This window comes from Aquarana catesbeiana, linkage group LG01 (assembly GCF_042186555.1).
Source record: "Aquarana catesbeiana isolate 2022-GZ linkage group LG01, ASM4218655v1, whole genome shotgun sequence".
NCBI classification, from domain to species: domain Eukaryota; kingdom Metazoa; phylum Chordata; class Amphibia; order Anura; family Ranidae; genus Aquarana; species Aquarana catesbeiana.
This window is the reverse complement of record NC_133324.1, coordinates 888,749,553-888,893,731: the sequence shown is the minus strand read 5'-3', so window position 1 is coordinate 888,893,731 and position 144,179 is coordinate 888,749,553. Positions and strand designations below refer to the sequence as shown.

Sequence of the window (144,179 nt, the reverse complement as noted above, 5' to 3'; positions counted from 1 at the left end):
CTGACTTTTAATAATTGGACACCTACCTGTCCCAGGGTCCAGCGATGCGGGGGATAGAAGTGGCGCCGGCATTGCAACTGTGGGCGCCCGGCTGTGGCTTCACAGCTGAGCACTGCTACTGCTATTTCCAGAGAGCATCCCTAAATATTCACTTGCCGCCCGCCATATAGCAAAATGACGTCGGCAAAGTGGTTGCGATATCCTGACCGGACGTCATATGACGTTGCCAGGATATCGAGGCGCGCATCGCGACAATCATCGTTGCGGTGTTTCAGTCTGACACACCGCAACTCCGATCTAGGTAAAGAGTCTCTGACAGAGACTCTTTACCACGTGATCAGCCGTGTCCAATCACAGCTGATCACAATGTAAACAGGAAGAGGCGTTGATCAGTTTTTCCTCACTCGCGTCTGACAGACACGAGTAGAGGAGAGCCAATCGACTGCTCTCCTGACAGGGGAGTCTGTGCTGATTGTTTATCAGCGCAGCCCCCCCTCGGATGCCTGCCCAGGACCACCAGGGATGGCCACCACTAGAGATGTGAAGGCCCGGAAAAAAAACTGAAAAATTCACTGCTCAAGAAAATTAAAGGAACACATTGAAAACACATCAGATGTCAATGGGGAAAAATATGCTGGATATCTATACTGATGTGGACTGGGTAATGTGTTCGGAATGAAAGCATACCACAGCGTTTGGTGGAAATGAAAATTATCAACCTACAGAGGGCTGAATTCAAAGTGAAAAAATGATGCAGCAGGCTAGTCCATTTTGCTAATATTTCATTGCAGCAACTCAAAATGGTACTCAGTAGTTTGTATGCCCCCCACGTGCTTTTATACATGCTTGACAATGTTGGGGCATTCTAATGAGACGACGGATGGTGTCCTCGGGTAGTTCCTCCCAGATCTGACCCAGGGCATCACTGAACGGACTACGGTGCAACCTGGCAACGTGGGATGGACCAAAACAATGTCCCCGAGGTGTTCTATTGGATTTAGGTCAGGTGAGCGTGGGAGCCATTCAGTGGTATCAATTCCTTCATCCTCCAGGAACTGGCTGCATACTCTTGCCACATGAGGCTGGGCATTGTCGTGCGCCAGGAGGAACCCAGGATCCACTGCACCAGCGTAGGGTCTGACAATGGGTCCAAGGATTTTATCCCGTTAACTAATGGCAGTCATGGTGCCATTGTCTAGCCTGTATAGCTCTGCGCGTCCCTCCATGGATATGCTTCCCCAGACTATCACTGACCGACCACTAAACCGGGGCTGCTGAACGATGTTACAGGCAGCATAAAGTTTTGTCTGTATATGTTAATGATGTGGTATTTTTATATATATATATCCTGTAAAGGTTCTGTATTCAATCTCGAAGCAAAAATTGAAAAATCTTTCATGCCTGTGTATTTTCCAATTACGGTATATTCTGTCATAGTTATCTTAGCTTATCTGTGTCTGACACGTGTTGGTTCATTCATGTCAAGTTTTAAGGTAAAAAACATAGATCTAAACATCACTCTGACGAAATACAGTGTGTACCGTGTATATATGTGTGTGTGTATATATATATGTATATATATATATATATATATATATATATATATATATATATATATATATATATATATAATAATTTTTTTTTTTTTTTTTTTCTTGTGCTTTATGAATATCAAATCATTAATACAGTTGTTGGGGTGCTTCTTCCAAGTAATGTGTATCTTTTTAAAAAGCTTCTTGATTTTAATTTCTTGCCATGACAGGGAGAGTTGATTACCGCATCAAAAGCCATCATTGAGAAGGAGTACCAACCTCACGTCATAGTCAGTACAGCCGGACCAAACCCTTTCAACAAATTCACAGACCGTGATCTGGACGAATATCGGAGGGAAGTTGAGCGTAAGCAGAGGGATATAACAGGTTTGTGTCTTATTGCCTTTTACGTGTTATAGATGGTAAATCAGTGGTTCTCAACCTCCCTAGTGCCGTGACCCCTTGATAAAATTTCCCAAGTTGTGGAGACCCCCAACCATAAAATGATTTTCATAGCATGGGTTGTCAGCACCCAAGGCAAGACAAGTAATTTGTGCCCCTAACCCATGGACATTTAGTGCTCCCTGAGTCCCTTCCACTCGTAAAGTATTAAAACCCCTTATGGTACACTTTAGGATGTACCACTCTTTCTCGTTGTTCTCCTTTCTTTCCCTTTTATCTCTCTCTATCCTAATTTCTCGTTTTTTGCCCCCATCCCTCTTTCTAGCCATCTTTCTTGTTCTTTCTCTTATTCTTTCTCTCCCTTTTTCTTTGTTCCTCCCCATCTTTTCCTCTCCCTTCCATGTATTCTCTATTTTTATTCCTTCTCTTACTCCTTGTTGGGGGGGGGGGGGGGGGGATGGGATCAGTGGCAGTGCTGGGGGGAGTTCTGTCAGCCAACTTAGGTGATCATGATCAAGGTCATCTGCTGATCTGAGAACTGTAGTGGGGACTTTTAATGGCAACTATAATCACAGGTAGTGTTACTCACTGTGTCTCCGACATTGTGGTGTCTCGTAGCAGTGACACCTATGCCGAAATCAGCAGATAGGGTCTCCTCCAGACGGCGGGAGGCTCCGGGCTCCAGGGACAGCCCTGCTGGGCGGCCGCAAAAAGGCTGGGAGAGCGGTGCGCCTTCAGAAACAGCCAAGGATTTGGTGACCCCTGGCAAATCATCATTTGACCCCCAGGTTGAGAACCACTGTGGTAAATGGAAACCTTTTACAGGAGAAAAAACCAGGGGCTACCATTTCTTACATGCAAGTTGCTAACTCACTGAACTAAATGCTTTTTGAGTTGATATCAGGGGGGAAATGTAGGGATAAGTTGGGGAAAAATCTGAAATGTTTCTCTGCATAATTGTACCCATTTAGTGACTCAACATATCAAAGCCAGAGAGTCAGTATGGCAGCCACCTTCAGAGGGGGGAGGTCAGCCACTGCTGCCTCTTTCTTGTCAGATTTTTGTTGCACTGCAGTTCACAGAATGCACTGTTTGGACTTTGTTATCATGTTTGCCAAGTTCCATGTTTAGAGGTACCTGTTGTGTTTTGTTTTTTTTTTCTTTGTATATTTTTCTGAGGTCAGCAGTTGTTCATTGTTCTCTGTACTGTGGACAGTGATTACAGGAAGTCCATTAGATCATTATTTACACATAGGTGCGACCAAATCGAATAGATCCAGCAACTTGAAGTGGAACTAAATCCACTGATTTATCAATTTCCCAAAACCGCTACATTCACACATCATGCCTCTGGTAATAACTGCTGCCAGTTTCAAGCCAGCCAAAGGCTAGAAGGATAAGGAGAATTTAGTTACACTTTAATGGCCAATCTAAGCCAGTGTTTCTCAACCTTTTTTCGGTCAAGTCACCCTTTAATATCCTGCACAGTCACCCCATTCTAAAATGTAGAAAACTCAACTAATAGTTTTACATAACACGGCGACATCCACACACATAGGATATCGTTGGAGGTGAATTATTCTTCCAGAGCAAATATATTGTACCTTTGTTCACTGGTACTTTTTTATAGTATTTCAATCTTTCTCTTCTCCCTCAGTTTTTCACTTCCTCAGTTAGCTAATGTGACCCCAGTGAGGAAGGAGAGAGGCAGGGGGAGGGGCAAACAAGGATGTTATGCCGACACCCGATGTCCCCCTTATGAAGGTGATGAGGTCATTGGTTGTTAGGATGCAGGCGGCTAGAAAGTTGTAATGGTGCACACTGAAAACCTGCAGCTTTGTGTAACAAAAAGGCAGGCTTGATCCACCCGATGTCCTGTATAGGCCGGCTCTTAGGCCGGGTTCACACAAGTGTGGTGCAGTTTGGGCACAGCGCGATTGTGAGAGTGCTTTACACATGGTTTTAGGTGTGCTCCAATTGACTTCTGTTGGACCATGCGTTTTCTTTGCAGCATGCAGGACTTTAATGTGCCTTACTGTATGACCACATCTGTTCAGTATCTAAGCATCATCAGACTGCCACCCCTCCCTCTCCGAGTCTGAGTGCTGCTGTGCAGAGGATAGCAGGAGGCAAACTTAACTCCTTCCCGCCGACCATGCGCATATATGCGGGCTCTAAGCAGGTGGGCCTTAACGCAGAGAGGACACATATATGCGTACCTAAGGCTAAACTGAGCTGTGACGAGAGAGCACACGTTCCAGGCAGCTAACGGAAAGCTCCAGATCTATACTTGCAATCAGGAGCTTTCTGATCATGTGACTGCCAATCATGGCGGTCACATGGTCAGAAACCCTGCCCCTCCTCCCGGCACCTAAAGCCCCTTAAATGTATGGGAGGCGCTGGAATGAAGGGGTTAAAATAAAAACAATACAGGTATTGCATAAACTATTTATTTAAACGATTTTTTTATTTAACCACTTCAGCCCCGGAAGATTTGGCTGCTCAATGACCAGGCCGTTTTTTTTTTATTTACCAATTATTTTTTTTCAGTTTTTTGACAGTACAGAATATAGAGCTCGGCATTATTGCAATACAGTGTACAGTTTTTATAGTCCGTCTAACATATAGTATAGATATAAACAATTACCTCTTACTAACTCGAGGTAATTTATTAATGGTTCTATTATCAACGTTGCCTTACCTGCGTTGTTTACATTGATTTATAGAAGACAATACATTAAATCCTTCATCTTACTCATTAGACCATACCCTGAGCCCTATCATAAGAAATTGATGTAGGGATACAGAGTGTGTCCTCTCTTTCAGGAGACAGACCAGGCCATTTTTTGCGATACGGTGCTGCTTCGCTTTAACTGACAATTGCGCGGTCATGCGACGTTGTACCCAAACAGACTTCCTTTTTTTCCCACAAATAGCTTTCTTTTGGTGGTATTTGATCACCTCTGCAGTTTTTTTTATTTTTTGCGCTATAAACAAAAAAAGAGCGACAATTTTGAAAAAAAACAAAATATTTTGTACTTCTTGCTATAATATCCCCATTTTTTTTTTTTTTTTTTTTTTTAAAAAGCTAATTTTTTTTCTCAGTTTAGGCCCAATATGTATTCTACATATTTTTGGCAATAAAAACCGCAATAAGCGTATATTGATTGGTTTGCGCAAAAGTTCTAGTCTCTAAAAAATAGGGAAAATATTTATGGCATTTTTTTTATAATCTTTTTTTTTTTTACTAGTAATGGCAGTGATCAGCGATTTTTATCAGGATTGCGACATTATGACGGACAGATCGGACACTTAACACATTTTTGGGACCATTGGCATTTATACAGCGATCAGTGCTATAAAAATGCACTGATTACTGTGTAAAGGTCAGTGGCAGGGAAGGTATTAACACTAGGGGGCGATCCAGGGTTAACTGTGTTCCCTAGGGAGTGTTTCTAACTGTGGGGGGAGGGGACTGACTGAGTGAGGAGAGCGATTGTTGTTCATACTTGGTATGAACAACAGATCGCTCTCCTCACCCCTGAAAGCACGAAGATCTGTCTGTTTACATTGACAGATCTCCGTTCTGTCTCTGTGTGGAGCGATCGCAGGTGCCCGGCGGTCATCGCAGCCACCGGGCACACGCATCGGCACGCTCCCCCTAGTGGTCAAAGGGCGAACCAACTTAGTTACGTCGGTCCGCCCAGGGGAGCTAAGCTGCAGCAGTGCAACTGCGGCGGCTGGTTGGGAAGAGGTTAAGAAGGGTAAATTGCCTGAAATTCACTTTCAGTTTAAAAACTTCAGTGTTTAATTAAATTTGGATCATATATGGTACACACACGTATTGTTACTTTGTGACCTGTCAGGCGTTCATTGTTGCAGATTTGTAAAGTAACTCAAAGGTCCATTTTACCTCTGTTCTGTTCTACAACGTGAACTTGTCATTTACTTGCACATTCTCTAGAAACCTGTCAAGGTGAGTTGCCCCCTTGTGTGGCAGTGCAGAGCCTTCATGAGGACTCCGGTGATTCTAAACTAGAGGAGAGTCAGAATGCAAACTTCATAAGAGTGGTGGAAACAGCAGGTGATGCTGAAGATCATGCAGCAGAAGACCAGGAAAGCAAGGATACCAAGGCTTCCCAGAAAAGTCAGGCATTGCCAGACAGGTTACCAATCGTGGAAGTGTCTACTACAGGTTCAGAGCTGGAACCATGGCGTGAGTCACTGGAGAGAGCAGAAAATCCAGACTCTCCTCACAGAGAATTCCACACTGCTGTCATCCACGCACTCAACATCAAACCCATCCGTTTGCAGAGTCCTTCAGGTATCTCCCAGGAGGGCTCCTCCTCCCTTCTTCATGATCACACTACCAAGAATCTGGTGCAGGGGAAATCTTTTGGCGACTTCAAGGGTCTAATGAAATCTTCTCACCAAATCTATTTCCGCACAGCTTTAAAAAATGTTTTTTCTAGTTTTGAATGAAATGGGAAGGTGTGTCAGGTCTTGATTGCTGTCCCCACTATTGGAGATCAACCCTCACGGTCTTTCTGATCACAGCGGCAGAAAGTGAGGTACTCCAGCCTTTGACACGTTTTGGATGCACTAAAAGTGTTGTGGAGTCAGGAAATTTCCTCATTTCCGGTTTGTCCTTTTGGATATGGCATGAAGGCAGCAATAAAGACAAAGGCTCTAACACTGGCCTACTCTCTCTACTCTAAAATAAATTTGCCTTGTCCTTTTGAGTTGTCCTTTTAGGCCTGGTTCACACCTCTGCATTTTTTTAGTGCGTTTTCAGTTTTGCAGAAACAAGCTTCAGTCCATTTAACATGGTTTCCTGTGAGTCACATTCACATCTGTGCATTTTAGGGCCAGGGACCAGCAAGTTGTTTGTTTGATTCCATAGACAATGGTTCAATGGTTACAAAACATGTATTGAAAAACACGAAATGCACCTGGTATATGCATCAACGGCAACCTGCATAGGTGTTAACCAGGCCTTGAGCGCTGAGGTGAATATTTTCCTTTCCTTTTTTTTTTTTTTTTCTGCAACTATGTTGATCTTACTCTGTAACTTGACCTTATTATAGATAATAGGGGAAAAATAGCTCACGGAGTGTTCTCAGTTGCAATCTCCAACCAGATATTGATTGTGGGTCAACTACTTCTGATTATCACATGGTGTTCTGCAAGAATCCATTAAGTCTTCTGATTCTAGGTGGTGGCTAATTATTCCAAGCAAGCAATTAGTACTCATAGCTGCAGTGCAAACATTAAACAACCCACGTTTCTGGCTTTCACTGAAAACAATATAGTTGAGTATATTAAGGAAAACTTCCTCTTTTCCTTTATGGAGGAGGCTGAACCTCATATAGCCCTGAGGACATTTTTTCTTTCTTGGTTTTGTAACAAGACTTCAGTCCGACTGAGGTGGCATTGCATTTATTGTGAAGTGGGTTTTACAGCACTGAATAGTTATTGTTTGGAAAGCACCTATTGAATATCTTTTTGCTTGCTTTACTGTGCTAATTAAGTTTACTGAATTGGTTATGAATACCTCCCAGATTTTTCCCATTTCCTCAGATAGAGATGTGCAATACCTGATGAACTTGTTTGTCCTTCCTCTCCAGATCAACTAGAGGATGTGGCAGAACACAAGGACATACTCCCCGATGCCTCCTTAGTTCGCACTCCTCCCAGCACACCAATCAAACAAGAAGGTATGTTTTGCTTCACTCTGGTATGATACTACATACATTATTTACAGTTTTAAGGGAAAAAAAGTATCTTTAACTGTGAAAAAATTTAACAAATGAAAATAATCTCTGTGGCAATCAAGCTATAGATACACACTAGTTACTTGTTAGCGTTCTATGCACTGGATTCATTGTATAAGCTTTTTCCACCAATGGGGCCTGTGTCAACTGGCTTGGGGGGGGGGGGGGGGGTAGGTAGTCTCAATTGGCATTAGTTTCAGATGCTTCTGAGATCATTCAGAATTCATTGACAGATACATTTGATCTGCATTTGACCCCCTTCTCACCTGCTTTTAAGCAGGTTTTGCATTGCCATAGACTTTTATGGGAATGCAAAACACATGAAGCTAACCAAAGCTCATCGACACAGGCCTATATGGTGCCAATTTGTAAAACCCGTTCTTGATTTGCCCACTCCTCTGCTGGAACACACATAAAGTCATCTGTTCCCTCTCCATGCAAAGTCATTAACATCTGTGCACAGCCCCAGTACACACACTTATTTTTTTTACTATACACAAATTCCCTTTTGCAAAATGAATGGGCACACATTATACATATACTTTCTGGTTTTAATATATTTAATATACCACGTTTTTTATTTTTTCCCACACATGTGCCTAAGGGCTCCTTCACACCTACAGTACTCACTATCTCCTCTCTGAAAAGTGATCCACGGTGGATCTGGTTTCACAGGGCAGTAGAGCAGCTGCTGCCAGGCATTTAGGAGGCAATACTGCCACCTTCTGAATGCCTTTTTGTTTTTTTCTTTTTTACCTTCATACAGAGTTTGGAGTTTACGTGATACCCTTTCTTTGCTCCTTCTATAAATATTTCAGAACCATTTTTCATAAATGTATAAAGCCTGACAAAGGGATCAAAGTTATTATGAAAGCTTGTATGTTTAAAAGAGAAGTATGGCCAAAGCTTTTTTTGGCCATACTTCTGTTGGTGGGTCACAAGAGTGCACTTGCCTGTTGTTTTCCCTTTGACCCAGAGTTGGCGCGTTATTGCCTGCAATCAGCTGATGGGGCAGAGCTGCTCCAGGCTCTGGAAGAATTTTGACAATATTGCCGGGATTCATCCAGCTGCCTGATTGACAGCTGGCTCCATCTCTCAGCATGTAGCTGACAGCTGGAGACAGCTTTGCCCACTCCCATTGCAGCCTGGCACTCCAATGAGCACTGGTGGAGCAGAGCCAGTGAATGACAGTCACTGCTCTCCACTTCGAGCTGAGCGGTCATTGGTCATGCGATTGCTCACCTCTCAGCCTTAGAGCAGATGTGTGACAGCTACAGCCTCATACTAATGCTGCAGCACAAGGCCTCATCCACAAAGAACATTTTTATAGCTGCTTCTAGGGGCATCAGACTTTTTTGTTTTGTTTTCCTGCCTCTAAACTCCCCTGCATGTTAGCCTATGTGTCCATGCACACATAGGCTTTTAGGAGTGTTTAGTGGCGGGGGCTTTTAGAGGCAGAAAACCCACTGCCAATGCATTCTAGGGCAGCGGTGCTTTGGCAGAAAAAACTCTAGGTGCGTTTAGTGCTTGAGCGTTAATTCATTTCAAAGGCCAGAATTAACTATTATTCTGGCCAATGAATTAATGCCCAAACTCTTGATGCCTGTAAATGCGCCTTAGCGTGTTACACATATTTACAAGTGTCAGACGTTTTTGGTTTTTTTTTGCCAGGAATGGCTTTTAGGAGCATTTCCTAAACATCCTGTGTGCGTGAGGCTTAAAGAGTGAGTATGGATCTAGGTTTGTTTCTTTTCATAACCCCATACATACTTCTGTAACTTAAAGAGGAGCTCCAGGCTTCTTCAGGAAGTAAAAAGTCAGCAACTACAAATACTGTAGCTGCTGACTTTTAATATAAGGACACTTGCCTGTCCAGGGATCCAGCCCTGTCACCCGCACCGTTTCTTTAATCGGCTTCAGGTGCAGGTGCCGGAATCTCTAGTAAGGGAAACGGGAAGTGAAATCCTGCAGTTTCACAGCCTGTTATCTGTTGCACATGCGAGAGTCGCTCTGCTCCTTGTAAATGGTCCCGTGTCCCAGAAGACTGCGGGGGAGGGCAATTTCCGTCTCAGATCGCCGCTGTGATCTTAGCCGGTGGAGGGGGCTGGTACCCGCTCCCCCCAAAAAAGTGCCAGATGTGGCAGTGGAGGGTGCAAACAAGAGGAGCTTCCCCTTTTGGGTGGAGCTCCGCTTTAAGTTTGGCCATAAAGGGTATCGCTTAGATTCCAAAACCTCTCTTTCAGTCGAAGGCTAATGCAGTAGAACACTCAATACAATGTGATAAAAAGAAGCTAAATAATTTAAGCTCTATATATATACATACATATACATATATACACACACACATACAAGCAAACCTTTTTCCCCAAGAACAACCTGCCTGTCCCTACACAATTTGGAGCACCAGGCCCCATTACATTTCCCACCCAACGCTGACTGCAGCCATAGATTCAGAACATTTGATCCTTCAATCTTTACATGTACAAAAGCGAGGAATCAAGACCCACTCAAAGAAGATGGTTCATCAAGTTGGAGACTTTCACTGTCCGATAATAGCAAGCAATGCTTGAAATTAGGGGCATTGATTGCTTTTATCAAACGGCCCCTGGTTAGCCTTAAAGTGGCATTCACACCTATTTTTTTTTTTTCTAGTTTTTGATGGGGGGTTTTTATGATTTCTGCCTGTGCACCCATCACTTCCTGTCTTTCAGTGGAATGGAAGAGGCACTATATGAAGACTGCATGTGCTCTTTAGTTCATATCATTGCTGCTCCAGTGGTTGAGAGCTAGGCAGAAGTATATAAATAGGGCTTCTATTTAAATGCTTGTGTCAATATGCCAGTTATTATAATATGACATTTGGTTGGTGGCCTTGTATATCAGCCTGTTAGCGGGAGCTCGCTACTACTTGTTACTTAATGGCTCACAAAATGATATTGGTTGGATACACGGGTTGATTAACTAAAACTGGAGAGTGCAATATCTGGTGCAGCTGTGCATGGTAGCCAATCAAAAGCCTAATTGAACAAGCTGAAATTTGAATCTGACTATAAAAACTGGAAGCTGATTGGTTTCTATGCAGAGCTGCACCAGATTTTGCAAGATCCAGTTTTAGTAAATCAACCCCACAGTGTCCTAATATTACTCACGTATTCTGCACTTCTTGTAATAAAGTGGGGCTGGTATACAATATTTGGAACAAAAGACAACCTGGCAGATTTTCTCAGCAACCAGATGACTCTTGGTTGCTGCGAGCAATTGCACAAATTCAGCAGCAGATTTTTTTTTTTTTTTTTGTACATTGGCCCCTATTTGGCTCACACCAGTTGTATGAACTGCTGCATTGCTTGTTACTAAGATTTTATCGGTCTTCCACATGCTGTAAATATTGGCCACAGCACTTTTATACGGCAACCTTGCATGTGGTTTTTATTGCATGCAGTTTGCATGTTGGTAACATAACTTATATCTCGTAAAGTCTGGCTGAATATGATTTTATGACCCGCTTTCATGTGGTTTCTGATGTCTTTATGTACTGTTGTATTTTGTACAAGAACATACAGTAAAAAAAAAAGTATATTCATAAAACACTTAAGATAGACATGGGATATGATTAACTTTACAGTATAGATTTAAAGTTATCAAAAAAATGAATAGGTCAACCCCTGGCGTCTAGCCCAGCTGTCTCAGTATTGTCTGTGCTCCCTCTCCTACATATAATATCATATGTCTGAGTTATCTCATTCAGATCCACACCTCTTGCCTTTTTATCATCCCTAAAATGTTGCCAGCTATTCATTTGACTTTTAAACAGCTTCAATGAATGCATTCGACTTTTTTTTTTTTTCTACTTGTGCTTTTTTCTTGTGGCTGCCAAACAGGAGATGGATATGCTAAAGAGTACCTGTTACCATAGTAAGTATCATCTCATTCTTTGACCTATTTCCTTTCTTTTTTTACTTTTCCTCCAATCCTTGTGTGCTTTGCTTCATTCTATCGCGTCTTTGTTTTTAATTTGGTTACTCCTAAATGAGCCCCTTGTTTATTACTAATTTTCCTAGCCGTTGCACTCAATCGTACGATTGTGAGATGCGTATTAGTTAGAAAGCAGCAAAGTTGTTAGATTTCAGCCATCCAATCAATGGGGGTTAAAAAGCTGAATTCATGAACACAATAGGAAAGTGTATGTTTACACACCGGGTATGTGTGAAGTGAAATTTTAACTTGTAATTCAGCCAGTTGTGTCTTGATGCCTGAGCCCATTTTTGCTGATTCTCAGAGATACCTGTTGCGTAGGTAGCTAATAATTTGGAGGATAATTTGCACTTCTAGTAGCATTAAAAGTATATTGGTGTTCAGTGAGGAGCCCATTAATACTATTAGATACAAATGTCTTCATTACGATGCTACCCCAGATGCTTAATCAGAACGTACCGAAAACTAGAGTGCTGAACAAATCAGTTGGTAGCTATTTCTGTGTCCAGAAGCTACCCTTGCTCTGCCAGAGCCCTTTGTGACTGATTTAGGCTACATAGAACTAGGGATGCACCGATTACCATTTTCTTTTTTTTGCAAGTACCGATACTTAACGCAACTGTTTTGTTAACACTTCAGCTGTTAGCAATGGTAAAAGCATTGAAAAGTTATTTACAAATTAAATACATTTTTTGTTATAATTTTTTTTTTTTTTAATGTGAAACGTGTAAATATATTAATGGTTTAAAAATATTAACGAATAAAGCAAACAAACGTTTTAATAGTTTAAAAAATTAGAAGTGAACAAAAAAAAATATGCAGGGAAATAATGGAGAAGGAGAATAAGGAGTTAATTAAGTTTGATTAGAATAAATTAAAGGTTAATCAGGGGTTAAAACAGCAACATTTAATTAAAAAAAAAAAATTATTTTACTTGACAGGTTGCTTTAAACTGACTTCATCTGCAGATCAAAGTTCATCCATTTTGATCTGTAGATGAATAAACGTAAAGATACAAAAATAAACCATTGTTTTTTTTTTAACCTTTCTGTTTCAGGCTGAGCAATGTTGATAAACATTGCTCAACTGATTTTTTTTTTTTGTTTTTTTGGTGGGACTTGGTTTACACTTCAGCCGTCAACAGGGGAACCCCACTGACAGCTTAATGAGTCATCAGTTGTTCAGTGGGGTATAGGAAAAATTGCCCACATCCCTAATATGGAACACAGAATACAGTTGTTTAAGGCCCCACTTCTTAACAACTAGTAATTGCCGGCTTTTTTTTTCTTTTTTTTTTTACATTTCAGCTGTCGGGGGGGCGGGTGGAGAATCCCCCTGACAGCTGAAAGAACGGAGCTTGAAAGTATTGGTTTTAGGTATCGGAGCATTTGCACGCGTACCGATACTCGTGCAAATGCTTAGCATCGGCACCGATGCCAGTATTAGTGCAACCCTTCATAGAACCTTTTTAAGGCCCGTTTGAAGTCACATTTTTATATTCTGTAGCTGCAGTTGGGCTGCCTTTAAAGTAAAGTGTGTGGCAGACTGCTTTCTTTCTTTTAATTAATGTCTTAATGCTGCAGCCATTGATAATGTTTCCTGTGCTGATGCTGGAGATGTGAACGGCTGTTCTCACACACAGCGCCATTCTCCGACTCCCCTTGTGCAGTTCTCCATTCAACAATTTGCCTGAGTGCTATTGATTTGGAGCACTGCACAAGGGGTGTATATGATTAGTTTAGATCTCCAGCTTGCTTCTGGTACAGGAGGCATTGATAAAGGCTGCAGCTCAAACAGATTGATAAAAAGATTAAATTAAACTAAGTGAAGAAAAAAAAAATCTGCTACTTGCATTACTTTTAAAAGATCTGTAAACCCAAAAACAAAACTGTAATATATTGCAGCTTACCAGTCTCTATATGTGGTAGCTGCAGCCATCATTTTTCAGGCTCAGAACATTCCCAGCAAGTACAATAAGTAGCTATTGATCTTGCAAAAAATGCAATTCCTGTGATGTACATACAATTAAGTTGATTTACCAAAACTGGAGAGTGCAAAATCTGGTGCAGCTGTGCATGGTAGCCAGTCAGTTTCTATCTTCAACTTGTTCAATTAAGCTTTGATAATAAAACTTGGAAGCTGATTGGTTTCTATGCAGAGCTGCACCAGGTTTTGCACTCTCCAGTTTTGGTAAATCAACCCGATGTCTTCTGTCAACCAAAAATAGAGCCACCCCAATCAAAGGATTGGTATTCTGCATTATATTACGCTTTTGGTTTTGAGTTTAAATATTTAAGGCAGCCTGACGGCATCCATGTTATAATAAAGGTGGGTTCAATTGGGCTTTAAATACAGATTGCATGTAATGATGAATAAGTCTGGATTAAAGAGGAAGCTGTCACTTTATACAGATCATGCTTCTGGAGAAGAGCAGCGATCATCTAACCAAAGCAGTGTGTCTGTGGGAACTAGACTTAGACCGGCCATGCACGGTGCAAATTTCTGTCCTGTAACCACGGGTTTCAGGAAAGATCTTCACACAATTTTCCCCATCAACAGGCAGTGCTGAGAGAAGACGGTGATCATCTTTAGCGGCTATAGCAGCTGCTAGTGATAATCGTAAGAGAATCCGGCAGGCTCTTTGTACCCAAGTTGATTGATCAGCTTGGTACATTCAGCCTGCCCATTAACGGTTCGTAATCTTGGCCAGTTCCGGCTGAGATTTAAACCGTGTATGGCCGATCATTTTTTTTTTTTTTTTTTTTTTTTTTTTTTTTTTTTTAACATGGCACGGATTGGGGTTAATAAGAAAAGTGTCAGAATTCATTTCCAACCTCTTTCTGAAAATGCTAGCTTCAGAAGGATCAACACAGTAGCCAGACTACAGACCTTTTTGGAGAGATCAGTAATTGGACCCTATGTATTTCTCTTGCTCCGGTTCCCTTCATAGTCAAACAGCCCCTCAGCTGGCTTGGAACACCTACTGGTGGACTGAATGGTTTTTGCCTATTTCTAGCCATTAGCTGTGTGGGTGGGAAATTCACTTAGAGACCTTTTGTGTAAGACTGGTACAGGTACACAGAAGTTTTTTCCTTTTGCAGAAGCTTATTTGCATCTATTTTTCAGGGAGTCCCCCTAGTTAAACTTAGTACAGCAAGACCAAACCTTAAACAGAAAATATATAAATGTTCTCATTGCTTGACAATAGTGAGGGTCCAGTTTTTCACATGGATTGTGCTTTTACTCCATACAGTCATTCACACCTTGTGTATGTTAATTTAATCTCACATTTAGACTGTAGACTCTGGAAGAAGCAATGTTGTGCTCTTACCACACTGATCTGCATTCTTGTGGGCAGCGTTTTTATAAAGAATTTTTACTGCCGCATTCCAATGAATCTATAAGTGGCCGGTACAAAAATGTGTGAGTAACAGGTGCTTTAAACTACTATTTCTCAGCCATCCCTCAGTAGTAAGCCTGTGAGCAGAGCTGAAAGAACTGTCATAGTGATGGTCTGGTTCACCTGATTCGGCTCCTGTGTAGCCATTACACACAGTGTAGTTTGGTTCAGTGTTTCTCAACTCCAGTCCTCAAGGCGCCCCAACAGGTCATGTTTTCAGGATTTCCCTCTGATGAATCGGTTGTGGTGATTACTAAGGCAGTGAACTGATCAAATACCCATGCAAACTAATGGAAGGCCTGAAAACATGACCTGTTGGGGCGCCTTGAGGACTGGAGCTGAGAAACGCTGCGCTAGTGAACCCCTATCCATACACCCATCCAAAATCAGTTTTCTGGCCTCAGCTGCAAGGAGCCTTCGTCTTGGATATGTTGCAGCTCACAGCCAAAAAAAAAATAAAGTTTGTGTGTACCATAACCTCAAATTATGCCAAGTTAACAATGTATATTCTTTCTGGGTATTCCTTTTGTGAGAAAAGAATTTCTCTTTACGTAGACCTGTGCTCAGACTATAGACAATAAAGCTTACATATTTCTAACACAGCTTTAAAGCAAGTCATCCCTGACCTCTAGCTGATTTATACTCCAAAGTAATTCATCCTCAAAGATCACAACAAAGACCTCGTCCACACAGTCAAATTGGCTGTGATGCAGCAAGTATCTTGCGATAAACTGTTATTGGAAGCCCAGATGGTTGAAGGTGACAGCTGCTTCTAGGAAGCCTGTACAAAATAATGACGGCCTGACAGTGGCCACATCTGTCCACCGTTGTTTGGAAGTAATCGTACCAGGAGTGATTACCTGTGTTTTTAGGGACAGATGATAGCCTCTGCAAGCAATTAGCATCCAGTGGCATAGTCAAAGCTCCCAGCCATGGAGGTAGTTGGCCTTCTGTACAGATTAAATCACATGTTGCATGTGTAAGGCCCTGCAGAGGATATTGGTCCCACTTTTTAGGAAAACAAATGGTAAAGAACTTTATCACAGTGAATGTGCGTTTTGTTTACAATTAATGCGAGTTAAATGAATGGCTGTAAATGCAAAACAGTTTGGTGCATTAGGGCTCCTTCGCATCTTTATGGTCTCTTACCATGCTTACAGCAGCCCATTTCTTTTTAATGGGTTGTAATCGCACATGACTTTTTTTTTTTTTTTTTATACATGGCATGTGTGTTGTGCCGTGCATCAGTGAGGGTGCCTTGCCAAGTAAAGTAACAACATAAAATATCACTGCAACACACATTATTGCATGTTTGTTCTGCATTGTGTTAAAATGTGTTTTGATGCATGCTAACGCAAAGCAAACCTTTGAATACAAAGCTATTGTGCAGCCCCCCTATATTTATGAGGTTGACCAATACTAGTCTGTTTTCAGTCCATTTCCAGCTTATTATAGAGTGTGTGTGTGTGTATGTGTGTATATATATATATATATATATATATATATATATATATATATATATATATATATATATATATATATAATGAGCACCTGCTATTTGTTTACATTAGAGGGCTTGTTGGCTGCCAAGATTTCACTGCACATTAAAGTGGTTGTAAACCTCTGAAATGAAAAATAAACAAACCATTTAATGCTAGTGTGTACTTGCCTCAATCCAAAGCACTTAATGTGATTTCTGGCATCTTCTACTATCTGCATGAGTCACGTCTGACAGGTTTTGCTGACTCCAAGGCTTCCAGCGGGATGGGAGTGGGGGCTCCAGAACACAGCCTGTTCCCCCCAATGAGTCAGTGTCTGTCCATTTCCTCCACTCAGGTCTCAGATTACACTCAGCTCCCTGCTTTATGCTGTGTAGTTTGTGACATCAGATCCTAGCCCCCTGCCTTCTGACAATTATAAATGCTATGTAAACTGTACACTTTGAAGGGCTCTGGAGAACAGAGGCTGCAGGTAAACAAGTACAACTTGTGTGAATGATTTGTTCCATCTCTGTGTATCACATGAACCTTGTCACTTCACTGGGTACATGTACAGGTTTACAACCACTTTAAAGTAAAACTTATTTTAGTACTTCTATTGCACACTTTGAAGATTCAATTTTTCCACAATGCCTATTGCTACGTAGGTGAATGTGGCCTTATATTAAACTTCTCTTATCGCTTAATCTGAATATGTAAATACTTTAATGTGCATACTCTGGGCACATGTTCACTTTAGGAACCATTTACATGGTACAGACCTATAATAATAATCATATGCACAATCTTTTAAATGTAGTTGAACAGCATTGTTCCTCTATAGGTTGTCAGAAAACGCATTGGTTTTGAATGATCTATAAATATAGACTGCACAGCGATTTGGAAGGTGCACCATTGTATCATTGCTTGGGAGGCTTATTGATTGTTTTACTCTTTTAATATCATAATTTTTAGAATGTACATTGTGGAAAGGCTGATTTGAACGCGTAAATCATACTTAAGTTAATTTGCTAACAAGTTTCTAATTACATTATTAGTAATCCTAAAATACATCTGAATGGTTTCCTTTCTGTACTTTAACTGCTTTTTAACAAAGCTTTGGGAGGGAGGTTTGACCTTTTTTCTTTCTTCTGGAAAATATGTAAATAACTAATGAATGTATTACACACTTCAGAGGCAATACAACATGAATTTTGACTCTAGAAGTGCACACTGCATGGCCACCTGCTGGTATGCTAAACAATTCTGATCTGTATCAATTACAAACATGTATGTAAAAAATGTTTGTTTTTTTTGTTTTTTTAAATCCTACTTGCCTAGGTGGATGCAGCATTGGTCCCCTGCCTCCTCTAAGCCGGATCAAAGACCTCTGATCACTTGGTTCTCAGTGCTCTTTGTGAGTCACCGCTGTCTGCTCTGTCATCCCCACACTCCTTGTAGCGCTGGGCTGTGGGGGGGGGGGGGGGTGCAGAAGGGGCTTGCTGAGCCAGGTGTCAGTCTAGGCTCCTGGGTGAATCCCTGCCATATGGTCACGATCTTTCCTGAGCCTGGACAGGCTCAGTGATATCAGCTGACAGCGGGCTTCATCAGCTGAAAACTTGTCACAGGAGTGCAGAATGAACTGCACTCCTGTGATCCACAGGGGAAGTACTGCCAAACAAGCTTAGGCTTTACTTCTCCTTCAAGAGTGGAAAGTATGTATGTGAACTGTCTTATAATTCTGTTCAGAGTCTTGTAATTTAGATCCCCACTCCTGACAGCATTGCCAAGTCCCAGATCCGCAGTATAGTTAGACAAGAACCTGCCCCCAGCCTGCAGGATAGTGCAGGATCCGTAGCAAACCGATGAGGTCATCGACTTACTTGCCCCTCCTATAAGAACATTTATTTAAAAGGCGGTGTTTGGCAGGGGGTTATGACACCCACCATATAGCAGCTCTACCAGAACAGTTCAATATACATCCCTACGGTGAGCGCCGAATGCAGAATCCAGTGTCTAGAGCAAAGCACAGATAACAGGGCTATTTATTTTATTTTTTACTCATACTGCAATTTAGCTTGCTTATTAGAAGTGAAGACCACTGTTGTTGGTTTGGGTGCTGTACTATTTCCCTGCACTCAGCACTGTTATCTGATAGGGACTGTACCACCTACATGTGCTAGTCAGGCGTTACAAAGCGGAAATATACTGTACAAAAAAGTGAAGGCTCCCCATATGCTGGGGGTTGCACCAACATAAAAATGCAAATTATAGGGCGTGTGGAAAAAAAAAGTATATAAATATTATTGAACATAAAGAAACCTTAACCCATTAAACCAATTAAAAGCATGCATAAATCCCCATAATGCATTCAAAAGACATCTTCCCCCTATATGATGCATGAATAAAGGACCCACAGGAGGGGGAAAAAAAAATCATGTATTGCTGTGGGACAGACCCAGGTCTGACAACAAGACAAATGCAGGCACACAAATAAAACAAACAAAAAAACATGCTGACAACACAATATAGAAAGGACTATTTTTAACAAAAAATACAGAGAATACAAAGCTGCAAGATGATAATACTGCACATAACAGAACAAAGGTAAGGGCTGATGCCCTGTGAACAAGAATGACAGATATTCGAGATCAATAGTGAAAGATAACTTGAGCATGGCAGGGTAGATGTCAAGCAATGAAAGGAAAACAAACTCACCAAGAAGTAGCTTCTGAAGCAGCATTTACTGGAGACCCATATCAGCAAAAAAAGTTACATCAATGTTTTGAGAGCACGGTGGCCCTCCTTTTCAAGGTATGTCACTGTCTCTTGTCACCTTCAAAAAGAGGGCCACTGTATTCTCCAAACTTTGGGTGCAATATAGTTTGTCTGAACATCAATCCCCAATGTTTCATCAAACCGCTCTAAGAGTTCACTCGGGAGCCCAGGTTTTTTTTGTTTTTTTTTCCTGTCCGATTATTCCATCCTGTGGGTACCTTTTTTTTAGAGGGCACTTTTAGCATGCATCATGTATGAGGTAGATGTTTCTTGTCTACATCATTGGGATTTGTTTTTTGGGTTTCTTCTTCTATAAATGTAAGCAGTGTATTTTTATTTTCACATTTTATCGGTTTGAATTTTGTGGTCAGCCCCCAGCATATGGGGTTCCATTTTTCATTTTTTGTACTGTACTCTCATCCTAATGATACGCATTACAAGCACCCTGTAGTCGGCATCCATTTTAGGTAAAGAAGGCCAAGACTTAAAGGTTTAAAAAAAAAAAAAAAAACACCTAGCCCCTTAACGTAATTTAACCTAAAACCTACACACACCCAGGTGCTTATTTGTGTATCAATGACAGCGATCATCTCATTTTGGTATTGATGTTCTTGGTGTAGCCAACTCTGGGCAGGATTTCAGATCCATCACTGTACCTCCATCATAGACTACAATAGGGCAATACTCCCAATACTAGAGAGACGACCTGTACAGCCCCATTCTAGTCTGAGGAGTTACTGCACAAGAAGATTTGCTACAGCAGTGGTCTCCAAACTGGCCTGTGGGTCGGATGCAGCTTTTTGCTTGCCTTTTATCCAGCCCTTGGGGTGCTATCCTCCCACTGATATGAGCATGGTGCCTCCCACGGACGCCAATGATGGCGCATGATGCCTCCCATGGACACCAATGATGGAGCACGATGCCTCCCACGGACAACAACAACAGGGCACTATTCCTCCCTCCACTGACCTCAAGCCTGAGGTATTGTTTACTTTCACTGACACTGGGATGTTTTCCATTCCCACTGGCCACAGTCGAGCCCCTCCCTAAAGTCTGAAAGACAGTAAGCTGGCCCTTAGTTTAGAAAGTTTGAAGACCCCTGGGCTAGAGGAATTAAACACCAGAGAAGGCTGCTGCTGTCGTGGAGAGGGAAATCCTAGGTTGGATTGGGTGACTGTGGGCTTTTATTTATTTTTTTAGGGGAACTTTAATTTGTGTGGCAATTTTATAGTTAAACAGCAGCCATTGGACTATTCTCTAATAAATCATGGATTACTAAATATAACTCTCAACAGATGACTTCTTTACAACAAGTTATTGATGACCAAGTAGAGAACCTTTCCCTTGCAACGGAGATGGCCTTTACAGAAGTAATTCTTTGTTCCTTTATTTACACTCCTAGTCTTACATTTTTCTTATATTGTAAGCGATTCCAAATTTCCACACACTAATGCACAGCCACAGTTATGCTGCAGTGGGCTATAAGCCTTCAAACATTAGTAGGCTTGACACCTGAGACCAGTAACAGAACTTCACAGCCAATGTAAATAGTAGTTCTTGAAGTGTGCACAAAAAGTAAAATTTTTACATACATATTTGTAAATGGTTTATACGGATCTATCAGAAATTGGCTTTTTTACATTTGCTACCCATTACAGCAATTATAAAAGGAGGTATACACAAGTGTGTAATAGTATTCAGAGGTGTCTGATGTTGTTTTGCAAAGACATTCATTTTTTTTCCCTCTGACCCTTCCTACAGAGTCTCATCAAGAGCCAACCTACAGAGATGACAGTGATGCTGCAACCTTCAAGCAGACTCTTCCAGATCTTACCCCAGACGAGACCTCCGAATCGCTCGCCTTTCCAGCAGTGGACAAACCAAATGAAGGAGAAAATGCTTCTGCCGAGGAGGACCTTCCCAAAGTCCACACAGAAACTGCTCCCGAGGAACACAAAAAGCCTGAACCTCAGAACGTTGACTCTTCTCCTGCTGCCGCACCTGCTGCAGAGGAAGCGGCGGCGGCTCAACCAGAGGAAGCGGCGGCGGCTCAACCAGAGGCCGCACAGGCTGAAAATGCACAAGTCGATGCTGGCAGCGACGAATCTCCCGGCAAATCCCCTTCCAAAAAGAAGAAGAAATTCCGCACTCCTTCCTTCCTGAAGAAGAGCAAGAAGAAGAGTGAGTCGTAGAGAGCTGCAGGAACACTGTCATGTTTCTAAAGAGTTCCATTAACCACTAGAATGTACCCGATCTTATTGTTTGTCTCCATTATATAAAGGAATGCCAGAAAATTCCGTAACCGATCCTGCTAGTCATAGTTTGATTGTGAAAGGTTAAACCAGGAAAGTCACTTCCATGTAAGGTGCTAACCTGTGTGTTCAGCAGCTAATGACACAAACTGTTCACTTTACGTGGCTTTTCAGTTGTGATTGTACAGCTCAGCTGAATAGCTAAATGCACTCCAAATAGCTTGCGATTGCCACTTTCTGTTAACACTCGGGCATGTCTTATGTAAATAGCTGGCTCTTGCTTTGCTCTGCAGGGGAAAAGGCATGTACACATCAGAGCTCAGCCCCTTCCTATACATTGATAAAAAAAATGTTAACCTTGTGACCCAACAGGCTTGCCATCATCCCTTGCTGTGCGTACTCCGGGCTGCTTTACACTCAGTCCCTTACCTAACCAGTGCTTTCATGGGGTACACTCGGTTCTAGCTGAATAATCTAAGCAAGTAATTGGCTGTTTGCTGGCGTCATTTGTGCTTCTTCTCACTAGGAACTGCTGCTGCCTTAATGACATGGAATGATCACCCACTTCACTCTATAACCGTGTAGCGGTCACATTATTTTTATGATCACAAGAATGAATGAATAGTAACGATGATAAATTGTGAATTCATTTTAAACATACTATCACATGTATGCTTTATAACTGGATTCCCCCTACATTTCTTGGTGTGTCTGCTATCTTCTGAATTCCAGTCAGTTCTGTTGTGAGTTTTCGTTGGATCCACAGCAGAACTGTCGCCCTAAAAGTCTACTGGAAAGTGAATGAATTGCGTGAAAAGGTGTATTCCTAGCAGCAGTGGATAATGACACTGCCTGCTTGTACATTTTACCTGCCTCTCTTCCTAATTGTTGGTCCTTCTGCAGGGTAGACTTATAAGTGCGAAGGTACAAAATGGATCCTATCACCTTGCAGCTTTAACCAAATTATGTACTAATACCATGCTTTGGAAATATAACAGCTACTACGGGAAGACCTCTGCAGGCTATTGCTTAATAACCAAAATCTCTATGCACATCTCAACACATTCAAACATTTCAGTTGAATTAGTTAAAATATCCACTGCATCCAATATTGAGTTATACATTACCTGTCAAAGTAGAGGAAGCCATTATGTGGGCTAAACATCCAGTCAGGAGAATGCCGCAAGGGGCACGGCCTGGTCAGTATTTAATTTTTCCTGACCAGTGAAGGTGGAACTTAAAGGTGCAGTCAAGCCATGCTTTTTATGAAATGTCAGCAGGTAGAATGGCCCCTCTGGCTTATTACAGCTCTTCGTGACTAGAATGGCATGATTTGCTCTTTGAAATTTTGGCTCTTCCACAGACATACTCTAAGTGGTAGGAGGTTTTGAGGTTCTGCACAGCAGTTGCTATCTTGCTTCCACCAAGATCTGAAATATCAGTTTACTGTTAGTAGAAGTTTAAAGGTAAACCATGAAAAAAAGATAGTATTCTTCTGCTGAAAGGTGGTAGGCATTGGTCCAGCCTATAAATACACCACCAAGGCCAACCCTTGTCAAACATTGAACTAATGTAGATGATATCCATTCAGCCCACAGCATGACTCCCTACAAACGGTAGGTACAATTTAATGTATTTCTGCTTGGTTTTCTACCGGTTTCAATGACATTCAGAGTCAATGTAACTTACTTTGTATGACATCACATTTTTGTTATAAATACCTGGAATGCTGTATGTGTTCATAGTGATGACACTTTTTTTATTGTAGGGAAGGGTTATTAACATTAAAAATATCATTTACCAGGAACGATATACCTGGTTGTATCTGCAAGTTGAAGTCTTCCATGCCAAAATTATGAAAATACATTTTCTTTTAATAAGCTCAGCCTAGGAAGAAAGTCTTGTTGACTCCAGAGGTAGCCCAGATAATTCTGGTCAGCTGTAACATTTTACCTGATTTTTTTTTTTTTTTTTTTTAGAGGAAATTAACTGTGAATGAGAAGTATTACAGGGATCGATATATTTTTTTTTTTTTTTTTCTTTTACATCTCGAGTACATTCTTTATATTGCACTCAGTTTCTTTGGAAATGCACTGTGCACCCCAACACACAAGTTTTGTTTTGATATTTTTGTCCATTTTTTTTTCCTAAGCTAGTTCTGGCAAATTGAAAAGCTGTTACAGTTAAAAGCAGAGAATTCTACAAACTATTCTCAATCATAGATTTATTTGGGGGAACGAAAGGTGAATTCCATGAACTTCCATGCCAAGATTTGGACTTGACCATGTTACAGTGAGGTGTCAGGTCCAACAAATTTGGATTTACAGGTTTCATCTACAGCTCCACCTGCTGCTGATTTCTTGTACTGCAACCCATTGGCAGTCAGCAATTCACTCTGAATGCTATTTTTCCTGGTCAGATGACCCTTATACAGAGGTCTAAGTTGGTTGTGCCATGGAAATCCCCTTGAAATTCATATTTCTTAATAAAATACAACGCAAAGTTTTAACTGGACATCATAAATAAATAACATTGTTTTGTACCTGCAATATGAAGGATGCAAGTCTTTATAGTATGTCACTCCCTCAATTGCTTACTTAAACTTCAGACTATTTGGAAATTACTTTTTTTTCGTATTTATATATGATTTAGCCTACTTTATTATTATGAGGAGGTGATGTATTAAAGGGTTGTTTTGGTTATTGCATTTCCATCCTGCAACTGTATTACTCCTGCATGTAGGTAATGCTTTTATAATGTTTAAACTGATGTACTCCTGACTTACACCCCACAAATCTTGCATTAGTCCTTATTCTTCATAAATTGCTCCTGTCTTGGTATCCAGTAAAGGAAGCTATTTTGATTGTATGAAACAATGTTTAGGCTAAGTGTGGACAAATCCCTGAGGCCAGGCATACATTTTACCTAATAATTTAAAGCCAGCTTCGAACTATACAACACTATTTCCCATTTTGGGGGGGGGGGGGTGCCTGTTGTCCGCTCCTTAAAACTGCCTCTTAGCTGCTAAATTCCACATAAAGCCTATTCACCGACCACTTGTATTTCAATTATTGGATGGGCTCCTCCCTTGATTATGCAGTTCTTGCCAGAGACTCTGACCTCCTATTGGTGAATTTTGAATTTTATATCCTGCAGAAATATTTGAGACCATTACATAGAAAATACAAAATTGCCCATGGTGTGCAGATCCCTCTTGGTTGGGCCAAGCAGGTGGAGCTAGGACTGACGACAATGTCCTGATATAAGAAGCAGCCACCATCCACCTAAACCACCTAAAGGATTACATGCCAGTTGTGTGTGGACAGGCCTTATAATTAAATTAAAAAAAACAAACAATTCAGCCTTGTCAGTATATTGAGAATGTTCAGTCAATATGGCATGGAATGCCTCCTACCACTATGATGTCATTTGTTCCTAATGACCTGATGGGCTGCTTTACTCTAGAACAAAATGGCTTCCTCCAGTGTGTACCCAAGGCAGAGGTAACCACATGATGGGACATCCTACTATCCACTAAAGCCTCTGGCTTATGTTACTCTGCATTGAAATGTTGCCGGCTTCATATGATTCTTGTGTGAAAGCTTTTGTTTTATATTGGTTGATGCATATCCTTCATCTCCTTATTTTCACGATGATTTTAATTCCAGGTCTTTGTATTGCAGTTTAGTATAGTAATGTACTGATACACATTTCAAAAGGGTCATGTATTTTTTCCCCCTCTTCTTTCCTTGTACTGTTATTTTACTCATAATAAAATTGTTTAAACTCTAAGGTGTCTTGTATGTAGACTTCATTAACATTCCACCGTAATACAATTTTACAAGTCACCTATTCCTTAGTCATGCTGTCCTAACTATCAGTATTGTCCCACCAAAGTGAGCCCAAAAGTGTTAAATGTATAAACAGAAGAGCTAAGCTAAATCTCCATTGTTCTATCTGAGAAGTGACAAAAACATCTGTTGATTCTCCAGGCATTTAGTCCGCAGATAACTTCCTGTACTGTTTGCTGCATTCTTATGTTACATTGTTCTGAGGACTATGGAACCCTGCCCATCTATGTTATGGTAAAGAGCAGGGGAGAGTTTTCAGTAGACCTGTCCTGTTTTCTGATGCAGTACAGTAAGTGAGCGTTGTCACTCTAGGACAGGAAGTGTGTTATTGGGAGGATTACCAGGTAAAAATAAAGGGGGAAAAAATACCCAAATATGTAAACTAATGAAGCTGCCATAATGGAAGACTTGTACGCTACAATATATTTAAGGCAGAACCTAAAGTAAAATTCCATGCAAAACCTAACTAGTCTTAAAAATGCTCCCCCCCACATAACACCTATTCTAACTGTTTAAGAAAGATCTGTATATTTACCTATTTTTAAGCCTCTATGGCCCGGTCATGTGATCTGGCTGCCCTATGTAAGCCAGCAGCAGCTGCAGTGGAGAGAATAGAACGTGGGCCATAGGAGCCTATGGGTGACGTCACCACTTCCAGGCATAACCAGACTTTTTTTGGAGCACTCTCTCCTCTCCCCTGCAGTCACCACTAGCTGACACGGGAGATCACGAGACCAGACTTGGTATACATGTATGTGCTATATACATCTTACCTAGCATAGGTGTTAAGTGAGCATTTTTATGACTAGTTAGGTTTTGCCTGGAATTCTACTTTACATTACATCGCACTGCCATTAAAAATAGTGCACACCATTGTACTGCCATTCTATTGCAGGCATTTGGGAACTGGCAGAGACCATCTGTGAGTGCGTACAGCTTCAGGTAGATGGACATTAGTGTCTCGTGGAAATCTGCCACAAACTTGTGACTTAGTAACACACTGCCTCCTGGGATAGCTGTGTTCTAGAAATCCCAGGAGATAGCAGTACCAAGCCTAGGCCAGAAAGTCCAAAGTGCTGCATTGGTAAATGCAAAATGGTAAAAGATAAATAATTATTTTTTCCCATCTCCGTCTTTCAGGACAGCACCATAGAGAGACCTTGGCTCCTCCCCTTCTGAGGAAACACCGCCTTCAAATTTTAGATTTAATCCTCACCGCTCCCCCCGGCCCCTCAGTTCTGGTGTTTCCTCCGGTGGGGAGACATCGCAAGGAACCAGGGCTAAACAGCCAGGGAGGCTGGGGCTAATTACGCGCTGAGCAGAGGGGGTGGACCAGGCTCTCTCTCTCTCTCCTGCTCATTTCTTAAAAGACTGCAGTCTAAGGGGCTAGTGTGGCTGGGTACCTTTTTTAGAAGACTGCACATCACGCTCCTACAGCTTCTTTTAGTGAAGCTGGAGGGGTCCGTTTTCTTTTTGCCTAGCAGTGGCATAGGCGGAGGCACAGGAGACTGCCCTGCACTAGCAGCCAGCGTGGGAGCTCTGAGCGCTGGGTCGGAGGGCGGGTGACGTCATTTCCGGCGGAGGTCAGTGCTTCCGTCTGACCCGTGACTTCCGGTTCCGGTCGCGGTGATGAAAACGGACCGCGCGTTCGGCTGGTGCTGCCTCGGACTTGCTGTGGGGACAGCACACAGGGGCTTGGAACACCACTGCACTCTAGGGAGATGTCGGAAGCAGAGGCTTCAAGAACCGCTCCAGGAGAATCCTGCACCAGCCACTCCAAGGTAAGAGGAACCCTGGGGTGGTGTTCCCTTACCTCTTCCTGTAAGCTCCACAGGTGTAGAACTCCCCTTGGTGGTGGGGGGGAAAGGGTTGTGACTGGGTCCCTGGTGGTGGTCGGTCCTGGGAAGCGCACCCCTGGTGGCCCTCCGTGGTAGTGCTGGTGGATAGGTTTGCTGATTGCTCCCTCTTTTTAATTTGTTTCACAGGGCAAAGCTACAGAGAAAAGCAAGTCGCCCCACAGTACCAAGCAAAAATGTCCCTCATGCAGAATCACAATGGGGGAATCTTGGTCTAAACCCCTCTGCAGGGAATGTATAGAGGGGTTAGTAAGGGAGCAGTCAGGAGAACAGTCTTCAGATTTAGCAGCATCCGTTAAGGAGCTTTCTAATACTGTGCAAACTTTTAAGACCCTTTTTTCCAGTCTTCAGTTGCCACAGCCTCAGGTTATTTCTCCACCAGCACAACAGAGTGTTCCTCAGTCCTTAATGGATGCTCCCTCGGGAAGTGGAGAGAATCCAGGAGGTGCCAGACTCGAGGTTGAGGAGGAGCCTGATAGCGGGTCTTTAGATCCCCAAGGGGAATCGGAGGGAGAGGAGGTGGAAGGGGAATCCACAAGATCCTCTCGCTACAAACTTTCCCTGGAAGAGGTGGAGGAGCTCCTAGGAGCCATTCATACCACCCTAGGAATCCAGGAGGAAAGGAAGAAGCTATCACTCCATGACCAGATGTATAGGGGACTAGGGGAACATAAAAGGAGGGTGTTCCCGGTACATGAGGTCTTGGTCGACGCCATCAAAAAAGAGTGGCAAGACCCCGAAAGGAAACCTTTCCTTTCAAGAGCACTTAAGCGTAGGTTTCCCTTCGCGGAAGAGGAGGCACTGGTTTGGAACAAATCCCCTAAACTAGACGCAGCCTTTTCTCAGGTCTCCAGACACACTGACTTGGCCTTTGAGGACATGGGGGCACTTCCAGATCCCATGGACAAGAGGATAGATTCCCTCCTGAAAAAATCCTGGGACTCTTCCCTAGGGAACCTCAAACCCGCCATGGCGTCCACAGTGGTGGCACGAAACATGGAGTACTGGCTGACGCAAATCAAAGCACACATAGAGGCAGGAACGCCTAAGGAAACAATCCTGTCGTCTTTTCCCATGCTCCTTAAAGGAATAGCTTATCTGGCAGATGCTTCGGCTGAATCGGTGCGTATGTCCGCAAGATCAGCCGCATTGTCAAATTCAGCAAGAAGAGCCTTATGGCTTAAGACGTGGCAGGGGGATACCGCATCCAAGGTAAAACTTTGCGGCATTCCTCTCACGGGGGACTTGCTTTTTGGACCTGGTCTGGAAGCCGTTTTAGATCGGACGGCCGACAGGAAAAAGGCATTCCCTTTTAAAAGGAAACCAGCAGAGACTAAAAGAAAGTCTCGGCCCTGGAAGAAATTGGACCCCCCAAAATCTGATCAACAGAAAAAGGGTTGGGGACAAAAAGGGAAAGAGCGTGGGGGGGCTATTTTTCGCCCTCCTGAACAGCCCAAAAAGACAAAGTGACAGTATCACGGTGGGGGGAAGATTGGGGGCCTTCCTTCCACAGTGGGAGATGATCACCTCCAACCATTTTATTTTGGAAGTCATAAGAAGAGGGTACAGGTTAGAGTTTGCAAAACCTCCACCATGCAGACTCCTGGTAACCACGCTACCGAAATGTGCAGAGAGGTCAGCGGCTCTCCTTTCCTCCCTCCAGGAGTTGGAGGAACAGGAGGTGGTAGTTCGAGTTCCAGAAGGAGAGACGGGCAGAGGCTTTTACTCCCACATTTTTGTGGTGCGCAAACCCTCGGAAGTTCAGGCTCATCCTGAACCGGAAGCCTCTGAACGTCTCGCTCACCTACAGGAGGTTCCGAATGGACTCGATCTATTCGGTAAAAACGCTCCTTCCTCCGAACTGCTTCATGGCATCGGTAGACTTGAGGGATGCCTATCTGCACATTCCCATTGCAGAACGGTGTCAGAAGTTCCTCAGGCTGGCGGTAAATACCAGAGAAGGGACGTTTCATTAGCAGTTCAGGGCCCTTCCCTTCGGGCTATCCTCTTCCCCCCGCATCTTCACCAAAGTCATGGTAGAAGTCTTAGCTTTCCTACGGATCAAGGGCATCTCAGTGATCGCATATTTAGACGATCTACTACTGTTTGCCTCTTCCCCGGAACAGCTGTCGCGGGACCTGCAGTTTACAAGGAACATTCTAGAGGGTCTAGGTTGGCTCTTAAACCTGGAAAAGTCCAATTTGACTCCATCGCAAAAGGTAATCTTTCTAGGTTACCTGTTGGATTCAACAAAACAAAAAGTCTTCCTGCCAATGGAGAAAATCCAGAAGGTAGACAAGGCAATGTTGTTACTCCAGGGCAGCCAACAAATATCAGTAAGAAAGGCTATGTCAGCTTTGGGGTTACTGACGGCAGCACTTCCAGCAGTTCAATGGGCAGGGTTACACTTTCGCCCTTTACAACTCTTCATCTTGAGGATCTGGGACCACAGTCAGGGGTCTTTGGACTCCCTGATAACTATACCAGGCCAGGTCAAGAGATCCCTATGGTGGTGGCGAAGAGGGGCCAATCTCTCACAGGGTCTGGAGTGGGTTCTGCCAGTGACGACCGATGCGAGTGGCACAGGTTGGGGGGCGCATATGGAGGACCGGATGGTTCAGGGCGTCTGGCCGAGGGAGGACGCAAGAAGATCCTCCAACTGGAAGGAGCTGAGAGCAGTAGCCTTGGCACTCAGAGCCTTTCAGAAGGAACTTCAGGGACAGCATGTGAGAGTCCGGTCGGACAACTCCTCAGCTGTAGCCTACATAAACAGGCAGGGGGGTACCAAAAGCAGACCCTTGTGGACCCTGGTAGAAAGCATTCTCAAATGGGCCGAAGTAAACGTTCTATCCCTCTCGGCAGTACATCTGAAGGGGGAACAAAATCTGGTGGCAGATTTCCTCAGCAGGAAATGGCTGAGAGAAAGCGATTGGGTTCTGAACCAGGGGGTTTTCGAGGCAATGTCCCAGAAATGGGGAAGGCCATGCATAGACCTCTTTGCCTCGAGAGAAAACAGGAAGGTGCATCTCTTCTTCTCCTTAAACAGGTGGGATGGAGCTCTAGGAGTAGACGCACTGGCTCAGAGTTGGACTTTCGACAGGTGTTATGCCTTCCCCCCACCTGTACTGATCCCAGCCGTACTGAGAAAGTTCCAGCTGGAAAGCACAACCCTCATTCTTATTGCGCCACATTGGCCCAGGAGGCCTTGGTTCTCCATCCTGAGAAGTCTAGCAGCAGAACCCCCCTGGTTCCTGCCAGTTCAGGAGAATCTTCTTTCCCAGGGGCCAATCTGTTGTTCCCAGGTGGAGAGATGGAACCTCGCGGCTTGGCTACTGAGGAGGAATTGCTGAAGAGCAGGGGTTTCTCAGATAGCTTAGTGAAGACCCTCCTAAATTGCAGGAAAAAAGAAACCCAGGTTATCTACCAAAAAACGTGGAAGCGTTTTAATAGCTGGTGCACAGGAACTTCCTTTGATGTTCACAGCTCTATAGCAGTCTTAGAGTTCCTGCAAGCAGGGGCGGACAAGGGGCTAGCTCTTGGCACCCTGAAAGGACAGGTTTCCGCTTTGAGTGTTTTTCTGGAGAAACAACTTGCTTCTGATCCTTGGATCGTTAGATTTTTTTAAGGCATTGAGTAGGCAGAGACCTTTGAGGGTCTCCCCCTTCCCAATGTGGGATCTTTCTTTGGTCTTACAAGCGCTTACAGAGGAACCTTTTGAGCCATTGGAGACGTGTACGCTAAAATGGATTAGCCTCAAAACGGTGTTTTTGGTGGCAATCACTACGGCAAGGAGAGTGAGTGAACTCGAGGCCCTCTCCATTAGGGCACCCTTTTTTCAGATATTTCCGGACCGGGTAATTTTTAAAACCGATCCGGCCTTTTTGCCAAAGGTGGCCTCGGGTTTTCATAGAGGCCAGGAAATTGTTTTGCCCACCTTCTGTTTGAATCCTGTGAGGGAACAGGAACATAATTTTCATAAGCTAGATGTAAGAAGGTGTGTCCTGCAGTACTTGGAGGATACAAAACCATTTAGAAAATCTGATTCCTTTTTTGTGTTATTTTCAGGAACCAGGAAGGGAGGCAGAGCCTCTAGGTGCACTATAGCTAGGTGGTTAAGGTTAGCCATCAGCCAGGCTTATATAGTCAGCGGGTTGGAAGCCCCTAAGGGTATCAGGGCACACTCCACTAGGGCAGTGGCGACCTCTCAGGCCGAGTGGGCTGGTGCGTCGCCGGAGCAGATCTGTAGAGCGGCGATGTGGTCCAGATTCGACACGTTCGTGAGACACTACAGATTGGACCTTCTGTCAGCAAAAGACCAGGCTTTTGGGCGTAAGGTTCTGCAGGCAGTAGTCCCACCCTAAGGTAAGGTGCTCGCTTATCCTCTCTATGGTGCTGTCCTGAAAGACGGAGATGGGAAAATCTGAGTTACTTACCGGTAACGTCCTTTTCCAGGAGTCTTTCAGGACAGCAGTTACCCACCCTACTTCAGGGACATTCGTGAAGAGTTCATCGCAGAAGAACGTCAGGTAAGATCAGAGTTATCATGACGTGTTCTTGTGTCTCCCCAGCTAACCGGAGGTCCTCTTGAAGAACTGAGGGGCCGGGGGGAGCGGTGAGGATTAAATCTAAAATTTGAAGGCGGTGTTTCCTCAGAAGGGGAGGAGCCAAGGTCTCTCTATGGTGCTGTCCTCTCTATGGTGCTGTCCTGAAAGACTCCTGGAAAAGGACGTTACCGGTAAGTAACTCCGATTTTTTTGCTTTTGTACAAGGAGAAAGGCAAAGTAAATTGTTTAGGTGAGTTGCGTTCCACTTGAGATTTTGTAGAGCTTGTCCCAAAAAAAAAAAAAAAAAACCTAAAAACAAAATATCTTTGTACAGTCAACATGGAGCGATGTTTGGATGGGAGATCAGAGCACCAGGTTTCAAATGCAGGTGACTGCGGCTGGGACACTGCCTTGAGTCTAGGGGTCCATTCAACCCCTTAAAGCATTTTTTTTCCCCTTGTGGTAAATGTAGAGGGTTTCAGACTTTCCTAGAATGGCAGGTAGAGATAATGTCATCGGGTGTTTTTCCTGTCCCCAGGTGTGCAAATCTTTGACTTGTAAATGTCTGAAATCAAGGTCTTGAAGTTGGCACTCTGGTATAGCCTGCAAAAAACCACCTGACTACCGCATGCCTGCTTGTCATAGTGACCACTATTAAAAAAAATATATAGCGCCCTGTGGGAGGGCGAAACATTGACGCCATTTCTGGTATCACTGACATCACTTCCGGTCCTGTGGAACGCACGCCAGCAACAGCGTTTTTACACTCTCAGCTCCATTTTAAAGGCTTGTTTTATCTTTCTTGTTGTAAGTACCCACTCCCTTTTTCAATAAAACCTTTTTAATGGTACTTCACTATCAGTTTCCTTTTGTTTTTACTTCTGGGTACCTGCTGTGTTCTGGCTGAGAAATTCTTTAAAGGATTTCCGGACCTGAAGGCATATCACCTTATCCGCCATCCCAGGATTCTCTATCAAGCTTTTAATGACCCACCAGACTGAAAAGCTGGGGGTTGTTGTGGTCTGGTGAGTGGGGATACATGAGGGGGTGTTGCACACCTGAATTTCTCTGAAGCACATTTATATTTCCTTCACTTTGGATTGGAGCACCCTCAGTCACCTTATTTGGACTTTATTTTCACTTATTGTATTTTGGACTTTCTTTTTGGTTAACAAATTTTCACTTATTGTGTCTGCGAGAGCTATATTTATTTTTATATTGGGAGTTATTTACTAAAACTGAAGAGTGCAAAATCTGGTGCAACTCTGCATAGAAACCTATTGGCTTCCAGGTTTTATTTTGAAAGCTTAATTGAACAAGCTGAAGTTAGAAGCCAATTGGCTACAATGCACAGCTGCACCAGTTTGAGTGCTTCAGCTTTAGCAAATCGACCCCAATGTGTCTCTTGCACTGGGGCGGGACCCAGTTTTATCACCATTCTAAGCATCTAATTTTAGCTCTTTCAGACACACAAGCGGTCTGCTTGACAAAAAGCAGTTTATCGGCATCTTATTTTTCAATTCTTCAGACAAATTATGGCCTCAACCACTTCAGCCCCAGAAGATTTGGCTGCTCAATGACCAGACTGGTTTTTTGTGATACGGCACTGCGTCGCTTTAACTGACGCGCGGTCGTGCGACGCTGTACCCAAACAAAATTGATGTCCTTTATTTCCCACAAATAGAGATTTCTTTTGGTGGTAGTTGATCATCTCTGTTTTTTATTTTTTGCGCTATAAACAAAGAGCAACAATTTTGAGAAAAACACAATATTTTGTACTTTTTGCTATATCTATATATTTTTGGTAATAAAAATTTGCAATATGCATATATTGGTTTACGCAAAAGTTATAGCGTCTACAAAATAGGGGAAAGATTTATGGCATTTTTATTATTATCTTTTTTAACTAGTAACAGCGGTGATCAGCTTTTTTTTTTTTTTTTTTTTTTTTTTTTTCGTTACTGCGACATTATGGCGGACAGATCAGACATTTTTGGGACCATTGACATAGTAATCAGTGCATTTTTATAGCACCAATCGCTGTATAACTCACTGGCAGGGATGGGGTTAACTGTGTTCCCAAGTGTGTGTTCTAACTGTAGGCGGATGGGAGTTACTGGTGGAAATGTCAGATAGGGGTTTCTAGCTAGTAGGAACTCACGATCTGCCTCTCCTCACAGAACAGGGATTTGTGTGTTTACACACACACGCGTCCCTGTTCTGCCTCCCGTACTTACCGGCCACACGCATCGGCCCCCTGCTATGCCGCTTAAAGGGACTGACTTACAGCTACGACAGTTTGCGGGATTGTGCCGTCCTAATGCAGTATAATGATGGCGGCTGGTTGGCAAGCGGTTAATTCAGCCTTCTTTTGGTAAGGGCTCAGAAAATCCTTGTCTCTTCTACTCCCATTTCTCAACTAGAGTTGGACCTGGATATGCCAGTCTTAGAGGACGTTGGATCAGAGGAGACTGAAAAGAAAGTTTAGGCAGTGCTGGAGGAAGCTGCAGAAGATTTCTCCCACCCACACTCCCTATATTGAAGAGGACCCTTCATCCAACATTCAAAAGGCCATTGCTTCTGTCTGCAAATGTCTCGGCATACAGATTGACTTGCCTACTTCTCGCCTTTGCTCTTTGGGCACAGACACCTACAAAAAATTCCAAATCCCTCCCCAAAAAAAAAAAAAAAATCTTTGAACAGTATCCAGTGGAAAGAGAGTTTGTTTAGGACAGAGACAACGGGGTCAGTACCAGGAATAGCCCACTTTTTTTTGCAAACCTCTCACTGTACCTTTTTTGAAGATGTTCCTCCCTCCTTTTAAAGATTCTGATGACAGAAAATGAGATGCTCTTTAACCTGGCCTGCCCAGCCCTGCAGCCAACTCTTTCTTCATGTCAAACTGTAGCTAACTGGGTTAGGACAACGAATGACCAATATGATGCTATGTTTTAGGATAATGCTGTTGCAGAGCAATTACAACTGCCTTCTGCTCTTTTTGTGTATATGCCCTGGAACATGTCAAAGACAATAATCCAAAATGACTCTAATTTCAATTCATATTAGCAGAATCCTCCAGCTAAAGGCTTGAACAGCAGAAGCTGCCTATAAAAGGCACCTTATACCTAAGGGAGATGTCTGATTGGTGAGGCACTTATACTATTCAGAGGTCACAGGTGCGGAAAGGTGCTCAGGACCTCCTAGCTCTTCCAAACACAAAGCACCTATCTCTGCCCAGGCTTCAACTTCTAAACCAAAGTGCAGTCCTTCCATTTACACAGGGCTTGGCCCACAAAGGCCACCAAGTCCTTTTCACAATGCCCTGTGCCCTCACTTCTATGAGTGGGGGGGACATCTGTTACACCTACCACCTCACCGAACCTCTTTCTTCTTTCAAAGCAACCAAAAATTCTCTAAGGACTGCTACAGGGCAGGTTCAAGGGATTCTGCTCAAACCTGTTCATGGTGCCAAAGGCCAATAGAGATATCAGTCCTACTCTAGACTTAAAATTCTTCAGCAAATTCCTTCACATTCCAAATTTTCGTGTGAAATCTGCAAGACCTCCAAGATGCCTATTTACATGTTTCGATTTGCTCACCTCATCAATGATTTCTACACTTTGCAAGTGGTCATCTGCTACTGCAGTTTGTCACATTGCTTTTTGGCCTGTCTTCTGCTCCCAGGATGTTCACAAAGATCTTACCACATTAGCTGGCCCTTCTCAGAACTTAGGGCATCTAGATGACAAGCTATCAAGATGACCTTTCGTGGAAGGATTCATCTTCTTTATAACTCAACAAATGTTTAAAAAACAATTTAGCTACTTCAGGCTTTTGGCTGGATGATTAAAAAAAAAACTGTTCTCCAGCTTTTTCTGTGCATGGGATGTATCCTGGATCAATCCCAAGTAAAGGTCAAGAGCTTATTATCAGACCCAGAGCTCTTGCTGTAGGATTTATTTTGGATCTCTGTTGGTAAGGGTGGCCTCATTCGAGGCAGTGCCTTTCCTTCAATTCCATGCAAGAATTCTCCAACTAAACATTCTATCAGCATGGAAAAAGCAGACTTTTTCCTTAGATCTACCCATGCTTCTCTATCCACCCAAGCAAGAAAGTCCCCTGTCCTGGTTGCTCACTATTTCAACCCTTAACAATTGTGAGAAAAGGAAAGATTTTCCCACTGACAAGTTCTTACAACTGATGAAAGTCTATCAAGTTGGGGAGGAGTCACCCAATCCTTGACAGTTGACTTGACAGAGAACATGATCAAGGGACCAAACTCACCAGCAACATCTTGGAGCTCTCGGGTTTGGTGTTGAAGGGATAACCTTTCTTCTAAAAATTGGGTGAAGAAAGACAATACCACCACAGGCAAGAAATTTTTTTTTTATGTCTGCATATTATAAGTTCATTATTTCTGAAAAGCTGCATTCAAGTATGGTTCAAGTTTTGGTGCTGCCATAACATCCATATATACGGGGATTGAAAATATTAGCTACTTTTTTTTTTTTTTTTAAGCAAATCCTTCCTTCTCTTCAGTAGTACCTAGAGCCATGTCTTTGTGCAGACCAGTCGAGGTCCATAGAGTCCTGGCCTCAACCTGACAGAACACCTTTGGGATGAATTAGAGCGGTGACTGCGAACCAGGCCTTCTTGTCCAACACCAGTACTAGTACCTCACAAATGCGCTTCTGGAGGAATGGTCAAACATTCCCATAGACACACTCTAGTGTCTCCCCAGAAGAGTTGAAGCTGTTATAGCTGCAAATATTGAACCCTATGAACTACACCGGGGACGCAGAGAGAGAGAGTCCCAATACTTTTGGCAATATAGTATAGCAGGAAAGAGAAAATGAACAAACATTAGACAAATTTGTAGGAACCCTTACAGCTCACTGAAACAATACCGCATTCCCCTGAAAAGTGATAACATTAAAAAGCAATGACCTGCATGCTTTTATGGTATGTCATAGAGTAAAGCAAAGAGTGCGAAAAGTGATTTATTGGTCATTCTGCAAAGATACTCTAAACTGGCCTGGACAGATGTTTGTAATCTTTTCTAGATGTACCAATAATTGGATTATAGTGATATCTCAAACTCCTCTGTAATTAGTGTCACACATGTCTTCACTCTTGTGATGCAGAAGTCAGCCTATTCAAACAGCAGAGTAACTACTTTTCATGTTTAGTTTCATTGTGTGCACCACACCGAACATGGAGCAGAGAACAGCAAAGGAGTTTGGAAAGAAATTTTAGACCAGCATGTCAAAAATAAAGGCTATAAGACCTTCTCCAAGCAGCTTGATGTTCCTGTGACTAAACTTCACAATAATATTTGTAACTGTAAAGGCCGCTGGAGGGTAGCCAACTGCCCTGGATGTGGCTACAAAAGAAAAATTTACCCCAGATTGAACAAAGTGGTAGAGTGAATGGCAAAAAATAAAAACACAGGGAAAACTTCCAAAGAGATTCAAGTTAAACTACCAAGGTCAAGGTACCTTGGTTTCGGATTGCACCATCTGGAGCTTTTTGAGCAATGGTGCAATTCCACGGTTAAAGGATAAGTTCACCTTCCGTAACATGTTACATCCATATTCCGGGTATAACATATGGAGCGGCACGCACACACCCTGATCTGGCACCTAGCAGGGATCTTCTCCCTCCCCGCTAGCTGTCACAATTTAAGAAAAAGAAATGTGTCTGTACTGGGTTCCGCCTGCCCAGGCACGTCACTCCTTCTCAGTGTCCTGTGAATGGAAAACTGCAAGGTCCAGCAGCCTTTGCCCGCTGTCGGCTTGTAGTTTTTGATGAACTACCATGGCGCGGTGAGCACCATGGTAGTTCATTGAGTTTTCCTGTCACAAGGAAGCCCATACATTCTATTAATTCACAAATGTAGCTTTCAACAAAGTGAACACTGTGCTTACTAAGAAACATGGAGGGGGCTTGGTTGGGTTTTGGGACTGCTTTGCCACGCCTGGCATGGGTTGCCTTGAATCAGTAGGGCACAAAAAAAAAAAATATCTCATAGCTGTCAGGGAATGCTGGAGCAAAGCATACTGCCCAAAAGATTAACCACTTGAAGCGTGCTTTAGCCAAAAGACAGCTACAGCGTGGGCTTATATTGCTGGGTGGGTGTACATGGACGTGCTTGCGCTGCGCAAGCGCTCTGTGATCAGTCTTTTACCACGTGATCAGCTGTCAGCCAATGACAGCTGATCATGTGATGTAAACAGAAGCTAATAATCTTTTTTTTTTTTTTTTTTTTTTTTTTTTTTTTTTCCCCCTCACGCTAACAGCATGAGGAGAAAAAAACAAGCAGGTTACCCAGTGCCCAGTAAGCAAGTGGGTAAGTTAAGGGTCCCATTATTTTTGTCCATGCCATTTTTCATTTGTTTTATCATTTAAAAATATCCCCTTGAATCAAAAACAAAGTCTGTTCCAAATTTAATAAGAAAAAAAAAAAAGAATCAAAACAATAGTAGGTGCCAATTACTTAAGTCTATTTCACAGAAAATTGTGGGCTCTTCTTTTTTTGCCCTGCTTGCATGCAGATCATTGGCCCTTAAGGTGCTACATCTATTTTTATTTATTTTTTTAATCACAGTAATTCCTGGTTCACACCTTCCCGGTATGCATTATTTAGTGTGTTTTCAGTTTTTCAGAAACACACTACAGTCCATTTAACATGGTTTCCCAAGAGTATAGTTCACATCTGTGCATTTTATGGAAAGGGCCAGGGACTTCTTTTTGGTTCCATAGACTTCAATGGATTAAAAAACGCAAAATGCACCTGCAATATGCAAACAGCAACCTGCATAGGTGTGGATCCAGCCTAAGTCTCTTAACAACTCCTTGTGTTTTTTTTTTTGTTTTTTTTTGGTGGGATAGGGAAGGAGCATGCCTATTTTCCTGTTGCCCTGGAAACCAGACATTTTGAGCTGCTCTGGCACCTTTTCATAATGTACCTTAGGGTGCTCTTTCTTTTTTTTTTTTTTCCCCCTCCTCTTAAATCTTCACCCATAGCAGAGTTGCTTTTAAAACATGAAGTTTTATTACCCTTCAAACAAAGATGACACAAAACCTACAGAAATAATATTCCTTTATTTAAAACAAATGCACAATCGCCACTTTTTGCTATGGCGCAAAATAGAAAATGTAAAAATATGTAACATATAATCATTGTAACATATATAAAAGTTTACCAGTTTTCATAGCATTATTACAGAAATATAAAAAGAATACTATCCCCTTCGCAGAGCCACCAATGAACACAGTGCAAAGCTAAGCTGTCTTCAGTCTTTTGCTGAGGGCAGGCAATTTGTTCCAAATTAAGCTGCCCATACATAGAATTTCGAACAAAACTTCTTAGGAAAATTATCTACGAAATTAATTTATTTTTGTAATCATTAGTGGGGTCAAGGAGGGAAATTTTTTCTCAAACGAATTTCTCAGTGTGTGTGTGTGTGTGTGTTTGATTTTGTAATGAATGGACTTTACAGAACAAAAAAAAATAGGAACATTCAAATGTCATTTGTGTTTAACAAGACCGTTCTGTGGAATTTCTGTTCATCTATGGCCGGCTTGACAGTGTAGGGAGTCTTCAACTTTAGTGTTGCCAAAAACGCAGTGTTCTCAGCACTGACCCATAGAACCTGAGGCCCGGCACCCCTGAATGGGACTTTCAGTCCTGAATTTAAGTATAAAAATGACTACACACAACCTGAGTCCTAACCATTCATTGGGCCACTGTGCACCCATACTAAAAACCCCTACATTTAAACTGCTAAATGCACAGTAGAAACATTATTTATATATATATATATATATATATATATATAATATATGAGGAACTATGCTACAGCCCAAAAGAAATGTATTTCTGTTCCTTCAGTCCTGCCAGACTGCACAGCCAAGTGGGCCACTTGCAGTAGAGAGGGGGTGAGACTGGTCACCTTCTTGCCCCCAGACTATGCTGCTGCTCCTTCATCCTCCAATTAGACTCATGAGCTCATTATTTTGCTGTCTGCTCAGCACATGTGTACTGCAACATACCTGATTGGTCCCTATATTTGGCATCTAACTGCTAACTTTACCTAATCATTAACTTAAAACCAATCTTCAGTGCCAGAATTTTTTTTTTGTTTGTTTCATGGACACCCCCATAGGAAAAAAGTGTCCTCGATCTCTCCATGGTGCCCCCCTGCATCCTGATAGTCCGTGTCATTGTGTAAGGTATGTCGTATTAGGCAGCCCATTCATTTTGATGGGAAGGTTCACACATTGAAAAATAAAGCAGGATCTATTTTTTTTTTTTTTTTCCTCCCTCAAGAGCAAAATGCAGTGTAACGCACATTTACATTTAGCAATGAAATAGCAACCTATTGTAACCCTTTGGGTAATTGCCTGAGCAACACACTACTGACTAGCCACTGGGACTCGTAGTTCCCCATCAGATGACTGGCCACTATCCTATTATTCCTTGCAGGCTGTTCTGTACTTTGACAATGGTGGAAAATAGATTGCTGAGTGTTACACATTCGGGACCCAGCTGCTCTATGATAACATGTTTTACTGGTGCAGTTTATGGAAACATAAATAAAGAATATCTCTTTAATAGCCAAGGTATTTCCTACATGTAGCCTGTTTTGGAGAATTTGAAAGTGGCTGTGATCCAATATCCACATGGAGTGTGATCAGAACAAATATAAAACCCTTATCTACGCTGAGCTCTAACATTAGAATAAAATGGGTGTTTTACTATAGTAGAGCTGCCTACTATAAAAACAAACGATAGAAAATATGGATATCACTTCTGATACTATGTGTGGAATGTGTTTAGAAAACAAGATAACGCTACTCACATAAGTCAATGGCAAAGATTATACCATAAACGGGAGCAGTTTTCTCTGTGTATTGTAAGAATGATAAGTTAGCAAAACAAGTGTTCAAAAAAAAAAATATTTAAGGAAAAAAGGTCAAGAATGCTTTCTAAGAAGTACAATCATTGAACTGGAAATCACACTTTTTTTCTTCGAGGAGTTATCTTATGTCATTCGTAGGCCAGTACACTCACATGTAAGGGAGATGCCTTAACTGACTTAGACCTCGTTCATATGGAGGAAAACATCACTTACTGTATATAGCAAGAGTCTCCAAACTTTCTGAACAAAGGGCCAGTTTACTGTCTGGCCCCTGTAAAGCCTCACCGACTGTGGCCATTGGGATTTGAAAACGCCATGGCATTGTTAAGAGCAAACAGTGCCCCATCGTTGGTTTTAGTTTTAGGAATATTTTTGATTTTGATTTTTTATTTCAGGTACTTATATAGCGCCGTCAATTTACGCAGCACTTTACATATACATTGAACATTCACATCAGTCAAGAATAGTGCCCTATTGTTGGTATTCAAGGTAGGAATGGTGCCCCATCATTGGTGTCCATGGGAGGAACGGTTCCCCAAGTGCCGGATAAAGGCAAGCAAAGGGCTGCAGTGTGGAGACCACTGGTATATAGCATGGGCTACAACATAAATTACAGATTCACCAACGGCCACAAAGGTGACGTCTGCATAATTAATTTGAGCCAAGCTGGCTCAAAAAGTAATCAAATTCCTGGATTTTTTTTTAACTGCTTGCCGACCAGCCGCCGTCATTATACTGCAGAAGGTCGGCACAATCCCGCGAACTGTTGTAGCTATACATCAGTCCCTTTAAGCAGGATAGCAGGAACACCCGCTGCACTGGGGGGGGGGTTGTTCTGATGCGTGTGGCCGGGGGTCATGGGCACGAGAGCCAGAACAGGGACGTGTGTGTAAACACAAATCCCTGTTCTGTGAGGAGAGCAGAGACAGATCGTGAGTTCCTACTAGCTAGGAACAACGATCTGTGATTTCCTCCAGTCACTTCCGTCCCCCTACAGTTGTCACTGGCAGGGAAGTGGTTAACTGTATTCCATATACACAGTAATCAGTGCATTTTTATAGCACTGATCGCTGTATAATTGTCAATGGTCCCAAAAATGTTTCAAAAGTGTCCGATCTGTCCGCTATGTCGCAGTCCCGATAAAAATAACTGCTCACCGCCAATACTAGTAAAAAAAAATATATATATATATATATATATATATATATATATATATATATATATAATAATAAAAATGCCATAATTCTTTCCCCTATTTTGTAGACGCTATAACTTTTACCCAAACCAATCAATATATCCTTACTGCGATTTTTATTACCAAAAATATGTAGAAGAATACATATTGGCCTAAACTGCGGAAAAAATGTTCTTTTTTTAATTAAAAAATTGGGGATAATTATTATAGTAAAAAGTACAAAATATTGTGTTTTTTTTTTTTCAAAATTGTCACTCTTTTTTTGTTTATAGCGCAAAAACTAAAAGCCACAGAGATGATCAAATACCACCAAAAGAAAGCTCTATTTGTGGGGAAAAAACGTCAATTTTGTTTGGGCACAGCTTTGCACGACCACGCAATTGTCAGTTAAAGCGACGCAGTGCCGTATCGCAAAATATGGCCTGGTCTTTGAACAGCCAAATCTTCCGGGGCTGAAGTGGTTAATGCATTTCCTACTTTATAGCAAAAAAAGGATAATTACATGAATGAGTGGGAGGTTATAAGTCCCAAGACCCAATAGAAAGAGAGAATCTCCCCCGTGAGGGCACAGACAAAAAAAAAAAAAAATCTGACAGTGAATTTAACACATCTTCATTCTGAAAGAAGAGTTTTGCCCTTCCATATACTGATCTTTAACAGTGCATTTTGATTTTATAAAGTACCTAAAACAAATTAGCTTGTGTGTGGGTTCCTAAATCTTATGCATCTCACCCTATCAGTTAGCACTGCACTACAGTACTACATCCAAACAGTGGGCAATCACCTCTTAAAAAATGAGCATAGCTTATTTTTTCCAATACACATTGATTACCATCAGCAAACACCAAGCTTTCCATAGGAACAGTATATAGTTAAACCAACAAACCCAAGCACAGTCATTCCTTTTGTTCCGTCGACTGCGGACAATAAGCAAAAGGAAAAAAAAAAAGTTTTTATTTATCTGAGTGTTCGAAGGAAGACTAGTTTTATTATTCCACATCAGCCAGTTAGATTCTCTCTTTTATTCTTCTGATGCAGTGAAAAAAAAAAGTGAAGAGAGAATCTGAATGGTCCTCCGTGTAAAAAGACCAGTTCTTCATTCCAACAATTTGATAAATAAGATTTATCCCATCTTTGGTAAAGATCAGCATTTCATCCATTGTGCAGAGTTTACATACATTTCTACTACAAAATGGAAAGACAGTGCAATGTGACCAATTGGTCAGGTTTCCCCACTACATGGTAAAGGATACTGTAATTGGGAAAACCAGGTCAATTATTTGTTCGCTTATGCTTAACAAGTTAAAAAAAAAACAAAAACACATTTAGGCTAATTAGTTAAAAAAAAAGACTTATCTTAGGCCAGCCACATGAGTAGACAGTTTGTCAGATGTGATCCAGCACTTGCACAGGTTCAATCCCAATATAAAGTGAACCTATCACTTCGCACATTCAGGGCATAGAGCCATTTTTTTCTTAACGTGTAAGTCCATGCAAAAAACGAACAAACTCTAAACCTGCTCTTAGCCACATTCTAAATATAATCTATCTAACACTGTAAAGAAAAAAAAATTGCTGTACTTACCTATTGTGCAGCCGATCCGGTTTCCATCGGTGTGTTGGAAAGGACCGACAACGGCTGTGAAAAGCCTGGGGAGTGACGTCACCCATAGACCTACTATGGGGCTTCCGTTGTTAGCTGCCTCTCCTGCACACTCCTACACACTGAAGCCACCGCTGACAGCTGATTGCTGGGACCAGACCGGATCGGCTGCAGAACAGGTAAGTATAGCGATTTTTGCTTTACAGGGTTAGATAGATTTGGTTTAGAATGTGGCAGAGAGCAGGTTTTGAGTTAGTTTTGTTTAGTTTTTTAGGTTTTGCCTGAACTTCCACTTTAATAGTTCACCTCCTCTGCATGCAGTACTTACCTTAAGCTGGCCATACATTATACAAATTTTCCTTTAGGTTTGATCTCAAATTATATGGTTTTGATAACTCTAAACACTTTCAATTTGTAAGCAATCAGGCAGGCCCTTGCACTACATAGTTGAAGGTAAAGCATAAGAAAATTGTATCATGTATGGCCAGCTTAACCCATGCTCCCACGCCACCTTTTTTTTTTGCCTCTCTTAGTTTAGTGTGAGAGATTTGTATTGGGGAATTACTATCTAATCTTCATATTAAGTAATTCTTTTGGATTGTGATAAAGTATTGTACAAAGAATTCTAACAGCAAACAGTCTGACCAAACTAAATAAGCAGTAGTTGCTCTGACCAATGAGTTCAGTGTTATATTAAAGTAGAACTATAGGCAAAACTTTATTTTTTATTTTGGATAGAGCAGGGGAGGGTTATAACCCCTGTCAGATTTTTTTATTTTTCTTTGTCATCTGTGCCCCATTGGGGAGATTTCCCTTCACTTCCTGTCCCATAGCTAATCAGGAAGTGAGAGGAAATCCATGCAAATTAATGGATTTCCTTGACCCCCCCCAGATCATCAGAACTAGTCTCCCTATTGGGCGATTTCTCCTCTATTACTTTTCTGGGGACAACCCAAAATTTGAGATTTTCTTTTACCTTTATTTTTAATGTTAAAGGTAAACAGGACAAATAGAGTGGAGAGGAATTAAAATGCTTGTCAGTTTGTATTGCTGTCTGAGTCCCCCCCCCCCGTAAGGAGATTCACCCTCGCTATCCAAAAAAAAAAAAAAAGATTTGCCTTTAGTTATACATCTGAACTGCCTCCCAAACTTGGAAGACTGAGAGGAAGCTGCTGAGTTGTTGATCTGTGTGGCATCAATGTGACATGCACACCCTTTGCCTGATCAGAGTGCTGTTTAATGAAAGAAATGCCATCATGACCATCGAAACTCAGCGACTTACAGTGCAAGATGACTATAAGGCCTCTTTCACACGGCGTGGACACTGCCAGGAATCTGGCCACTGATCTCCTCTGAGCAGGCGGATCGATTGTTCATGTCTGCTGTTTATGCAGAGCGGACACAGCCCACTCTCCTCTATTGAGGGTTGGATGTAAACTGACCCGAATCCCTCACACTGCGGTATTGCGTCCTGCCAGCGGGAGCCTTCCCTGCTTGCAGAACACAATGATTTCTGCCGGAGGCTAAAGAAGCAACAGTAATCGCAGGCCAAAAGTCCGCTGGACTGGGTGTACTGAAGTTGATCAATGGACAACCACTACAACCAGCTTGCCCATACGTGAATCTTGGCCGGTTCAGCAGGGCCCAGTCAATATTTGATCCATCTATGGCTGGCTTTAATCCTCATATAAAAGTCTAGCCCAATGAGATGTCTCTGGCCACTGCCTATCTTCTCCTTTATCACACTGAGATCAGTCACTGACAGCAACAGCTGTCCCCGTACAAATTATTAGTAAAACCTCATCTGGAATATGCAGTTCAGTTTTGGGCACCAGTTCACAAAAAGGAGATCGGGGAACTGGAGAAAGTGCAGAGAAGGGCATCAAACTGAGGCATGGAGGAGCTCAGCTATGAGGAAAGATTAGAGTTTATTTTCTGTTGAGAAGAGGAGATTAAGGGGGGATATGATCAACATGTACAAATACATAAGTGGTCCATATAGTGAACTTGGTGTTGAGTTATTCACTTTAAGTTCATCACAGCGGGACAAGGGGACACTCTTTACATCTGGAGGAAAATAGATTTCATCTCCAAACACGGAAAGGTTTCTTATACACACTATTAGATTTTCTGCAGATTTTTGTCTTCAGATTTACCAAAACCATGTAGTGCAAAGGGCCTGCCTGATTACAAATTTGCAGGCCCTAAGATACAAATTGAAACGCTTAAGGTTTGACCTCGTATTATATGGTTTTGGTAAATCTGAAGACAAAAATCTGCAGAAAATCTAATAGTGTGAATGGGGTCCAAGAGCTGTGAAAATGTGGAACAAACTCCCTCCAGAGGTGGTTCTGGCCATCTCAGTAGATTTAAAAAAAAAAAAAAAAAAAAAAGGTCTGGAGTTTTCCTAGGTGTACACAATATAACGGAATACTAACATTTATAGGTAAAGTTGATCTGATTGCCTCTTGGGAGATCAGGAAGGATTTTTTTTCCCTGCTGTAGCAAAGTGGATCATGCTTTGCTGGGGTTTTTGCCTTCCTCTGGATCAACTGTGGGTATAGGATTATTTTTTTTTTTTTTATTATTGGTTGAACTAGATAGACTTGTGTCTTTTTTCAACCGATGTAGCTGGAGCAGAGAGGAGGAGATGGCTTCTTGAACCTTTTTGACTTTGGTCCTTTCCTAAAAGAAGTATGTTAGCTGCCTTTGCTGAATTCCATTTACCAATGTTCGTTGCCTAGCTGTTACATTGGCCATTCTGAATCAGTGACGTGGAACAAGTACATGGACTAGAAACTTCAGAGTAAACAGTTTTTCTGGTTCATTACTAGCAAGAGAATCAGTATGACAGCCAGGTACCTGACATATTCAGAAATAACCGTCTCTAGGAGTGTCTCAGGAAAGGGTTCCTGTGAAACATTCCTACAATAAAATAAAGAAGCCCAGTTTGTTATTTAGGCCTCATGTACACAGGGTGTCTGTTTAGCCCCTCTTAACACTTTTTCTCCTGGCAGGAGAAAAAACGCTTAAAAAAAATAGATTCCATAGGCCAGAATATTACATTTATTCTGGCCATACAAATGCATTATTTCTCAAACACGAGACACACCTAACCGTGTCTAGAGTTTAGACGCATTTTACGCATGTTTAGGCGCATCTAGCATTTTTCTGCTCTGAGGCCTAAATGTATAAGACAATGTGCTGGGCAGTGTCTATTCAGACTGATGGCCTGATACAGGCGAAATACCCAACTAGAATAATTCAAGCAGAATGCAAACAGTAGTAAAATAGTCCAGACTGAACTGTGACATCATCAGACTGAACTTGGCATTAAAGTATGAAAAGAAAGAAAAAAAAGAAGGTATTTCCAAGTTACATAGGTGTGAAGCTATTGGTTGCCCTCACTGGGTCCTATAACTGCTCCTCCTTTCCGTGTGATGTCACTCCTCCTTTACTTGTGATGTCACCTTCTTCAAAAACAGCAGCGGGAACACGAAGGACAGTGAACAGACTGTGAAGCAGAACTCAGCACCAGCCACCCAGTACACTGCAAAGAAGATAAAAGTTCTCAGGAGATACATACAGGACAAGACACACTGGTTAAAGCAAACTTTTTACACCTTTCCATTGAAATGAATTAACGTTATTCAATACGTGTTTTTTAGTTGTTTTTACACATTTTTAATGTGTTTTCACATTGGCTCATAAAACTATTTTGGGCTGGTTACTAGGGACATCACACGTTTTCACGTGTGTAAAGCTAGATTTACACCTATGCAGGCTGCAGTTGATGCATTTTTTAACACATGTTTTTTGATACGGTTTGAGTTTTTGGTGAGGCGTCTGTGGTCATGTGGGAGAAACCAGCAAAAACGCACCGGAAATGCATAAAAAAAATGCAAGCACTGTGTTTTTTATGCCTTTCTTTTGAGACCTATAGAACCAAAAACGCAACCTGCTGTACGCAAAAAAGCCCCTGACTGTTTAAAAAAAAAAAACGCGCTGGTTAAAAACGCACAGATGTGAACGTGTCCTATAGGGAATCATGTTAAATAGACTGTAGTGCTTTATGCAAAACTAAAAACGTACAGGTGTGGACCTAGCCTTACAGTTGACTTAAATGGGTCGCAAAATGCATGAAAAACGGCCAAAAAACCCAGACCAGAAATATTTTAAAAAGCACACGCTGGTGTAGTGCACAGATGTGAACAGGCTCTATCTATAACATTGTTTTTAATGACACATGCGTTTTGCATTTTAACATGGGCATTGGAACGTGCTAAATGTGTGAACAGGACCTTACATTTTAAGTCTAAGTTTATTGCAGCTCGAGTCTGAGTGGCTAAGCTGGGCTTAAATGTGATATGTGAATTTAATACTTATGAATTATTTAATTTACATTGTGTTTTGAAATAAAAGCAATGGAAAAGCCGCGGCCTAAATGATTTATCCAAAAAAAAAAAAAATTATATAAATAAAATTGATGTTTTTAAATTTAAATTAAATTTGCAATGGTTGTGTTTTTATTTATGTTCAGGCCATACTGTCTATGATCCCATAAAGGCGGCTGGATTTCTGACTTCCAAGGCAAAGGCAAAACTTTTTTTTAGTTTTGGATAGAGTGGAGATGGGATTGGAACAGCTGTCAGGTTTTTATTATTGTCTGTGCCCCGTTAGAGAGATTCATCCTCTCTATTTGTCCTGTTAACCATTATCATTGAACGTGAAAGTAAAAGAAAATCCTTTTGGCTTGTCCCCAGAAAAGTCTTATGCCGCGTACACATGATTGGAACTTCGGCCAGCTAAAGACTGATGAGAGCTTTTGGTTGGAAAATGTGACCGTGTGTATGCTCCATCAGACTTTTGCTGGCCGAATTCCAGCCAGCAAAAGATTGAGAGCATGTTCTCAATTTTTCGGTCGGAAAAATTTCCTATCCAAAAATGCGATCGTCTGTAGCAAAATCCCTACTCATGCTCGTAAACAATTCGACGCATGCTCAGATGCATTGAACTTCATTTTCTCGGCTCGTCGTAGTGTTGTACGTCACCGCATTCTTGACAGTCGTAAGTTCAGCAAACTTTTGTGTGATCATGTGTATGCAAAGCAAGCTTGAGCGGAATCCTGTCGGAAAAGCCATCATATATCTTTTTCAGACCAAAATCCCGATCGTGTGTACGCGGCATTAGTGGGGAATTCTTCCAATAGGGACATTGCAGGGATTTCCTCTCACTTCCTGTTTGGCTATGGGACAGGAAGTGAATGGAAATATCTCTGCATTGGGACACAGATGGCAAAAAAAAAAGTCTGACGGGTTATATCCCTCCCTTACTAAAATGAAAAAAAAAAAAAAAGTTTTACCTATAGTTCTACTTTAAAGATATGTATATATAACATTAAATTCCTGTGTGGAGTTGAGCTTTAATATTTTGTGTCCCTTGCTTGAAACAAGCACTCAAGGAAGTTTGGCTATGCTTAGATTAATATATGTATTTCCTAATAATATCCATGTGGACAATATAAAGTGAATGACATTTTCTGTAATTCACATAAAATGTGCATTTTAACAACAGGGTGCGGTTTGCAGCATTTATTGTACACAAATCAATGTGTGAAGACTCTTCAGGGACCTTACAGGCCGTTTCCTGATTTGTATTCTCAGTGACCTCTGTGTGTTCCTGGACCATCTCCAGCCGTGACACGCCTAAAACGTTACTGACATAACAAACAGCAGGGAGTTCCGCTGGACACATACGCTGAGCTCTAATATAATCATCCCACCGTAATTAGAGAGAAAAGACACTCACATGTGGCTGCCAAGACGGGTCCCACCGCTCTGGCTAGACAGCCCAGACTGCGCAGAATGCCCATCACTGTCCCCTTCTGACTGGCCGATCCTACAGAGGGCAATACAATTCATCAGACGCATTCATCATACCGACTGCAGAAACTAATTCAATTACTTTTAGAATTCTTTTCATGTATATTTTATTTTTTAAGTTATAAACACACCGACAAAAGCTTTTGCTTTTACAATTCAAATGAACATGCCCAAGAAGATGATTACAAGAACTGATGAAATTCATTTAAGGCCTCACTCACACAACCGACTCTCATTCAGGTATTCTGTGAATCCACTTGCAGGCAGTCCCAATTTGACAGCCATATGGGTACATACCATTGAATGCAGACTCTGGGCGTTCGGGGACGCGCACTCACATGGCTGTTAAATTGGGACCAGTATCTGTGTTCATGCAGGCGCTGCATCCCAATAGACATGAATAGGACTGCCTGCATGCAGATTCACAAAGATGTCCCTTTGCACAGGATGCATATGCATAAGTACCCCTGTCTGAATAAGCCCAAAGCTAATTTAACAAGTATGTTAACATGTAAAGCTAAAAAAACATGTATACATAAAAAAAGTGGGCAGACTATTTGACCATTTGGTCTTTTTCTGCTGTCACTTTTCTATGTTTTAATTCTAAGCAAGTATGAAAAACAAATATTTAATCCATTTATGTGCTCACTAAAAATATTTAAATATAGCTAGTACTGTATACCTAATTCTTTCTTGCTATCAGCTTCCTGTAGTCCCTTTGTATGGTAGCGCTTACTGAGCCAATCAGGGAAGTATTGCTATGCACGGTGCTGTCAGTGTAATATACAGTAGTAAACAAGAGGGAAGAGTATAGGGATGGCCTCATCCTTGTGCCACAGAGCTGCTCTCTCACTGTCCAATCACAGGCTGAGGTGGGTTCTGGACCAGGCTATACTGTTTAACTCTACTTAGGCTGCAGAGGTCTTGGACCTGGCTGTCCAGTCTGATGGATGTGCTTAAATCACACGATTGGCTACACATATTTATAAAGCCCATAGCAGGTTAGACAGGTCACATATATTTCAACTCTGTAATGAGCTGTCTGCCTGGAGTTCAGTGTTAAATTTTGGATATTACAGCAGAAAACTACTGGTGATTGGATTATGTAACTTAGAACAGGGTGGTCTCAAAGTTTTACAGTTCCCTTGACACACTACATGACATCATGGTGACTGGAATAGGGTGACTAAGTTTCCCCTGTGGGTATACACCAGTCATGGTCAACTTACTACATATAGGGGACAAAAATTGAAGCCCCCAAGTGGTCCACAGAGCTGCCTAATAGCGTAGTTTTTATAACTGCTCCAATATTATTATATAATAACATTGCAACACATCCAGGGAATTATAATGTCGCATAAAGCATTACAGTAGAAAAATCAAGTGGGTTTGCCTGGCCAGAAATTAGACCGATGGCGGCACTAAATAAACAGTAAATAGGACAATGACACTTCAGAAATAAATGTAATAAAGCAGGAAGAGGTTATCTATATTTGGAGTCTACAATCATCCTCTGTTCACATTCTCTCTCCCTTCCAAGCAAGGAAAATAGGACAAAGGTTCATCATAAAAAGCCACAGGCTCCATAAATAGCATCTATTTATCAATACAGACTGAGCTGAGTGCAGGAAGGTTTCTTTCTACCACACAGGAGAGCTGGCCTTGAGTCTAGATTACACACTATATACTGTACATACAATAAGAATTGGGCCATACAGTGGCTAAGTGATTAGCACTCTCCCTTTAAAAGTGCATTAGGGCCAAACCCCATCAGGACTCCTTCCAATATTTGTGTGTTTTATAACATCATGCTGGTGAATTACCAGTCATCTAACCAAAAGTCCCTTAGAGTGTGCACAGGAAACATTACCAGGTTAGATCTCACATTGGTTCCCAGGTATGGCTATCCATCAGCTCTCTGGGTGCTTATGAATTAAAAGTCCCAGCAGGCAGTGAGATATATTGACTATGATGGCATGCTGAAATTTATAAGGCTCAATCCACTAAGCTTTGTGACAGTAAGTCCTAAACCTTCAGACTATACTGCCACCTACAGGAGGAAAATTGGCACTGGCAAACAAACTGGGCATGCCCAGGATAACTACTCCTATGACCAGCACCTGAGTTTTTGTTGGTGTCCAAAGAGGATGGATGTTGCTTTTCAGCTTTGTTGTTTTAAAGACTAACCTGTGATTTCTATAGCATTTTTATCTATAGCACTACCTAGAGGATTCTCCTTTATTTTGCAGCTACCAAGTGCAGTTGTCCTAACCCTGGCGTTTAAACCCATCTGGAACGAACATTGTGGGGTAAGCCTTTGCGCTTGTTTGGTCTCTGAAGACTCAATTAATCATTTTGCTGGTTGCACTGAGCAACCAGATAGCCTTGCTGTGAAAGGGGTTAATGCTGTAGGACAGAGCACTGACCTCATTCTGCTAGGTGGAGTTTTGTGCACACTCCCTTTCCTGCCATACAGTGTTGAGGAAGCACTGCTGCTCATGCTGCAAACTGAAACTTTGATCTTCAATTTGTTCCTGTTGCCTACCGACAGTAATTTAGGTCACCATTGATCATCCGACCATACAGTTGCAGGCCCTCACCTGCTACCAGCTGTCCAGTTTTCATAAGTACTTGAGGCCTTCTTGTACTGCAGCTGCAACATGTCTGTTTCTAGGCACTGAGGGACAGTCCTGCTGCATTGGGTGTCCCCAGGACACTTTGTGCTAAATGGTTGAAGGCTGTTTGCAGCATGCTTCTGATACTGTGTTTCCCCGAAAATAAGACCTACCCCGATAATAAGACCTAGCGCTATTTTCCAGGAGGGCTGCAATATAAGCCCTAGTTCTGTGGGGCGCCACGTGGCGTTCAGCTGATCTCTTCCTCTCTCAGCGGAAACCCCTCTCCCTGCATTGCTCAGAGCGGGGAAGACAGCTCGGGGCAGGCCATGGAAGTGCTGAGCAGGGCTCAGCTGATCTCCTCTTCTCCTGGGTGTCAGCGAGGGATCTCTGCCCCCCTCCCTCTGCACTAATGATAGCCGTGGAAGACGGCTCAGGCGGGCCATTGAAGCCGATGTCAGCAGGAGATCTTGCCACCCCCTCCCTTTGCAGTGCTTGGAGCGGTGGAAGACAGGCAGGCTATGGAAGAAAGTATTTGCACTGTTGCATTGCAGAAACGCACACCTTTTGCATGATGTGATCCTGCGATAGAGGGGATTCTGTCATTTTGCAACCACTGGGAAGATAGCACATTGCATGGCAAGCCCTACCTCGAAAATAAGCCCTAGTGTGTCTTTGGCTGACAAAATTAATATAAGACCCGGCTTATTTTCAGGGAAACACGGTAGGTAGAGGTTAGCTTGGACGTGTTTGGGTCACAAAAGTCCTGCATGACTGTAGTAAGCCCAGCCACATCAGACAGAGCCATGGAGGACTCTGAAGAGGGAAGAGCCTCCTAACAGAGGAGGGCAGCATGACTCCAGGCTGCAGACCTCAGCACTCATCAGTAGGGAAGAGCTTGGGCATGTTCAGATACTAGTCCAAACCTATGTGGGCGAGCCGGCCAGAAAGCTATCACTGTACTGGGCCAATCATAAGTGGCTGAGGTATTCACTGCCCCACAGCCCCATGTATACATGCCCCTTGTGTACATGCAGCTGCAGATGATTGGCCCAGTGCAGGTGACTACTTTCTGGTGGGTTCGATCACAGGTTTGGATTAGAATCTGAAACTGCCCAAACTCCTCTCTACTGATGAGTGCTGGGGTCTGCACCCTGGAGTCATGCTGTCCTCTGCTTTTAAGAGTCTCTTCCTATTTTTGGAGTCCTCTGTGGTTTTGCTGGACGTGGCTGAGTTTACTACAGTCATACAGGACTTTGTGACCCAATTTACTCAGTTATTTTCTGACTGATTGCAGAGACCACAAGCACGTTCCTGCTCCTTCAGCAGATTGTGGTTATAATTTACCAGCAGCCTATCGCAGCTTCTGAGCCAGTAGCTCAAATCCTTGTCTCATGAGCTTACCACTGAGAAGGTGCAGTCTATTGATATTACAAGTTAAATGAGACCATTTTGGTTCTTGTAGATGTGGTGTACACCACCTGAAGGACCTGCTATTAGCTTCTACCAGTGCTGTTTCCACCCTTGAATCATATAGGACCCTTAAGGCTGCAAAGACCATTCCTTAGTTACTGCTTTTCCAGTTGTTTCACCATACTGTAGATTTGAGGAGTAGGGATAGGTTTTTTGCTACCCCTAGATGGTTGCTTGCTTTGTATTCGTATAGTGAGGATTTTGCTCAAGAGTTGCCTGTTCTCTCTGTGGATCTAGTCGTGTCTCACCTTAAGAAGGCAAATACTATATCAGCGGATGATGAACCTAGCTTTAAAAAGACCCAACTGATAAATGGAAGCCCTTTCCAGAACTCTGTTTTCACTGGCAGGTCCAGCCCTGCACCCAATTCTTGCTATGACTTTACTTTGTCAAACCATGTCTGACTATGTCAAAGCCCCTAAGAAGGGATATAACTACAGCTGCTCATTGAATGTGTGGAGCAGATAGCAGTGGTGTTAAATTTCAGCTGTTATGGCTTACTAGAACTCTTCTGACTTATTTCTCACATTAGGAGATATGTATAATAAAGTGCTAAAATGTCCTGTAATAAGTGTTCGATTCAAACAGGCTTCGAGGGACAGCGCCTCTATGGACCAGTTCTAGTTGTTCTTAATAAGGATATTAAACGAGTACAAAGAAGGGCAACAAAGCTAATAAAGGTTCTGGAAGACATTAGTTATGAAGAAAGGTTGCGAGCACTGAACTTTGGATAAAACTTTTTTGCGGAAGGGAGTTTAACAAGATGGCCACTCATTAAAATTAGAAGACAAGAGGTTTAACCTTAAACTACGTAGAGGGTTCTTTACTGCAAGAGCGGCAAGGAGGCGCAATTACCTTCCACAGGCGATGGTCCCAGCGGGGGCATCAATAGTTTTAAAAAACTATTAGATAAGCACCTGAATGACCGCAACATACAGTGATATACAATGTAATACTGACATATAATCACACACATAGGTTGGACTTGGTGGACTTGTGTCTTTTTTCAACCTCACCTACTATGTAACTATATTACTGTTGGCAAGAACACTCTGTTCCTTAGGCGTCTTCCGCTGGTGAACATGACTTCCAAGTCATCTCTCTCTCTAAATGTCAAGAAAAGCCCCTATCATATCTTCACTTCCTCTACTTCAAGATCAAGTTCCTTCAAGCTTGAATCCTTAGCCACCAGCAAAGTCTGCCAAAACCTCAGACAAACTTTTCTCAGCATGAAGGTGCATTTCCAGAATGGGTGGAAGAGGGGTTCAGAGTCTGTTACCTTGGGCACTACAAGTTTGTGGTTCTGCCAGTCGGCCTATAATATGCACCTTGGGTATTCACCATAGTGCTGGCTCCAATATTGGCCCTGTTGCGCTCTTAGGGTATTCCCATCTTGGGGTACTTGGGCGGCCTGTAGTTATGAAGCAATCGGAAAGAGATCTGAAGGACAATGTAGCTCTAACTGTCCAGATGTTACAGGGGTTTTAGGTGGATCCTGAACCCTCAGAAATCATCAATGGAGCCAACCTGAAGTATCTGGGTCTGGTCCTGGACATGTCTCAGACCAGAGTGTTCTTTCCTCAGTAGAAGCTTTAAATTTTTGTACTCCAGTTCAAATCCATAAGCCATTGGACTCTCCACTTCTGCATGAGAGAATCGGGGATGAAGGAGAGTTTTGCAGACGAGACTGGAGATTTTCTTCTAAGATTGCCCTGTATTTGGCTCCATCCTTCTTCACATCAACCCTCACCAGCTCCTCTGTCCCTGCTGAAGAAAAGCATCCTCACAACAAGATGCGGTCACCACCATGATTCACGGTGGGGACGGTGTGTTCAGGTTGATGTGCAGCGTTAGCTTTCCACCACACATAGCGTTTAGCTTTTAGGCCAAAAAGTTCCATTTTGGTCTCATCTGACCAGAGCACCTTCTTCCACGTTTACTGTGTCCCCCACATGGCTTCTCGCAAACTGCAAACGGAACTTCTTATGGCTTTCTTTCAGCAATGGCTTTCTTCTTGCCACTATTCCATTAAGGCTAGATATGTGAAGTGCATGACTAATAGTGGTCCGGTGGACAGATTCTCCCACCTGAGCTGTGGATGTCTGCAGCTCCTCCAGAGTTACCATGGGCCTCTTAGCTGCTTCTCTGATTAATGCTCTCCTTGCCCAGCCTGTCAGTTTAGGTGGGCAACCATGTCTTGGTAGGTTTGCAGTTGTGCCATACTCTTTCCATTTTTGGATGTTTGATTGAACAGTGCTCTGTGAGATGTTCAAAGCTTAGAATATTTTTTTTTATAACCTAACCCCACTTTCATGACTAAGCCTATTTTTGAAATTTGGTGTTTACAAGTTAAAATCCGTATTTTTTGCTAGAAAATTACTTAGAGTTCCCAAACATTATATATATTTTTTAGCAGAGAATCTAGAGAATAAAATGGCGATTGTTGCAATATTTTTTATCACACAGTATTTGTGCAGCTGTGTTTTAAACGCAAATTTTTGGAAAAGGGACACTTTCATGAATTTTAAAAAATCCAAACAGTAAAGTTACCCCAATTTTTTTGTATAATGTGAAAGATGATGTTACGCCGAGTAAATAGATACCAAACATGTCACCCTTTACAATTGCACGCACTCGTGGAATGGCGACAAACTACGGTACCTATGAATTTCCATAGGTGACACTTTAAAATTTTTTTACGGTTACCAGGTTTGAGTTACAGAGGAGGTCTAGGGCTAGAATTATTGCTCTCGCTCTGACGATCGCGGCGATACCTCACATGTGTGATTTGAACACCGTTTACATATGCAGGCGCGACTTCCGTATGCGTTTTCTTCGCTGCGCGAGCTCGCGGGGACAGGGGCACTTTAAAAAATTTTTTTTATTATTTATTTTTTTACTTTATGAATTGTGTTTTAAAAAAAAAATTTTTTTTTTTACTTTTATTGCTGTCACAAGGAATGTAAACATCCCTTGGGACAGTAATAGGTGGTGACAGGTACTCTTTATGGAGTGCTCCTCTGCACTTCAAAGTATTCAGATCGCCGAAAACGGCGATTCTGAATACTGTGTACTTTTTTAAATTCGGCGCCATTGGCAGCCGAGTAAACGGGAAGTGACGTCATGACGTCGCTTCCGCATTTACAATGAGAAGGCTGGAACGAAGCCGCCCACAGCTTCGTTCCAGCCCGCCCCCAGCCGCCGAAGGCACACGATTAGACAACGGGCCTCCCGATTACACGGGAGGCCCGGTAACAGCGGCGGGAGGCGGCGGGATGTCCCCTCCCGCTCCTCCGGTATAACAACCGAGCGGCTTTTAACCGCATCGGTTGTTATACTCGGGTAGCCGATCGCCCGCTGTAAACAACGGTACCGGGATGATGCCTGCAGCTGTGGGCATCATTCCGGTATAACCCCGGAAAGCCGAGTACGCATATCTGCGTACGGTCGGCGGGAAGGGGTTAAACTTCTTCACAACTTTATCCCTGACCTGTCTTGGTGTGTTCCTTGGCCTTCATGATGTTGTCTGTTCACTAAGGTTGCCTAACAAACCTCTGAGGGCCTCACAGACCAGCTGTATTTATACGGAGATTAAATTACACACAGGTGGATTCGATTTACTAATTAGGTGACTTCTGAAGGCAATTGGTTCCACTAGATTTTAGTTAGGGGTATCAGAGTAAACAGGGCTGAATATAAATGCATGCCACACTTTTCAGATATTTATTTGTAAAAAATGATGTTGAAAACCATTTATGATTTTTCTTCCACTTCACAATTATGTGCCACTTTGTGTTGGTCTATCACATAAAATCCATTTACGATTTTGGTTGTAACATGACAAAATGTGGAAAATTTCAAGGGGTATGAATACTTTTTTCAAGGCACTGTATGCGCCCTTCTCTTCCTAACCAGCTCTGTTATTGCAGTACAACTTTTGTTTCCAAATGCACATCCCCAAAATGCTACACTATATGGCTGAACTTCAGTGGACACCTGACAATGACACCTAGTGAGCTTGTTAGACATCCTATTCTAAGTCCATAGACCTTAATATGAAGTTGGGGCCCCTTCTGTGGCTGCAACAGTCTCCACTCATCTGGGAAGGATTTGTTATACAAGAGGAGAACTATGACCTGGCTCACAATTGATTTTACAATTTATCCCAAAGTTGTTCAGCGAGTTCCTCCACAGCAATCTTATTAAACTGTACCTTTATAGAGGCTTTGTAGACAGGGGCACAGTAATACTGGAATAGAAAAGGGCCTTCTCCAAACTGTTACCATGCGACTGAAAATACACAATTGTTTAAACTTTCTTTGTATGCTATAACATTACCAGTGCCCTTAACTGGAAACCCCTGGATGATCTGAGTGGTGTCCACATATATGCCACATGTTGGGCAATGTACTTACCGTATGTTGACACCATTGAGGATAAGCATGGCACAACAATGGCTGCAGCTAAAACAACAAAAAAAATATATATCAGACAGATCTAAAAGAAAAACAAACTGAATAATAACAGGATAATACCAATGATAACCCACAATTTCCAAAAAGCAGAACTTTGAACTAATTTGAAACACTTGCAAGTAACTTTCGAGACATTATTAGTATTATTATACAGGGTTATACAGTTTGTGCAGCGCTTTATATGGCATGGGTCTTCTGCCTTAAAGGCTTCTTACCTTTATTTTCACATGATTTTCAGACTGTACACTGAGCTGTGCATGTGTATCTCAATGTGCATTATGGGTACACCTCAGTGTTGGGATGAACGAACTTCCATGCAAATATGTGGGAGCTGCATCATCCTGGCCCAGCCATTTAAAATCGTTTGCGGATGTTGCATTGCTGGAGGGGAGTGTTAAAGTGGGAGTCTGGCGACCAATCTTTTTTTTTTTTTTTTTTTTTTAGGTCATTGAGACACTTTGCTAATCCCAAAATAATACTCACAGTTTGGGTGTAATATTTCCGCCTCTGTCTGTTTTCGTACTGAAGAATAACTTTAAAAATGTGATGCTGGCTGTTTCCATCTTGCTTGTGGGCATGTGAAGCCCACAAGCATTGATTTCATGGATGCGGTGAATGCTGTTCATTCACAGCTTATTCACACGCGTGATCATTGTTCCCGCACTGAATCTTGGGAAGCCTGACACTAAGCTCCCAGGAGACAGTGCGGCTGCTGGGAAAGGCAATAAACACTTCTACTCCCATGGGAGGAGAGACAGGAAGTGCCACAATAAAGTACAATATAAAGGTAATTACAGCGATAAAAAAAAATTTCGTGCGGCATTTGAACATCTATGCAATTAACTGAAGGGGGTAAGATTAAGTTAAAAATTTGAGTGGAACCCCGCTTTAAAGAGCTTAGTTCCACTTTAATACGAACCCATACAAAATTTACAAGGCGATTCAAAAAAGACATGAGTATGAATTTAGCATAGTGAGCATTTTGTAAGATGAAGAAAAACAGTGACAGGTCCTTCACAAGGTGGATTAGACTGCACTTTCACATAAACCAAATCTAATAAGTAACACATTTTTGAAAAGGTTTATTAGAAAGTGTATTCACCTTGTAAAAGTGTTATGATGATAACATACTATATATTACCTCTTGTATCTCTTGACCTCCCCTCTTAGATTGTAAGCTCTAAGGAGCAGGGCCCTCTGATTCCTACTGTATCAAATTGTATTGTACTTGTACTGTCTACCCTCAAGTTGTAAAGCGCTACGTAAACTGTTGGCGCTATATAAATACTGTATAATAATAATAATATTATTGAATAAAAAGCTTCACAAAAATTTATTTTCATTAAGGGCCGGTTCCCACTGGTGCGATGTCCGACATCGGGTGCGATGTCCGACATCGGGTGCGATTCGCACCACACTGCAGTGCAAATCACATGTGATCTCTGTGCGATGCAATTTCATGCCAGATAGTATGGCTAAATTTGCATCGCATTTGGACGAAACTCGCACAGGACCCTTTTTTTGTTCCACAGCAGAATCATTCACACCTATGCGATCCGATTCCTGTCCGAATTTGCAGTTCACAGTGCGATATGCGGACTGATTTGGGGGTGTCATTAACGTTTGATTGACACTCCCAGCAGTTCGCATAGGGCAGTGTGAACTGCTGCCTGGAGACATGCGATGCGGGAACCTACAGTGGATTCGCAGGGTTCGCTGCAGTGTGAACCGAGCCTAACATTTGTTTCATATATTATATATATATACACTATATAATGTTTACATTTTTTTTTTTGTCAATCTAAATATTCTGTGCTTAAAAAGAATCAAAATGGATTGCACACATATTGCTGGCCTGGATATCAAGGAATATCCATATTCTTGCCTGTCTCTGAGATATAGCAGGGATGTCTACAACAACCAAATATCACATGACACTTCATTGTAGTATGACTTATTCATTAAGGAGAAGCAAAGAAGAAACTTGCTGCTTTACTCAGGCTGGTTAAATTACTTCCAGTTGGCTGCTGTGATTACTGGACTGTGCATGCCATGACAGCTCTGTGAGTACGAAAGGCAGATGTAAGAAAATAAACAATCATAGTGCTGGCATAAGAGGCTGCAAATTCCTTGGCTGCAATGATTTTCAGCCCAGTTCTGCATAGTGTTATATTACTTCCGTATGAAATAGCCAGAGAGACAAACAAAACGTGTTATTAAGTAATGTATGACTGCTGTCATGACAGCTCTCTACAGGATACAGGATTTCCTGGTAATAATACTAATACAAAAAATCAAGGCTTTTAAAGAGATACAAGGTGGGTCAAACACAGCTTAGAATGCCCCCTGCTGGCTGAAGACAATTATGGCATTGCAAGCCGACACCTTGGAAAAGCTGTCAGAACAGAAGGATGTGCAATATAGGACAGCCTGGAACAGGTTGGATACATGACAGTATAACACTTTCATTTAAACAACAATACATCAAATACCAACATGAAAACACAATGGAAAAGGCACAAAATGGTTAAAAGACATATTGTTGTAATTAGAAGGGTGGGGCATCTCCCAATGGCTCTCTTCCAAATGGCATTTACTATGTCAGCAGAACAAATGGTATGAAAATAGCATGAGAGTAAAGGTAATTATTTTTTTTCTGACAAATGTTTATATAGTTTTTATGTTACTTTAAAATGCATTAAAATTGACGTCTCAAATAAAAACAGTAATTTCTTTATTTTAATTGCATTAAGAGCAAAAAGAGCACTCTCCTCTACTCAGAGATGCACCGGAACGCAATACTACAGTCTTCCATGTGAGTGGATATTGTTTGTTGTAAATAAATGATTATTGATATATACTCAGAGGCGCCCCTCTTCCTTGTTTTATCTTCCTCAGCCTATTGGACCTTGCTTCTGGTCTTTTTTGGTGGCAGCCCTGATTGACTTTCTCCTGTATATACATCTATATACACCAACCCTGCCATTGGACTATTTAGGATCTGTTATGTGAGGTACACCTGCTTTGCGCCTTTTTATTTGTTTTTCTGGATATTTTATGTCATTAGGGACTGCAGAGTGTCTACTGGTTTGAATCAAGCAGATGAGATAGGAGGATCAGCATGTCCTTGTGCATGTAGTGAGCAAATACAGGCACCCTCTTGTACATATAGGATTACTGTACACAGAGACAAGGAACACGAACATAAGGATTTGGATTTATGTGATAACCTTTCTTAGCTAGCTTTAGGTGAATCTGTGCTTTGACCATGAAGCAGAAAGTAACACGTTTAAAGTGTAGCCCCACCAGCTACTTACACTTACCTTATCTTCACACGTAAGCACCAGGAGTAAAAAAACAATTACTTCCAAGTACTCCTTCGTCCTATATGACAGCACTGATAATTGGCCACTTAGGCATCCGATGGCTTGGTGGTTAGCACTTCTACCTTGCAGCACTGGGCTCTCAGGTTTGACTACCAACCATGACATTAAATGCATACTTCCCAACTTTTTGAGATGGCAAACAGGGACACCTTGAGCACAAAGTATGTAGGAAGAGGACCCACCTTCTCCCACTCCCTCAGTTACACCCACACCTAATAATCACAATATCCTCTAAATTGGAGATTGTATTCAAGGTTTAGTTTAGTATAAAAGTATAATTTTGATAAATCGTGCATGCTTTTTATAGAAGTCTACACCTCAGACCAGGAAGAGGAACATTTGAGCAGTAATGAGGTATAGACAGAGGGATTCTGTTCCCATATAATGACAGTCATTCCAAATAAAGGTCAGTTTGATGTATCTGCATGGAGTTTGCATGTAGGTTTCCTCCAGGTACTTCAGTTTCCTCCTACACTTCAAAGATATGCTGGTAGGTTAATTGACCCCTGTCCAAACTGGCCCTAGTATGTGCAAGTATGCATGGAAGATATAGGGACCTTATATAGAGTATGTAATACACTGCGTGAATTGTCAGCGCTATAAAAAGAACCATAACAAATAAATAAATCCAGTGCTGTCACATGGGCCAAAGCTCACACATGGATGACTTGTGGCCAAAAGGAGTGGGAGGAAAGAGAAGGTAGGTAAGTTCAAGCTGCTTACAATCATACCCATGTGTGCATGGGTAACTTTTCTGTGTATCCTGTTTGGATACCAAAACGATGAAATCCAAACACTGCTCTAATTTTAATGGGCAGTCTAAATACAAGCTGATTAAGGGTCCTTTCATGCAGGCGTGCTCAGCTCCATTCAGCAGGGGATCTGTAAGCAGATGGGACAAAAGTGAACCACCCAGAAGCAGTATTTGTCTGCATTTTGACAGCTAGAGGTTTGTGGACCTGTGTTGGATCTATGGAGTGCCGTATGTAAACAGACATTTCCATTTACATCAGGCTACCTCCGACCTTCCACATCTAGGTCCTTTCTGGGGGGGGCTTTTCTGGAACTGGATGGTAGGTGAATGTAAACAGACACACATCTATATACGTTTACCTACCCACAGATCAACCAGGTCTGCCTGTCAATTATTCAGGCAGACCTGATCAGACCCTACATTCACCCCTATGGAGCATGGTTGCTGACATCCACCACTTTCCGATCCAATTCTGCCTGCAAAATCCAAATGGATGGTGGTCCTATTTTCCATCCATCTATCGGATTGGATCGGATATGATCGGATAAAAACAAACAGGTGGTCCATTTTGACCCGATCTCCGTCTCCGCTCTGCACAGTGAGGGGAGACGGACCCGTCATCCGCCTGCTCAGCGGGGATCAGCGAAATGACCCCCCGCTGAGCAAGTGGATCCCCCAAAATGGAGGAGCCCATGTGAAAGGGGCCTCATGCAGACAAGGAGGGGTTAATAGTAGTTGTGTTTATGTTCTTTAGAGTGAAGAAAAAGGAGGGGTGTCGCTGGGGTTGAAAGGGCCAGTGTTTAAGGACTCCTCTCCCCATACAAGTCTAAGGACCCTTTCACACGGGCTCCTCCGCCTGATGGACTCCACTTATTCAGCAGAGTCCATCAAGACTGAGCCGGCGGCGGATGACGACATGTCCATCTCCGCTCACACAGGCCTGCTCTCCTCTATGGGAAAATTGAGTGAAAATAGACCGCCTGTCTGTTTTCATCCAATCATATCCGATACGTCAGACGGATGGAAAATAGGACCACCATCCGTCTGGATTTTGCAGACAGGATCGGATAGCGGCGGATGTCAGCGGACATGTCACTGCCTGACATTTATTTTTCCATTGGGGAGAGTGCAAGGTCTGATCAGGTCTGCCTGAAAAACTGACAGGCAGACCTGATCGGACAGCCCATGTGAAAGGGGCCATTGAAAATGCAAAAGCCACAGAAGCAGGTCAACTGCACCTGCAATGAATTCCAAATGATCTCAGCAATTGGGTTGATTCACTAAAACTGGAGCATGCAAAATTTGGTGCAGCTCTGCATAGAAGCCAATCAGCTTCCAGATTTTATTGTCAAAGCTTAATTGAACAGGCTTAAGTTAGGAGCTGATTGGCTACCATGCACAGCTGCACCAGATTCTGATTGCTCCAGTTTTAGTAAATTTCCCCGTGTCTCAAATTAACACTATATCTGTTCATTTAATCCCACTGACACAGGACTAGCAGCGGTATTGTTGTGTCTCCTAGATTTTAGCCTCTATGCTCAGAAGTTGAGCAGAAGTTTAATGAGCTGCTGTTCAATCTAACTGCATAGCCTGTGGCAGGGTTTTGTCCCTATCAGTCTGATCCACTAATTGCCCGCATAATGTACAACTAAAGCGAGTTATGAGATGGGATAGTGTGCTGCATGCTGTTCTGTTTCTCTGCCTGCCTCACATTGGTGATTGAGAGTACATTTTATTTATTACAATCCACTAATAAATGGTTTGATCTGTGCAATCCAAAGCCCCTTTGTTCTGTGTTTTGACATTCAGATCTGAGTATTGCCTGGGATGCCGAGTTCAAAGCTTGCAAGAATTGCTTTTAACATTGCTCTGAATGCTTTTCCTGGCCGTCATTTAGAACAGATCCTGGTGAGCACATCCTTGCATGTGTTTACTTCTGACTTACTGCTAAAAACTGCATGAGAAAACATCATTTAGGGAGCCACACAAGTAGCTTTGGAAGTAGTTTTGCTCTCCAAAAGGAGTCACTTTGTGGTGTATTAACAAAAAATTGCAGAGATATTCAACCTGTAAAACTGCTTGTACATCTGTTCTGTGCGAATGGGGGCAAAAACAATGTTATTAGGCTATTTTCTCTCCAGGTCAAATGTTATTCTTGATACAAAATAGAGTATATTGTGAAAATATTGCATTAGGGCCACTGGATGGCACAGGAAAAAAATACTTATTTATCAAGATTGTCAGCTCCATCTAGTGTCTTTAATGTAGTATCTCCCTGTTTCCCTCTTTTGTGTAAATGAATAACATTCAACCAGGTATACATTTGTTTTTGACCCCATTTCCACCAAACAAATGTCCATGCAGTTACAAATATAAACCCCTTTAAAGTCAGCCTGTGTCTCACAGCCAGTAAACAGGCACTGCCATACATCAGAAGACTTGCAGATAGAGTCCGTTTTGTCTCAAATCTCAACAGCCCCCTAAATCCTCATTAAGCAGATTTTGACTTCAGCTAGATGTCGGTGACAACGTATGGCTCGCCTCATCCCTGTAGCTTCCTATTGGCCTTGGTGTCATCAAACAATAGGAAGTCCTGGGAGGTGACAGGGCCATAGTGAAATATAAGATGAAATTAGTATAACAGGACAAAGCTGACCCAGCCTGTAGACTTCTGATGGTTCCTGCCAGGCAGAGCTGAGCTTAAATACTGCTGGGTATACAGTAAATGTATAGAATAACCCAAGCCCTGAAATGAAAAATAGTTTCAAAGAAAAAAAAAAAAAAAAACTTACCAAAGGAATAGAGCAGAAGTCCCAATCCCAGCATGAAGAGCCCGTTTGCCCATCCAATCAGCAAGAATGCTGGAATCAACAGAATCATGGCCTGCAGAAAATATAGAAGTTTGGTACTAAGTGAGACTCTTACATTATGTTTCCAACCATTCACTATAGATGGGCGTTACACAGTCCAGGGGTAATGTGGCAGCACCACCAGTCTTTTATACATGCGACAGTTTATATCTTACAACAGTAAATAGTCTGTAGTCACTGTTGTGGATCAAAAGGAGGTTTCAGTTTCAAAACAGCTAAACACATTCCCAGTACATTGGAACAAAAGGTATTTTAAAGCCTTTCTGTTTTTCTTTAGTCTAGAAAAGCCTGTTCCCTGCCAGCATGCTGTAGAGAAGAATCCTTTCTCTCTGTGTGGAAGCAGTGGTCTCTCTACAGAAGTATGACTTGCCCCCCATGCAGAATCAGATTTATAGCTCTGCAACCATCAAAGCTCACGCTCCTTCATCATTACAGTGCTATAGGCCTGACTCAGCAGGTAGTGTTCCAGACCTCTGCAGAGAGACCACTGCTTCCACACAGAGCAAGGGTCTTGCTCTGCAGCAAGCTGGCAAGGAACAGGCTTTTCCTAGGCTTTCTAAAGAAAAACAACTGTAAGGGCTTGTTTACACCACAGATCGTTTCGGCATGCAGACTCATGTCTGATGTGTATGGGAAGTCATTTTGAAAATACAAAATTACATTTTATGAATTTCTCTGCACTGCAGAGGAGTAGTGACTGACGGTAACTTCATGTGCGCTGTGGTGCATTGCAGAAAACTGCAGCAGGTCTGCATTTCTACACAACACACTGCAACCCAACTGAGGGCAGTGGTGTGAATGGGGCAAATAAACAATGCAGTTCAACTGAACTGGGGCGACAGACGTGGAACACCTTTTATGTCTCAGGAGTGTATTAAGCGGATTTCACCAGTAGGTTCAATTGGGCTTTAAAGCTAAACTCCAGGAATTCAGACACTTTCTAAAATGTGCTGGCTTACTATGAGCAAAGTCCAACAAACTGCATGCCACCTCCTGGACTTATGTCTGATATTTATTACTGACAGTTTTACTGCACTAAGGGAGTACATCTATCACTATACTCCCAACACTCTGACTGACAGGAGAGACGCTGCTTTCTCACACAGCATCAGCTCTGCCAATCATCCCTTCCGCTGTCCTATCATAGAAGGCTTTGTATTTTGTAAATGGGTTCACATCATACAATGCACTCTGCAATTGGGCAGGAGGAGGGGAGGGGCAGGCAGAGGGGCTGTATGTGACTGGAGCTGAGACCAGAATCGTCAGAGCACCGAAAGTATTGCAATGCTCCCGGGGCTCGGTAAAATGTAAATTAAAGAGCTAAGACCAGTAGGGGGCATGCACCTGGTTAGATTTAGCCCCTACTAATTCAGCACACATTAGAAAGTGGATGATCTTTCAGGTCCCACTGCTGCCAAAACTACCTTGTTCCTCTTCCGGTGTCAGCTGTCAGAATATCATAGCTAACGGGAGACATTCTTTCCTTTTTTAGCATGGATGGGGAAATGGATCGATTTCTCTCATTCAGCCTTTGGGGCTGAATGAGAAAAATAGGTGTATAGACAGCTTTAGAAAGAATGTCGGATAAAAAGGCTTTGGTGGTTACCCTTGGCTGATCGCTGGTACTTTTACCACACATGTATTGAGCTAACACTTTTGTTTGGATTTTCATGGAGCACTCCTTGATTTCACGCTCAAAAGGTACCTTCTGGTCTAATTTACCCACTCACCAATGTCTACATTATTATTCCTGCTTCACTATACACCGTTGGTGAGCCACACTATTTCTTTTCTTTTCACTTGTTTTACTTATTATCATCCTCCGGTATCCTGGGTTACTATGTCTTTCATCTAGTTTATCAGTCGTTGTTATCACTTCATTGATACATTATTAATTTTCACAGAAATTCCTGGAACTATACACAGCACTTACTATTTATCACAGCTGATAACCGGAGACTCTACTTTTCTGTTTACTCACTGGTGTTGGTGCGGCCGGTCGGCATAGTTGTTACCACCTCAGCTCCCGTGGGATGACGCCTTCCACAGTGCCCCCAGCCATTGTTATCATCAACCATTATATCCAATATACTACAGCTAGGTTAGAGTGTTTGGGATCCCTTGGTTGCTCCCCCTCTTTTTCCTGTTTTGTACCTCCCCTTTATATTTACCATCATATTATTTTGGCATTTTTACTCTATTATAGATACTACCAGTCTGCATCTGCTCCTGATGAGTGATAATCTAACCACGAAACGTGTAGAGATTTCCTAAGATGCTCCGTCACAGTAACCATGTGCAATATCTGTATTATATCATTTATGCTACTTTAACGAATCATTCCCATTATCAATTATTTGTCTATATGTTACCAAGTTTACTTTCGGGTCCGCATACCTAAGGTCCAGTATTATGTGTATCATGTTGGAACAATTGTGTACAATTATGAATTGTTTAGATGATATCTATTGAGACCTATTATACATTTTTTATTGTTTTTATATTATGTATGCCCTAAGGCATTGGTTCTCAACTCCTGTCCTCAGGACCCACTAACAGGCCAGATTTTAAGTATTACCTTTGGGGAGATGCAGACTAGAATACTGCAATCACTGAGCAGCACATGATATCACCTGTCATGTTTTTCAGTTATCTTGCAAATCTGGCCTGTTAGTGGGTCCTGAGGACAGGAGCTGAGAACCACTGCCCTAAGGTAAATAATAAACATTTACTTATTTACAATTATTGGTTCGTTCAATTAGCTGTGTGCTTCACATAAAGTCCCACAACCACTCTTTTCCTTTAATATTTACCAGGGATGGAGGCATATGTACTGTTGCAGACATGGCCTCATATAAAGTTCCAACTTTTCTTTCAATTTCGATAAAAAGGCTTGTTTTCTTCCTAGCAAACATGGCAACCTAATAATTTCACTGATAGACTTTTTTTGACATTTTTCTTTGTTAGTTACCTGTTTCACAGCTTTCACTTCATTTCCTGGTTTGATTCTCCGAGCATAGCCGCCCTGGATCAGCGCCATGGTAATTCCAATAAAGAAAAACATCTTGCCTTGTTGCATGCTGCCATAGAAAAGCAAACAATACAGGTTAAAGGCAGGTTCCACAGCTGGGAACACTTGACATGGTACAGCCCATACTGTCAGCACTGTGTTTATGCTCCATCTGGACTGATCTCCTCCAGATGTTCACCACCCTTCACTAGACGTCCTACCATCATCTTCTCAGGCCGGCGTGTTTATACCGCAGCGCGGTTATATACTGCTTTCATTCTGAGATTAGGAAAACACCCAACGTCTTCCCTGACCAACGTTGGCCTCCTCCCAGCACAAATCATAATAGTGGAAGAAAAATTGCCTTGCACGTTTGTCAGCTTGGAGAGGAATGAAAATAAATTACCCTCATGAGAAAATATACCGAAGTTATAAGCCATAATTTTGTGAGTATTCCAATAAAAAATGAGACAGGTTCTCAGTGTTGGCTATCCAGAGAAGAAGAAACACAAAGAGTTCAAAAAAGTAAAGAGATGTGGACAGCCAAACTTATAATTTATAACAAGAAGTATTCAAAGGACTGACAGCCCCTCATTTTCACCCAAAGGTCTACAGATGCTGCAAGTCAGAAGCTTGTTCCCTTATTATTACTTTTTTGGTTGAAGGGTAAGAGTTATTTCTGTAATGAGGTTACTTACTGTAATAAAAAAAAAGTTATTTTTGTATATGGTGAGCACATGGAAATTCATGAGTAGACTTGCTTGTTTTGTTGGTTGTTTGTTCAGAGATGTGATTAAATTTGCCATTCCCATAATGAGTGAATGTAAACCTTTGGCATATGCAGTTGACTTGATGCTGCCATTATCAAGCGGTGCAAACAAACAGGAACTGCCCCCACCTATAACTGTTAACAGCAAGGGGCACGTGAAAGGGCAACGCATGTCAAATTGTTATTGTTGTTACAAAGAAAATTTCCCAGCTCACCTACCAGCCAGCAACAACCCAAACTTGTCCTGTCTAACAATTCACATTAAAAACAGGGGTTTAGCTTGCAGACATTTGCAAATACACACATAAGCTGCAGAGGCCATGACAAGGCACCCCAGTATTATCTGCAGTCCTAACTCTATAAATTTTGAGAGTCTCCATAGTAGGAGCTCATATATAATAATGGATACATTGAGGGCCGGTATGCCTGAAGGGAGCCCAACCCTCCTTAACCACTAAAGGACCAGAGAAGATTTCCCCCCCTTAATGACCAGGCCATTTTTTGCGATTCGGCACTGCGTCGCTTTAACTGACAATTGCACAGTCATGCAACACTGCACCCAAATGAAATTATCATTTTTTTCCCCCACAAATAGAGCTTTCTTTTGGTGGTATTTGATCACCTCTGTGGTTTTTATTTTTTTGCGCTATAAAACAAAAATAGACAGACCATTTTGGAAAAAAAAAAAAAAATAATTTTTACTTTTTGCTATAATAAATATCCAAAAAAAAAAAAGTCTTCATCAGTTTAGGCCAATATGTATTCTTCTACATATTTTTGGTAAAAAAAAAAAAAAAAAATCACAATATCGTCAGCAATCAGCATATATTCACGAAAGACTGAAGTTGTCAAACAAACCTGTTTTCCTTTTATGAGGAGGGAAGCAAAAACTAATATGCAAGGTAAAGTCTACAGGCTTAGAAAATTCAGGTTGTAAATGGATAGAAAGCTGGCTAAAAGACAGAATTCAGAGAGTAGTGGTTAATGATTCTTACTCTGAATGGTCTAAAGTTATCAGTGGTGTACCCCAAGGTTCAGTGCTGGACCCTCACTTTTTAACATATTTATAAATTATATAGGGTCTGGGAATAAAAGTACCGTTCCAGTGTTTGCAGATGACACCAAGCTATGCAGTGGAATAACGTCCTTACAGGATGTCTCCAATTTACAAGCCGACCTCAATGAATTTATTTGGGCAACTATGTGGCAAATGAGGTTTATTGTTGATAAATGTGAAGATATGTACTTGGCGGCTAAGAATATGCATGCATCATATATACTAGGAGAACAGCTGGAGGAGTCGAAGGTTGAGAAGGATCTGGGTGTTCTGGTAGATCATAAGCTTATGTGTAAAAAGATTTGCGCCAACTCCTACAAAGTGAAGCAGCCAACACAACAACCTGACCAGGGTAAATGTGTGAAAGAATAAATAAAGTGTGGCGCTAAAAGTAATGTCATTGGAAAAATGTATTAATAGTGATATCTACATAGATAGAGGTACACAATCCTGAAGTGTGCACCAAAAACGCTGGTATTAATTTTATAGGGTGTATACGGAGATAATGACCTCCCCAAATGTGCACCAAATACGCTGGTGATGATCCTAAAAGTGTATAGATATATGTTAACCTCCCCACCCAAAATATCACAAAAACAAAATCAATAATTGATAAAAATTACATATACAGTGATATAACTACATCCATATACCGAGTAAGTGAAAAAAAGTGGGCTGATATCCAGTATAACAGCATTGAATAGAATATCTTAAATAATTACCTGAAGGTTCAACTACAAGGTATAAACATAAAAAAGAGAAAAAAAATAAATTCAGGAACAACACAGTGATGTGTATTGAATGACCTATAACCCAAAAATAGACCAAACTACAGAATCAAAAGTCCATCAGGGTAGTAAGTATAAATACATTTATAGTCCACCACTATGTAATGGGATGATTCTGGATCGCTTCATATCAGCCTAGGAGCAAACAGTCCTTTTAAGTGTGGTAAGCAAGAGTTGTTAGACACATCCCTGCACATTAATATGGTGATATTGGTCCAGAAAAATAGATACACAATGCCCTTACCAGACAAGGTGGACTCACGGGCCCTTGGCGGTGAGTCAAACGAGCTTGTACCGTCAGGCGGTGTGGCACTGTAAAACCGTGTGGCGGTCCTGGGTAGGATCACAACTGATGTCGCCGAATGGCACGTCTCTAGCCAAGTGGAGCTCAACTGTTGTCATGAGTACAATTCATATCTGTGCGACTTCAAGTCAGAGTAACTTTAAAGTATTCCCTGCACTACTTTGGTCCAACTTTGATGTGACTTGAGGTCCATAAAACTCAAGATTACACAGGCATTGCTTCAACTCACATCAAAATTGTGACAAAAAAAATCACGGCAAAATTGCAGGTCACACAAGTGTGAAAGGGGCCCAAGTATTAAATAGCTCTAGTTTGTGATGGCAGTGGTTCCTTAAGAGGATCCTTGCAGGGCAAGGCAACATTCAGTGTCTGTGCACAGGGCCCACCAACCCCCTTATACTCACTTTATGTGTGCTTTCTTGGTGCTCATTTGTCTTAAGCAGCAACACTGGGCAACCTTGGGGATTGGTGACATCACTCTCCTGGTCATGTGACAGTGCTTGGGCCTAGTGATTGGATGCTAGGCTAAGCAGTGTAACGGTAAAGAAGGCCAAATCCACCCCCATACCTAGAAGTATCAAGTATTCTTACTGTAGAGAAGAAAGGAGCTGCAAGGGAGCAAAGGTAAGATATGGGGGCTGGGGTGGCCCTGGGCACGGGTAAGGTGACAAGTGTCAAACAAGAAAAACTCGCTACTCCAGGTGAGATTAGATGCCTGATGATCTAGACAGGTGCCTGCCTCGGCTTGCCTTTGCATGCAGTCAATAAAAGAAGAAATGGCCGCACTCTGTACTGGATCAAAATTCAAATTTATTCAGAACATCCCAAGTGTTGACAAAAGACAGAAAGCTGGTAGATGCATTTCACACTTGTAGTGTGTGAAATGCATCTACCAGCTTTCTGTCTTTTGCCAAGTGTCTCCTTAAAAGAGATGTATAGGGCTTTTTGTTTTTCTTTTAGAATCATACTTATCTAGGTGGATGCAGCATCTGTCCTGGTGCCTCTAACACTGAGCAATTGAACACCGCCGATCGCTCGGTTATCACAGCTCTTTCAGCACGGACTGTCAGTACTGTCAGTCACTGGCTCTCTGCTCTGTCCCCCCCTTCTCGCTCACTGGAGTGGTGGGCTGTGGAGGGGGTGGGAGCAGCTGGTTTAGGCTCTCAGCAGCTTGCTGAGAGGCTGAGCTGGGGGGCGGATCCTGACATCATTGTCCCAATCTTGCCCCAGGTTGGACCGGCTCCGATGCCAGCCGACAGCAGGCTTTAGCTCGCTGTCTGCTGATAACGGGTCACAATAGTGCAAAACTAACTGCACTCCTGTGATACACAGGAGTAGTACAGCCAAACAAGCTTTGGTTGTCCTCCTTTAAATCCCAACCCCAGCCAAAACCTATTTTTGTTGTTTTGAACAGAGTTGGGAAGGGTTTGAATCTTTGGCAGACTTTTATTGCTCTCTATCATCCTATTAGAGAGATTTCCACGTTCTTTTAATCCCTGTGACAACAGGACAAGAAATGAGGGAAACAGAGGTCACTGGGACAGGAAGGGAAACAGTGGTCACCGGGACAGGAAGGCAAAGACAACAATATATTTAACCAGGAAAGAAAGCCGGAAAATCCCTCAATAGAGACCCAGACAATAAAACCTGACAGCCATTCTAATTTCCCCACCCCCGAAAGAAAGGAGCTGAGATTTGATATACAATTCTGTATAAGTGACAGGTCCACTTTAAACCAAGTAATACGAGAAATTCTAAACACATATGGGAGTGAGAGCGTAAGATTTGCCGGTTAAAAGAGAAGAATGCATGAAGCAGATAATCCTGATAAACAATCAGTAGTCCCAGCGCTGTGATCGGTTATTGGCTGAACATCCTCATTCACTTCATGGCATAATCCCACTCCATTTGTGGCTGGAGATGGGACAAAATGGAATGTCAGAAATAAGCTGACAGTGGGGCACTATTTCTGCTATGTGTGCACAACAGAGCTCAGGGGCTTCGCCATGGCCAGACATGCTCTCAGAGAGACATTCCAGGAATATTACAGCTCGTCTGCTGCCCTCTACACACGTGAAAAGGGAATACACAATTCTAATTAGCAGACATCAACACAGCTGACAGTGATGAGATTTGATGACAGTTATGACAGTTTTGAGCCACATGGCCCATAACTGCTTCCAGCAGCAGGAATTTATTACACAAATTTATATAGCGTAAATAAATTACACAGCATTTTATCTACTGTGCATTCACATCAGTCCTGCCCTCAAGGAGCTTACACTATAAGGTCCCTATCTCACATACATACATACATAAACACATATTAGGACCAATTCGGACAGGAAAATTAACCTACCAGCATGTCTTTGGAGCGTGGGAGAAAAAAAATGCAAACTCCATGCAGATAGAATCCTGGAAGGGATTCAAATCGAGGACTCCAGTGCTGCAAGGTTATTAAGTCACTGTGCTGCCTATTATCTTTTATTCATAAAATTTACTGGGGATGATGAAACAGAGGCTAAGAAAACTACAGTCCTGTTTTCCTGATGTTACTGGCTGATAAACACCTCTTTTTTTTTTAAGAACGTTTGATTTTCTAATGGTTAGTGGGATCAAACTGATGTTCATTTTCGACTGCAGTGACAACAAAGTTAGAAGGAGCAGGATGGAAATTTTTTCTTGAAGGAACCAGCAAGTTCTAAAACATTTTTTTTTATCTTAATGCAGGGAATGCATTAGAGCAAAAACACTTTAACTTTAGAATCACTTTAAGATTTATCATTGACTTCTAATATCCTAATAAGCTATTGTATGGACGCATTGTCCTTCATGTATAAAAGCAGCAGAAATGATGGTTATTCCCATCATGTTTAGTGGTTTTCCATTGTCCCGTATCCTCTCCCCCTCCACTGAACTCACCTGTTGAACTGAAAGCGCTGGTGAGTGAGGAAGCTGATGGTGTACTCCAAGCCGGAGAAGAAAAAGAGATACAGGAAGTAGACCAGACCCAGCATCCGGAGATTCTGTACATCTGCACACAGATAATTCACGTGTTACATAGGCTTCAGATGGTTCTTATGCAATAATAAACTTGGAGGTGATGAGGCTACATAATTTAAACCTATGTATTAAAAAATTTAATCAGATTCCAGCCGTCATTCTAGTGCATGTTAGGAAATTAAGTGTTACTTCATATAGTGGAAGCAGTACAATATATCCTTGGGAACAATATTTATATGCGAGTCCCTTTGTGTTTGTTCTGTTTAAAAAGTACTGCATCCCTATTTCTAGAGCCCACATTATGTAATGAAGGACATAGACGAGTGTGGTTACCTGCTACCATGCTTGCCTAATTGTAGGGGTCTTTCTATCTAGCATTTAAAAGGTCAACATAAAGCGGAGTTCCACCCGTAGAAATAATTTTACATAAATGTGCAGCAAATAACATAACAAATGACATTTGGAGAAATTTCTTTTTTTTTTTTACTTACCGTTTAATCCCTGTTGCTATGTGGTCCCTTCTAATCTTCCCCTTCCTCACCGCAGCTCCTGACGTCACTTCCCTCGGCTCCTCTGCTCGCTACTGCTCCTGGGAGATGTGCATCATCATTTCCCAGGAGTCAGTGGACAGAGCCGAGGGCTAGGTTACCATAACAACGGGGTGGGCACTTCCGACGACGCCCATTGTGATGGCAACCTGTATAGTTTACAGCGCCGCTACGTGCTATTACTGCACATGCGCGAGAACGGGCGGTGCATGCTGGGAATACAGCAGCGCTGTATCCTGTATCTTTTCCTGCCCACAAGCAAGATGGGAATCCACAAGAAGGAAAAATTTCGAAGGTATTTTTTAAGATAAATATATAATAAAGGCAGCGCTAATGACAAGAATAAGAATAGCTTGATATGCATTACGGAAGATTAATAGTAATTAAAAAAAAAAAAAAAGATGTGGGTGGAACTCCGCTTTAAGCCAAGTCTTTTCTTTGTTTCAGATAGCACTAGGAAGGGTCAGAATCTTTTATTGCTGTCTCCCCACTAGGAAGATTTTCCCTTCCCATACCACACAGCAGCACTGGAACAAGAAGTGCGGGTGAATCTCTTGAATGGGGTGCAGTCAGTAATACAAAATACTGACAAGGTTCTAACCCTTCCACTGTTCGTGTCACCATGGGAGAGATTTCCCTTCACTTCCTGCCTTGGTATCCAGAAGTGAGCATAAATCTCCTCAAAGGTGTACAAGATAGCAATAAATAACCACCCCTGCTATATTCAATAGGAAGAAGTAAATAGTAATAAAAAACAAATACAATGCATCTGAAAAGTATTCACAGCACTTCACTTTTTCCACATTTTGTTATGTTACAGCCTTATTCCAAAATGGATTAAATGCATTATTGTCTTCAAAATTCTACAAACAATACCCCATAATGACAACATGAAAGAAGTTTGTTTGAAATCTTTGCAAATTTATAAAAAAAAAACCTTATGTACATAAGTATTCACAGCCTTTGCCATGACACTCAAAATTGAGCTTAGGTACATCCTGTTTCCACTGATTATCCTTGAGATGTTTCTACAACTTGACTGGAGTCCACCTGTGGTAGATTCAGTAAATTGGACATGATTTGAAAAGGCACACACCTGTGTTTATAAGGTCCCACAGTTAACAGTGCATGTCAGAGCACAAACCAAGCTATGAATTCCAAGGAATTGTCTGTAGACCTCCGAGACAGGATTGTATCGAGGCACAGATCTGGGGAAGGGTACAGAAAAAGCATCTGCAGCATTGAAGGTCCCAATTAGCACAGTGGCCTCCATCTTCCGTAAATGGAAGAAGTTTGGAACCTCCAGGACTCTTCCTAGAACGGGTCACCCAGCCAAACTGAGCGATCGGGGGAGAAGGGCCTTAGTCAGGGAGGTGAAGAAGAACCTGATGATCACTCTGACAGAGCTCCAGCATTTCTCTGTGGAGAGAGGAGAAACTTCCAGAAGAACAACCATCTCTGCAGCACTCTACCAATCAGGCCTGTATGGTAGAATGGCCAGAGGGAAGCATGACTGCCCACCTGGATTTTGCCAAAAGGCACCTGAGGGACTCAGACCATGAGAAACAAAATTCTCTGGTCTGATGAAACAAATATTGAACTCTTTGGCTTGAATGGCAGGCGTTGTGTCTGGAGGAAACCAGGCACCGCTCACAACCTGGCCAATACCATCCCTATCATGAAGCATGGTGGTGGCAGCATCATGCTGTGGAGATGTTTTTCAGCGGCAGAAACTGGGAAACTAGTCAGGATTGAGGGAAAGATTAATGCAACAATGTAAAGTTGCCAAGATAACAAAGGAGTGGCTACGGGACAACTCTGTGAATGTCCATGATTGGCCCAGCCAGAGCCCAGACTTGAACCCAATTGAACATCTCTGGAGAGATCTGAAAATGCCTGTGCACTGACGCTCCCCATCCAACCTGTTGGAGCTTGAGAGGTCCTGCAAAGAAGAATGGGAGAAACTACCCAAAAATAAATAGGTGTGCCAAGCTTGTAGCATCATACTTAAGACTTGAGACTGTAATTGGTGCCAAAGGTGCTTCAACAAAGTATTAAGCAAAGGCTGTGAATACTTATGTACATAGGATTTTTTTTTGTTTTTTTATTTTTAATAAATTTGCAAGGATTTCAAACAAACTTCTTCCATGTTGCCATTATGGGGTATTGTTTGTAGAATTTTAGGGAAAATAATGAATTTAATCCATTTTGGAAAAAGGCTGTAACATAACAAAATGTGGAAAAAGTGAAGCACTGTGAATACTTTCCAAATGTACTGTATATGCTATCAAGAAGATAGCCCAGCAATTAGCATATCAAACACTGGTACTTCCATTGCCCCCTCTAAAAAGTGAAATACTCTGAAAACGCCTACCTGACCACACTAGAGTGGAAAATCATTACACATGCATTTCCTTGTTTAATGGGGTGCTTGTAAAAAAAACAGCAAAGTGAAACTTGGGGGTGCTAGGAACGGTCACCAATCAAATGCTTGATTCAATATTCTAGCCCACAATAGAAAAAGGATAGCTGGAGTTTAGCTGGCTGGAAGAAGCAATGCAAGACTGGTCCCCTTTCAGATTAGTACATTAAGAGTGCTAAGACTGTTTGCCCATAGCAGGGGTGTTAACAATGATCAGCTTTTATTTATTCATGTAAAAGCTTTATTGAAAAAGAGAAAAAAAACTGTTGTGGTAACTGCAATATATAAAGTGCAGCGCTAAATTAAACAGAAAATATGAACAACTTAATGCCTACCAGCATGTGAAAATAATGTGCAAATGTGCAATGATCAATATGCATTATTACTATAACTAATATGCATCATTGAATAATGGTGAAATTACTAAAATTTACATACAACTAACATAATACAATATAGCATATAACACACTATAAAGTGCAAGCATGCAATAAACAAAGGTGCAAATTTGCAATATTGAATGACAAAGTGAACGAAAAAAAATGTAAAAAAATCCAATGAAAAAGTTGGGAAAAAAGTTCTTGTAAACTAGTCTTCAGTGGAGGAGAACCCACAAGAGGTGGACATCGTTGGTCAGATGCTTAGCAGTGTGTCACTAATCACCATGGTTAAGATAAAAGGCTTACCAGAAAGCCAGCGACCACCCTTACTCAGGGGGATCACAAAGCGCTTGTTTGGATTCAAAGATCCACAGGAAGGATGTCCAAGCATCTCTCATCAGAAGCCTCTATGTACACTGGACTGTTATCAGCAGCCAGAGCATCAGACAGCCTCAGCAACAGGGTGTGTTAATATGCAAAGAGACAAAAGACCCAGGATAGTGTAGTATTGTCTCTTAGGTGGTTTTTGGCAATGCTGCAGTGCTGCATACATATGTTTCAAAACTGGGGGCTCAGCTCCAGTGCAAACAAGCCAAAACAGTTCCTTGCGATTTACAAATCCATGGAAGCGATCGCACATGCACAGAGCGTGGCATCCCAACAATCGTTTAGTCAAAGGGGACGTCATCAGGTGTATGCCCACATGCCTGCGCCCACACTATGGAAGGAGCGCTGTCATTGGTCACACAGGACGGCACAAAGCCGCTAACTGAATAGTCAACCCTGACCAATTGTAAACGAAATAAGATGTAATCCTTGCTTACAACATACTTTAGCCAACATTGGGCAATCAAGAGACTCATCAAGATGCATTGGCCAGTTATTAAGAACGATCGAGTTCTTGGTCCTGTATTATTTTCAGTGGTGCTTCTAACCTAAGGAACACAATAGCACCTAACCCCCCTACTAGACCCACGTTTTTTGGTGATCTAAAGGGGTACTTTCTGTGTGTGAAGTGTAAGGCCTGTAAGATTAATACCCATTGGGGTAGGAAAATGACAGAGTTTACCTCAACAGGCACAGGAGACACTTATCCAATAAAGTTGTAATAAACGTGTACGACAAAATGTGTTGTCTACCTCCTTAGGTGCCCTTGTGTCGTAGAATCAGTGGGAAGCACCATTCGAATATTACATATAAGATTGGGAGAACACATAACTAACATTCGAAAAGGTTTTGACAAGCACAATGTTTCAAAACATTATGACTTGTAACACAATCAGGATCCTAGTGGTACAACCTTTGTTGCCCTTGAGAAATATGTTCCTCATTGGCGTGGGAGCAATGGCAGACGGAATATATCCAGAGCTGAGACTAACTGGATATACAAATTGGGCTCCTATGTGCCCAATGGTTTGAATGTTGAGTGGGACAGCAACTGTTTTATTAATAGTTGATGTCCCCACTATTCCATACTGGCCATTGCATCTACTTTTTTCCAATTTTAACTTAATTTTTCTAAGTTCAATTTTTGTTTATTCTTTATTATGCATCCTTTTTAAATAATTTTCCTTTAATTTTTATTCTATATTCTATCTATACTAATTCTGATGCATTAAAGAAGTTCACTTCCTTTTACTATAGTTTTATACCTCAGTTAATGCACATGTATATGTGCCTAACATAGGATTTGAATATATATATATATATATATATATATATATATATATATATATATATATATATATGTTTTCAGAGTTTTTATAAGAATTTATATGTATTGTACTAATTTTTGATTACAATAATTCTTAATGTTTACATTTTTGTTGATTAACTTAAGGTCTATTGGCAATGTAGGGAAGCAAGCCTGTGTAATCAATTATGTGGGTTTTTATTTCCATTTTTTATCTTTCTACAAGATGGCGATGTGTGCCTCTATTGCCATAGGATTGTGGTCTCCGTCCTTTTAGGGATGTTAGACATACTATTCCATCAATGGCTGCAAGGATTACATCTTATTTCATTTACAATTGGTCAGGGATGACTATTCAATTAGAGGCTTTGTGCCATCTTGTGTGACCAATGACAGTGCTCCTTTATCTTGTCAATAGAGTATTTATAGTGTGGGCGCAGGCGTGTGGGCGTACCCCTGATGACGTCACCTTTGACGAAACAATCATCGGGACGCCACGCTCACACGCTCTGCGCATGTGCGATCGCTTCCATGGATTTGTAAATTGCAAGGAACTGTTTTGGCTTGTTTGCACTGGAGCTGAGCCCCCAGTTTTGAAACGTATGTATGCAGCACTGCAGCATTGCCAATAAACCGCCTAAGAGACAATACTACACTATCCTGGGTCTTTTGTCTCTTTACATATTAACACACCCTGTTGCTGAGGCTGTCTAATGTTCTGGCTGCTGATAACCGTCTAGTGTACATAGAGGCTTCTGATGAGATGATGGAAATCCTTCCAGTGGATCTTTGAATCCAAACACACACTTTGTGATCCCCCTGAGTAAGGGTGGTCGCTGGCTTTCTGGTAAGCCTTTTATTCTAACTATGGTGATGGGTGACAAGCTGCTAAGCATCTGACTAATGCTGTCCACTTATTGTGGGTTCTCCTCCACTGAATACTAGTGGGATCTCCTTCACTGAATACTAGTTTACAACAACTTTTTTCCCTCTTTTTTATCAAATTTTTTTACATTTGTATATCATTCACATATGAACTTTTTTCTTTTTTTGTTCACTTTGTCATTCAATATTGCACATTTGTTTATTGCACGCTTGCACATTATAGTATGTTATGTAGTATTGAATAATAGTTAAATTACTAAAATTTACATACAACATATATTAGTTATAGCGATATTGCATATTGATAATTGCACATTTGCACTTTATTTTCACATGCTGGTAGGCATTGTATTATTCATATTTTCAGTTTAATTTAGTGTTGCACTTTATATTTTGGATTATTCTTTTGTGCCCAATATCTGGGTTATAGTTTTCAGCTGCTGATTTTTTAACCGATCACAGATATAATAATTTGTATACATATGTTGTGGTAACTGCTTGTGTAACTGCAGCGTGATCTGGAGTTTGGCTTCAATTTGAAAATATATCTAAATCTGCTAGTACATCTAACACTCCCCTCCCCCCAGACTGACAATGCTGCTGTTCAAAGCTGCCCATGTACTCCTTCATCCAGAATAGGGGCACACTAATACAGGATATGTGTTACTGGTCAGATCACCAGGTGAAAACAACAGGGGAAAAAGCCTAAGGGCCAGTTCACATCACAAAAATGCACTCCAGATATGTTCCAGATCAGTTTTTGCTTACAGTTCACACCAAACGCAGTTCCAGTTCGTTTTTGATACAATTTGCTATGTTCCAGTACAGTTCTGTGCATAAAAAATGCAGCATGTTCTACTTTTTTTTTTTTCTGCACCCGAAACCGACTGGATCTGACTGCATTGGTGTGAACTAGAACTATTGGAATACACGAAAAACACTGTGCATGCATTTTTTGTGCAGATAAAAGCGCATAGAACTGCATCTGGTGTGAACTAGCACTAAAAGAAAGAGAAAAAAAGAAAACAAATGCAGCCACCACATCTAAGAATTAGTAAGCTGCAATATATTTTTGGATTTGGGTTTAATACAGCTTTAAGGTCAACATTTTAATAAGCTTCTTCTTATTCTTTAACTTACTTCTATTAGATGGGAAATTGTCTCTTCTTGTTATGGCTGAGAACTGGAACAGAGACACAGGGCTGATCAGGTCTAGGGCCCCTTGACACCCCACTATCACAGAGGACACCTATAGACAATGATAACAATTGATTAGAACACACAGTCAGATAGAAGATTAAGAACATAAGAGGTCAGCCCTGAATTTCAGGGGGAATCTGGTAATAGTTTGAGGGCCAACTACTTCTGTGCCAGAAAGAATTTTGCTATGGTGGACCAACAGTAATTTGGTAAAGTAACGTGCCTGCACAACCTAGAACAATGCCAACAGTTTTAGGGCCGGTTCACATCACAAAAATGCACTCCAGATCCGTTTCTGCATGTGCGTTTTTAACACTTTTTGGTGCGTTTTTGATGCATTTACGGATGCATTTCAGGTGCTTTTCTTCTTTCCTGTTTTTTTTTTCACTATACTAGGGTCCAGTGCGTTTTTGACGTGTTACAGTGCGTTTTGATGTGTTTTACTGCGTTCAAGTACAGTCCAGTGCAGGGAAAATGCAGCATGTTCTACTTTTTTTTTTTTTGGGAACTGAAAAGCCCTGAAACTGACTGCACTGGTGTGAACTATGCCATTGGAAACCATATAAACATACTTTCCACAAGTTTTTGATGCAGAACAAAAATGCACTGGACTGCATGTGTTGCGAACTGGCCCCCAGGGTACATTTACACTTGCAAATGTACTCAACTGCAATCATATGCAAAAACCACAGTGGGGTCCAGAATTGATCACTCAGGTGATTGCTACATGAGCGATCACATGCGAGCGGCCGCGGTTATCTTCGGGAGCCGGCAGCCTCCTATTGCTTTCAATGTGCCTGCCCCTTGCAGCTAATTGCCAGGAACCCCCGCTGGGGTTCTTGCATCTAATTGTAGTCGGGTGCATTTGCAAGTGAGGCTGATCTATTTTTCAATGAAGAAGTTCAACTTTATGGAATCAAAGTTAAAGGGCATGTAAATCTAAAATCTACGATTGGCAGCCAATGGCCAAAATAAAGACACAGGCCTTTATTCAAGAAGTTTCAGCATTAGCAGGAAATATCAGAGTTTTGCTGGTCAGAACACTATGGTGGCTGCTACAGGTATTGAAAGCACTTTTAGGTGAAATATATTAATAAATAGTAATAGTACTAAGTAACCTGTAACAAAAATATAAACAGCAGGTTATGGATACTCTGGGGTCTCTTTGTTAGCCATATTAAGGATACGCAGTGAAGAATTAGACACTTTGAGATAATGAAAGCCGGAGAATGCTTATACTAGTAGAAGGTGTCAGGTCTTTTAGCACATACACACCCTGCATTGGTGCCATGGCTGACATTCCTGCACATGAGCGACACTTCTAAAGTGAGTGATAAATTAGGAGCAGGAGGCATTCATCCCTGCCTGACAAAATGCTACAGATCCAACACCCACATTCCCGCTGCATGACCTTCAATCTGCACAGCAAGAAGCCTCCAAGGTGACAGAATGTGAAAGGAGAAAACTGTACAATCACAGAAACTCGTTACCTGCTACACTACACATTTTGGTTCTCTCTGATCACATCAGATTGTGCACAGCATACACTAACAACAATGCAATCTACTATACTGGCCTCATCTTTTTTCTGGTTTGGGTGTCTCAAGATATCCACATAACTTCAATCAAAATGTCCCTGTTGAAAATACAGGCATACTGACACCTACAGTAAGAAGATCAGAATTTAAAGTGCTTGAAAACACTAAATTATTTTTTTAAAATAACAAAACAGGTTTATACTTACTTACCTTCTCTTTTCGGGTCCCCTGCCGGCGCTCCTCATCTTCTGCGAGTGCCCCCATAGCACACCGCTTGCTACTTGCTATAGGGGGAACTCATGCGGGCTTGCTTCCAAGCCGTGCTGCATGTGTCCATAGACAGACACTGGGGCTCGGCCCCCGACCCCTCATCACTGGCACTGGCCCATGGCTCCTGCTGCCTAAGCAAAGCCTCTGCAAACAGGAAGTGAGGGGAGAGAAGAGCTGCAGATGGGCATAGTGCTGGAGCCAATGAGGGCTCAGGTAAGTATAAGGAGGGATGAGGGTGCATACTGTTGCCTAATTATTTTTTACCTTAATGCAAGGAATGCATTAAGGTAAGAAATGGTTAGGCGTTAGAGCCACTTTAAGAAAAAAAAATCCCCTATGTAGGAACCCCCTGTGCCTTTATGTACTTCCCCTACTCCTGTCTGCCTCTTTAATTCTTGAAAAAGCCTTTGCAAATGTCCTAAGCACTCCCTAACCCCTACAAGACCCTGCTCAGGCATGGCAAATGGCTGTCAGGACGGACAATGAGCATTGTGGGAAAGCAGTAAATGCATGCGCACACATTACAATAATCAACTTTTCCTAGTCAACAAAACATGGTGACTGTAAATAAATGGCAGTGATTAATAACGACGCCCCTTAGAGAGAATTGGCTTACATGCTTACATGCTTCAGGGTCTATGGCATGCATTAATGTGCACTAAGTTAAAGCAACCCATTCATTTGAATATTTTTAGCAGCGCACCACAATGTACGGTAGAGCATTACCATGTGTTGCAATGCGCTGCAATGTAGGTGCGTTGGTAAAGTGCCATTGAGAGAGCATTGCAACGCAGTGCACCATAATGCGTTAACACAATGCAACAGTGTCACTCCAGCCTTTGGGATTTCTTTAAATCTGTAGTATATGTATATTAGTGCTGCTTGTACTTAACAATCAATGTTTTGCCATATATCATGTACAGCTCCAGCCAATACATTTATTTTATTTAGGATAGAACTTGGAACTTGCGTCACATTTTTATAACTGTATGTATACCTGTTGTGGATATTTTACATCCATGTCAGAGAGGAATCTGTGTCTGTATGTCTGTATGAAAAAAATGTCTTAGTGAGCATTTCCCTACTATGTAATGTAAAGGAAGAGACTGTGGAAAGTTATAGTTACCATAATTAACCCCAGTCTGTACTGTGCTGGCAGATTACTGTTTTTAAACTGACTGGGAACATAAACATATCATGAGGGTTTCTCCAATTTGACTGCAAAAGTGGAAATACACTTTAAATGGTACGGGAAAGAACAAATTATTTTTGAACTCAATATCTGCTCAGCAATAAATAAAGGGGTTTAGGCCTCATAGACCCCCTTTCTCTGCTTTTTTGTGGTTTAAGAAATTAATATAAACAAGGCCCCATCTGGTTTCCAGGTAATAAAAGCTACATGTAAGGTTGTAGATAAATACTTCAGGGGCCCCTCTTCTCTTGGATAACATGTTGTATGTTGCTAATGTTACTATAGTAATTAATACCATGTTATAATCTTTTTTTATGGAATTAAGTAGGGGTAGAACTCGGTTTAATGCGAATCTACATGTCTGGTCTAGGGGTTGGCTCATTAGTATATCCTTAGGTTTTATAAAAAAAATGGGCCTTATTTCTATGGTAGCAGTAGCTGAAATGGATGATGCGCTCAGTAAAGGCTGCATTTTGCCATTTTCCAGGGGCCAATTTCTGTTTTGTTATCTGGTTGCTGTACCGAAGAACCAAAAAGAACTGTGTCATCTAAAAATGGTTGTGGAATGTAGTCACTACCGGGATTCAGAGATCTAGCCACCAGTGGCTCATTAGGATATCAGAAACCAGAGGGCAAATCAAACATGCTGCAATCTAGTTTATTGTTGAACAAGTAAAGCTATGGGAGATGGACGCTGCAAGCTCCCTTCCGGTTCCTAGTGCACCTGACCTGACACAATGATAATGGCTATTTTAGGTTTGCTGATCCAAAAATATCACCAGCAGGATATATGTATCTAGAATGAATAGGACTATCAGTTTACTATTTAACTCACTCAGTGAAATTCAGTCTACATAAAGCTATAGAAAATTCCATTCTAGTCTTACCCTTTTCTCCTTTGGAAGCGTCTCAGGAAGGAACAGTATGATGAACAGCAGGTCCACAACAGAGAACGTAAGGGCAAGCAAGGCGGGCCGGACATAGAAGACTTCTCCATCAGCTGCGTTTATTGCAAAGTAGGCTCCAACCATGGGTCCAATGGTGAAGCCCACTGAGAATGCAACACCGATCATTGCCTGTAACAAGAAGAGGATTACAATTCCTAAAATGTAGGCTCCATTAACCCAGGGGCATTCATTGCATACAACATCTGGAGGAAGACTTCAATAGGCAGGAGGAGAACCAAGAGTGTCTTGGAGGCCAAAAGAGTGGAGTTTTTTTTAGGAAAATCAGGTAGACTTAGTGTGGAGTAATAGCCATTGGTTTTATCATTTGGTAAGTCAATAGTGAGTTTTAGTAGGGCAGTATTTTGCAGTATTATGGGGGAAAGCCAAAGTGTAAGGGGTAAAGAAGGTTGTTTTCAGTGAGGTAGTGGCTCAGACAGTTGTAGACTAGGCATTCTAGACGTTTTGCATTAAATGAGAGCAAGGAGATGGGTCTTAAGTTGTTCAGGCCGGTAAGGTCCATCGAGGGCTTTTTAAGTCTGGAGGTGACCAGGGGTGAGGGGAGCAGAAGGTGCCATTAGAGAGGGAGAAATTGAGGATGTGAGTTAGAGACCACAGAATAGAACAAGGGGGTGACCATAGTTGTGAGAAAACAGGGTCTAGGGCAGTGATGGCGAACCTTGGCACCCCAGATGTTTTGGAACTACACTCCCCATGATGCTCAACTACACTACAGAGTGCATGACCATCATGGGAAATGTAGTTCCAAAACATCTGGGGTGCCAAGGTTTGCCATCACTTGTCTAGGGGAAAGGTGGGTGAGTGAGAAAAGTTTGGTAACCTCCGCTGTAATAAAAGGGTCAAAAGAGAAGTAGCAAATGTGGTGGTAGACATGGCATGTTAGGTAGTCAATATAGTAGAGATCTTATCATGAATTGGTTCAATCTATTTTTGAAATGACTGGCAATATCCTGGGCAGTGAGCGAGTGAGTGGGTGTTAATGAGAGTAATGAAATAGGTTTGTTTGGAAGCACAGAGGCAGGAATTGTATTTTGTTTTATGCCACAGTTACTTAAGAGCACGACTATGTCTCTTTAAGATTTCTGGTGGCGTAAATTTGCCAAGGTTGTAGGGGCCAGGGCCTAAATCTGTGTGTAGCAAGGGGAGGAAGTGCGTCCAGTGAGGACGAGAGTGAGCTATTTTGATAGAAGAGGTCAGAGCAGGACAGGGGTGAGATTTGGTTATTGACACAGTCAGTAGCTGAATAGAAAATCGGCAAAGGTTTCTACAAGTTACGATTTGCTGTTTGGAGGGATGGGCAGTTGAAGACAAGGACACCATGAAATTCATAAGGTTGTGATCAGAGAGAGGAATGGGGGTGTTGGAGAGGCTGCAAGGAGTGCAGAGGTGGGAGAATACAAAGGTTAAGGGTGTTACCATCACAGTGAGAAGGTATAAGTTGGGTCAAAAGATGAGGTTAAAGAATATGTAAACCCAACATTTCATATTCCTGATACCTGCCTGTTGTACCATGTACTTGCATAAAAAAGTATTCTGCTCTCTTTGCATTGCTTCCTTTGTGTGAAATCTCTGGTGTTTCTGCCAGTCCCTCTGCTTTCCTGTTAAAAACTGACCACTCTAGGCATGAGAACACAACGTTGTCAGTTCTCTAGTTGTGCTGAGAACTCAGCCTTCACTCCTCAAATGGTCAGACTTGTGCACTCCCCTAGCTCTTATACAGCCGAGAACAGAAGATATGTAATCACTTTAAATCTATACACAAGTGTTTTGCATTTCATTTCTATTTTAAACTGAATAGGTTGTTTCACAAGGTGAGGCTTTACATATACTTTAGCAAAACAAAAAAACAAAAAAGTATAAATAGGACTTTTAAGGTTGCCACTATGATTCCAAATAGGAAAGAAGAATGGTCGCATAAAGATTTTATAAGACAAAGATTGGATAACCATCCCCCAATTGTCATAACAGAACACACTCCACACTCACCATTCCCTTGCTACGGTTCTTCAAGGAGGGGAGGTCAGCTATTACAGCCGCACACAAGCTAACATTTCCTTTACTTAATCCTCCAATGATACGAGAGATAAGGAAAACTCCAAAATTTCTTGACATGGCCCATACAGCATAGGATACGATTATGCCAAACTGCCAGAAACGGAGACATTGAAGAGTAACATAATCAGTTTCTTGGCCTCTCCAATAATCAGACTTAAAAGATGAAAACATGCACACAAAAAAAAAAAAAAAAGACATTGGGGCTCAGGCTGGAAATACTCTAAACGTTCTAGGAAATGACTTCCACCTACTTCCTTCCATCCTTTTCAAGAAACACAATATTTAGGAATATAATAATGCATTTAAAAGGGTAATAACTCATAAGATGAAGCTACTATTCTATCACTTAACAAAAACATTGGTTCGGCCTCATCTTGGATATGCCATCTAGTTTTGGTCACACCTCTTCAGGAAAGATCTGTTGGAACTGGAGAGATTCCAGAGAAGGGCAACAAAGTTAACAATGGGGCTGGAGGACCTCAGTTATGAGGAGTGACTACAAAAATGAAACCTATGCTCCCTGGAGAAGAGATGCTAAAGAGGGGATATGACTGCAATGTACAAATCTTTGAATAGTAACTGTATCGCTGGGAAAAAATTATTTAATCTTAGGTCTCTAAAGAAGACACATGGCCACACAATGAAGTTGGATAAGAAATGGTTCAATTTTAAACTGCTAAAGGTGTTCTTTACTGTTAGAACGGTAAAGATGTGGAATTACCTTCCACGATAGATGGTGTCTGCGCTAAGTAGAGATAATACAGAGGTGTTTCTAATGTCGTGTACACACGACCGGACTTTTCGGCATCAAAGGTCCAACGGAATTAATCCGTCGGACATTCCGATCGTGTGTGGGCTTCATCGGACCTTTTCTGTCGAAAAATCTGACGAACCTTAGAAATAGAACATGTTTGAAATCTTTCCGACTGAGTCGATCCCTATCGAAAAAAACCTTCGTCTGTATGCTAGTCTGACGGACCGAAAACGATGCAAGGGGAGCTGTTGGCTACTGGCTATTGAACTTCCTTTTCTAGTCCGGTTGTACGTCATCACGTTTGAAACGATCGGACTTTGGTGGGATCGTGTGTAGGCAAGTCCGTTTCGTCAGAACTCCGTTGAAAAGTCCTTCGGAGTTCAATCCGACGAGAAGTACGCTCGTGTGTAAACTCTTCTCTCCATTACAGGCAAGCAAGTTGTCATCTTAGCCCTTGTTTAATCTGCAGTTGTCAAGGTGTTGTACATATGATCAGTTATGACACCAGCCATTTCATGGCTTGACAGGTCAGTTGAGAGCACAAGTAACTGTGACAGGTATCATTCACTGCATGTCTTGAATGTACTTGTTTTGGAAAAACGGTTACAGCAATGTGTTTAGTTCTGCTTTTAAAGGCTATGTATATATGTGTTTGAATGGTTGCCTATGGATGTTTCATGATGAAACTTGCAGGCAGCAGCTGGCAAGTGTAGACTCTGGGATATACAAGGCTTGTTTACTGCTATGCTGTGAATAGTCTAAACAGCCTGTGTTGTGAATAGCAGTAATTTGAGGTCATAGTTAGGTCAGAGAGAGGTGATCTTAAAGGGTAACTAATATATATATATATATATATATATATATATCTATATCTATCACACCTAAACCAGACGCAGATCGCACAGGAACGCTATGCGTCCCTGTTCTCCATTTCAGGAACGAACCAGGGCTGAATCTTTGCCTGAATTCGGCCCTAAAACAGAGACGCACAGCGTTTCTCTGTAGTGCGTTCCACAGCTGCCCCAGAGATATGTGAACCCGCTCCATAGAGAGTCGGTCACATTCGCCTGTTATGCAAATTCGATGCGGGGAAACTAGGTGTGAATCCAGCCTTAAAGTGGTTGTAAACCCTTTACAACCACTTTTTACTAAAGGCAAGCCTATAATAAGGCCTACCTGTAGCTACACCAGATATCTCCTAAACCTACACGTTTAGGAGATATCCCCTGTATCTGCATGTGCCGACTTCATTGGCACATGCGCACGTACGTGCCATTGCTTCAGTTAGTGTGCAGTCACAGGCGCGGGAGTGACGTCATTGCGGCTCCGGCCAATCACAGCGCCAGAGCCCGCAATACCCGAAAGTAACTCCTGGAGCGATGTCGCCAGCCGTCGCGGTGTACGAGGACCATTGCGGGGTCTTCTAAGGTAAGCAATTCATAATCAGCTAGTATGCTATGGGCAGCCACTGTGGCAATGCATGTAAAAAAGTAAAATAAGGTGTATATATGTTAAGGTCTACAGCCTCTACAGTGCTTTCTCCCATAGCCACAAAAGTGCTGGTACATGGTCAGAGCTTAGAACTACTGATATATACAGTTAGGAAAAAAGTATTTGATCCCCTGCTGATTTTGTACGTTTGCCCACTGACAAAGAAATGATCAGTCTATAATTTTAATGGTAGGTTTATTTGAACAGTGAAAGACAGAATAACAAACAAAAAAATCCAGAAAAACGCACTTCAAGAAAGTTATAAATTGATTTGCATTTTAATGAGTGCAATAAGTATTTGACCCCTTCGCAAAACACGACTTAGTACTTGGTGGCAAAACTCTTGTTGGCAATCACAGAGGTCAGACATTTCTTGTAGTTGGCCACCAGGTTTGCTCACATCTCAGGAGGAATTCTGCCCCACTACTCTTTGCTCTCCAAGTGATTAAGGTTTTGAGGCTAACATTTGGTAACTTGAACCTTCAGCTCCCTCCCCATATTTTCTATGGGATTAAGGTCTGGGGATTGGCTAGGCCACTCCGGGACCTTAATGTGCTTCTTCTTGAGCCACTCTTTTGTTGCCTTGGCCGTGTGTTTTGGGTCATTGTCATGCTGGAATACCCATCCACGACCCATTTTCAATGCCATGGCTGAGGGAAGGAGGTTCTCACCCAAGATTTAACGGTACATGGCCCCGCCCATCGTCCCTTTGATGCGGTGAGGTTGTCCTGTCCCCTTAACAGAAAAACACCCCCAAAGCATAATGTTTCGACCTCCATGTTTGATTGTGGGGATGGTGTTCTTGGGGTCATAGGCAGCATTCCTCCTCCTCCAAAGTTGAGTTGATGCCAAAGAGCTTGATTTTGGTCTCATCTGACCACACTTTATCCCGTTCTCCTCTGAATCATTCAGATGTTCATTAGCAAACTTCAGATGGGCCTATACATGTGCTTTCTTGAGCAGGGGCACCTTGCGGGCGCTGCAGGATTTCAGTCCTTCACGGCGTAGTGTGTTACCAATTGTTTTCTTGATGACTATGGTCCCTGCTGCCTTGAGATCATTGACAAGATTCTCCCGTGTAGTTCTGGGCTGATTCCTCAACATTCTCATGATCTTGAATCTCCATGAGGTGAGATCTTGTATGGAGCCGCAGACCGAGGGAGATTGACAGTTATTTTGTGTTTCTTCCATTTGCGAATAATCGCACTAACTGTTGTCACCCTCTCGCCAAGCTACTTGGCGATGGTCTTGTAGCCCATTTCAGCCTTGTGTAGGTCTACAATCTTGTCCCTGACATCCCTGGACAGCTCTCTGGTCTTGGCCATGGTGGAGAGATTGGAATCTGATTGATTGCTTCAGTGGACAGTTGTCTTTTATACAGGTAACAAGCTGAAATTAGGAGCACTCCCTTTAAGAGAGTGCTCCTAATCTCAGCTCTTTAACTATATAGAAGACACCTGGGAGGCAGAAATCTTGCTGATTTGATAGGGGATCAAATACTTATTTCACTTATTAAAATGCAAAAAATCTAGAACGTTTTTGAAATGTGTTTTTCTGGATATTTTTGTTGTTATTCTGTCTCTCACTGTTAAAATAAACCTACTATTAAAATTATAGACTGATCATTTCTTTGTCAGTGGGCAAACGTTCAAAATCAGCAGAAGATAAAATACTTTTTTCCCTTACTGTAACTATTACAGCAAATTATTTATTTAGAAATAACTGCTCTAAATAACAGCTATAACCACATAAATATATCAGGCAGTATAAAGTTAGAACATACTGAATTTATCATCATGACTCGCCGTCTTCCTAGATAATCCGAGGCTGCTCCAGTGAGCGGTGAGCAGATAAACTGAAGGAGGGAGAAGAGGGAGCCAATGAGACCTGAAAAACACTCATTATTATATTGCAGAAACAACACATCCTAGCATTTTACAGCTGCTGAGTTTTCTAGGGTTTCATGAGGTCAGTGATGCCATTCTGATTCTTCCCTTCTAGTGTGAGACTCAATAATATGAACCTGTCCTGGCCTAACATTGCCCCTAAATGGTAACAACTATGCTGAAATACAAGCACCTTTTTTGATAGTCTTCAGCTTGATCTCTGGCTCAACCCTTCAGTGCCGGATTACCAAATTGACAGAGTAGGCACCAGCCTATGGGCCCCATTCTGTTTAAGGGCCATGTGACAACGGATCAAAATATTGGATTTGATCTTGAAAAAAAAAATTACAATAAATCTTTATGAAATGGTTTACTAAAGATAGAAAAAAATTAGGGCTGTTACTGATTAAAATTTTCGTGTTCGATTAATCGTTTTTTTTTTAAATTGATTAATAATCGACTAATTTCGATTAATTATAACACACATACAGATCCAACTACTTTTAGCTGATTTAGCACCGTTGTTATGGCAACGGCCGAAGCCGGACATAGAGGGGCATGGCTAGGACATCACACATCATAAACTCAGCCTCACCGTGCCCATAATGCAGTCTCACCGTGCTCATAATCGCAGCCTCACCGTTCCCATAATGCAGTCTCACCGTGCCCATAATCGCAGCCTTACTGTAGTCAGTGCCTGTGCCTGGATTACACAGTCTGCGGGCATCTTCCGCTGTGTGTCTCAGAGATGAGTGTGCAAACTTTGGCCGCGCTGTGAGAAAAGTCCCGCCCTCCTCCTAGATCAGCTCATCTGATAGACAGAACACTGCGTCTATCACACGGCCTGATCTAGGAGGAGAGCGGGACTTTTCTCACACTCAGCTCGGAGACACACAGCAGGAGATGCCCGCAGACTGTGTATGACATATAGTGATCGATCAAAAAAATTAGTGATTAATCGAGGAATTAATTGTTCATTTCCGCAGCCCTATTTATATATATTATATATATATATATATATATATATATATATATATATATAAATAAGGGTCCCATAAATAATGATCCTGCAGTGATAGGTGAGCAGGAGCTGCTCAGCTGCTCCATCTTCCAGGTTGACTGCCTCAGGCAGCTATGAGGTGTGACCACCTCCTTGCGAAGACATGGACAGGCTGAGTATGTTAGCTCCACTATCATTATTGTTGCATGCCACCTCAATATAGTGCAGGCAGACCATTATTGGATGTGTGAGGCAATCCCAAAGTTTGTACATTTTCAGAATTATTGCAGAAAAAAAATCTTCTATCCTGCCATCTGCAACCTGAGTGACCCCTCATAGCACTATAGATTATTCACGTTATTATTTCATAACTTACCACCAAAAAGAACACTGTTATACTTCCTCTCCTGGGGAACTCCCACAGCTTCTGCAAACCAGCCTACGGTGCCCTGCAGTGTCTGGTACATACTATCCTAGGATGACAGAACAAGGAAACAAACATATTTTAAATTTAAAGTACATCTAAGGCTCCATTCACACTTTGGGATTTGGAACTGTGAGCAGAATCTTTGCGATTCTGCCTGCGATTCCAAATCGCATGGCAATCACTGCAAACGCGTGTCGCATGTTTGGGTGCCATTATCCTTAAATGGCACCCCAAACGTAATGCAATTTTGCCGTGGCAATACACACCTTAAAAATTGAGCAAAGCTTGCCCCCCCAAAAAGGAGCAGGAGCTTCAAGTGAATGGGCTGTCCCTATGCAACATGCAGAATCACTCTTTGCAAATCGTGTAGCGGGAAAGCTCATTCTCGCTACACGATATATGAATGGGGCCTGAAGGAAAAACTTTTTTCATTTTGGACACAATAGGGAAGGGTCAAAACTTTTTTTTGCCATCAGTGTCTCATTAGGGGGATTTCTCTTTACTTCCTGTTTTGTAGCCCCAACAGGAAGTGAAAGGATATCTTTCCAATGTGGGGAAAATCTTTTCTTACGCTGGATACACATTATACAATTTTTGTTGCTCAATATCCTTTAGATTTACCTTCACCTGTGTAGTGCAAGGGCCTTCCTGATTGCATACAATTTGAAAGTGTTTCGGTTTGACCTCATATTATATGGTTTTGTTAAAGTTGTACAAGAAAATTGTATAACAATTGTATAAAAATGATATAGCGTGTAGCCAGCCTTAGTTGCCCAGGGAACAACTGACTCATTTGAAGTTTTTCCCTCTATCCCTGCTCTGGAAGCAACTCAAAATTTTGGATTTACTCCTCGCTTTCATTCCTGGTGACACTGGTTTTCGGGACTATTAGCGAGAGAGTAGTAATCTTTGTCCTGTAATTAGTTGTCATAGTAGACACATGATCGGAAGCCAGTCCCGCATTCTTCCAATCATTAGTAGAGACCGAGAGCTGACTTTGACAGCTTGGTCACTGTGCTGGAAACGGGCAGTGAGCGCACTCTCGGCACAAAAAACTCTGCTAACGCATATGTGCAGTGTGTGGACATTAAAGCCCAACCTCTTTGCTGCCGCAACATACGTGTTATGCCGGTGCAAGAGGTTAAGTAGGCCCAAACACTACATATTTTCAGAAAATTGAATGGAGATTGGGACATCTATGGCCAGCTTTAGGGCTTGTGTACAAAGGCATCAGTGAGAAACACGTAAAACACACCAATGTGTGCTCGGTATAAACCGGGTCTAATTTAAGATGCGCTTGCTAAACATTTATGATCTACTTAAGCAGCTGCTTAAAAAAAAAAAAATATATATATATATATATACACACACAAACATCTCTGATGTGGCCTGCGACCTCCTGCTCTGGGATGGCGGATCAGCAAGCCCAGATCGCGGGTTCACGACCTGCAATTCCAGAGCATCGGTGTTCTGAATGGAGCCGGCACTAGAGGAAGCATGGTTGCAGAAGGAGCAGAGCTACATAAGCCGATGATTCCTGTTTAGTGCCGGATTCTGTCCCAGTGATACCAATTGCACTCCGCCTGTATGTATGTATGTATGTATGTATGCATGCGTGTGTGTGTATATATATATATATATATATATATATATATATATATATATATATATATACATATACATATACATACATACATATACACACACACACACACACACAGTGGGGACGGAAAGTATTCAGACCCCCTTAAATTTTTCACTCTTTGTTATATTGCAGCCATTTGCTAAAATCATTTAAGTTCATTTTTTTCCTCATTAATGTACACCCAGCACCCCATATTGACAGAAAAACACAGAATTGTTGACATTTTTGCAGATTTATTAAAAAAGAAAAAAAAGGAAATATCACATGGTCCTAAGTATTCAGACCCTGTGATCAGTATTTAGTAGAAGCACCCTTTTGATCTAATACAGCCATGAGCCTTTTTGAGAAAGTTTTTCACACCTGGATTTGGGGATCCTCTGCCATTCCTCCTTGCAGATCCTCTCCAGTTCTGTCAGGTTGGATGGTAAACGTTGGTGGATAGTCATTTTTAGGTCTCTCCAGAGATGCTCAAATCAAGTCAGGGCTCTGGCTGGACCATTCAAGAACAGTCACGGAGTTGTTGTGAAGCCACTCCTTCGTTATTTTAGCTGTGTGCTTAGGGTCATTGTCTTGTTGGAAGGTAAAGATTTCGACCCAGTCTGAGGTCCTGAGCACTCTGGAGAAGGTTTTCGTCCAGGATATCCCTGTACTTGGCCGCATTCATCTTTCCCTCGAGTGCAACCAGTCGTCCTGTCCCTGCAGCTGAAAAACACCCCCACGGCATGATGCTGCCACCACCATGCTTCACTGTTGGGACTGTATTGGACAGGTGATGAGCAGTGCCTGGTTTTCTCCACACATACTGCTTAGAATTAACGCCAAAAAGGTCTATCTTGGTCTCATCAGACCAGAGAATCTTACATCGTACCCCTACCCATTCACCTAGGAAAAAAAAGTGTCAATAAAAAAACCACACTAGACAGGTTTTTAAAGTAATTTATTAGGCAGCTCCGGGGGTGTTCTTCCGACTTCCGGCGTCTCTTCCTTTCCGCGCTCTCCGGCCTCTTCTCCCGGTCTCCGGTTCTTCCTTCGATCTCCGGTTCTTCTGCCGGGCTCCTCCGCTATCTTCTGCTCTTTTGCCGCTCTTTTGCTAGCAGTGGCCCGGTCTTCTCTGTCATCTTCTTCCCATGTTGACACGACGCTCTCTCCCGCTGTAATGCCGTGTGCGAGGTGCGCAACGACTTATAAAGGTATGGGGCGTGGTCACCGGTTGATGTAATTCGGTGACTCCGCCCATTATGATGTCACCACCTGGGGCATGATGGGATGGTGACTTCATAATGGGTGGAGACACCGAATGACATCACCCGGTGACCACGCTCCATACCTATATAAGTCGTTGCGCACCTTGCACATGGCATTACAGCGGGAGAGAGCGTCGTGTCAACATCGGAAGAAGAAGAAGGAGAAGACGGAGAAGACCGGGCCAACACTAGCAAAAGAGCCGGCAAAAGAACAGAATATAGTGGAGGAGCCCCGCAGAAGATACCGGAGATCGGGAGAAGAACCGGAGAGCCCGGAGAAGAAGACGGAGAGCACGGAGAAGAAGGAAGAGACCCCCGGAGCTGCCTAATAAATTACTTTAAAAACCTGTAGTGTGTTTTTTTATTGACACTTTTTTTCTAGGTGAATGGGTAGGGGTACGATGTACCCCATACTCATTCACATAGGGTGGGGGTCGGGATCTGGAGGCCCCTTATTAAAGGGGGCTCCTGGATTCCGATAAGCCCCCCACCTGCAGGCCCCGACAACCAACGGCCAGGGTTGTCGGGGAAAGGCCCTTGTCCTCATCAACATGGGGACAAGGTGCTTTGGGGTGGGGGGGGGCACAGGGCGCCCCCCTGCCCCAAAGCACCCACCCCCCATGTTGAGGGCATGCGGCCTGGTGCGGTTCAGGAAGGGGGGGGTGCTCGCTCGTCCCCACCCCTTTTCCTGACTGGCCGGGCTGCGTGCTCGGATAAGGGTCTGGTATGGATTTTGGGGGGACCCCCACGCCAATTTTTCGGTGGGCGTAGGGGGTGCCCCTTAAAATCCATACCAGACCGAAGGGCCTGGTATGCTCTTGGAGGGGGAACCCATGCCGGTTTTTTAATTTAAATTTGGCATGGAGTTCCCCCTCAAGATTCATCCCATTCATTGAAAGTCGGACGCATGTCGGGTTCAAGTCGCAGGGCAAACTTGGATCCAAAGTAGGACAGTTGTCGTGTCGCACCAGTGTGAACCCGGCCTCAAGGATGATCTGAAGAAATGGACAGCACCTGAGTGAAATATATGAGTGTCACAGCAAAGGGTCTGAATACTTAGGACCATGTGATATTTCAGTTTTTCTTTTTTAATAAATCTGCAAAAATGTCAACAATTCTGTGTTTTTCTGTCAATATAGGGTGCTGTGTGTACATTAATGAGGAAAAAAATGAACTTCAATGATTTTAGCAAATGGCTGCAATATAACAAAGAGTGAAAAATTTAAGGGGGTCTGAATACATAGCGTCCCCACTGTAAGTGTCCGATTATTAAAAGTCAGCAGCTGCAGTATTTGTAGCTGCTGACTTTTAATTTTAATTTTTTTTCTTAACAGAAGAGCTTTAACTTGCAGTGTCACAATATTACTGCATAGAACACTCCCAAATATGGTACAGGAGTAGTGCAGCTCATATTTTCTAGCAGCTGCCAACACAAAAAAAAAAAATATATATATATATATATATATATATATATATATATATATATATATATATATATATATATATATATAAAAAACGAAGGCAGGCTGGGTGAACTGAGCACAGAGTCAAAGTAATACTGTATGAGGCCTACAGGTACCTTATCAATGGTCAGCATATGAAAGTGCGAAATGTCATTCTCCTGTGCACGGCGCATCTCTTATGCAGTAGATACTGAACTGCTTTCAAACTGATCCACAGGTGCACTACAGTGCACCTGCGGGTTACCTGCACTGAGCCATAGATTCTGTCATTACCTGCAGGTTTGGTGCGCTTTCTGAAAGTGCAGTAAGGCCTGGTTCACACCTATGCAGGTTGCAGTTTGTGTATTCCAGGTGCATTTTGCGTTTTTTAATACACATTTTTGATCCATTGAAGTCTAGGAACCAAAAACCAGAAAAAAATCCCTGGCCCTTTCCATAAAATGCACAGATGTGAACTACATCAATAGGAAACCATGTTAATAGACTGTAGTGTGTTTTTGCAAAACTGAAAGCGCACTAAAAAATGCATTAAACTCCCAAATGCTTGATGTACTTTCCAAAAGTGTACTACACCTGCAGGATATAATAGAAGTCTAGGGCAAAGTGCAGCTAACCCGCAGGAAAGCCACAGGTGTACTGTGCTGCACCCGGGGTGCAGGTAAACCAAAGTGCATCAGTTTGAAAGCAGCCTTAGGCCTCTTTCACATGATCAGTTTGATTGGGTCTGCCTGTCTGTTTTCCAGGCAGACCAATCGGACCCTCTATTCACCTCTATGGAGCTGCAGATGTAAACGGACTTACACCTGCCTACCTCCAATCAGATCCGCAAAAAAATACAGACGGGGATCCGTCCTCTTCCACCTGGGCAGATTTGATTGGAGGGCCCATTGAGTAGAGCGGGCTGTGTCCGTGCCCGCTCTGCATATGCAGTGTGGACACAGACCTGTCAAGCGCCCGCTCCGCTCATTGTGGCCCGTGACCGGTTACCAAGTCGCTTAAGTGGCCCTAGCTCTTCAAAAGCCTAAAAGGGAGGGGTATAAATGATATAAAAGGTGATAGCTGTGTGGGTATGTTTTTAGATGCAGGCAGGATAGGCTTTCCTGAAGAGATGAGTTTTCAGGGATCTCCTTAAAGCGGAACTGAAGGCAACATAAAAAAAAATTACAAGCAGACAGGCTATTTATCGCAGAAGAAACATGCAATGTCTCTTCTGCAATAAAATACAATTACCTGCCTGCTTACAGTCTGCTCTGGCATGTAAACGGAGCTGCACATGAACGGCTCCGATTACATCACCGGCGGCATGGTCCCAGTGTGCAGGGATGACTGACTCCTGCACTATAAAGGTGGCTGATCGGCACCTGGAATGATCTGGGGAGAAGATGCCAGTAGGGGACCACTTGTGAACTTTGAACCGCTGAAGAGGAAAAGTATGATGATATTACTTCTGCTTAAGGCCCATTTCACACTACCGCGACTCCAAAGCCGACATCTCAGTGCGACTTTGGTGCGACTTTAATAGAAGTCAATTCAAGTCATGCCAAAGTCAGACCAAAAGTAGTGCAGGAACCTTTTACTAAGTTGGAGCAACTCAAGTCACTCCTATTAGAACGGTTCCATTGCACTGAATGGGGCACAACTTGTCATGCGACATGTGCACTCAAAGTCAGAGCGCATGTCGCACCAGCGTGAACTGGGCATTAAGGTGGAAAGAGTAGTGGATAGCTGGACAGATTAGGGTAGGGAGCTCCAGGAGATGGAAGAGGCCCTGGAGAAGTCCTAGTAACGTAGAAGTAGGCAGAGTTCACAATATTTTTTTTTACTTTTGTTAGAATCACCTAAAAAATGTATCAAAACATTGCAAGGGCATGCTGTACTTGCCATTTACACTGCATCCTCACTGATGCCTGTACATGAAAAGCACAGTCGGGACAGGACTGTAGAAGAGAAACTGCATCCAGGAACATGGCAAGCAACACAATTCACTGGAAATGACTGTCCCTGTAGGACTCAATTCAAATTTCATCTTCCGTGTTTGACCTGAAATGCAGATCCCCATGTACACAAGCCCCTTAGCATGTCACTACTTACATTAGACTTGCCGAAGTGATCCAGTATGGAAGGCATCAAGGGTAAAATAAGAGTAAATCCCAGAAGGTCGATGAGCAGAGCCAAGAAGATGACAGTGATGACTCTGGTAGACCCCTGATCTTCCCCTTTGGGGGGCGTCACTGCTTTGTCGCTCATCTCTCCGGCTCAGGTGAGCTCCTCTAGCCAAGTCCTGTAACAATAAGCAGACGGCACTCCTGAGTACTCAGTTTCCTCGAAGTGTTCAACTCCCTCCCAGGGGACATAATAGTGCTGACTCACTGCAGGAACTCTACAGGTGAAATTCACATTGGGAAACATTGTGGTGTTCAGGGACCACACGCTTTATGGCTGTTTTGTAATACTCAGAGGTTGTTACAGTATCCCAGGCAGGATGCAGCAGCTAAAACTAAATGTTATCTGATTAGGAAGTTCTACCAATAGGAGGAAGATAAGCATTACATAAACTTTACTAATTCAAACCGTAAAACTTATGACGCCATCCTTGTCTCTACAAACCAGCAAAGCCAATTCTAAAAAGCAATGCAAAGAGCCTTGATGATGTGCAATGTGCAGTATCCCAGAACCAATCAGAATTAAGGCACCATTCACACTTGAGTGATTCATAACTGCGCACAAAATCGTGTGTTGTGCTTCCAGTGACATTCACTGTTAATGGCACCCAAAACAAGGTAAGCAGAGAAGCATTTTTTCTGGAAAAACGTGCAACAAATGTGTTATGCACAGTTAAAAAATGGGTGAAGCTTAACATGCAAAAAGCTAATGCAAAAAAGGGAAAGAGAAAAGAAAAGAAAATTGTATAGGAAAAGAAATGAAAGAGATAAAGAAAAACAAACGAAAAGAAAAGGAAAGGAAAAGAAAAAAAAAGGAAAAGAAATAAAAGGTAAAGACAAAGAAAAAAACAGTTAGGTACCTGGTAACTCCTTTTCCAGGGCAGCATCTGAGAGGTAGGAGGAGCCTATCTCTCAGATGCTGCTCTGGAAGACGACTTGAGAAAAATAAGAAAATATGATTTTGTAGAAAACAAGACACCCATAAAAATTAACATGCAATTGCTCGGCCCCCATTCACATGAATGGGTCATCTTCAGCTTTGGTACAGCTTGCTGAATGTGACATGCCATTATGCTGCTGCCACAACATGTGTACATTATACAGCGAATGAGTGCCCTTGTTTAGGTGGGCAGTTGCTGGGGGGATATAGGGACAGAAAAGCGCGGCTCAACTGCCTGTTTTTTTGACAGCCATGGCTTTCTGCTTAGAGCCCCCTTGTGACGTCATTGACCGATGCATGCTGGGTCAGTGATGTCACAGGGGGCGGGGTCACCTGATGTTGCCGGGCGGCCCCACCCTTAGCTTTTTAAGAACTGTCAGACGGCAGGAGCAAACTTTTTTTTCCCCACTTTTTCAGGTCGGCGGTGGTAGTGGGCGTCGTGATTGGCGATGGATCTGCATCAAGGGACATTGTTTTGTTTTTTTTAATAAAGAAATTAACTGTCTTTGTGTTTTTATTTCTTTTTGACACTCTTTTTGGTGAATGAGTATGGGGTACAATGTACCCCATACTCATTCACGTGGGGGGGCGCAATCTGGGGGCCCCCTTGTTAAAGGGGGCTTACAGATTCCGATAAGCCCCCTGCCTGAAAACCCCCACAACCACCGGCCAGGGTTGTGGAGAAGAGGCCCTTGTCCCCATCAAAATGAGAACAAGGTGCTTTGGGGTGCAGGGGGCAGAGTCCCCCCTTCCCCAAAGCACCCGCCCCATGTTGAGAGCAAGTGGCCTGGCACTCGCTCGCCCTTCCCTGGACTGCCAGGCTGTATGCTCGGATAAGTGTCCCACCCCCTCAGACAGCTTATGAGTCATCCGTTAAAGTGGTTGTATACCCTCATTTGTAATTTTTACCTACAGGTAAGCCTTATTACTATAGGATTACTATAGGATTATAAACCTGTACGGTTTAGGAGATTTTCACTTTGCATGCAGCTGCTGACGTCAGCGGTGCATGCGCTCTGAATGCCCGGCTGAAGGTCCGGCAGGCGCTGCCGGACCTTGCTGGGAAGAAGAGTCCCATGCGCATGCGAGGGAGTGAGGTCATCGCGGCTCCAGCCACTCAGAGCGCCGGAGTCACGAACAGAGGGCAAAGTGTCAGCTTCCTCGGCGTGGGCTGGGCTGCGATACGGGGGCTTCGATCTAAGGTAAGTATTTCATAATGAGCTAGTATGCGGTGCATACTAGCTCATTATGCCTTTGCCTTGCAGGGTTTTTTTTTTTTTTTTTTTTTTTTTTAGATGTGCGGGTATACAACCGCTTTAAGAACATGGCGGCCAGCTTTCCGGCCCACTCCTTAACAACTGGTTAATGTAAAGACACCGGCTCCAAATATTTGCATCAGAGCCACATCTAAATCGCAGCTGTACAGCTGCTTAGAAAATTTGGAGTGAAAACTGAGGGGAAATTTGCATCGGACATGTGCGAATCTAGCCTTACAGACAGCAAAAAAAATACTGGTGTCAGTGGTAACTTATCTGAGAGGCAGAAATCGCTCACAGCTCAAGGAACCCCTAGCAACATCTGGAGGAACCCCATCTGAAAAAAGCAGGGGCTTGCCTAGGCTCTTGATCACATGATCTCCAATGAAGGCAATCTGAAGAAGAGTTCAAATCTACAGTCAGCACTGATGGGAGCATGAAGCTGCGTTTTCTTCATAGAAGGTATTTCAACCATTCTATTACTCTTTATTTAACCATCCAAGCAAGACAGTTAAAAGAGCTTTGTTTTAGCATTACAGAATATGTCCAATTTAACAGCTAAAGTGCAATTCTATGTTTTCATTTACTGCTTTATTTTTTTTTGTCACTTGTAGACAGGAAGCTTGAGGAAAGTAGAAAGTTACATGGCCTGGTACATCAAGTTCAGCCAACAGACAAAAACAAAGAAAACTTTTCATCTCTCAGTGCCCTGAGGACTCTCACTCTTGCCGTGTTGGAGTGCACATGTTTGAAACGCTTTTTAGGGCGTTTGACAGGCGGTGAGGAGACATTATACAGCTTTCTCATTGCCTAATATAGCCTTATAATGCCACACTACTATGTCACAATTGCATACTTGGCAGGCGGTTGTGGTGTGGCCCCACTGAGCTCAATAGGTGAGTGTGACATGTGGTGCCAAACTCTGCCCCCGAGTCAAAAATGACGCACCCGTGAAGCAAATTATTTTGGCTTTGGCAAGTGAACAGCTCCGCCTCAGTTGTTAAAGAGGAGTTCCACTCATTTTTCAGTTTATTAAAAGTCAGCAGCTACAAAAACTATAGTTGCTGACTTTTAATAAACAGACACTTACCTATCCCACGGTCCCACGACACGGTCACCCAAAGCCTCGCTCCTTTCCCCCTCCTCTCCGTGGCGCTGTCATTGCAACTGTTGGCACCTGGCTGTGACAGCTTGCGGCTTCACAGGCGGGTGTGTTGCACTGCACCCTCCTAGTGGCCAGGCAATCTTCTGGGACCTGTGACATGTCCCAGAAGATTGTAGAGAGGGAGGGGCCACCTAAGGTGAAAGGTGTTGCCGCCTAGGTGGCGAGAAGACGGAAGGAGGAAGTGGGACAGAAGGTACCGGTCAAGACCCGGTTTCCACTCCCCCCCCCCACCCCACCCCCCCAAAAAATGACAGGCCAAATTTGGCATGTAAGGGGGAAATTCCGCTTTAAATTTCAGTTTGGGTGGATGGCCGGGGGGACATTTTTATTGCCCCCCAACCGCTTGCCTGAAAGAGACCTAAGGCTTCATGCACATGGGTATCTGGCCACTGCTAAGAGCCTTTTAAAATCAACGACAGGCTGAAATATGCCCCTACCGTACATGGCTACATGCTGTTCTGAGCAGTACTCGTATACAGGGCTGTATGTATATAGGGATGTATACCCCAAACGCAGACCTTCTTCATTCAAGGCATACGTCCCTGGAGGCATACAGCCCAATACGTGATGATCGCTTGGAACAGCATCCAGTTGTGTACAGCAGCTGCATATTTTAGCCTGCCATTCATTTTTGACAGGCTGCTGGACGTGGGTTGTAAGCTGCACCTGTGCCTCTCCAAAACACCCCTTTTGTACACTGCATGGGCAAAACTTCCCATGTGCATGAGTCCGAATCCTTCAGTTGATCCCCAAAAAACACCCTTATAAAAAGGAGGTCCAATTTTCTCCAACAGGGAAACAATTCCCCAAACACAATAGGATACTCCCTACATCAACATCCTACGAGAGTCACAGAATGAAGCCGCTCAGCCACGGGCCTCACCCTGCTTTTAAAGTTCTTACACCTATTAAAAGTGCGTAAACCTCCCAGTTACTGGTCTGTGAACTCTCGCAGACTGGTAATTTATTGATTTTATGGCTTAACGCGGAAAAAAAAAAAAAGGTGCGGGTATACAACAGCTTTAAGAATATATCCTGCTAGAACAAGGAAGGGTGCAGATCTACAAAGTTGCAGTCATACAATTGCTAGGCTGCAGATAACAGTAACTAATGTGTCCTTTAACTGCTATTTCCAGCCATTAAAATGTTGACCTCTGTCCAATAACTATTTTTTTTACTATTTGCACTGTTAAAGTAAACTAATACTAATAAAGTTTGTGCAATGTGCGGTCGCTGCTGTGTACTGTGATGCTCAGACTTTCATTCTCACTGAATGTCTGGTGCTGAAACTTACAGTTCACAGAGAACCGCGGGTCGCTCACTCTTCAGCTGGCCCATTCTGAAAATATCTTGCATTCTTTTCAATGAATGCAAGGTGTTCTGTGATTGGAGGGGGGAGTGCGACGTTCATCCACCCCTCCTCCAATCACTGCAGCACGATGGTGTGAACTGTACTATAGGACAACAGGAAAGTGCCTTGTCTATGCAAGGGGACTGCATTAGACCAGGCTGTATGGTGCAATACAACATATATGGTGTGAACGAGCCCTTGTGGGGCTCATTCACACTTCTCCATTCCTGTGTGTTGTATTAATGAGCATTGTGTCATGAATAGACAGTCAAACACTCCCAGCACTCAGTGGTCCTCGCCTAAAGGGACAGCCAACCATTTTCACATATATGGTCAAAGTGTCCAGTGGATGGAGCCCTCCTTGGATGGGGATATCCCATGTGGAGCTACAGAAAACAAATAAGGGGAAGACGCAAACCCCTAGTGCATTATCCGATTAAAAAAGGAAATTTATTGATATAAAAGGCAACCAATGAAATGCATGCTCACAAAGGTGCGCAAGTATATAGCATATACATGGAAGGATGACATGAGGTGGAACATTTAGATCAGGGGTCTTCAAACTACAGCCTTATAGCTGTTCAGCAACTACATTTGGTAGCGTAATGACGTCAGGGTGGAGCCTCTGACGGTGACGTCATTACGCTATCCTTCCGCGACGGTGGGGAGACGAACGCTCTAGGAAATGGGGAGAAGCTAATAGAGATGCCGCGGCTTTTGTGTGACACAACCGCCTGTTATGATACTTCACTCCTGTAAGTGCAAACTCTCCTTTTATTAAATTGTCTGAATTGATATACAGCACCATGGGAGTCTTTATTTTTTATCTTTGAGTAACAATAGAACATCGGCTGGTCTGGACACCTATAAGTTTTGGGGAAAAAAAGAGAGAGAGGAGCGCCACTAAATAAAATCATTTATTCACCAATATAAAAACAAAGTATCAACTTACATTTAGGAGCGGTATATAGAACAGACAGATGTGATTCCTGATGGAAGAGGGGGAAGGGAACAGTCAGTGATTTCCCGGGGATGCCTCCAAACACGACGCAGTCTGGCGGGGAGGCCAGGACGGTACACAGCCTGTCTCTGCGGGAGGACGGAGCGGCAGCCCAGGAAGCCGCTGGCAATGTTGTCAATGAGGAGAAAAAACACAACGCGTTTCTGAGCATGCGCAGGGTCTGTACGGCACATGCGCGCTCCTTTATCAAGTGTAGAGTAGGGAAAACAGTGAAGAGCTATTTATAGCAGATCAAAGGTAATGGGTGGACGTTCACAGCTGATTGAATCAATGCCGGAGTGTCAATATATGAACCACGGACAATAGCAATGTTATATAACACGGCCAGAGCACATATCTGTATCTTTATGAGCAAGCTGGATGTCTGATAAAAGAAAGCTGGGGAGAAAGATTACTAGAGAACTATATATCTAAAAAGGGTGAATGATTAAAAGAAGATGTGTCTCAAAGATATGTATATGCATATATATCAGAGCATTTATGATAAACTATCATAGAAGTATTATAAAAATATATTATGAGGACATGATCACAAGGTAAATTGGATAATGAAAAAAAAAGGGGGGGGGGGGGGTTTAGAAGATGTGAAAGTTAATTAAAAATTGGATGAAAAGAATTATTATATGGCAATGTAAAAAATAAAAAAAAAATAAAAAAATGGATGATAAAAGAAAAAGGATATATATATATACCTATACATTCCCACTAAGGGAATGAGACAAAGGGAATTATCTTTGGTTTTGCATTTTAACTTACTGGGTGCTATTTTATTTTTCAAAGTAGGGGCCCTTCTGTAGGTGACTTTGGGTCTTTGACGCAGGGAGGTGTTCAAGTGGGGGTCTCGTTTAAGCATATTCCAATGTTTGGAAAGTATATGTTCCATCTTTCTGTGTTGGCTATGAAAACCCGTAATAAAGCGTACCTCCGGCTCTTCTTCCCTTTGTCTCATTCCCTTAGTGGGAATGTATAGGTGTAATAAACCATTGTGCTTAACCTGTGGCTTTGTGAACCATGGCCAAAAAAGTTTTACCCATAAAGGTAGACTCTTCACCTTCGACAAATTCCACAACTGTTCCAGCGACTATGTAGTGTATTGCCTTATATGCCCTTGTAAACTTTTGTATGTAGGCCGGACCATTTGCCCATTAAGACAGCGCTTTGGTAAGCACCGTCGTTTGGTTGAATTAGGTAGCGACAAACACAGTGTACCACATCACTTTTTAAAATACCATGCTCGCTCCACCAGAGGCCTACAAGTCTGGGTCATTGAGTCCATACCAAAAGATCTGTCTGAAGCCGAGCGTTTCTCGCGTTTGTGCGAGCGCGAAACGTTCTGGATTTACACCCTTGACACGCTTGCCCCTAATGGACTCAATGAGGAACTGGAAATTAACACTATCCTCTAAATATTCAGAATGGTTTCTGTTGTATTTGTCTTGGTTCAGCTTGCCTGCCCACTATCGGCTATTTGTTAATAATGTTATTCACGCATTGTTGCATATATCATTTTTATGCAAACAAATACATACAAACAATACATACAAACAAATCGCATACAAATGCGATCATGTATGCGATGAACTGGAAATCAACACTATCCTATATATATTCAGAATGGTTTCTCTTGCATTTACCTTTGTTTAGCTTGTTTACTTACCATTGGCTATCTAATAATGTTAGTCACGCATTTCTTGCACATATCATTTGTATGCGATTATGGGTGCTCCATAAGTCGCAATCCAATATATTTAATCTTTTTGTTTTAATTGTCGCACCAATAATTCAGGGGTGTGACATTCAGCATATTGTATGTATCATGTATAGCAATAATCTTTTATTTTTACTTTTGTTTCCATTTTTTCATTATTTTTTCATTATAATTTCTCCTATAATTTTTTCCTTTTTTTTTTTTTTATATATATATATATATATATATATTTCTCTACACATATATATATATATATATATATATATATATATATATATCCTTTTTCTTTTATCGTCCATTTTTTTTTTTTTTTTTACATTGCCATATAATAATTCTTTTCATCCAATTTTTAATTAACTTTCACATTTTCTAAACCCCCCCCCCCCCCCCTTTTTTCATTATCCAATTTACCTTGTGATCATGTCCTCATAATATATTTTTATAATACTTCTATGATAGTTTATCATAAATGCTCTGATATATATGCATATACATATCTTTGAGACACATCTTCTTTTAATCATTCACCCTTTTTAGATATATAGTTCTCTAGTAATCTTTCTCCCCAGCTTTCTTTTATCAGACATCCAGCTTGCTCATAAAGATACAGATATGTGCTCTGGCCGTGTTATATAACATTGCTATTGTCCGTGGTTCATATATTGACACTCCGGCATTGATTCAATCAGCTGTGAACGTCCACCCATTACCTTTGATCTGCTATAAATAGCTCTTCACTGTTTTCCCTACTCTACACTTGATAAAGGAGCGCGCATGTGCCGTACAGACCCTGCGCATGCTCAGAAACGCGTTGTGTTTTTTCTCCTCATTGACAACATTGCCAGCGGCTTCCTGGGCTGCCGCTCCGTCCTCCCGCAGAGACAGGCTGTGTACCGTCCTGGCCTCCCCGCCAAACTGCGTCGTGTTTGGAGGCATCCCCGGGGAATCACTGACTGTTCCCTCCCCCCTCTTCCATCAGGAATCACATCTGTCTGTTCTATATACCGCTCCTAAATGTAAGTTGATACTTTGTTCTTATATTGGTGAATAAATGATTTTACTTAGTGGCGCTCCTCTCTCTCTTTTTTACCTGGATGGATCTGAGTTTGACTTCTCTCTACAAGAAGAGCTGCCTTTCGTGAATCTGGCCACACAAATTCCCACAAGAAAAGAAAAGTTTTATTCCGGTGGTTTGTTTTACCTATGACTTATCCTCCAGGGATCCTCTCCTGCATTATAGACTGTTTCCTGGCTCCTGTCCAAGACTTCCAACACCGTCCTGATTACACTGTGATTGATCCAGCTTTTAGACTTTATAATTTTATTAACTTTTATAGTCATTTGCCTTATAGCCTCTGAGCGCCAGTTTACTTGTTTTAGTTATAAGTTTTGGGGAGACTGTTAATTGCCTGTGCTGGGGGAGATTGCTATCAGCAGTCACGCTTTTTGGTAAGGAAGCTACCTCACACTCGGGTGATGACCTGAAGACGCGTTTGACTTGTTTTGGGAAGATTGGTGTCACAACTTTTATTCTCCTGCAATTCAGTTCTCTTCCTTTGGGGGGCTAATTATACACAGACTTTTTCATTGATCAATAGGGGACGTTGCTTTAGTTTTATTTTTTCATTTTTTCTTTTTTGAATATTTTTTCTTTTTTTTTAGTAATCAAGTAATTTTTGGTTTCACCTATTATCAATCCAACTGTTTATTGTATTTATCACTTTCTTATTGATTATTCAAACATTTTTATTATCACAATTATCTTTATATCAATATTAGCGCTGCACTCACTTTGTTATTTATTCTATTGGAAGTTTTTAGTATTGAACTTTAGGTGCTGGCTGCTTTATATTTTATTATTTTATTATTTACCTCAGTTGTTGATTATCAACTAGCGCAGCGTTAGCCTTAGGGCCTTTTTTCTTTTACATCTCTCATCATGCCTAGTCATGTCTGTGAATGTCAGAGTTTTACAATGCATCATGGGATGTGAAGTTCCGCAACAGCTGGAGGGCCATAGTTTGAAGATCCCTGATCTAGGTGTTTCTAATCCCTCACATGCGAATGCTGACACGTTTCAGGGGCGCACCCCCTTCTTCAGAGCTGTGCTGACCCCTCGGATAATGCACTAGGGGTTTGCGCCTTCCACTCTTTTCTTTTTTGGTGCATTGTGTCATGCCTTACTGTGAGTTGCCTTACCCAGTGAAGTGACTGACCTCAGGTGATACACAGAGATGAAACAAATCCTCCTACATAAGGTGTACCTGTTTATCTGCAGTCTTCTCTTATCTGCAGCAGTACAAACATGAGAATTTATAAGGCGTGTTTGAGGGTTCAGAAAAAAGGTGGTGGAGAGAGCTGAAGTTACACTATGCACAGCTCAGTGAGGAGAACTCTGAGAGCTGATTGGAGAGACATGACACCCCCCCCCCTTCACACAGTACACAGTAACAGAGCTGAGGCTGTCAATCAGCTGGAGATCCCTCCCCTGTCACCTTTTTTCTCTTGGTGTCAGGAAAACTTGTCAGAAGTGATTCATGCTGATAGCAGAGGAATGATGCAGCAGACAGAAATGACACTTAGTGGTCTCAATTGAGACAAGTACACACTATAGAGGGATATGTTTGGTTCATATTTCATGTCTGAGGTTTACAACCACTTTGAGGCAGCCCATTTATTTTAAATAAACTGCCAACCAACACACAGGAACAGACCAAAAGACAGACCTGCAGCATTTTTCTGATGCATTGCACCACAGTAGTAGAGAGGAACCGTGTGTTGTGGTTCATTGCAATGCATGTGTGCTGGAGCTGTGTGTTAGTGTGCCATTCAAATTGGGGTGTAACGTACCTTTACCCCTTGGACAGAGTAGAGCGGGATTAGAATACCTGTCAAGATTTTATTGCTGTCTGTGCTCCTGTTAGGAATATTCACCCTCTCTATTTGTCCAGTTTACCATTATCACCGAGATTGAAGGTGAATGAAAATTCTAAATTTTGGGTTGTAATGAGAACAGGAAGAGAAGGGAAGTCTTCCAATGTGGCCCAGTTGCCACCTCATCCCTTTAAACCCAAACACAAATGAGTTACTCAGGTTCTGAGGCTAATTTAATGCAGATAAGGCACCAAGTGAGCTTAATTACCACCTTAATCACAATCAGCCACAGAAACTGGGTAATTAATGTGTGTTCGGTTTTAAATGGATGAGGTGGCAACCCTAGCTACAGGACAGGAAGTGAAGGCAAATCTCCATAATGGGACACAGATGGCAAAGAAAAAACTGACAGGGGTTATTACCCTCCATTACGCTATCCAAAAAATGAAAAAAGGACCATTCCCCTGGCTGTCATGCTGATCCAATGTCTTTACACATCACTGACCTGGAACAGGTATGCAGAGCTGGAAGTCTGACCTTCCTGATCTGAGAACTTCTTCCAGGTCGGAGACAGTATTGAAGTCAGTAATGGCAGTCCACATGTATCTCTCAGTACGGCTGGGTTCACACTTGTGTGTCTGCATTTCATGTTTATTTCATGGGTTGGGTTTCCTTTCCTGTTCACACCTGAGCGACTGTCACGCTTCAGCCATCAAACAACAATGTATGATGAATTAGGGGCTTGGAAACATGGCTGCCATACAGCGTGCATGAACTTCAGAACTACTGTGTAAGCTTCCCCGGTACACACAGCTGCTCATAGACAGCGATAAGAAAATGCCGCTGTGCGATGCACATGGACGCATGCTCTGAATGCCATCTGCCTACGTTTGGGGCATACGTCCATATGTGCGTGTGTGTATGCAAACCAGTAGCTTGTAATTGCTGTCTACGGGTGGCTGTATGCAGCAGCTGTGTGTTTTTATGGAGGTTCTGGAGGCTCATACACATTGTACAGCCCCTTTGCAGCCATGTGCATGAGACCTTAATTCGTTTTCATTCACTCCAATTGAAGTCTAGGGGGCCAAATCCCACTATATCACACCTGCACCACGATACAAGTTGCATGGCAGTGCGGTGTAATGATGTGATTGGGCCCCACAGGCAATGAATTTTGTCATTTTTATCCTATTTGTCAGTTTATTTTGTTATCGCTAAAAAGTGAAGGCAAATAACAAATTTTGGGTTGTTCCCAGAACAGGAATAGAGGGGAAATCTTCCGATGGAGACAGTTCTACTGACAATTAGGGATTCTCTCACTTTGGGATATGCTCTTACTTCCTGCTGTGTCCATGGGACAGGAAGTAAAAGGGAAATCTCCCCAATAGGACACAGATGGCATAAAAAAACTGACAGGATTAATAGGCATCCCTTGCTCAAAATAAAAAAAAAAAAAGTTTTTTTTAACTACTTTCCACTTGGGCCAATTCTGGGACTTCGCTCCTACATGTAAAAATCATAATTGTTTTGCTAGAAAATTACTCAGAACCCCCAAACATTATATATGTTTTTTTTAGCAGAGACCCTAGGGAATAAAATGGCAGTCGTTGCAACGTTTTATGTCACATGGCATTTGCGCAGCAATTTTTCAAACGCATTTTTTTGGGAACAGTTTCATGAATTAAAAAAAAAAAAAAAAAATACTAAAGTTAGCCAATTTTTTTGTATAATGTGAAAGATGATGTTACACCGAGTAAATGGATACCTAACATGTCATGCTAGAAAACTGCGCACACTCATGGAATGGCGGCAGACTTTCGGTACCTAAAAATCTCCATAAGCAACGCTTTACATTTTTTTACAGGTTACCTGTTTAGAATTACAGAGGAGGTTTTGGGATAGAATTGTTGAGCTCGGTCTAATGTTCGTGGCGACACCTCAACATGTGTGGATAGAACGCTGTTTACATATGTGGGTGAGACGTACGTACGTGTTCGCTTCTGCATGCGAGCTTGAGGGGAAGGGGGCGCTTTAAATTTTCTATTTTATTTTTCTTTTTTTTTCTTTTTACACTTTTCCTTTAATTTTTTTTTTTTAATCACTTTTACGCCTATTAAAAGGAATGTAAACATCCCTTGTAATAGGAATAGTGCGTGACAGGACCTCTTTATGGAGAGATGTGGAGTCAAATAAGACCCCACATCTCTCCTCCAGGCTAGAAAGCCTGAGGTAAAAAAAAAAGGACAATCTCGGCATTCCAGCCGAGTACAGGACAGTATTTACCAGGCCGGGCGTGATGTCATAACGTCCCGCCCAGGCCTCCAAGAGTCATAGGGGACCAACTGTTCCTCAAAAATCTCTATGGTCAACTTTCGGCACATTCCTTCTCCGACTCACAGGTAGAAGCACCGGGACCGGCTGAACTACCGCTATGATTGTTCTTACGATGCAGGGAATCGCCAGCTGAAAAGAACGATACCCGGTTGATGCCTGTGGGTGCAGGCATCAACCCGGTATAACCACTAAAATGGGAGGATGTCCATGTACACCATCCCGGCGGGAAGTGATTAAAGGCTACATTTTTTGAATACATTCTCTACATTAGGGTAAAAAGTGGAGCTCCCACCCTAAATACTTACCTGATTCTGATCTTGATCCAGCGCTACGCCCAAGAGCAGCGGCACTGCTCTTTCTCTCTCTCCCCTTTACGGGACACAGAGCAGCAGGAGTCATTGGCTCCCGCTGCTGTCATTTAAATGCAGTGACGAGGGCGTGGGGGACAGGGTCTAGTCACGATGTCTGTGTAAATAGACGCACACGGTGCAGCTTGAGATCGAGCCTGCATAAGTGCCCCCATAGAAAGCGGCTTGCTATGGAAATACTCAGCGCGGAGGGGGGGGGCAGGAGCGCCGGCGCGGGGCCCAAGAAGAGGAGGATTGGGGCTGATCTGTGCAAAACCACTACACAGAGCAGGTAAGTATATAAGTATACCATGTTTGTTATTATAGATAAAATTATTTGAACCTTTATAATCCCTTTAGGAGTGTGGTTTAGGGGGTGAGGGGCACGTGTCCAGCTATGGAGGAGAGCGGTAACACCTGAACAGGGCTGTGCACTTCCCGGGCCGTTCTCCTGCGCTTACTGACACACATGACTGGGTCACCCACCTATGTTCACCTCGGACAAACAGTGCAATCCTGCCAGACCTACCTCATGGTCAGATTAGCAGCCTTAATTTGCTCTGAGCCCATCAACAGAGACCGGGCCAGCAATTTCCAACATGGTGCCAGCTAAGGCTGCTCCGAAAATGACCCACCACAAAGACCTCACTATGTCCATGCACCAGCAAGGTGAATGTTTTGGAAAGACAAGGTTCTACTGGACCCAGTAATTACTCCATGGTATACAAAGATCTCCTGGTTTCAGACCCTTCCCGGCAGTGAAATAGGGGCCCCATTTTTTTTTCTTCTCACTCTTTCTACCTCTTTCCTACTTATTTCCCTGTTTTGTAAGTGTTGTTCCTTAAAACGTTAACATTTTTTGTAGGGTTTGCTTTTCCCGCAGACGAATCAGTTCATGACACCAAACACAGGGCCTTTGTCTATGGGACGTCACTCAATACGTAATACACATTAAGTGAATGATACTGTTCTAGTGTGCCTGATTATCCTGGTTCCAGTATAATTATGTTTTATTGTTGTCTTGCTCAATGGAATTGTTCTGTGGATGTTTACCTTTTTTCTTTGCCAATCGAAAATAAATGAATTAAAAAAAAAAAAAAAAAAAGTGTGGTTTGGGGGTGCAGACTATGTTTTGTTTTATGCCCTATATATGAGCGTACCATGAAATGTGTTTAGAAAGCAGTCGTGTGTAGCTGGGAGGGTTTTTATAGAGGCTCTAGACGTGCCTCCATGTGACTTGTATAAAGGTTCCGGTGTGACACGGTGCATTTTAGGCCCATAGACGTCAACGGGAGTGAATGAAAACAAATTAAAGCAGAGTTTCACTCAAAAGTGGAACCTCCGCTTATTTGCTTCCTCCCCCCTCCGGTGCCACATTTGGCACCTTTCAGGGGGGGGGGGGGGGGACCTGTTTTTGACAGGTCCTGGTCCCCACTACCGGGAGACGGCGCCATCCCTCAAAAGTTCAGCCCCCTCCTACGCCACCGGGTCACTGCACGCGCAGTAGAGAACCAGCTGTGAAGCCGAAAGACTTCACTGATGGTTTCCCTTAGTGGAGATGGCGGCGGCTGCACCCAACAGCTGATCCGAATATCGGCTGGGGTGCCGTCATCACGGGCTCCCTGGACAGATAAGTGTCCATATATTAAAAGTCAGCAGCTACAGTGTTTTTTTTCCCCCCAGGCGGAACTCCTCTTTAGGGGGTTACACACATGGCTGGAACATTGTGTGTGAGATCTTAACTTGTTTGTATTCACTCCCATTGGAGGGAGTGTTATAAATCTTGTTGTTTTTTTTTTGGGGGGGGGGGGGGGTTGCCACCTGTGTTCCATTGGGTAGATTTGCTTCACTTCCTGTCCCATAGCCAAAACAGGAAATGAGAGGAAATCCCTGGTTGTCACCTCAACTGGTGTCCACACTGAAAGATTTTTCCTTTATTCCTGTTTCTTTCACAATTAGCAATAACAAAATAAACTGACAAATGTCACACCTGCACTTTTATCCAGGGCCCCTTTCACATGGAGCGGGGATCTCACGCTGATTGGGGTAGCATGTCACATCTGTGCCCACTGAGTTTATGCAGAGTGGACATGGGCAGACCCAACTGAGCTCTATGGGCAGCCTGATGTAAACATCAGGCATTAGGCGTCCGTTTACAACCAGCTAGCTCTGATCTGGTCTGCCACAACAAAAAATAGATGCAGTTCTTTTTTCGTTTTTTCGTCATGAGGTCAGCAGTCTAAACAAACACATGTCCGTTCACACTCCTCTGTCTATAAGGCTCCATCGACCTCCAGATCAGATCTGCCCCGCAAAACCGACAGGTCGACCTGATTGGAATGACCATGTGAAAGGGGACAAAGTCACACGGAAGCGAGGTGCATTTGTGTGAATAGGCCCCATAGACAAGAATGAGATTCCTCCTGTTGTGCATTGATTTGTGATGGCTGAAGTGTGACAGATCATACAAGTGATAGCGCATGAGCACTATAAGTCCTCATTTAGACTTGTTATTGCATTTTTTAGCACCCCCCAAAGTGCCGGTTCACATTAGTGCGCTCTGGAGATTGCATGTGACCCGCACCGCACTGCGACGCGATTTTAGCCATACAGATAGTATGGCTGAATTTGCATCACATTGGGAACAAACTCGCACAGGACCCTTTTTTTGGTCCGCACCAGAATTGGATCGCATGGGTGTTCAAATGTGAACTGAAATGGGGGTGTCATTAAAGTGGAGTTCCACCCCAAAAAAAAAAAAATTAATTAACGTGTTTAAAAAAAAAAAATTAAAAAAAAATTTGAAGAAAATGTTTTTTTTACTCACCTCCAAATGCCTGTTGCTAGGGGGTCCCTCGTAATCTGCCTCCTTCAGCGCCTGGGCTCCTGATGTCACTTCCCTCGGCGCAGGAAGGGAGATCACCTCTTTCCCTTCCCTCTGTCAATCATCTGGGACACGTGACCGGTCCCAGATGATTGTGCGGCCAGTCACGGCACGCGGCTCGCGCTTGCGCAGTGGGTGCCTGGCTGAGCCCACAGTTAAAATGTCGGCGCCGCCGGGAGGAGGGGGGAATGAGCGGGGCTTCGATCCCCTGCATGGCTGGACCCTGGGACAGGTAAGTGTCCGTTTATTAAAAGTCAGCAGCTGCAGTATTTGTAGCTGCTGACTTTTATTTTTTTTTATTTTTTTTTAAGGGGAACTCCACTTTAACATTGCATTGACACTCCCAGCAATTCGCATATGGCAGTGTGATTTGCCTTGCAAGTCACGAGCGATGTGGAATCCGCAGTGGATTCGCAGTGTTCCTGCATTGCACCTATGTGAACCGGGACTAAATGCCACTTCAGTTGCAAATGGCAGTGGATGGGGCTGTTTACATGCCGTGGTCGGAATCCGTCACACCCATGGCAAAAAAAACTACCCAACCTGTATCGATCGGTTGAACGGGGAAGTGCCACAGACGTCCTGCAATGCACATGGTTGTGGTATGTTTGTTGCCAAAAGTTAGTTTAAAACAGGTGGTGGGGAGTCACATCCACCTCCTCGCTGCCTGTCAATGGCCTCTGAAAACTAATCTGAACATGGATCGCTTTTCAGAGGAGGAGATTTTGACACACATCTAAATCTAGTCTAAGGCCCCTTTCACACGGGGCGATTATCTGCGTCCTCCATGCACTGCCATCTTTTACTGGCACAGGTGTTGCGTACATCCCCATGCCGGCATCCCATTGTTGTCTATTGGGACATGCGGCTGCTTAGGCACAGGTGTTGTGTCCCAATATGATATGCAGGTGTGGCTCCCCGAACATTTGGGACCTGCATGTCATATTGGGACACAGCGGCTACGTAGACGCGCGTCCCAATAGACAATGGGATGCCGGCATGGGGGTCCACGCAACACCTGTGCCAGTAAAAGACGGCCTTGGATGGAGAACTCAGCTAATCGTACTGTGTGGACGAGGCCTAAGCCCCCATTTACACAGGTGTGACTTATCATGCAACTTGAGCTCCAAATCACATGACAAGTCGCACCCCATTGCCGGCGATGGAACCTTCATATGTCGCAGCGATAACGAAAAAGGTTTCTGCACTACTCTGATTTCATTGCGACTTGCATAGACTTCTGTTAAATTAAACCGCAATTAAATCGGCAGTGCAAATCGCACTGATCTGCGACTTTGAAATTGCTCTGAAGTAGCACGATTTCAAAGCCGCACCAGAGTGAACCCGGGCTAAGGCCTCATTCGCATCACAACGTTCCAGCATTGGGCGCAGGAGCACACACATTCCGGAACGTGTGAAAAACACTAATTATTCATTATTAACCACTTCCCGACCGGCGCACGCCGATGTACGTCGGCAGAATGGCACGGACAGGCAAATGGGCGTACAGGTACGTCCCTTTAAATTTGCCGCCGTGCCATCGCGTGCGCGCGCTGGCCGGGACCTCCGTGAGTCGGATCACGGGTCCTGCGGACTCGATCGTTTTACGGGGAGGAAGAATGGGGAGATGCTAACGTAAACAAGCATCTCCCCGTTCTGCTTAGTGACAGTGTCACTGATCTCTGCTCCCTGTCATCGGAGCAGAGATCAGTGACGTGTCACACACAGCCACGCCCCCCACAGTTAGAAACACGCCCCCAGGACACACTTAACCCCTACACTGCCACCTAGTGGTTAACCCCTTCACTGCCAGTGTCATTTACACAGGAATCGGTGCATTTGTATAGCACTGATTGCCGTATAAATGACAATGGTCCCAAAAATGTGTCAAAATTGTCCGATGTGTCCGCCATAATGTCGCAGTCACGATGAAAATCGCTGATCGCCGCCATTACTAGTAAAAAAAAAAAAAAATTATTAATAAAAATGCCATAAAACTATCCCCTATATTGTAAACGCTATAACTTTTGCGCAAACCAATCAATAATCGCTTATTGTGATTTTTTTTACGAAAAATATGTAGAAGAATACGTATCAGCCTAAAACTGAGGAAAAAAAATGTTTTTTTATACATTTTTGGGGGGTATTTATTATAGCAAAATGTAAAAAAAAATGCGTTTTTTTCAAAATTGTCGCTCTATTTTTGTTTACAGTGCAAAAAATAAAAACCGCAGAGGTGATCAAATACCACCAAAAGAAAGCTTTATCTGTGGTAAAAAAAGGACGTCAATATTGTTTGGGAGCCACGTCGCACGACCGCGCAATTGTCAGTTAAAGCTACGCAGCACCGAATCGCAAAAAGTGCTCTGGTCTATGGCCAACAAAATGGTCCGGGGCTGAAGTGGTTAATTGGTAACAGATGTGTTTTGTCGTGTGACAAATGCGCGAAAACATGCGAAGCTCAATGCCCCGAAAAGGTGCGGCAGCTTTTTTTGGCGCGTTGTTTGCGCAGAAGGCAGCTTATTCAAGTGAATAGACCTACCCTTTGTGTTTCACATATTTGTTTCATGCGTAGATGTGAATGAGGCCCTAAAAAAAAATAAAATGCACCAAAAACGCAGGAATAAAAGCCCAGGACAATGCAGAGCCACAGGTGTGACCATAAAGTTTACCTCATCCCTTCCACTGCTACAGTACATGATCGCTGTACTCATACTGCCTTCTACAGACAAACCCTATTACACTCTGTGGGGGGGGATACACTGCACCGCCCCCTAATGGCCGCACTCTGCACACCTTCCTGAGACCTCCATACCTGATACATCACCACCCCGTGTACGTGTCCGGGACAGCCCCTCCCCCCACAGCGATGATCAGTAATGGTGTCCCCGTAGACCCAGAGTGCACCCGTCAGTGATGGTGACCCCCATACACCGCTTATGTCCCACACTCACCACACTTCCTGGCCGCTGTGTGATCGGTGTATGGAGAGTCCTCCCTTCTCCCTCTCCTCCTCCTACCGATCCTCCTCCCCGCCATCACCCGGCTCCATCCTCCCCTCACACTCATCACTGAGCTATGACGTCCTCTCTTCTCCCCATCTCCATCCATACAATGTATATGAGGGCCTAATACTCATCACTGAATTATGACGTCCTCTCTTCTCCCCATCTCCATCCATACTATGTATATGAGGGCCTAATACTCATCACTGAATTATTGACGTCCTCTCTTCTCCCAATCTCCATCCATACTGTGTATATGAGGGCCTAATACTCATCACTGAACAATGACGTCCCCCTCATCTCCTTCCTTACTCCGTCCATACTGTATATATATATATATATATATATATATATATATATATATATATATATGTCTAATACTGATCACTGGTGTCTCCAAAGTGGGAAAAAAAGTAAAAATAAAGGCATTTTTCCTCAGTGTTGAATATAGTGGGGAGAGATTAGATTGGACCTCTGTCATGTTTTTATTGCTGTCTGTGCCCCCCTAAGTTTATACTAGCGCCAAAAGCAGGCGTTTCCCCCGCGTTTGGGAAGCCTCGCACAGGCCTGCCATTGCAGCTGACGGTGTTGTCAAATTTGCATCAAAATTGATCCGCCACGTAGCATCCGGCTTTACGGCTCACCAAATGGCCTCCGTTCATGTTAATGCAAACACGCCACAGTAGCTCCTATGGCGTTTACAGCGTGTTTTAGGGTGCGTTTAGAAAGCGTTACTAGCCGAGGTGATAGGACAACAACAATCCGTACCACAGAAAAGCAGCACAGAGGAGGCGTCTGAAAAGAGTTATTTACCACAACACAAATGCTTCAAAAACGTGTCAATAACACATCCTGATGTGATAAGGACTTGTTCACACTTGCTCAAAAATACTGACGCTTATCAAACACGCCTATGCGCATTAAGACCCCTTTCACACTGAGGCGTTTTTCAGGTGCTACAGCGCTAAAAATAGCGCCAAAAAAAAACCTCAGCTGCAAACCCAGTGTGATGCCACCCGAGTGCTTTCACACTGGGGTGCTGCACTGGTAGGGTGTCACAAAAAGTCCTGTCAGCAGCTTCTTTGGAGCTCCTCCACCGTTCCTGCCCATTGAAAACAATGGGGCAGCACTGGCAAAGCGCCGCTGCAGTGGCGTTTTGCGGGCGGATTTAACCCCTTTTCGGCCGCTAGCGGGGGTTAAAACCACCCCGCTAGTGGCCAAATAGTGCCGCTAAAATGACAGTAAAGTGCCGCCAAAAATGGCGCCGCTTTACCGCTGACGTCCGGGGCAGCTCAGTGTGAAAAGGGTCTAAAAGGTGCCGTTAATAAGCATTAAAAATAACTCCCTCAAACACCCTATGCTAGGGTGACCATATTTCCAAAGTGCCATTTAGGGACCCCCCCCTTCCCAAAAAATATGATTTCAAAACCCTCGCCGATGATGGAATCTGTCACTCATTTCCCTCCTGCGTGGCTATCATAGAACGCTAGGAGGAAGTGATGTCACTTTAGAACAGCGGTCCCCAACCTTTTTTGCATGGGGGACCGGTTTCGTGGAAGGGGGGGGAGAAATGTAGTCTCTGGGTTGACAGGGAATTCGGCGGCGGGTGATTTGTCAGGTGGATGGCTGATGTTAGCACTTCAATCATCCTGACACCATGCTTGAAGCTTCGAGCCCAAAACCCCCCCCCGGCAAAATATTTTTTAAATCACTTTTTTAATATGTTTCCACAGTGATTCTATCTATATATATACTGTCAAACCATCCAATGGCTGGTGTCATAACGGATCACATGTGCAACATTATGGCAGTTGAAGATTAACCACTTCAATACCAGGCACTCCCCCCCCCCTCCTACCCAGGACAATTCTCAGCTTTCAGTGCTGTAGCACTTTGAATGACAATTGCGCGGTCATACAACACTGTACCCATACTATATTGTTATAATTTTATTCCCCAATAGAGCTTTCTTTTGGTGGTATTTGATCACCTCTGGGGTTTTTATTTTTTGCTAAACAAACTAAAAAAGACCCAAATTTTTTGGAAAAAAAACGTTTTTCTTAGTTTGTCATAACATTTTGTTTTCTCCTTCACTGACGGGCACTGATGAGGCAGCACTGATGGGCACTGATGAGTTGGCACTGATAAGGTGGCACTGATATGCAGTACTGATGGGCACCGATATGCACCACTGATATGCAGCACTGATGGGCACTGATATGCAGCACTGATGGGCAGCACTGATGGGCACTAAAAGGTGGCACTGATGGGCATTGACAGGTGGCACTGATGGGCCCGGCCAGCGGCACTGATGGGCACTGACAGGCAGCGCTGAGGGGCTGTGACAGATGGCACTGATGGACACTAATAGATGGCATTGATGGGCAGCACTGATGATGTACTGACAGGTGGTACTGCTGGGCACTGATTGGCACTGTGATGGGCAATGATTGGCACTGTGGTGGGCTCTGACTGGCACTTTGGTGGGCACTGAGAGACTTTGAGGGGGCACTGCTGGCAGCTGTTGGGCACTGATTGGCACATCTGATGGGCACCTCTCATGGGGGCTGCGCTGATAATCAATGTGCTGATTATCAGCACAGACCCCCCCTCTGACAGGGAGAGCCGCCGATTGGCTCTCCCTGTCAGTCCAATCCGAGGAATGCCGTTTACAGGCACTTCCTGGTTAACACAATGATCACGTGGTAAGAAGCCTCTGTCAGGACTCTGCAGCCCTGATTCATGGGAGTCAGCACAGAGAGGGGAGGGTAGAAACTGGTAGGATCAGCCAGCTATTTCATACACCGCACAAGCACTGTGCTCTATAACAGGCTTTAAATATACAAAATATATTTTGTTATAAAAACATCTTTATTGGAGTCCAAAGTTTTAAAAGAAACAGGGAGACAATGTATGTTGTCCACATTTCATAAAAAACAATTCAGTGCACATGTACAATATACACATAAAGTAGCTACTGTAACCAGTGTGATGCTTGTTGCTCGATATGTTTCACTTTTCACTTCTTCAGGAGCTTATAAAGCAATATGTAGCTACAAAAAGACAAATACAATCAAAATAAAAAATAAACAACAACAATAATTCCAAAAATTTGCATAAAGAATTATTAGTAAGTATGCATGACCGTAAATAAACATTTCTGTTATCAAAGTAAATGTGTATCAAAAAGATATAACAACATAAATAATATGTTCACTGAATATCCATGAGGGTCTGAGCACTATACAGAGGGACACACAACATGAACATAAAACTCACAATGTATATGGAATGTAATCAAGCTAATGCACACTACTAAAGGGTCCAAAACTGATGTATGAAGAGGTGCCAACAACAGTGGCGGCAATTGATGGCAGGGGGAGCACAATGGGGCCGCTGGAAATACTAGAAATGTCAAAATAAAAGGGGGCTATATATATATATATATATATATATATATATGTGTGTGTGTGTGTGTGTGTGTGTGTGTGTGTGTGTAAAATATATATGTACTGAGGAAATATATCAAGGATACATAAAGGCCTCAATCAATTAGATATACAGGTTGGGTTTACCTTAAATGTCATTCAAATGCTCCTTCCACAGAATGTAGAGGGTAGCAACAGAGCAATCTGGAACTATTTCTTCCAGTGATGAAGGAACAATTTCATGAAGCCATGATGAATGCGGACACATTAAATCAATAGCGTCCCCCAGGCCACCCAGTGTCCCATCTGATAACAAATAGAGATCATGCACCCATCAGCAAGACCAACATACACCTAAGAAGGGCCTGAAGATCAAACCTACCAAGCGTATCCTCAAAACTCACCGCATCTGTCAGAACAAAGACATAGCAGCCACCAGGCCAGATGGGACTGGTGGTGCCAGCCACAGAGCCGGCCATGGAGCCTGAGGTGGCCGCTATGTCTTTGAAGGATATGCTTGGTAGGTTTGATCTTCAGGCGCTTCTTATGTGTATGTTGGTTTTACTGATGGATGCATGATTTCTATTTGTTATCAGATGGGACACTGTAGGTGGCCTGGGGGATGCTATTGATTTAATGTGTCCGCATTCATCATGGCTTCATGATATTGTTCCTTCATCACTTTGGAAGAAATAGTTCCGGATTGGTCTGTTGCTACCCTCTACATTCTGTGGTGGAAGGAGCATTTGAATGATATCTAAGGTAAACCTAACCTGTATATCTAATTGATTGAGGCCTTTATGTATCCTTGATATATTTCTATATCATATATATATATATATATATATATATATATATATATATATATATACCCTTTTATTTTGACATTTCTAGTATTTCCACCGGCCACATTGTGCTTCTTCTGCCATCAATTGCCACCACTGCTGTTGGCACCTCTTCTTACATCAGTTTTGGACCCTTTAGTAGTGTGCATTAGCTTGATTACATTCTATATACATGGTGAGTTTTATGTTCATGTTGTGTGCCCCTCTGTATAGTGCTCAGACCCTCATGGATATTCATTGAACATACTATTTATGTTGTTATATATTCTTGATACACATTTACTTTGATAACAGAAATGTTTATTTACAGTCATGCATACTTATGAATAATTGTTAATGCCAATTTTGTTTGCATTATTGTTGGTATTTTTTATTTTAATTGTATTTGTCTTTGTAGCTACATATTGCTTTATAAACTCCTGAAGAAGCTGAAAAGTAAAACATGTCAAGCAACAAGCATCACGCTGGTTACAGCAGGGCTTTTTTCTCAGGGAATAGGTGCAGGAACTCCCCCCTTCCTAGTCACCCTTCATCTCTGCCCCCCTACCCGTCTCTGAGCACCATCCCTTGATTCCACCCCCTACCCACCTCCCATTACAGCACCGTTCAGACAATACAGAACCAAGTATTTTTTGCTACTCAGTAATTTCTATGAAATTTGTTAATGAAAACAAGAAAGACCCACCCCAGCAACAATAGACTCCACCCCAGCAACAATAAATCCCCCACGCAACAAAAGATTTTTCCCTTAGCAACAATGGACCTCCTTCAACAAAGTACCACCCCAGCAACAATAGACCCTCCAGCAGTCAGCAACAATAGACCTCTCCCTCAACAGTAGATCCCACCCAGTAACAATTGACCCCCCGTGAGATAAGATCCCCCCACCAGCAACAGTAAACAGTAGACATACCCAGCAACAATAGACCCCCATACAAAAACAGATCCCCAGCAGCCAGCATCAATAGACTCCACCAGCATGTGACGTTCACACGGAGAGACCGCCAGCATGTGACGTTCACACGGAGACACCACCAGCATGTGACGTTCACATGGAGACACCACCAGCATGTGACGTTCACACGGAGACTCCACCAGCATGTGTAGTTCACACGGAGACTCCACCAGCATGTGTAGTTCACACGGAGACTCCACCAGCATGTGTAGTTCACACGGAGACTCCACCAGCATGTGACATTCACATTGAGACACCACCTGAATGTCTTATTCATGTTGAGACTGCAGCACAATGTGACGTTCATGTTGAGAACCCATCAAAATACCAGGGCAGCGATTTAAATATCTCCTACCATGAAGATGAGGGCAAGCTTAAAGAAAAGGATAGGCAGATCCTGGTGGTAGGGGATTCTGTTATTAGAGGGACAGAGAGGGCAATCTGTCAGAATGACCGCGATCGACGAACAGTATATTGTTTCCCGGTCGCATGAGTTCAGGACATTGCAGATCGAATGGATGGATTGTTGGATGGGGCTGAGGAGGACCCAGCTGTCATGATACATATTGGAACCAACGACATCATTAGAAGAAAATGGAGCACCCTACAAAATGATTTCAGGGACTTAGGGGCTATATTGACGAAATGGACCTCCAAGGCAGAATTTTCAGAAATACTGCCTGTACCTCGAGCCACACCAGGGAGGCAGCAGGAGCTTAGGAAGCTTAGCAAGTGGCTGAAGAACTGGTGCAGGAAGGAGAGGTTTGGCTTCATGAAGACCTGGACTGACTTTTCAATTGGTTAATTTCTCTACAGCAGGGATGAATTGCACTTAAATGAGCAGGGTGCAGCTCTGTTGGGAAAGAAAATAGCCAAAAAGTTGGAAAAATGTTAAATCAACCACGTGTCATTCACATTGAGACTCCTCCAGCATGCAACAATTCTGTTGATACTTGGGCAGAATGTAACTTTCCCACTAAGACTCTGGCAGATTGTGGCATTACCACTGAGACTCTGGCAGAATGTGACGTTCACAATGACACTCCTCCCGAATGTGACGTTCACAATGAGTCTTCTCCAGAATGTGATGTTCACAATGAGACTACTCCAGAATGTGATGTTCACAATGAGTCTCCTCCAGAATGTGATGTTTATAATGAGACCCCTCCAGAATGTGATGTTCACAATGAGACTACTCCAGAATTTCACTTTCACAATGAGTTTCCTCCAGAATGTGACATTCGTAATGAGACTCCTCCAGCATGTGATGTTCACACCGAGACTCCACCAGCATGTGACGTTCACACCAAGACTCCACCAGCATGTGACGTACACACTGAGACTCCACCAGCATGTGACGAAGATGGGGGCAAGGTTACAAGAAAGGATAGGCATATACTAGTGGTAGGGGATTCAGTCATTGGAAAGATACAGAGGGCAATCTGTCACAAAGACCGTTATCACCAAACAGTATGTTGTTTACCGGGCGCTCGGGTTCAGAACATTGCAGATTGCATGGACAGATTGTTGGATGGTGCTGGAGAGGACCCAGCTGTCATGGTATATATCTGTACCAATGACAAAGTTAGAGAAAGATGGAACGCCCTACAAAATTATTTCAGTGACTTAGGGGCTATATTAAAGAAAAGGTCCCCCAAGGCAATATTTTCAGAAATACTGCCGGTACCTTGAGCCACACCAGAAAGGCAACAGGAGCTTAGGGTAATTAAAAACTGGCTGAGGAACTGGTGCAGGGAGGAGAGGTTTGGCTTCATGATGAACTGGGCTGACTTTTCAGGTGGTTACCATCTTTATAGTAGTGACGGATTGCACTTAAATGGGAGGGGTGCAGCTTTTTTGGGATTGAAGATGGCCAAAATGTTGGAAGAAAATTTAAACTAGGTGATGAGGAGGAGGGATTAGAGGATGATTTGCTAGTGAATATGAGGGAGAGAATCTTCAATTCTGCAGCCTCCCCTGAATCTCACCTCCCGAGGGAGGTGAGATAAGATAATGAAAAAAAGAAGGATAGGGGTGTGTGGCGCTACCTGTGCCGGGGTATTCTATAATTATAAACTAGCCATGCCTCTAAACTAATATCTAATCATAAATGCACCCCCTACCATGTACAGTGGTTTACAATAGCATTGAGAGAGATTATAAACATCAGAGTCTCTCCCAATGTCCCACAACAAATGGTAAGATTGAAGTAATTGTGTACACCCTATATTCTGTCTTATAAAGTGATATAAAATATAAATAATCAGTGTCCAACAAGTGAAGCATATGTATATTCGGAGCTACGCACTTACGTCACACCCGGAACCCAGAGCGAGCTTGGAACGCAGCTGAGGCGCACGCCGTCCGGCTGAAGTCTCCTATCCATAGCTCCCTCTGTACTGGTTTTTCTCCTTAACGAGTGTGAGTTTTCTGGCTCCCCTTTGTAAGGGGAGTTCAGGCTGATTTTAATTGGCTGTTTATTAGCTGTTTTTTAATAAAATCCTTTCACAAAACTCACTACACTATGGGAGCCCTGTTTTTTCCTATGAGGACGTGACTAAGAGACTGGCGCAACATCCACTGCTTGGAGCTGAGACACCTGGAGACGGGTGTACTGGATTTGGGACACCCATTTTCGTCTGTTGCTACATGCCCAATACCCCTGCAGGGGTTTGAGGAGCTGGTGAGTGGGGACCCTTGAGGGGGAGCACCAAAGTCACTGGAAATCATCAGTTTTCATCACAAGATTCACTATTTTAGAACTGTGTGCCATTCTGGAGCTTCACTTTCACATTGTGGCTTTTTTCACATTTTTTCACAATTTTTTCATTTATCTATTATTTTTTCATGTATTTTTTGTCTTGATTTTCTATCAGCATATTGGTATATCACATATTAGTTGCCGATGGGACTGTTGTTCAGCTTGGACTTTTGAATATACATATGCTTCACTTGTTGGACACTGATTATTTATATTTTATATCACTTTATAAGACAGAATATAGGGTGTACACAATTACTTCAATCTTACCATTTGTTGTGGGACATTGGGGGAGATGTCTCAATGCTATTGTAAACCACTGTACATGGTAGGGGGATGCATTTTTAGTTTTTCATGTGCATTTATGATTAGATATTAGTTTAGAGGCACGGCTAGTTTATAATCTTCAATTCAAGCCATCACCGGAATCTACTACATCATCAATCTCTTGAAAGATTCTCATCAGCAGTTTCTGAATCACAAACTATCAATGTAGTTGGACAAACAAGACAATAGGCTTTTTCCTAGAAGACTCAACAAAAAATCTGAGGAACTCTCCCAGGGAACAGGTACGGCTGTACCAACACAGGTTCCTACACTGGTGGCGGCTGCCACTCCAGTAATCGGAGGGTCCTCCCATCAGCCCTCTATTTCCCTTTCGGCAGCTTCTGCAGAAGCTTTAAGGTTAATGAAAAATATCACATTCTAAAGGGAAAGTTAGAACAAGGGGGGGTTATGGAAGAGGGAGAGATGGAGGAAAAGAAAGGGGCAATGGCGACCCTAGGGGGGGGGGCAGAGGGGGCCATGACCCCCCCCAACATTATGCTGGGCCCCACCATGTGCCCCCCCAAAAAAAAATTTTTTTTTTTTTTAAATTTTTTTTTTTTTTTTTAATTTTTTTTTTTTTTTTTTACAAAAAGGCAATTTCTTTTTGTTTGTATTCATATCGGATGTGCCGCATCTTACTCGGGCCACCGCTGGGGTAACGCAGTCTCTATTGAGAGGGAGAACGTCCCCAGTCAGCTTCTGCGAAGTGATTCCTCCCCCCTCCCTCTGCTCGCTGACACTGCATAATGCAAGCGCTCACACAACCACGGCCGCCCGATCTGCTCCTTCCCCTGCATCCTCATTGGCAGGGAGAAGAGCGAGTTGCAGGAAGGACTCCACCAGGACTCTCAGTTACTGAAAAAACAGACTGATTTCTCCTGTCCTTAGGACATGAGAACGAGCCTGTAAATTCCAAGAAATGCCAGACCAGCGCTGTCAATAGCAGAGGCAGACAGCAAGAGGAGGCTGGGGAACCCCACAGTGACAGAACACCAGGGCCCGGTGGCAAGACAACCTTTGCAACCCTGATAGTTCTCCCACTGCTTTGGACCCTTATATTTTCTTGGTATGCTGGTGACATATATCTCTTGTTCTCTGTCACCCTGGGGGGCCCCAGTAGGAAGGGAGCTCACTGCAGAACATGGGAAAGGGCCGTTGTGGGATCGTAGTAAAGGGGTAAAGGGCCCCAGGATAGATAAAATATAGATAGATAGATAGATAGATAGATAGATAGATAGATAGATAGATAGATATATAGATATATCTATATCTATAGATATATCTATATCTATAGATATAGATATATCTATAGATATATATATCTATATATATCTATATATATATATATTTGCATTTTATATTGCCCCCCTATTTTTGTTCCTGTCCCCCCATGTGCCCCCCCTAAATATGAAAGCTGGAGACGCCACTGGAAAGGGGGGGTTGGGGGAAGGTTACCCCCAACCCTCCCCACCCTTCCTTCCTCCAACCCCCCTTCCCTCCCTTCCCCCCTCTCCTTTCCTCCCTTTCTCCCTCTTCCATACTCCCCCTACCCCTTGTACTACCTTTCCTTTTAGAATGTGATATTTTTCATTGGGCCTAGCAGGCGGTTTACCACCAACATCTCAGGGACTTTTTTTACAGGTGATTATGTTTGATTGATGTATTGTCAATCTACATTAAGTAACTGAATATGTTGTGAAGTTTGGAGGCTGGTAGGCTTTTGAGGTGTGTGTTGGACCGGCTATAAGAGGAGGTTGGAGGCCTGTATGTTTTTGAGGCGTGTGTTGGACTGGCTATGAGGGGAGGTTGGAGGCCGGTATGTTTTTGAGGCGTGTGTTGGACCGGCTATGAGGAAAGGTTGGAGGCCGGTATGTTTTTGAGACGTGTGTTGGACCAGCTATGATGGGAGGTTGAAGGTTGGTATGTTTTTGAGGCGTGTGTTGGACCAGCTATATGGGGAGGTTGAAGGCCGGTATGTTTTTGAGGCGTGTGTTGGAACGGCTATGAGGGGAGGTTGGAGGCCGGTATGTTTTTGAGGCGTGTGTTGGACCAGCTATGAGGGGAGGTTGGAGGCCGGTATGTTTTTGAGGCGTGTGTTGGACCAGCTGTGACAGGAGGTTGAAAGTCAGTATGTTTTTGAGGCGTGTGTTGGACCAGCTATATGGGGAGGTTGAAGGCCAGTATGTTTTTGAGGCATGTGTTGGACCGGCTATGAGGGGAGGTTGGAAGTCTTTTTGTCTTTCTTTAGGCTTTCTCTGCTGGAGAAATGAGAACTCCTCCCACCAGTGAGGTCCTTCATGGAGAAGTCCAAGGCCTTACTCACACGGGGTGTATGAATCTGTACCCTGTGTGGGGGCTGAGTTAATCCCAAAAAGCACATTCATGCCGATGCAGTTGTGCAGACGCACCCTGGGTGCGTTCGTGGCTGTGCACTGGCACCCATACAGATGTTACATTGGGTACAGCTGCTGCAACCCAGTTGACAGCATTGGGACTGCCTACATGGGATGCTGGGAACGGCTGTGCATCCCCATTCGGGTAAACACGGCCCTCCCATGGGGTACGGATTCATACCCCCCCCATGTGAATGAGGCCTAAGAGTGAATGGAATATTTAGCTCCATTGTGCTGCTAATTTGGGGACCACTGTTCCCTTCTTTATTGTTATTTGGGTGTGTTTTATTATAGGAGTGTTATATATTGTATATTAGGATAAGTTTGTATTTGTTGTGGAGGTGTGCGTTATTCTTTGGGTGCGTTTTGGAGTGTTATATATATATATATATATATATATATATATATATATATATATATAAATGTGGACTTCAGAGAGCAAAACAGGTCCAAATGAGTCCTAAGGGCTTGTTCACACTTGCTCAAAATACTGACGCTCATCAGATTGCTCTTCGAAGAGTATTTGGCCCCGTTCACATCTGGCATTTTGGGATCTCGGGCAGGATCACTGCGATTCTGGCCACTATCTCAAATCGCACTGCAATAGTGGCAGAACACACCACACGTGTTCGGATGCCTTTCATTTTTTATTGGCACCTAAACGCAGTTTAGCGCGATAAATTGCATTGAACGAAACTTGTCGCCCAAGGAAAATTCCTCCTTTTTTTGGGGCGACAAGCTTTGCACTATGCGGTTTGCCACAATTTATTGCGCAACAATTGTGGCAAAACCGCACTGCGTTTAGGTGCCATTTAAAATGAGGGGCACCCCGAACATGGGTGGTGCGTTTTTCTACTATTGCAGTATGATTTGGGGTCGCAGGCAGATTCTCAGCGATTCTGCCCCAGAATGTGAACAGGGCCTCAGACAGGCGGTGAGGAGGTTTTGTATCGCCTGTTCACTGCCTTTTTTAACTCCCTAAATACCAGACAACCGCACGTGTTGGGCTCGGGTGCAGCACAACTCCATTGATGTGACTAGATTGTGCCCGGTAGGCGGTACCATCCGGTGAACGTGACAGGGGGTATAATTTTTGGAGCAGCCGCCAAACAAAGCATTAGGGTTGTCACCTTTTCTTCAAGCCAAACTTGAACACTTTAGCAGTCTGGCACACCTTTTGGTGCCCAAAGGAAAGTAGTAATGCAATGGGCATTTTGTTCCGCAGCGAAAAGTGGGTGTGGCCAAATTGCTCTTGCTGACATCATCGTCCTGCCCCTCAGTAATGCCGAACCTAACCCCAGACAGCCGCCCGCAGCTCCTGGACGGCAACAGATTTGTGTGTGACTATCTTGGTTACTTGGGGAACCACAGCCTGGTCTGAATAATGTGTTTGGGTTTTAGTCTGCCTGAATCTCGGACACATAATTTAAAACTCAGACTGTCCGGGTGAATCCCAGACAGGTGACAACCCTACAAAGCATTGCGCCCAAGCCATTGGTGTGTACACTGCAACAAAAGAGGGAGCACTTAAGGAGTGGTAAAAAACGCAGCGTTATACCACCCTCTGATCACAAGCATAAACAAGCTCATAAGGAGATTCTTGCTCTCTGCTTGTCCTGGTCAGTGGATGTGAAAGAAATAAATATATAAGTATATTTTGGGTTGTCACCAGAAACAGAACACTCACCCAAGTTCATCACTAGTGACAACTGACTTTAGAGGGATTTCCTCTCACTTCCTGTTTTGGCTATTGGACAGGAAGTGAAGGGAAATCTCCCCAATGGGACAGAGATGGCGAAAAAAAAAACGGACAGGGGTATAACCCTTCATTACTTGGAACTTTACCCATAACAACATGATAAAAAATGATGTTCTTTAGCAAGGAACCTATATTCTACATTAAAAATTATGCTACCAAAATTAGTGTGTTGTAAATTGCCTCCAGTTGCTCCCGTTTCTTCTCGCTGAAGGCTGCCATTTTGCTGAAGCCCAGAGCCCCTGAACAGCAGTAAATCATAAAGTGGAACTAAACCCATCGATTCAACGGTTTAAAAAACAGTTACATTCCTGTAATGTCAGGCTTGCTAACTGTCACATTTGCTTGTGTCCTCAACCAAACTGTCAAACCATCAAATGGCTGGTGTCATAACTGATCACATTGGCACATGTGATGGCAGTTGCAGCTCAAACAGAAGCAGCTTCCTTGGCTGTAAAGGATAGGAGGGTTTAATTCTGCTTTAGGCCCCTTTCACAAATGCACAACCTGAAAGTCGCGCAACTTTGATGCGACTTTGCCGAGTGACTTTGACATGACTTGAAGCAATGCCTGTGTAATCTTGAGGTCTATGGACCTCAAGTCGCATCAAAGCCTGACCAAAGTAGCGCAGGGACTACTTTGAAGTCGCTGCTACTTGAAGTCGCACAGATATTTATTAGATTGTAAGCTCTTCTGAGCAGGGCCCTCTTAATCCTCTTGTATTTTATTGTATTATAACTGTATTGTCTCCTTTTTATATTGTAAAGCGCTGCATAAACTGTTGGCGCTATATAAATCCTGTATAATAATAATAATTATAATAATAATAATAATATGACTGGTACTCATTGGAAATCCTGGGGTAAGACTTGTCATGCGACTTTGCAGTCCCAAGTCACAGGACAAGTCGCACAAGTGTGAAAGGAGCCTTAAGGCTGTCAGCAGAACGACCTGTACAAATTTGGCGGTGCCCAAAAAATGACTAAAATTAGAGAGCAACTGAGCATGTGCAGAGCAGGGTGAGACAGTGTATTATTGGATTTTAAAAACACTATAGACACTTATTTTTAATGTTTTCCATAGCTATACCGGCTAATGGGACTAGCATGTCTTGAATTTCTGACTAAAGTTCCACTTGAAGTTCTGCTTTAGAAGACAGCATCACCCTCCTAAACTGACATTTCTGGTTTGGGTGGATCCTGGCCTTCCATTGTGTTCTTTTATGATTTAGAAAGTTCTCAGTGAAGCTGGAAGGAAGTGTGAGAAGGAGGAATCTGCGGGTGGACCTGTATGTCAGTAGGGGGCAAAGCATTCAGTTGTGACATGTGAACATCATACATTGATTTTGCAACTTGAAAGTCAAATAATAAACCGAAAACACAAATAAAACAGTGGATAGTGAATAGATGGGAACACAGGCCTTGTTGACACTTGCAGCTGGGGGGGGGGGGGGGGGATACACATGTGCAGTTGAGCCACATTTTTAAGGCCCCCCAACTTCTTCCACTTAAGCTGCAAAGGCAGTGGATGGGGGCATGTCACATCATGGCACAGCAATAAATTATTCTTGCTGTTACGTTTGCCAACAGGTCTGACGGTACTTGTAACCTATGCATTCACAGGAAGACCATTTATTCACAGGAAAAGGTGAACAAATGACACGTTTCATCATTTGACCACAAGACTTCCTCAGGGAAGTGACATAGCACCACGTAGGGTGGAGCTGGATGACGTCACTTCTGGTTCGGAGCCGATACCGGATGTGCAAGTTTTCTAATGCTGGTAACGAGTCTGCGATGCATGATTTTATTGTAATGCCCCGTACACACGATCGGACTTTGTTCGGACATTACGACAACAAAATCCATGGATTTTTTCCGACGGTTGTGGGCTCAAACTTGTTTTGCATACACACGGTCACACAAAGTTGTCGGAAAATCCGATCGTTCTAAACGCGGTGACGTAAAACACGTACATCGGGACTATAAACGGGGCAGTGGCCAATAGCTTTCATCTCTTAATTTATTCTGAGCATGCGTGGCACTTTGTCCGTCGGATTTGTGTACACACGATCGGAATTTCCGACAACGGATTTTGTTGTCGGAAAATTTTATAGCCTGCTCTCAAACTTTGTGTGTCGGAAAATCCGATGGAAAATGTGTGATGGAGCCTACACACGGTCGGAATTTCCGACAACAAGGTCCTATCACACATTTTCCGGCGGAAAATCCGATCGTGTGTACGGGGCATAAGTGTGCTATATTGCAGAATTTTATTTTAAATTATTAATAAAAGGTATTACATTATTGGAGGTCACTCCTTTTCCTCTTTGAGGAGGAAAATGGAAGCGTGCCTAGGATATAAAGGAGACCTGTTTGTGATTTAAGGGAGACCTGTCCACCATTACCTATTGGATTGGGGATCTCACCAGATGTTTGGATAAAGTTTATTCTGACCTGTATATCTCTATATAGGTCTACTGGCCAGGTGAGTGGACATTTTTACTGGTGATGGAGCACTGCTGGACCAACATACACGAGGATTGATGATGAACTTTTTGATTGGACTTGTATTTATCATTAATAATTTTCTGGTGTTTGATGATTGTATTTGCTCATTTATATTTTCTTATTTATTTTTGTAATCATGATACAATATTCATTTAATTCTCAGCCATTATATAACGTGGATATAGAAAAGAATCACTCCACCTTAAAAAATAATCACATTTTGTTGCTTTTCAGACAGATACAGTTTTTGTTTTATCCAGCTAGATTTACTAGTGCAACTTATAACATCCAATTTAAAGATATAACACCATGCCAGAAAAAAGTAAAAAACATTAAAAAAAAATAAAAATCACTGAGTTGGAAAAAGGATCACCCCCCTAAAAACGACTCAAACTCAGCCAGGTGTAGCTAATCACCTTCTCAATGGCACACAAAGCCATCTGACTTTCCACTGTGATCAGCTGTGGTCATTTTGATTAGCTCAGCTTGAAGCATTTCAGTCCCTGATAGTGCAACTGAAGCAAACAGTCAACTATGGATGGCAAGGCAGAAGGCACTGTCAAAAGATCTCTGGGATAAACTTTGAAAGTTGTCAATCGGAAAAAGTTTTACCTTCCAACATGAAAATGACAGAAAGCACGCAACAAAAATAACTTCATGGTGGTTGAAGGAGAAAAGGGTGAATGGCCTAGTCAGGCCCAGACTTAAACCCCATTGAAAATCTGTGGAATGACTTGAATACTGCAGTCCACAAACGGTCACCATCAAATTTAACTGAACTTGAACAGACTAAAGGCTGTAATTAAAGCAAAAGGTGGTTCAACAAAATACTTACACAAGGGGGTGATCCTTTTTCCAACTCAGTGATTCTGTTTTGTATGTGAATGAATAAATACAGCTGGATAAAACAAAAACTGTGTCTGTCTTAATTTCAGGTTGCAAAGCAAAAATATGTGATTATTTTAAATGCGGGTTATTCTTTTCTATACCCACTGTATTTAGTATTTTTCTTATGGTAATGCTTACAAGCACAGTGCCTATAAAATACTATCATAAAATGACGTCGTAGCAAGCAAGTAAAAATGTCATTTTCATTTCAAAGCAACATATTAAAACCTACAGCTGCAGTGCGTCACTGATTTAAAAGACATCCCCATGGTCATCATCACTAAGATAAGTGAAAGATATAACACCAATATGTCAGAATTAAAAAAAATAAAAATCAACAACAGAATCACTAAGTTGGAAAAAAAGATCACCCCCTTGTGTCAGTATTTTGTTGAACCACCTTTTGCTTTAATTCCAGCCTTTATTCTGTTGGAATATGTCTCTACTAACTTTGCACATCTGGACTTTCCAATATTTGCCTACTCTTCTTTGCAGAACTGCTCAAATACAGTTCAATTTGATGATGACTAGGGATGAGCCGAACACCCCCCGGTTCGGTTCGCACCAGAACCTGCGAACGGACCGAAAATTCGCACGAACGTTAGAACCCCATTGACATCTATGGGACTCGAACGTTCGAAATCAAAAGTGCTCATTTTAAAGGCTAATTTGCATGGTATTGTCCTAAAAAGGATTTGGGGGCGCGGGTCCTACCCCAGGGGACATGTATCAATGCAAAAAAACTTTTAAAAACGGCCGTTTTTTCGGGAGCAGTGATTTTAATGATGGTTAAAGTAAAAAAAAAAAAAAAAGAAATATTCCTTTAAATATCGTACCTGGGGGGTATCTATAGTATGCCTGTAAAGTGGCGCGTGTTTCCCGTGTTTAAAACAGTCCACAGTCCACAGTGCACCAAATGTCATTTTAAAGGAAAAAATCTCATTTAAAACTGCTTGCGGGTTTAATGTAATGTCGGGTCCTGGCAATATGGATGAAAATCAGTGAGACAAACGGCATGGGTACCCCCCAGTCCATTACCAGGCCCTTTGGGTCTTGTATGGATATTAAGGGGAACCCCAAACCCAAATTAAAATAAGGAAAGGTGTGGGGCCACAAGGCTCTATATACTCTGAACAGCAGTATACAGGCGGTGCAAACAAGACAGGGACTGTAGGTTTGTTGTTAAGTAGAATCTGTTTGTCATTTTGAACGGGTACATTTTTAACGTGTTTAGCTCCAGCCAAAAAATCTTTTTTAAGCTTTTTGGAAAACATAGGGAAGGGTTATCACCCCTGTGACATTTGTTTTGCTGTCTTTCCTCCTCTTTAGAAGATTTCACCTCACTTTTTGTCCCAATGACAAATGTTTTTTGAAAATTTGGTGTTTTTTTGTGGAACAAGGATTGGAAAGCATCAGTGGAAAGGAGAAATGTTTTTCCCATATTAACTCTTACAGGAGAGAATTTCCCTTCCTAGGGGTAGATTTCATCTCACTTCCTGTTGTCTCCTTCCGTTTGCAAGTAGGAGTCGTTTGTAAGTTAGATGTTTGAAAGTAGGGGCCTGCCCTATATACTCAGCATAAATTTGACCCTTAGGTGTTGTTGTGGCCACAACAACGTAAGCCCTCACAGGGCCCTGCTGTGAAATATTAGATCAAGAATTGTAATTACATGCCCCTGTTGAACAGGGGCAGAAAAACTGGGCCCACACAGACACTCTAGTTGGAACGCAGGAACGAGCCCTGCTGCAAAGTATTGCATCAATAATTGTAATTACACGCCCCTGTTAAACAGGGGCTGAAAAATTGGGCCTTAGGCACTGGTGCTGGTGCCACAACACTGCAACCCCTCACAGACACTCTAGTTGGAACGCAGGAACGAGCCCTGCTGCAAAGTATTGCATCAAAAATTGTAATCACACGCCCCTGTTAAACAGGGGCTGAAAAATTGTGCCTTAGGCATTGGTGGTGGCGCCCAGAACCAAAAATGTTCTTTCAAGCTATCAGCGTGATGATTGAGGAGGAAGAGGATAATTACTCAGGGATAGTCACTCAGCATCAGCATAGGCAGTCTTTGAAGGGATCTGAGATTTAAAAAAAAAATATTCAGTTACATCAGCATCAGGTGCTTGGTAGCTGGTGGTGATCCAAGACTGATTCATTTTTATGAAGGTCAGTCGATCGACCGAGTCGGTGGAAAGACGCACCCTGTGATCGGTTACAAAGCCTCCAGCAGCACTGAATGTGCGTTCCGAAAGAACGCTGGATGCAGGACAGGCCAGTAGCTCAATTGCATACTGTGCAAACTCTGGCCAGTGATCCATCCTCAAGACCCAGTAACCCAGAGGATTTTCGGTGGGAAAGGTGTCCAAGTCAGATCTTGCCCCTAGGTATTCCTGCACCATGTAAAACAGACGCTGGCGATGGTTGCTGGAACCGATCATACCTTGGGGCTGCGGACCAAAAAATTGTCTGAACGCATCGGTCAGACGGCCATCTTCTCCACCGCTCCTTCTTTGACTGACCGAAGCCTCAGCAACACGTTGTCCAGAAACAGGAGTTTGTAACCTCCCAGTCTCTGGGAACGCGTTGCACAGACCTTTCTGCAAGGCCTCCCGAAGATGTTTCATCCTCTGCTCCCTCTGCGATGGCAAGATAAGGTCCGCAACCTTACCCTTGTAACGTGGATCAAGGAGGGTTGCCAGCCAGTATTGGTCCTTCTCCTTGATACCACGAATACGAGGATCCTTACGCATGCTTTGCAGGATCAGGGAGGCCATGCAGCGTAGGTTTGCTGAGGCATTCGGTCCGGAGTCCTCTGGGTCACTAAGGACGACATGGTCCGCAGCCACCTGTACCCAGCCACGTACAAGTCCATGTGTTTCTTGGGACTGATCCCTTAAAGACTGCTGCTGATGCTGAGTGCCAGGCTCCACCTCCATACTGACACAATCTTCCTCCTCCTCCTCCTCCTCCTCGTCCTCTTCCTGTGTGATCGGCGGGCATGCAGAAACACTGTCTGGATAAAGGGGGCCTTGAGAGCTAAGGAAGTCCTCCTCTTCCTGCCTCTGTTCTGCCTCAAGTGCCCTGTCCATTATTCCACGCAGCGTGTGCTCCAACAGGTGGACAAGGGGGACAGTGTCACTGATGCATGCACTGTCACTGCTCACCATCCTCGTGGCCTCCTCAAATGGTGACAGGACAGTGCATGCATCCCTGATCATGGCCCACTGGCATGGGGAAAAAAAAACCAAGCTCCCCTGACCCTGTCCTGGTGCCATAGTCGCACAGGTACTCATTGATGGCCATCTGCTGCGTGTGCAGCCGCTGCAGCATGGGCAACATTGAGTTCCACCTGGTGGGCATATCACAGATTAGGCGGTTCTTGGGCAGGTTAAACTCCTTTTGGAGGTCCGTCAGCCGAGCACTGGCATTATATGAGTGGCGGAAATGCACACAGACTTTCCTGGCCTGCCTCAGGACATCCTGTAAGCCCGGGTACCTGCCCAAGAACCGCTGCACCACCAAGTTAAGGACGTGAGCCAAACAGGGCACATGGGTCATTTGTCCCTGTCGGAGGGCAGAGAGGAGGTTGGTGCCATTGTCGCAAACCACCATTCCTGCGTTAAGTTGGCGTGGCGTCAACCACCTCTGAACCTGCCCCTGCAGAGCTGACAGAACCTCTGCCCCAGTGTGGCTCCTGTCCCCCAAGCACACCAGCTCAAGCACCGCATGGCATCTTTTGGCCTGCGTACTTGCGTAGCCCCTTGAATGGCTACGGAGCACCGCTGGTTCCGAGGACAAAGCACAGGAAGAAGCCATGGAGGAAGAAGAAGAGGAGGGGGTGGAGGAGAGAGGTGTGTCACAATCATTAGCATTTTGGAGGCGTGGTGGCGGAACAACCTCCAACACTACTGCACCTTGTCCTGCATCCTTCCCAGCTGCCAGCAGAGTCACCCAATGCGCCGTGAAACTTAAGTAACGTCCCTGTCCATGCCTGCTGGACCATGAGTCAGCGGTAATATGCACCTTACCGCTGACCGCCCTGTCCAGCGAGGCATGGACATTGCCTTCCACATGCCGGTAGAGAGCCGGAATCGCCTTCCGTGAGAAAAAGTGGCGTTTAGGTACCTGCCACTGAGGAACCGCACATTCCACAAACTCACGGAAGGGGGCAGAGTCTACCAACTGAAAAGGCAGCAGTTGAAGTGCTAGCAATTTTGCCAAGCTAGCATTCAACCGCTGCGCATGTGGATGGCTGGGAGCAAACTTCTTTCGGCGGTGCAGCAGCTGGGGCAGGGAAATTTGCCTGGTACAATCTGACGTCGGTGTACCAAAAGCAGATTGCCCACAAATACTTGGCTGTGACACACCTAATTCTACACCTTCATTCCTCTCAGTGCAGGTCTCAGAGAGGACTGAAGGTATAGTGGGGTTGGAGATCTCAGCTGATGAGGAGCAAGGAGAGGTCCTCTTTGTTCTTTGGTGTGGGTCTTTTAGATACGCTTGCCAACGAACTGCATGGCAGGTCAACATATGTCTGGTCAAGCATGTGGTACCCAAGCGGGAGATGTTTTGGCCACGCGAGATACGCTTGAGACATATGTTGCAAATAGCAGCGGTGCGATCTGATACACTCGTCTCAAAAAAGGCCCACACCAAAGAACTTTTTGAATAATGCGCAGAGACTGCAGCGCCCTGCACATGTGGAGCTTTGGGGTGTGATGCAGTCAATGTGCTGCCCTTAGGCTGGCCCCTGGAGGGCATCCTGCCTCGTTGGTGATGTGCCGCCTCCTCCTCCTCCTCCTCTCTCCTATCAGGCACCCACGTTGAGTCAGTGACCTCATCATCCCCTCCCTCCTCATCACTGGAGCAAACCTGGCAGTATGCTGCAGCAGGGGGAGCATGACTGCCAGATTGCTGTCCTTCTTGGGCACCCCCTCTGTCTGCGCTCATGTTACTGCCTTCATCAAGCTCAGTATCATCATCAGAGCCTTCCAAACACTGGGCATCCTCCTGGAGCATGTGCCCAACACTGTGGTCAAACAGTTCGAGGGACTCCTCAGGAGGACATGGTGGGGCTAGGGAAGGAGTCACTGATGACATTAAGCCGAGGGAAGAGGCCGCTGCTTTGCCAGACAAAGTACCCTGGGCATGGGTGAGAGAGGATTAAGGAGGATGAGGACGGCTTGGTCATCCACTCGACCAAGTCTTCCGCATGTTGTGGCTCAACACGGCCAGCTGCCGAAAAAAAGCCCAAGCGTGTCCCACGGCCACATGCTGATGAGGATGCACCGTCTCCATGACCAGCACTAGACACAGAGCCTGCTTGCCCTCTCTTATTGGCTTGTGACTGTCTGCCTCTCCTTCTTGGCCTTCCAGACATACTAATGGCCTGTAGCTGCACTAAGCTGGGATATGTATATATATATATGTACTGATACTGCAGCTAGCAAAATCAACTGCCTGCCTGTAGTATGAGAACACCACCAACCTTCTACAGGTAGCTTTAGCTGAACACTGTGAGGTGGACGCACCCCACTAACTTGTAGGTTTAGCTGAACACTGTGAGCAGGACGCACCCCACTAACTTGTAGGTTTAGCTGAACACTGTGAGGTGGACGCACCACACTAACTTGTAGGTTTAGCTGAACACTGTGAGGTGGACGCACCACACTAACTTGTAGGTTTAGCTGAACACTGTGAGCAGGACGCACCCCACTAACTTGTAGGTTTAGCTGAACACTGTGAGCAGGACGCACCCCACTAACTTGTAGGTTTAGCTGAACACTGTGAGCAGGACGCACTGCACTAACTGTAAATAGTCTAGCTGCCTGACTGTGGTACTAATAGGATCAAAAGAACACCATTAATTTTCTTCAGGTAGCTGTATATACTGTAACAAGACAAGCCTGCCTGTCAGTAAGAAGATAACAGGAACGGATCTAGCTGAACACTGTGAGCAGGACGCACTGCACTAACTTGTAGGTTTAGCTGAACACTGTGAGGTGGACGCACCACACTAACTTGTAGGTTTAGCTGAACACTGTGAGCAGGACGCACCCCACTAACTTGTAGGTTTAGCTGAACACTGTGAGCAGGACGCACTGCACTAACTGTAAATAGTCAAGCTGCCTGACTGTGGTACTAATAGGATCAAAAGAACACCAGTAATTTTCTTCAGGTAGCTGTATATACTGTAACAAGACAAGCCTGCCTGTCAGTAGGAAGATAACAGGAACGGATCTAGCTGAACACTGTGAGCAGGACGCACTGCACTAACTTGTAGGTTTAGCTGAACACTGTGAGGTGGACGCACCACACTAACTTGTAGGTTTAGCTGAACACTGTGAGCAGGACGCACCCCACTAACTTGTAGGTTTAGCTGAACACTGTGAGCAGGACGCACTGCACTAACTGTAAATAGTCTAGCTGCCTGACTGTGGTACTAATAGGATCAAAAGAACACCAGTAATTTTCTTCAGGTAGCTGTATATACTGTAACAAGACAAGCCTGCCTGTCAGTAAGAAGATAACAGGAATGGATCTAGCTGAACACTGTGAGCAGGACGCACTGCACTAACTGTAAATAGTCTAGCTGCCTGACTGTGGTACTAATAGGATCAAAGGAACACCAGTAATTTTCTTCAGGTAGCTGTAAATACTGTAACAAGACAAGCCTGCCTGTCAGTAGGAAGATAACAAGAACGGATCTAGCTAAACTGAATACAGTGTATATATATATATATATGCAACACCTGGGATGCATATATATATATACACAATACACTGTAAGTGCAGCTAACTGACTGACTGTTCTGCCTAATCTATCTAACTCAAATCAAATGTCACTGTCTGTCTGTCTCTCTCTCTCTCTCTCTCAATGAACGCCGGAACACACACTACACAGGGCCGCCGTGCAGTGTGGGGCGTGTACTAAATCCCCTGAGCCATAATTGGCCAAAGCCTCCTTGGCTCTCTGTTCAGGCGGCGCTGTGATTGGCCAAGCATGCGGTTCATAGTGCATGCTTGGCCAATCATCAGCCAGCAATGCACTGCGATGCCGCAGTGAATTATGGGCCGTGACGCGCCACACGAATTTGGCGCGAACGGCCCATATCATTCGCAATTCGACGAACGATCGAACAGCCGATGTTCGAGTCGAACATGGGTTCGACTCGAACACGAAGCTCATCCCTAATGGTGACCATTTGTGGACTGTAGCTTTCAAGTTGTTCCACAGATTTTCAATGGAGTTTAAGTCTGGACTCTGACTAGGCCACCTTTTTCTCCTTCAACCACTGTGGGGTCATTTTTGCTGTGTGCTTTGGGTCATTGTCATGTTAAACCTTCTTCCCATTGACAACTTTCTGGCAGAGGGCAGCAGATCTCAAGAATTTGACAGTATTTTTCCCCATTCATTTTTCCTTCTATCCTGAAGTGCTCCAGTCCCTGCTGCAGAGAAACACCCCCACAACAGGATATTACCACCTCCATGCTTTACTGTAGGAATGGTTATTTGGATGGTGAGCTGTATTGGATTTCCACCAGACATATCGTTTGGTGTTGAGGCCAAATAATTAAATTTTAGTCTCATCTGACCAGAACACCTTTTTCCATGTGGCCTCAGAATCTTCAGAGCCAGTTCACACCACATGCAGTCCAGTGCATTTTTTTTTCTGCATCAAAAAAGTAGATTTAATGATTTTCAATGACGTAGTTTACACCAGTGCTTGCAGTTCCCGTGCATTCCAGTTCCAGAAAAAAAAGTAGAACATGCTGCATTTTTGCAGCACTGGACAGTACTGGAATGCTGTAAAATGCATCAGAAACGCACTGGAGGACAGTGGAATCATTCAGGTGCTGAGGAGCGGGACGTGATGTGACGTGCTTTGTGAGGGGGAGGGGCCTGGCTGTGGGGCGGTGGAAGGTGGAGGTCGGTGATCGGAACGATGGCGGCTTTTCCGAAGGCACGGGGTGAGAGCCCGGGCCAGCCGCTTAAAACTCCTATCAGAGGCGGCGAGGGTGTGCGCCAGACAGCGGCCAGCACAAAAGAGCAAGTGCACACGGGTGAGCAAACAGGACGGGACGGCCATCTGTCAGGGCGGTCGCCGCCGCGGCGTTCCCCGCACCCCTCATCCGTACCCGGCTGAGACACAGCTCTGGCTCGGTCCCTGGGACCCTCTGCACACCCACTAATTCACCCCCCCATTTAATGCAGATGATCTACTGTGAAGGGAGCAAGCATCCTGCATCCTGCAGCGGTCTCGGTGTATGGAAGTCGGCACAGTGAAGATCAGCTGATGAATGACTCCCCTGGGAACTGACGGTGTGAGACACAGCAGAGCGCTTCACCCCTCTTTAACTGTTACTGGTAAACGCAGTCTAGGTTTGAAGAGTCTACAGGAGTCAGGTATGATCCTTTTTCTTATGGGAAAAATGTATTGTGAATACATCCTCCTCCTGGACTAATGGGACTGTGAATGAGATTCCCCTGAGCAAAGGCAAAGGCAAAAACCTAAAGGAGTAGTGATTTGGGGACACTCAGTGGAACTGTATTTTTTTTTTCTTCTCTTTTTTCTCTTTGCTTATACACTATTCAAATAAGAGATAAAACGAATATTATACATATTGTGTAGATACCCAGTTGCACAGTGATTGGAAGACGGAAGGGGCGATTAAGGTGATTTTTGTGGACTGACATTACATGCTAAACTCGCGCTAAAGCAGGAGGGAGTGGAAGGAGGGTGTTCCCTATAGAAGTTATAGCTGGTAGAGCTGGGAAGAAGGGAACATGAGAGGACGATCACAAAAACAAGCAGAGCCCAATAAGTCCAGGGATAGTTTGAACTCCAGTACTATCCAAAAATTTCTAAAAAGCCCAGGACCAGATAACAAACAAACAGAAGTTAAAGACAAAAAAAAAAGACCACAACTAAGAACAAAGGTGTGCAAGGGGGGACCCCATTACAGAGGCCCAAGCCGAGGGAGAACCAGGCCCAAGTATGGAAGCTGATCCTGTAGCAGAAGCCCTCCCAACCAAATATGAGATACAGGATATGTTTATCAGGCTGGAAAACTCAATCAAAGCAGAAATCCTTAACGTTAGGACAGACCTGGGACATCTCCTGAAGCGAGTAGAAGAGGCGGAGAGGGTGGTGGAACAGCAGGCCCAGGACATAGAGATTCTTAAAAAACAAGTAAAAACCCTCCAGGGGGACCAATATGAGTTGAAATACAGATTGGAGGAACAGGAAAACCAAAACAGGTGGCAAAATTTAAGAATTAGATCCATACCAGAGCAGAGAGGGTAAGATTTGTTTACAGTAATGAAAGAACTCTTCAACCCACTGCTGGGAAAGAGCCCAGAGGGCGAACTTAAAATCGATAGAGTCCACAGGATTAGAAAACCCCCCAGTGCCAGAGAAGATGTGCCCAGGGACATTATAATTAAGTTTCATCAATTTGAGGACAAAGCAAAGATTTGGAATAACCTAAGAGGGGTACAACCAGTGAAATTTCGCAATCAAGAGGTCCAAATATTCTCGGATTTGTCGGCAGGAACTCTGGCGAGAAGACGCCAATTAAGACCGTTACTGGACTTATTGAAGGGAGCCAACTTGGGGTTTCCCGCTGTCGCTGAGTATGACAAAGGATGGCAGGACGTTTAAAATGAAATATATGGGGGACCTGCAGGACTTTTGTAGGAACTTAGAGATCTTAGTTCCAGTGATACCAGATGGGGTTATGCCTTGGTAAAAGGGTTGTAGATCATACCCAATACAATTAAAGGGGTGAGGTGGGGAGAGGGAGTTGGGGGGGGGTGGACCGGGGGGTTGGGTTGCCGGGGGTGGGGTGGGGCGGCTGCGGTGAATAGGTGGTTAGAAAGCGGTCCCCTAAGGACCCGCCCCCACTTAAGGGAGCGGGGCCACCACGGCTGTCCACGACCAGTGTCCCACCCTAGAGCACGAGGGGAAACAGGTCGGGAATATGTTACTCTCGATACTGCATCCCAATGGCCAAGTAGTGGCTGAGGGAGGGAGGGATGGGGGTTGGGGGGAAGAAGTGGCGGAGAGGGAGTGGGGCGGGGGGATGGGTGGGGGGGTGATGGGGGGGGAAGGTAGCCCCTGAAGATGCACAACAACTAGCCAGGTGGAGGAAGGCCGGGATAGAGGTTAGGTGCGCGTCCTACAATGTGAAGGGGTTAAATTCACCAGGGAAGAGGCGGAAAACTCTGAACGAATTACAGAGGTATGATGCAGAC

The 144,179-nt window shown here is 43.1% G+C and overlaps 2 protein-coding genes across 15 annotated transcripts in view; one reads left to right on the top strand and one right to left on the bottom strand.

Annotated features, from left to right (window-relative positions):
* Positions 1 to 25,383, top strand: part of ADD1 (adducin 1) — a 127,457-nt gene extending 102,074 nt beyond the window's left edge. For 5 of the 14 annotated variants that reach the window (XM_073610880.1, XM_073610878.1, XM_073610879.1 and 2 more), the window contains 4 exons: positions 1,763 to 1,919; positions 5,899 to 6,258; positions 7,562 to 7,651; positions 21,101 to 25,383. In XM_073610880.1, coding sequence (XP_073466981.1) covers positions 1,763 to 1,919; positions 5,899 to 6,258; positions 7,562 to 7,651; positions 21,101 to 21,531 — 1,038 coding nt within the window. In that variant the 3' untranslated portion in view covers positions 21,532 to 25,383. Of the gene's footprint in view, positions 1 to 1,762; positions 1,920 to 5,898; positions 6,259 to 7,561; positions 7,652 to 11,589; positions 11,625 to 21,100 lie in introns of those variants that run through there. The other 9 variants (XM_073610885.1, XM_073610890.1, XM_073610889.1 and 6 more) reach the window with 3 other exon arrangements.
* A 19,266-nt stretch (positions 25,384 to 44,649) lies between these two features.
* MFSD10 (major facilitator superfamily domain containing 10) lies at positions 44,650 to 118,299 on the bottom strand. Its single transcript, XM_073610877.1, has 13 exons — positions 118,005 to 118,299; positions 99,100 to 99,289; positions 92,606 to 92,702; positions 91,127 to 91,230; positions 87,030 to 87,188; positions 84,966 to 85,154; positions 81,019 to 81,127; positions 73,870 to 73,981; positions 67,991 to 68,099; positions 64,942 to 65,032; positions 57,950 to 57,997; positions 49,373 to 49,462; positions 44,650 to 47,114 (listed from the first exon to the last, which is right to left on the bottom strand). Exons 2-13 carry the CDS (start codon positions 99,253 to 99,255, stop codon positions 47,008 to 47,010), a joined length of 1,371 nt encoding a protein of 456 aa, XP_073466978.1. The 5' UTR covers positions 99,256 to 99,289; positions 118,005 to 118,299; the 3' UTR covers positions 44,650 to 47,007.
* Between the last annotated feature and the right edge of the window lie 25,880 nt (positions 118,300 to 144,179).

Coding starts and splice junctions, on each gene's coding strand:
- MFSD10 (XM_073610877.1), bottom strand. CDS start 99,255: ATGAGCGACAAAGCAGTGACGCCCCCCAAAGGGGAAGATCAGGGGTCT. Junction 81,128..84,965: donor CGCTTCCAAAGGAGAAAAGG/GTAAGACTAGAA, acceptor CATTGTCTATAG/GTGTCCTCTGTGATAGTGGG. Junction 73,982..81,018: donor CAATTTCCCATCTAATAGAA/GTAAGTTAAAGA, acceptor ATCTGTGTGCAG/ATGTACAGAATCTCCGGATG.